This window comes from Melitaea cinxia, chromosome 13 (genome assembly GCF_905220565.1).
Source record: "Melitaea cinxia chromosome 13, ilMelCinx1.1, whole genome shotgun sequence".
NCBI lineage: Eukaryota > Metazoa > Arthropoda > Insecta > Lepidoptera > Nymphalidae > Melitaea > Melitaea cinxia.
The window spans coordinates 10,351,108-10,495,286 of NC_059406.1; the positions used below are offsets into that span (position 1 = coordinate 10,351,108).

The 144,179-nt window shown below is 33.8% G+C and overlaps 2 protein-coding genes and 2 long non-coding RNA genes across 4 annotated transcripts; 1 reads left to right on the forward strand and 3 right to left on the reverse strand.

Annotated features, from left to right (window-relative positions):
* Positions 1 to 4,716: 4,716 nt before the first annotated feature.
* On the reverse strand, positions 4,717 to 100,096 carry LOC123658896 (tyrosine-protein phosphatase non-receptor type 9). The gene is made up of 15 exons (XM_045594186.1): positions 100,055 to 100,096; positions 99,369 to 99,590; positions 98,936 to 99,025; positions 97,274 to 97,414; positions 33,037 to 33,245; positions 28,905 to 29,011; positions 22,916 to 23,036; positions 22,193 to 22,269; positions 15,426 to 15,612; positions 14,922 to 15,082; positions 9,680 to 9,909; positions 9,220 to 9,356; positions 8,836 to 8,912; positions 8,309 to 8,466; positions 4,717 to 7,097 (listed from the first exon to the last, which is right to left on the reverse strand). Exons 1-15 carry the CDS (start codon positions 100,094 to 100,096, stop codon positions 7,026 to 7,028), a joined length of 2,031 nt encoding a protein of 676 aa, XP_045450142.1. The 3' UTR covers positions 4,717 to 7,025.
* A 13,796-nt stretch (positions 100,097 to 113,892) lies between these two features.
* On the reverse strand, positions 113,893 to 114,554 carry LOC123658845. Its single transcript, XR_006743942.1, has 2 exons — positions 114,521 to 114,554; positions 113,893 to 113,995 (listed from the first exon to the last, which is right to left on the reverse strand). It is a non-coding gene; the product is annotated as an uncharacterized LOC123658845 (long non-coding RNA).
* Positions 114,555 to 118,317: 3,763 nt separating this feature from the next.
* On the reverse strand, positions 118,318 to 118,660 carry LOC123659066. Its single transcript, XR_006743971.1, has 2 exons — positions 118,625 to 118,660; positions 118,318 to 118,368 (listed from the first exon to the last, which is right to left on the reverse strand). It is a non-coding gene; the product is annotated as an uncharacterized LOC123659066 (long non-coding RNA).
* Positions 118,661 to 124,415: 5,755 nt separating this feature from the next.
* On the forward strand, positions 124,416 to 127,866 carry LOC123658794 (39S ribosomal protein L23, mitochondrial). The gene is made up of 3 exons (XM_045594099.1): positions 124,416 to 124,575; positions 124,658 to 124,937; positions 127,667 to 127,866. Exons 1-3 carry the CDS (start codon positions 124,562 to 124,564, stop codon positions 127,823 to 127,825), a joined length of 453 nt encoding a protein of 150 aa, XP_045450055.1. The 5' UTR covers positions 124,416 to 124,561; the 3' UTR covers positions 127,826 to 127,866.
* Positions 127,867 to 144,179: the final 16,313 nt, after the last annotated feature.

The following is a 144,179-nucleotide window of genomic DNA, read 5'->3' on the forward strand; positions in this document are numbered from 1 at the left end:
ATATCTTAAATATATCTTTAATATCGTACAAAAAGAAAGATAAATTGTCAGAAACTTGAATAAAAATCGATTTGGGAGTTCCAGCCACTGTAATATTTAGTCGAATCGCAACATAACATGACATAATATGTAACACAAATTATCTGCATTTACATTACAAAAACCTCATGAACCCAGCCTTGACATTATTACCTCCTCTTCCTCGATTCTGCCTCCAGTATATGTCAAAAGCTTCACCACAAATTTTACATTTAGTGTTTTTGTTTTAAAACGCGATTTAAATCTACTTATTCTTTGGTGATGTTCATCTTTTTCTCCATTTTATCTTTAGCTTCTTCTTTGGAACTATTGACCTCAAGTATAGGTTATTTTGATAAGGAGTTGATGTTAATGTGTGGTAATTTATGTTGTGCATATATCTTAGACATGGCCAAGGCTACCCATCGGCCGCGGCTACCCACGTTTCCTCTAGTAATAATTAATTTAATTTAATACATAGTTACAATAATTTAGCACAAAAACTATGACCCTTCGTGAACCAAAGCATAACTTAACATAATAAATTAGAACAAACAAATAAGTTTAGATCTTTACAATATTATTTAACTTTATATAGATAATAGATATAAATTGAAAATGGTATCAGTGTTTAGAATATAAAGTTACTTGAATGACATTAAGAACTATCGATAAATATAATTAAATATATTTTAAAGTTTCCAAAATTTGTATTTTTTAAATCGAGATCTTAGGAGTAGCAAATTTTTTTCTACGAGAGGTCAAAATTTTAAGCTCTACCACCAATTATAAAGTGCCGTTGTTCATAAATTATTTTCAGAGTAAAGGCATAGCTTTTCGAGAACTTATAGTAGATGCCACATTGTATATTCGGACAAAAAATTACAAGTTCAAAGAAAGGAACTTTGTTCCATTGAACAAAGCATTAATATATGTTATGTAAAAAAATATGATACTTTTTATGTTTATATTAGAGTGACTTGGCGCTTGCAATTGCGCCAAAATATCTGAGACACGATCTCTCGAAATCGAATGGTTTAACTAAGGAGGCTACCAGGTCCAATCTATATTAATACGTGAAGCAAAAACTATGTGCCCCTTTTTACTTTTTTATGAAATTTCGCACACTTATAGTTTATATAGAAGAGTGCAGAATGCTAATATTTTTTCAATTATTCATAAAAATATTTACATTAAATGAATAAAAAACATTACACACACTAGCATGTATTTGACACACACACGCATATATACACTCTTTTGTTCATTATTACAGAACTATAGTCTTTGACAATAGAACCTTAATAATGTTTAAACTTATAATTTAAATTAATTATGGTCGAATTTCGATCACTGGACGACCACTAGTATTTATAATTTATGCTTAACTAAAACCGCCTATCAATGTCCTATTTTTGTTCTTTTTTTTTCATTAATTATCAAGATCGGCCAGACGTGTTTCAAAAGAAATTACTCAACAAAAAAATTGTATTTTATCTTGTTATTTGTACCAGAACAAATATTCATACAGCTTGACCCAATTTCATGAAGCCGTACCCTATGCTACGCCCATGATCAAGATAATAATAGTTTTATTGATCTATTTTATTCTATTTTTACTGTGTCTACGTAACTTTTAGTGGAGTTTAATCTATAGTTTAATAAATTTACAAATATCTATACAGATATTTTAAAAACAATGAAATTTTCTTATAGTATACGTGCTTTCATAATTTGTCTAAAAATGTATCATGTTACATAAACTTAAGAGACGCTAAACTCTACTTTTTTCAATTAGAAATTATAACTACTTTTTCCTTTAACATACATAATTTAAATGTATATTCTATAATAATGATTAGGTACTATTATTTTACGGCCAGTTTCAATACTCTATCTTTAAAGTTGCTTAATAGAGAACTTTGACGTGAACCTAAGCCTCTGAAAAATTGTGTAAAAAATCTATCGCTAGTACGCAAAGCCAGAGGTTAATAAATAACCACAATGGACAAAATGTATGTAATTGTATTATCAAAAATATGCATAATATTTTACACATATAGCTATATGCTACTAATTGTAAGTATATAATAAAATAAGGTTTATTTATTATTATATTTCTCAACTTAATTTTCAATAAAAATTTCGTATCGTTTTGTAAAATATATTTCATTGTTTGATTTTAAATATATTGCATTGTTCGATTACTCGTGATAGGTATTATTAGTTATTACACTTTTGATGAAAGACAATACTTTACTTAAATATATTTTATGATAAAAGTTAATACTTTGTTTAATTTTATCAACGCCTGGGATAATTAATATTTGGTAAATCGGTTTTAACGAAAATATAGAACCGAAGAGAAGCATTATTGGAAACCTGAATTTGATATTACCTGTACTTATTTCTTGTTTCTTTTTTTATCAGATTTACAGCGAGCTATTTTAATATGGGAGAATATTATTTCCAACGAGTTATGTGTAATTCTTAAACATTTCCAAATATTAGCACAGGTCAACAAACTAGAATTTACTATTTTGATCTTGTTTGACGGCACTGTCTCACCAGTCGCCACTACTAATCTCAATGATGAAAGAAAGTCAGAAGATTGTCTTCTGTATGATAAAAATATTTGGAAAATAGTACCTATACTCAGTTTTCAATATATGTTTTATTTAGTTATTAAAAACTTTTTAAATTTTAAACGTAACGTAGCCTCTACATAATTGAGTTTGCTCGAAACGAAAAAAATACGACCTTATTATCCGATATTATTATTATCCGAAATTACAATGACCAATTCAACGTAGGTAGACGAAAATGACAAGCACCACCTTTTGAGTAAAAAAGAATCATCGAAATCGGTCCATGAAGTAAAAAGTTTTGAGGTCACATAAAAAATACAGTCGAATTGCAAATTTCCTCCTTTTTTGAAAATGCTACGCCATTAAAGAAGCAACGAGAATGAAATACCATCAATCAAGGGAACCTCTATTAGAGTATTAAGTCATTGCTCCATGAATCATTTTCAGGATCGTCAAGCTACCTTACTTAGTTGATTTGCTTATGAATTAAAGTTTAAATGAAATAAATTTCTTTAAAATAAAATGTACAATTTCACTACGTCTCTTCCTATCATCGACCTGTAATCATTGCCACGACACGTCATTAGTTTTATATTTATAATTACATTAGTTTTTAAAAGAGACCTGCTTCAAAATTATAGATTAAAAGAAAATGAGCATTAATATATAACATACTGGCTGTGCCCGCGGCTTCGCCCGCGTTGAAATCAGTGTGTCACAAAGTTTTCTCGGTAAACTTCCAGTGAAACTCTCATCAAAATCAGCTTAGCCGTTCCATAAACCTTCCTCTTGAAGCCCTCTCTCCATTGGTGAAACCGCATGAAAATCCGTTCAGTAGATTTTGAGGGAATCGATCACATACACTTTTGGGGAATTTGTTTTATAATACACTAACTGTTGCCCGCGACTACGTCCGCCTGGTTATGAAGATATGCATTACTATTTCGTCAGAATTGTGGTATGAAATAATGTAGTAATAATATAGTATTGTAGTGTAAATATGTTTAAAATATACTGCATGCAATTTAGTTTTTAACCGACTTCCAAAAAAGGAGGAGGTTCTCAATTCGACTGTATTTTTTTTTTATGTATACCGATGTATATGTAAAAAAATACAGTCGAATTGAGAACCTCTTTTTTTGGAAGTCGGTTAAAAATAGAGTATTTTTGATCTCTGGAGAGCGCCACATAGGATTTAAGGGTATGACTTTAACTGAGGTAGGGCACAGCAGGAATTTCTTGCTCAAAATATGGAGCAGCCCGACTGGGGAAGTACCGTGACCTTACAGAAGATCACAGCTAAATAATATTGCTTTCAAGTAGTATCGTGTTCCTGTTGATAAGGTGACCAGAGCTCCTGAAGGGGATTGGGGATTGAGTCGGCAACGCGCTTACGATGCTTCTGGTGTTGCAGGCGTCTATAAGCTACGGTAATCTCTTACCATCAGGTGAGCCGTACGCCGTTTGCCGAACTAGCCGATAAAAAAAAAAGTTATTTACTATTTTTTCGTCGATCTACGTTGTATTGCTCGTCGATGTAATTGAAGTCAGTTTTTTTTTTCATTTGCGAGCAAACACAATTATCTTCATTCTCATTCTATATTTTCTTGTCTTGCGCTGTCACTGTGTAATTTAAAGCCTTGCATAAATATCTCAGAAAATTATATCATAATAAAAGAATAAATATTAGCTATCTCGATTAGGATTCGAACTCGAGTCAAACGTAAACGTAACGTACTTAATGTGAGGGTGAAGAGATCCAACGTCTACGGAAACTTAATTCAGTAAGCATCTGAACTCTCCGCATTACTTTGCTTAGAAAAGAGACTTAGGTTCCGGAAAGGTGCTTATTTATTAATGTTAAACGAAAAAGTCTGTAATAAAAAAATAATTATTAAAGAAACTAAAAGCCTGACTGCGAAAAATAACCACTAAAAAGGGAAAACAAGCTTTACAATTTAGTGTGAAGTGTATTCAGTGCACCATGTATTTTATCCCATTCCCATCGTGTTTTTTTTTTTGTTTTTTGAATAATTCATTTTTATTTCACTTACGAATTCTTGGGTTCTGACGAATATGGTTAAGAGGTAAAAACAATTAACAATGCGTATTCAATATATTACAAGGATTTCTTTATTCCACACATATTTGACAATTTTTAATTTAAACTTTTAACATAAAGATGATAAAATTATTTACAAATAAGAAAACCAACAGACGTTCCAGATTAACAATTCATCAGACAATTGCGAAAAAGAACGGTGTTTCGACACTTGATCGTATGTAACAAAAGCGAGCGAAAATACAGACTTAATGTTACAATGAATCGTATATTTACAAGTATTTCTTAATCTGGCAAACAATTTGTACGCTAAGTGAAAAATATCATTACATTCTTCTATTTGTTATTAATCTATGTTTGAGAATATCTTAAAAATAAATAATATCCTGCAACTATTTAAATACTAAAGCTAACCGGGGCAGAGATTGAAAGTATTTTTAAGTTTACGTGTTGCCAGCGTGAAATCGGATTCAAAAACCTCGATTTATGTATATTTTTATGAGTGCAAACATTCAGAAAAAAAGACAGTGATTGTCATGCCAAGGCCGAGTGTTTATATTTCTTAAAAAAGTAAGATAAAAAAATTCTTAGTAGCGCAACATATTGTTATTTGTGCACAATAAAGCCATGTTTATAATTACTCATATTGTCATATTTAACTATATTATTATTAGCTTTTTATACATTGAAGACAGAAGTCCTTTAAATAACCAATCTTATAAGTCTTAGTATTTCCTATGATAGTGGGTATTTTAATGTTTCACAACAACAACACACTTAATTTATTATTGTAGATATAGCAATACGAAAAACCTAAAATAAATTTATGGTAGAAAAATATTGCAAATAAACTTTAAACTGGTATTGATGTGTAAACATAAACAGGATTTAAACGTGCACATATCATTTGGATAGCGAAAAGCTTACGTCAAGGTCCGGGTTACGTAGCAATAAAAATAAGTGGAGAAAAGTGGAGATTAGTTGCTATTTTTGTAGATTTATTAACGTACATTTTCTTTTTAAATATTCGATGACAAAATTATTATAATACTAAAAGGTTGTTTGAATTCAAAGTAAAATTAAAATGTATATCGTACGAGCATGCTAAATATTTTTGAAGGTGACACAAATGTAGCGTTTATTTAGTTTTCATTTATATAATTGAAGTTTCAGCGTATCTTACAAGCGTATTTCCAAGATTTGTGATTTAATGAGGCGTTACGCGATATGTCGATTGTATAGGACGGCGATTCAAAATATACAGTGATACGATATGTCGCTAATAGATACATTCTTTGAAAAATAAACTTTCATCTCAGCTTCAACTACATATGTCACGGATATATAACTAACATTTCACTAGCTTGTTTTATACATTTACATAATTTTCAACTATCATAGGGTTATCTATCCAGCCTATAATACATTTACAACTATTCGTGTTCCGTTTGTAACAGCAAGTAGTATTGTACCATTATCATTCCATACGAGTGACGTCGGAGCGTCGATAAAAATTTAGAGAAATTAACAGTATTCAGTCTATAACCATTTATTACTATGATATTTAATTATTAAGCTCGATTCTTGTTTGTTCTTCCATTTTCGTTGCTTGCGTTTTTATAATTTTTTCACAGTATTATAGATGACAAAAGTTAACGATTAAAAAGAACAAACGAGCATCAAGTTATCTCATTTAAGTGCGTATATATATAAGATAATTCGTTATAAAAATGTGAACAACATCGAGATGCTACGAGGAATGGAAGAATCGAACAGTCGAGACACAACAATTTTATCCTACCAGCACCTCACCATATTAAAGTATCAGACTCGCCCGAGTACAGAGTAACAAGTACGATTTCGCATTCCAAAAGAATTATAATATATCATATTAAAGTATAAAGACTACATAAATTAAAGACGAAAATTCTTCACACAGCCATACTTCTTATATATAAATAAATAACATAGAGAGTACACCTAAACGATTAAGGTTATACTTTTTGGTTACGGACATTTCGCATGTGATAAAAAAACAGTAGGTCGAGGTTTACTTCCGACGGCGATCCGATTAGTCCTTATGCTAAAGGAACGATTTAATTTACACATTTAAAGTAAACACTAGGAGGCTTAGCGCTAGGGGGTGGTTCGTGGACGAGTGGGGCAGTCTAGCGGCTACGTTCACGCACTGCTCACAAGTGCGCAAGTGTGCGTGCTCACGCAGTGGTCATACGGCACGTGTCCGGGGCGTGTGTCCGTGCTCAGGCGACACGAGTCCGTGCTCCGTCGACACGTGTGTATACTCAGGCGGCACGTGCTCGCGTTTACAGCACACTGCAGAGTGGACGCAGCAGTCTTCATTCTGATTCCTCTTCATTGTCATCGTCGAAACCGGACAGATCAGCAGACTCTAAATAGCCGTGCATAACCTGCAAATAATTAATAAAGAAAATATTATATTTATTTAGATTGTTACCTTATCTATAATTTCTATGTACCATACTACTATATATCTAAACGTTTTATTTAGAATCGATTAAATCGTTTTGAATATTCTAATAGTAGTTTATGCAACTATCATATAATGAAGGGTATTAAAACATAATAGTAACGAGTGTTTTAATACCCGTGTTATATGCAGTTGCATACACTACTTTATCTTCACTAATGCAATTAATCAAACAACAAGAGTAAAAGCTGACAATAGTTTATTTATAATAATTGTTCAAATTTTGGATGGTACAATTTTGAAAGTTAATATTAATTATTGATCCAGCAGCTGTAGCGGTCGCGGGGCAAGCAGTAGAGCTCGTAGACGGAGTCGGAATAAGTTATTATATTCTTTTTCATATAATTTTCTAGATTTTTCTGGCAAAAGATTGTAAGTTAATTTTGTTGCCAATTCTAGAATATCCGGAGGCGTACAAATATCATCGTCGCTATCCATTCTTAACTTTTAATTTATTAAATTAAATTCACGCGTACGTGTATTGTCACAGTGATTTTGCCGCCATTAAAATCTAACCAATGAGAGCGCAGCTGCGCGCATGCGCGCGATGTTATAATGAGATTTTACGATATCGATGTGGATATTATACCATCATGTGAAATTGCTTAAATTGAGTGTTTTGTTGTCTGCGCTATAACAGTAGTAATTATAAGTCAAGTATTGGAAACATAAGTAGAATGTTACAACATTAGTGTAGATAAAAAAATTAAAATGGTGATTTTAAGAAAAGTAATAGAAGTATAGCATATAGATTAATAAATCTTATAAAATTAAAATTCGATATAAATTTTAGATCATCAGAAAACAAGAGCGGGGCAGGGCTATGAACGCTTAACTGAAGTATCAGTTAGTCAGCTCTAGGGCACGGCAGGAAATACCTTGCTCAAAATCTCGAGCTACCCGACTAGGGAAGTACCTCGTTACTTACAGAAAATCACAGCTAAATAATTCCGCTCTCAAGTAGTGTTGTGTTCGTGTGGTGGGTGAGGTAACCAGAGCTCCTCCAGAGCAGAACGCACTTGCGGTTCTGGTGTCGCAGGTCCATAAGCTACGGTAACCTGTTACCGTCAGGTGAGCAGTGCGCTTGTTTGCCGCCCCAGTTGTGTAAAACAAAAGCCAAGTAGCACTCACCGCGTACTCGAGCAGCGCCAGGTGGCAGAACACGTACTGGTCGGGCATCTGTATGGAGTGCGCGCGCTGCTGGCGGATGCGCTCCACGGCGCCGCGCACGTCCGCCACGCCCTCCGCCGCCAGCCGCGACGTGCACGTGTCCAGCGTCAGGAACGTGCCTGCGACACAGCCGGTACCGCCGGTTAGGTACCGCTACTTGAGCACGGCTCTCGTGCGGGTCGGACACGGTGTCTACGTTGGTGAATCACATGCTTATCGTATTAGTGCAAATGTTTTCTGTATGTTATGTATCTGTCGAGTCCTTTTCATTTCTTTCGAATTCGTACACGCAAAATACGTTCGTCTTCGGGTGCACGCAATGAAATCGATAATATAATTTTATTAATATGAATTGATTACTAATTTTATTATTACAAATTTGTATAACAGCAATAAAATGCCACTAATTTTAATTCTGTTATAAAATTGATCAAATATGATACCACACTTTTAGAAACACAAGACAGCGTTGGCAATGATATACGTACCAGTGCGACCGATGCCAGCAGAACAATGTACGACTATCGGTGGACCCCTACTGTGACCCGCCCACGCATCTCCTAATCTGAAAATGAATTTGTCAAAATTGTAACAGAATATCATAAAAATGACAGCAGCGGTTGCATATAAAAATTTGCTGTAATAAGCTGCCGCAAATCAAGAACAAAAAAGTTGCTTACTTTTTCAAGCAACTTTAACAGTTATCTATACTAATATGATAAGGCTGAAAACGTTGTCTGTTTCAACGTCATAATTTTGCAATCGTCGTAATCTCAGCAAGTACTGGTTCGAATGAACTGAAAATTATTTTTGTGTTGGATAGCCTATAGAGTATTGAGCGGGCACGGCTGGCGAGTAGCCGCGGCACGTACTCGAGGCGCGCCCGCTGCTGCGCGCGCCGCACGAGCGCCAGGAAGCGCAGCACGGGCGCGGCGCGGCCGCCGCCCGGCACGCCGTAGTCCGGCCAGCGCGTGTACTGCCCGTGCCACACGCGCCGCCGCTGCTCCGTCTGCACACACGCACGCGTTCCTTTAATATTAATAACACACGGGCGCGGGCGTCTGCTCCTACGGTAAGCTACTTAATGCTCGTGAAGGTATCTATATATATATATATATATATATATATATATATATATATATATATCACTATTTTTCTTCGACAAATATTCATAGAAATAATACATACATAAATAAATATAAAAAGGAAATGAGTGGTGTTATTAAACCACGATGCAAGTGAAACTTTAAAGAATGAAAACATTTACATTAATACAACACAAAGCAATTTCAATAAATACGAAGATGTGACGTCACCGCAGACGTGACTCACCCGCAGGTCGGTGAGCAGCAGGTGCGACACGGTGTAGTCGTCGTCCACGTCGACGCTCTCGGTGTCGACGGCGAGCCCCGCGTGCACGGCGCGCGCCCCGGGCGCCGCGGGCCAGTACTGGCCGCACTTGACGCGGCCGCGCTCCACCGTGCGCGTCGTCATCACGATCACGAGGCTGCCCTGCTCCCACACCATGCGCCAGAAGTCGCCGAACGTCTTCGGTAGCGGACCTGAACGAGAAGCGATGACAAAATTCTAACTCTAAAGTTTCCGATTGCGCAAAGTAAACGTCTCCTTTTTTTGGGTTATTGTATTCGCATGTATAATAAAATCTCACAAACAATTTTGCTATTGCCTCAACATAAATTTAATATTTATTAAAAAGAAATTAATAAAGGGATAAAAATGTGTCGATTTAGTAACGCTGTATTTCATGCAAGATATTACTAATTTTGTACTGTATGGTACAGTCTATGGTTGAGTGAGAGATGACATGTGAGGAAAGGTCAAGAGGGAAACCAAACCAATGAAATTCGATCTAACACTAAGTTTATTAAGAATATTTTGAGTATAAATAGGCAGAAAGAAGTACAGGCGTCATCCGCATAAGACAAATAACAATTAAATAAGAAATATGCATCAGGCAAATAACAGTTTTGTAATAAATAAACTAAATTAAAGGAGGTTATTAGTTTGCAAGACAATCATGTTGCTCAATGTGCGGTAACCCTTACATCCCGCCGACTCAAAGAAGGAATTACCGGTATTAAAAATCACAGTTTATATTATTTTCACAAGAGTAACCGCGGAGTATCTTGCCAATTCTACTCTGCAGAATCGACATTCCGAACCGGTGGTAGCTTCACTTTTAAAAATAATATTCGTTTTAATTTGCGAAATGACGATTCGAAGGTGCTTTGAAACCTAATTGAATAAAGTTACTTCTGATTGATTTTTGATTTTGACTCAATACATATAATAAAGATGAAACGGATCGCTGTCTGTACATGGTAGATATATGAGAAAAAAAAATATCGTGACCTTTATTAACGCAGATAGCACCCAAAACAATAATTGTTAGAATTTTTGTCTGTTTGTCTGTGTGTTTGTGCACGCTAATCTCAGAAAAGGGTTATCCGATGTAGATGTGTTGATTGTGATGGTTTTCACTAAAATATTGTGGCAAGCTTAGCTTAACATTTAGTGTTTGTTTTATGTCAATCGGCTATTTATTGAAGGTATAAAAAAGTTATGCGCATTTAAAAAAATCACGTTGAACATACGTCACAACGAACAAAGTCACTACTCTAAGCTCTACTAAAGCTAGTAAGAAATAAACACGTTTATTTGGGTAGAACACACAAAGAAAGTAATAGAAGTATTTTAGGCACCAAATATGGACATAATCTTAAAAAAAATACTGACAATGTGAATGTTAGACCAACAGGACTTTGTTCAGTTATATGTAAAACGAGCAACGGGGTGAAATTTTCATGGTAATAATCTACATTTCACCAAATATGGAAACTGACAATGTAAAACATTTCATCCATCAAGCACCGAAAGAATATACTGAAGAGGTTTCTGAATACTTAGTGAAAATTTCCATGAGCTTTCGATAACTTGTCTGGTGATTTTAAACTCAATTTTGCAGATGAAAAATCAGAACCACTAAAAACCTTTTCTTTTAGAAAAATTTAACTTACGTATTAACAACAATCCAAAAGAATCGACAAGGAGATATGGTAATACTATTGATATTGTTTTTTCAAGATATTTGCACAAAATAGAATCGCAAGCATATATATATATATATATATATATATATATATATATATATATATATATATTACCACAACCTAATAATAATTTAAGTAATAGAATTTAATGATGAGAATTAATTAATAAAAATTACCTATGTTATAGTAAACTTTTTGAAATTATTTATGTAATTTTATACTGTCGACAAGAATAAATAAAGACACATGTTTTTCTATTTCACTTAATATTTTGAATTATTATAATTTTTTTTTTGTTTGATTTATTTTATTTTACGGTGTTTGTTATTTTCTAAAATACTAAATTTCCTAAATACTTTTATGTACTTAATTAAAAACAAACCAACAAAATTAAAAAAAAAAGTCAAGAACTAGAAAATATATATAAAATTAAACAATTTTTTTTTTTCAAATGTGTTGCTTCTATACAATCCGAAGGAACTTCGTTCTTACCTTGTGTCCCATGACACCACATAATTTTAGTAAATTTAATTCACTACTCGAGCAGTAGGATCACCCTTGCCAACTTCCTATATTATAATGACTATTGTAAAATTACTGCAAAACTGTATATTGAATATTTTTTTAAAAGAATACTTGGGGTGTGATCTACAATCGATACCGAAGCCAAAAATATGGTTTTTAGAATTTTTTTCTGTTTGTCTGTATGTATGTCCGGGATAAACTCAAAAAGTACTGCATGAATATTATTAAGAAGTCTGGTCAACATCATGGCTACATATTATCACGCTATCACCTACGGAGAACGAGCAGTGAATATTTATTTCTTCAACGCATCCTGTAACAACGTGTAATCTAACGACGCATATTTGAATGTTGTTGTTATTATGTTAATAACCATGTCATAAGCTAGCTTCACACTATAAATAAAGACATTCAGTAGTATATTTAGTATCAGCATTTCACCCGTGCGAAGCCGGGCGGGTCGCTATAAAGAATATAATTATGTTACAGGCTGATTTGAGATCGACTCATGAAGTCCATACGATGTGATATAAACGGATTTCTCCAGAGAACTAGGCAAAAAAATTTCAAAAATTTGTATGTTATTTTTATCTTGCATTAGCTTTATCAGCTTTAATATAATTATATGCTATTTTGATAATATACAGCAAAATAATATAATAATAAAAATTTAACGAGATTTATATAACTAAAAAATCATAAAGTACCCAAACTTCAAGTCTATTAAAAGAACTAGTACATTTAAGTTGAGCGTCCATTTTTAGTTTGTAAAAATGCCAAACTTTCTCCATAGTCGAGAGTACTAGGCATCAAGTCGTGGCTCCGCGCCAACTGCACTGAATGACAAACAACGTCAGAGCGGAAAATTCAACAGAAATCGTAAGTTAAATGTGGAACAATTCAATGCACTTTCAGCGCATACACTTTAATGGCAGAACCATATTTTAATATGGATCGATTATCGTTTTCGATTTGAAATTGTTGTGGTACGATCTTAAATTGTTGCATTATACGGCCAAACATATCGAGCTTTAGAATGAGAATCGTTGATGCTTATCATTTCGTAGAAGGTCAAGGCAGAATGTTTGTGAGGTGAAAATTTTAGAACAGAACAAAAACGAATATGTGTCGATATGTTATTGCGGACTGGATTCAACAAAGCATTTTATGCGAAATTCCGAAGTTTGAATTGACATACATTGACACACATATAGGTATCACATAAAAAATTAGGCTTCACTTAAGTTTTGTTTCTTTTCACGGCTGAACGGAGTCCATTCCCATTAACTCCGACTTTCCGAGGTGTATCTGTACCGATCACCGATAGTATTGATCTTCTAGGCATCCAATATCTCGTCTAATATGAACTTCGGACAATGCATAGAATCCAAGGCAAAAACTGCTGTTAAGAAACATGGTATCCTCAATAAAGTCAGGCAGTACATCACACCGGAACAGCTTCTCACTCTGTATCAAGCACAAGTTCGATCGTGTATGGAGTACTATAGCCACTTACGGGATGGCTCTGCCAAGTACCAGCTTGCTGCTTTGGATTCTGTAGATCGACGCGCCAGGAGACTCATCGGTGACGAACTGCTGGTTATCTCTAGACTACAAAGTCTAGAACATCCGCGCAAGGTTGCCTGTCTGTCTGTATTTTACAGAATATATTTCGGAGAGTGTGCTCAGGAACTATAACAATTTGGTTCCACCATCACCATTCTACCACCGAACCGCAAGGTATCCGCATGAGTCTGCACCGCTACGTGGTTGAAACCCCCCGATCTCGCACTAAGCGTTTTGCTACCTCTTTCTTAATACGCACCGCAAAAAATTTGGAATGCCCTTCTGGCTTTCGTTTTTCCAAATAATTATAATTTGGGTATCTTCAAATCAAAGTGAATAGGCATCTTCAAGGCAAGCGCGCACTATCTTAGGCTGTATCTTGACTTACCATCAGGTGAGATCGCAGTCAAGCGCTAGTCTATATATTAAAAAAGAATATTTACAAAATTACGTGACAAATTTAGACGATCCAAAAAATAGCAACAGCATACATAGTAACATTTACTTCATTTCTCGTAATAAAGGACTATTTTAGTTCACTCTCCGCCTACACGTTTCACCGTAACCTTCCGCGAAATTATTGTATGCGAAACATGAAACTTTCTTGGAAGTCTATAATATCGCAAGTAACGAATACCTACCCGCTGGCTGATTAATTAGTTCATGGAAATGTACTGCCTAAATCGTCCTTTACTAATACAAATGTATAAATACTACTTGCATGTTAAGTTAGTCTGTAATTTAAATTCAAATAGTCTATTATAGATATAAATAATGCCAAAACACGTTGTTTACTTAAAAACTATCCTAAAGTAAAATAATAATTATATTCTAAGGTAATTTCCATCTGAGGGTAGTTTGCGATTCATTATCACACAAGAAGGCGATGAGCACTCCGTAAATAGGAATATAATTGTGATATACTTTGTAACACTTTTATATTGACAATAATATTAAGTTAAGAAATGCATTTTTAGTGTATTACGTTGGCTTCCTAATAAATAAATAAATAAACAAAAGTTATTATTTTAACTAAAGCACAAGATTGTTAGTGTCCAGTTATAGGAACTATAATTACATACTGATGAAATGTTTACGATCTCATGAACTTATGAAGTACAAAATATACAGTATAGGAAATGAAGCGTCTTCGTTCCTCACTTATTTAAAATATTTTAAGTAACAATCATATTTAAACCGGTTAATAATTGTCCAAAACAGCTATTTTTGACTACTATGTTACGGTTTTTGCGATCCTTTTTTAACGTCATATCATTATATATCATAACTAATGTTAGATAGTTTCAAAATTATAGAGAAATATGGTTATTACGATGTAAATAATTAGCGATTTAATGCCGCCACGTTGCCGTGGTGACGAAACGTAACCGAGACCTTAGGCTAGTACCAACCTTGTGTGCAGATGAAAGCATTCTTTTGTTTGTATCCGTCTACGTAATTAGCATTAATGTAGTCGGAACTGGGGTCGTCATCCAGCTGCGACAATAACACGCGCGAGTGGTCGTAGCAGAGCACGTCCGTGTAACGGTTCTTCGCTAGGTTGCTGGGCAATCTGGTGGGGAAAAATGCGTTTAAATTATCAATAGATTTTTAAAAAATACTTAAGAGAACATTAAATCAATTAATGAACTGTCTATTACGGAATAGATAATATTCCACATTAAATTAATATTACATTCAGCACTTTACCCGTGTTATCTGTGTACTAGGCCAAGTAAAGCACATAGCTACGTAGTACAGTGATTCGCTTGGCATGGTATAAGAAGCCGGCAGAAGAGGAAAGTTGCCGCGGGTCGTGTACTCACTCGGTGCGGTGTAAGGCAGTAAGGTGCCGCGAGTCGTGTACTCACTCGGTGCGGCGTAAGGCAGTAAGGTGCCGCGGGTCGTGTACTCACTTGGCGTGGTGGAAGGTGCCGGCGGGCGGGCGCGCGCGGATGTCCTCGTACTCGGCGACGAGCCCGCGGCGGCCGAGCGCGCGCACGCGGGCGAGCAGCGCGGCCGGCGTCTCGCCCGCGCCGCCGCCGCCGCACTCCTCGTCCGACAGCCCCGGCGACGCCTCGCCCGACGACCACGTGCCGCGCGCTGTACACGCACGACACTCATATTACTTTATTTATTTCGCAATTTTATATACGTACATCATTACATCATTACCCCTCCCTCCACAAGTTTACGCCAAAAATAGCGTGAACTCGTGTGTTTTGCCCATAGTCACCACGCTGGGCAGGCGGGTTGGTGACCGCAGTACTGGCTTTGTCGCACCGAAGACGCTGCTGCCCGTCTTCGGCCTGTGTATTTCAAAGCCAGCAGTTGGATGGTTATTCCGCCATCGGTCGGCTTCTTAAGTTCCAAGGTGGTTGTGGAACCTTGTTATCCCTTAGTCGCCTCTTACGACACCCACGGGAAGAGAGGGGGTGGCTAAATTCTTTAGTGCCGTAGCCACACAGCACACACATATACGTACATAAATATACAATAATATTTGTCATTGAAACTCACGTGGAAAGGGTGAGCTTATCGCTATTAAGGAAAAGATTTCTTCCAGCACACCCAAAAATGTTACAGACAGAAGTTAGAGTAGGTAGACGTACAAAAAAAATTTTTTACGAATTATTTGACGAAGGAACAAGACTTAACAAAATACTAGCACATTACATTGACAGAATAAATAGTTTTTTTATGACTTTTTCGACAAACAAGCGTACGGTTCACCTGACGGTAATCGGTTACCGTAGCCTAGACGCTTGCAACACCAGAAACATCGCAAGCGATGCTGACCCTACCAGGAGATCTGGCCACCTTATTCACTACAGGAACGCAACACTACCTAAAAGCCGTCTTATTTAGCTGTGGTCATATGAAATACGAAACGAAAGAAGAATGCTATGTACATACCTAACGTTTGAACCGCAAAAATAAATGTGATAAAACAATACATTGTTTATTTAACAATTCGACTCCAAATGTTTTATAAAAAACTAGCTGACCCGGCGAACTTCGTATCGCCTAACACAAACTTTATCGTATGGTATTAAAGTTCAAATTGACTTTTAAGTATTATCACAAATCTTTTGTATGGGAGTATAGAAAAGTGTTGTTTTTAGACTTTTTCAGGAAATTTAAAAATTTTTTTTTAGAATTTTTCTCTCCGTAAGAACCATCCTCGTACTTCAAGGAATATTTTAAAAAAAGAATTAGCGAAATCGGTCCAACCGTTTTCGAGTTTTGCGCTTAGCAACACATTCAGCGACTCATTTTTATATTATAGATTATATCCAATCTCAATAATTTTAAAGTGAAAAAATATAGAACTATAAATTTCAAATTCAACACATAAAATGAATTGAGTACAGAACTACTTCAAGGTAAGATGGGAATACGATAAAATTGAAAAAAACAGTAAAATTACGAAATAGCTTACACTAAATATTTGGACTGAATATAATTTTTATATTAAAAATTACCAATAAAGACATTATATATTTATTTCTTTTAATGTTTTAATATAAATATGTCAAAGTGCAACATTACCACGAGTAAATATTTTTCTATTGAGATACTGTCCCATTCATATTTTATAGAAACCCTATATAATGACTATGATATTGACATACCCGTATTATTAGTTTCTAAATTCATTCAAAAATATAAAGAGGTAAAATATGTCACATTGTACTATTGTCTAAATGACATTCATTATAATTTTTAAACACATTTAAAGTAAAAAGAGGTTTTTATAATAACGAAACTTAGACAAACTACTCAAAAAAGCTTGTACATAAATATGATTACATAGTATAAAACAAACTCACTTACCGCTATCTGTATGCTTAGATCTTTAAAACTACGCAATGGATTGCGCTTTTCTTTAGTAAATAGAGTGATTCCAGAGGAATCTTTATCTGTATAATACAGTAGAGGCACACCGATAGTTTTTGAAACCGTGCAAAAACTAGGCAGGTTGCTAGTACCTACAAGATAAACTTTAAATAATTTCATTAATTAAATTCTTCTGTATAATAGCTTCCAATAGCGCCTAGATATGCCATATATGATTCCATCAATACCACGTATGTAGTTTTAGAAGAAATAACCGCAAACGTCAACCTACTTGACGTATGTATATTTATTAAAACCAATTATCAAGTTTTAACACGTGAGAAACCGCAAGAACTTCTAGTCTTACATAAATTTATACGTTTAATTAAGTAAAGTCGAGCCCGATTTAATAACGAAACTTTATACGTTATTATTTCAACACCGTCTGTAATATCACTAAGCTGTACATTTGAACACATTTTTGTACTCTGTCAACAAAACATCAACATTTAATGTAAAAGTAGAAATATATTATTATAATTTTTTATAAAGCATTTAAACTACTTCGGAAATTATATTTTATATTAGATCGGAGAACAAGTTTCTTCGCGTTTCTTCGTCGTTTATATAGAAACCCAAGTAAGATTTTACAAAGTATATTTACATTAACTATAATGTATATGTACCATTTTGTTCGTAGCTTGCCGTCATCCCGTAGGTAGTGTCAGGATTCCATTGCTATAAAAATTTTGGGACTTCTCATCAAAAACCCGCGAAAAGTACTTTGGATAGTCCTCTCTTGATGTTAACTTCACACTACCTAAAGATTTCTGATGAGACCGACACAACAGATGGAAATCTGAGCGTGGAAAATTAAGGAGCCATATGGTGGATGCATTAAGATTTCAAAGACAAACTCACTCAATTTTTGTTGAGTGGCTATAAACGTATGAGTTCGGGCGTTTTTGTGATGATGGTTTTGCCCGGCGGTAAAAGCTCGTAATGAATGAAGCCCTTCCAATCGCACCATACACTCAACATCACCTTATTATCGTGTCAACCCGAGTTTTGCGATATCTTTCGATTCTTATCGTAAATGATCCACTTTTCGTCAACAGTGACCAATCTTTTCAAAATGGTTTGATTCTTTACGTCTTAAGAGAGAATCGCAAATGAGTACACGGTTCATTAGATTGCTTTCAGTGAGCTCAAGTGGCACTCATTGAGCTTTTTCAAATGGATCAAAACTGTTTTATGATGAATTATCAGATCTTCAGCTATAACGTAACTTCTCAAATGTAGATCTAGTTCCTGTTTTTCAAAAATGTCGTCACGTTTATCCGAAACAGGGCGAGCAGAGTGAAATGCATCTTTGACATCAAAATTTCCTCTGTTACTGACATTGCATTAGGTCCATAAACGTCACAAACTTTTTTCCGCAGCTTGAGTCGCCTTTTTCTCTTTTTTAAAGTAAAAATTTAAAATGTGTCATTGGCAATTTTATTGGCGGAAAAAACTTAAGAAAAAGTGGCGGGAATCTGTTTTTTACTTTTTACTTACATTTTTAAAATGACTTCTCTTTATGGTACTAAACCAGCCGGTTACAAACGATAAAACCAGAAACATTTTTACTAGAAAATATAAAAATACTTTTTCCCTGACCTATTATTATTATAATCCTAATGAGGGACGAAAGTTAATATAAAACTTTATTTTTACATCCGCACTAACATTATAAATTTAAGTTTTTTTGTTACGCGTTCACGCGAAAACTACTAAACCAATTATCATGAAACTTTATACACATATTTTTGGATGTATTACAAGTTGCATAGAATACCGCGGGTAAAAGCTAATCTATATAAATAAAAATGAATGTTGCTAAGCGCATACATAATTTAAGAATGGCTCGACCAATTTGGCTAATTTGTTTTTTTTTGTATGTTCCTTAAGGTCCACGGAAGGTTAAAAAAAAAACGTTTAATTTTTACTATTAACGTTTGACAGAACGAAGTCTGTCCGGGAAGCTACTTTTAAATAAAAATGTATTAAAAAGGCGATTTTAGCGATAATTTTAAGGCCCGTTTCTCCAATTATTATCTGTATAATGCTGTCTTATATAAAACGGAACCTACTCAACAGAAAAAATCTCTAAAACATTTTTTTTTTGTTTTTTATCATCGACACTATCAGTCACATGTTTTATTTGCAACCAGTAAATCCAAAGTTGCAGTTTTATTAGTTGAGTAAAACAGACTCTAAAAAGTATTTTATATGCTTCCATTTAAACGCATCACAAAGTTATGTACGCAATAAACTTGTTTTGTATTAGACAGAACAATCTCATAAATTTTTCAAAAAGAAATATTTTCAATAGCATTATTTAACTGAACAGCAGAAAATTTCTCGCTCAAAATATGAAGCAGCCCGACTGGATTTGTACCTCGGCCTTACCGAAGATCACAGCTAAATAATACAGCTTTCAAACAGTGTTGTTTTCCTGTTGGTGGGTAAGGCGACCAGAGCTCGCGGGGGGAATTCTGATATAAAAAAAATAATTAATTATCCGATTAAATATTTTAAAGATTATTGATCGATGAAAAATCCACAACGGCACAAGACTGGCATTATTTATAATGAACGACTTTTGTATTTCACAATTTTATTATTATCATAATCATAAATAAATATTGAGAGACGATAATGAAACGTGTCTTACACGACGCCACAAGTCCTATCAAACGCGATTACGATCGATAATTGTTTTTTCAGAAAAATATACTTATGTTTTTCCTTTATCGCTGAAATTAGTTATCGTAACGTCGACATTGAAGTCGACGTTACGATAACTAAATAAAAAAAAAATTAAACGTCAGTCGTTTGTAAGTAGCTGGAAAACGGCTAAACCAATTTAACGTTTTTTTTTTTTCATGACAGTTCGAATAAAGTTTTAGTTACGTTAATTGAAAAGGTGTTTCTAAAATTGGAAAATTTATGCACTTAAAAAGCTTCGTCTATGAAATTCGGACGGAGCAGCGTCTGGCTTATTAAATAAGATTGATCGACATCGTCGTGGCATTTATAGCTTTTTTTTTCTTTTTAGTTCGTGAACTTTATTTTAGTACATCTAGAATAGAAATAGTTATTAAATTATAATAAGCGGCAATATTTATAGACAAATAAATAAAATTGGAGTGTCTGTTTGTAATATTAACCCTCCGTTGGTCGTGTGGGGTCTTTGAAAGCCCAGGTGTTACAGAAATGTAAAATGTTAACATTTAAAACCATCTCAGCGATTCAATATTTTGGGTACCCTCCTAATTTGGATTATACTTGCTGCGTATACCCATTAAGTTCAGTTCGTGCGTAAGTGGCGTAAAATACAAACGTGTTTTGTGCGTACGGGCTTTGAAAGACCCCACGCGAGTAACCGCGTAAGTAAAATTTAATTGATTATTTTAGTTTAGATTTCATTTGTAACATATTTTTATGATTTTTTTTTTGTTACTTTAAATTTAATTAACTGGTAAAATGGACGAAGAACAACAACGTCATATATCAAGCTGGTTAGATGATGAAAATAACGATGTTTACGGTGGTAGTAATGATGAAGATGGTGAAGGCGGTATATATCCAGATAAAAGGAGTAAGCATAACACTGATTCTGAGCAGAAATGTGAAGATGGATCTACAGAATAATATGAGGTATCTCGGGACGAACTGCTTGAGAATTGGGAATCTTTGCGTGAGCATCGTCAGGTTCTGGAATCGTTGGACGAACAGCATGTGTTTTTGGAATCGAATAAACAACACATAGATTTGAAAAGTTCGTATAGAGATGATGATGAAGAGCCATTGATAAATATATCAAGTTCGTATAGAGATGATGATGAAGAGCCATTGATAAATATATCGTCACAAAAGTTTTTCATCGTCAAAAAGAGGGAGAGAAATGGGACCTACAAAATAAGTTGCAACTTGATTGATAAATTGCAAAGTGACATAAAAAAAAAGAAAAAAAATGAGGAAGACACCTTTGCATTCATTGTCCAAGATCATCAGATCGAAAATTCAAATCTGTTTGCCATTATTGTAAGGGTAACATATGCCTAACACGTATTAAAACGGTATACACCGACTGTGTCCAAAAAGATAATCGGTAAAAAAATGACTGACTTCAATTGGTAAAAGTTTATGTTTTTTTTTGTTGGTGTTTTCCAAATTTCACGTAACTGTCTTTGTTATTTTAGTGTTATTGCATGTAGATTTATTAAAAGGACAAGTTCCTGCATTTAGTTACATTAAAACATTTTTTTTGTGATTGTGGTCTCAAGGAGAGAAATTTAGGTTCCTACTTTTAGATTGTAAGTTGAAGGCAGAAATAAAAGAATATTTTTACGTAACTCGTTGTAGTTATATTGTAATTAGGTTAATTACCAATAATTCGCTAAGATAGTTAAGAAAATTTAATTAGATAGTTGTTTTTAGGCTGTTTATTTTTGGGGTCTTGAGAGACCCCACGCGACCAACCACGTGAACAAAAAATGCGCGACTGACCGAGGGTTAAAATAATTGCTTTTTACTATATATACGGTACATATACCAAAATAACATTTTTTTACAATTTTTGTCTGACTGTCTGTCTGTTTGTTCCGGCTAATCTCTAAAATGGCTAGACCGATTTTGACGGGACTTTCACTGGCAGATATAGGTGATGTAATAAGGAGTAACTTAAGCTACTTTTATTTTAGGTTTTCTTTTATAACTTCGAACTGAAATTTTTTTTATTTCACGCGGATTTTTTTTATTTTTCGCGGGCATAGCTAGTATATATTAAACTTACTTATTAAATCTATATCGTCCTCGTCGCCAGAGTTTATGTTGCCAGATTTTATATCGCCATTGTAACCGTGTGCGTGTCTGAAATTAAAAGAAAAGCATTAAGAACTTTTGTTACTTATCTGATCGACTATACACTGAAATGAACCAAAATAGATTGTAAAGAGCGACCCACTAGACAATCAACAATGGCATTTATAGGCGAAGGGTTGGAGCTTAATCGTCTACACCGTTCAATTGCAAATCGATTGATAATTTCAATACAAGAGCGACCGTTAGCGTTTACAAAACTGACGCATGACTACAAGAGGACGCTTGTTCATTTTATCACTTACACAATTATTAGAAACATAAAACGATTAGTGGTAGATTCAGAATTTTATTAGTGACGTTCTGGTTTAACTAAAATCGAACATTACTTGAAACGTATTTAGTATAAAGTATTGTCTAGGCGATATACTATATTCCGTAAAGGTTGTGGCAATTTAGAATGGTCTTTAAAGGTGAAAAAACCGTTTCATAGAATAAAAGTGCATAATAAAAATTACAGCCATGTATGTAGTAGATGAATAGAACTAACCAACTCAATGGTAAATTAAGTTAGTGGTTAACGACTGTATATGTTTATTTAATAAAGGAAAATATTTTAAAGTCACACTCATATAAATACAGGTTTACGCTTATATTTACTCATAAATCGATATCAATGTTATGGTTCAATGAATACCTGAGCGGACTCGGATCGCAAGTGTAGGGGGGTTCACTGATGTGCATGATGTCGGAGCCGTTGTCGAGGCGCGCCACGCGATCACTGGTCATGTCACACGCCACCTCCGCATCTATTAGACCTGTGGGATTGACATTATTATTATTATACATTAACGTGATATTTTGAATTGTCGACAAAAACATTTTAACCTTATATTACCGAGTCTAAGCTTGTAGTAATGAACAAATGAAACGAGATGGGTACGTAATATTAGTACTGAAAAGTATCCTAGCGTGATATTACTTCTCAACTAAATAATCGAAGATTTGTACTCATGAAAACTGGTAATCCTCGAGAAAACCCACGCGTCTGGAATTTTCCCCACTTAAAAGCTACTTCTTCTGGTTAGAATATTATTATTAGAAATAAACATAATTGAATTGGCTAGAAAACGAAAAAAAAAAAAAACGATTTCAATTACATTGACACAAGTAATACAACGTAGCTAGACGAAAAAATAGTCAAGTCAATACGCGTTATCAAACATAACACAAAAAGTCGTTATCAGATATGATCAAATTTAAATGGGACTAGAATACAAACACCAGCTTTCGATTAAAAAAAGGAATCACCAAAATCGGTTCACCAAGCGAAAAGTTATACGGTATAACACAGTAATAATAATAGGTCAACGAAAAAATAGTCAAGTAAATACGCATTATTAAATATAACTTGAAAAGTACTTGTCAGATCACAATTAATTTAACCCGGCGTCAATGACGCTGGGTCATTTTGATCCGAGACAATTTTAAACTGATATATTTTATTTTGGCTTTGGTTGTGTGGATCGAAGGTTTGTGTAGCTGGAGATATGGCCCCCTTCTACCCGCTCCATTGGTCTGTATTGTATCTCTGTGCAACGCCACGTGCGCTGGGAGATACAAGTGCGTCAAGTGAAAACGGGTCATTATGACCCAGCGTCATCGTTGGCGTAGTCATTTCGTGACTCATGTTTATACGCTTATTTAGTGTTTAATGTTAATTAACTTTGTTTTTAAACATTTTTAGTGAAAATTACATTGCAAAATGACTTAGCTGGAATTGTGGTGTTGTTAGAAAAGTCTGATAACAACAATGAAGACTTCCAAGGTGCTTCAGACGTGGATATTAAAAACCATTTATTTAAGGCAGTAATGAGAGTGTAAGTGAACAAGAAGCTATAGTGATAAGGGGTCAGATTCAGATAATATCGATCTTGCGTACAAAGTCGATCTTGATGACCAGGGAAAGAATGGAATAATGTGGCAAAAAAGCATCAGCAAGATCGAATGTACTTTCCAGCTAACGAACTTAGTGGTATATACAACGTGAGCGAAAATTCAAAATGATAGCCACTGACGATTTTCTAGACAATGCTAAATATATCTGGCATAAAGCGAATACATTGGGCCAAAAGGAATGATACACGCAGTAAAAGACATTTTTTTCTAAATAAGCTGGGCCTTGCTCTAATTCACGAGCATTTACAAACTCAATAGGATTTCACTTGGTGACCCTACTGAAGAGCGTCCCCAAAAAGTTACAGGAACTCGCAATAGATATCAAGTACGTTTTTCTTAAAGGATAACAAAGCGCCTCACAATTGTCATGCGTGACACATTTACATTTGCCCAGGTGGTTTGAATCTATACTGCAATGATGCAGCAGTTTCGTGGACTTGATTGATGACGTAGAAGGCTGATTTGTTTTAATTTTTATATTATAAAGCTTATGTGATCTCTCTATTAGTACATAAAACTATTAAATCCTATTGTTGCTACGAATACTTCACCAAAAAATCAAATTATAAACATGTTATATTTTCAAAGTTAATTTTGCATGTGTTAATAAAAAGTGAATAACATTTTAATTTCTAGAACTTTTGTTATTATTTTTATTTTACTCTGTGATTACAAAGAACACTTTTTAATAAACAGTCATTAAAATTAAGCTGACTTACTAAATTTCTTGAAAAATTATTGATAAAATTTGGGTCAATATGACCTGGCGTCATCGTCCTCGTAATTATTTTCACGTCATTTGCGCCGGGTTAAATAGGACCGTGCGTGATATGACACAAAAAAAATATCGAAATCGGTTCACCCAGTTATAGATAAGTTCTGAGGTAACATACATTTAAAAAAAAAAAACAATCGAATTGAGAACCTCCTCCTTTTTCGGAAGTCGCAATATCAAATCACTCTCAAAATCTATTTTGGTAACTATAATTTAGAGACAGTAGTGGGACTCTTAATAGTTTATTCCCGTTGCTTTCAGTAACCTTTTTTAAATCTATTAAACAAAAAAAAGTTGATGTAGTAGACCTTGACTCTTCGAAAATAGACAGGAAATTGAAAAAAAAAAAAGTTGTTTTGACTGACGCTAAGAGTTGTATTATTTGGTTTAAGAAGTTTTTTCTTAGATCTAATAGAAAAAAAAATTGTAACACTGCTTATAAAGCAACACTTTTTTATTATTTAAATTTAATGTTATTACGGTGTTGTTATAGATTTTATCACACGTGTAAAGGTCAAAACGTAATGTCAACCTACGCATTGCTATTAGCGTCAAACAATAATTAATATTTCATACGTAAATGTCATTAATTTTAAAATAATGTTGATTCAGAAACACCCTGGAAATTGACGTAAAATTTAATTTATTTTGAAATATTTCTTGAGTTTGTTCGAACTGTACCAATGTTTTATATTACATGTTTTTATATTTTACCAATGTTTTTATATTCGCCCACACACACGAACAAAAACAGGAACACGCATACGCCCACGAACCTCACGCACACAAGCACCCACATTTTTGTCTAGTTGACCTTCGCCTGATTTTTAAACAATTTTAAATAATCGATTAAACAATTTTGCGTGACTATCCTATTAATAGACTAAAGTCCAAATCATGTAATCGAGTTTCAGAAGATAACAAGGACACGTTCATTACTTTTTCATTTCTAATTATTATAGGAAGATAGACACAAGCAAAACCTATTTAATTGTCCCATTTCTATAAGTTATGTGTTAAAAAGCATTAGTTTTTATAAGAAATATGGTAAAAACAATTTGAGTATCAGCAGAGTTGTTGTCATGGAGTTAATGTTGAACTAACTAAATAGATGAATTGACTAAAAAAACATTTGTGTTCAATATTTTGGGAAGTAGACAAAACATTGTTTATGTATCATTGCTTTAAAAAAAACTAACATTTTGGAACGCAATATAAAATACGAATGTTGTAAAAACCTATTGATAAGTAATACAAACAAGGTAATTTGTCAAAAGCAGATAATAAGCGTTTGATTGTTACTGAAGATACACGTGTTTTTTGAAGATAAAAATAAAAAATAGATATACTTTTGTTGTGTTGTTGTCTATATCTTCCTATAGTTTATATTGTTTTCTAATGTTTACACGAATTTCACTCATTTTAATTAATCACCCAAAAAAGGCGCACCAAGACGTCGAGTTGCGGAAAAAATTACGTGCAAAACAACAACAACACTCATTTTAATGAAACGTCTTTTTCGGATTTTAACGCGGTTTATTATAAAGAAACACATAAAGAAATTGCCCCGACAATATAAAGTTCAATAGAAATTCATATCTCTACGGTGTTCAAGGTAATTTTTTTTACTTAATTGACAATCATCACTTCAGCCTATTGTAGTCCACTGCTGGACTTAGGCCTCCACAAGTTATTATTTAACTATTTGACTTATACACGCATATATACTCTTTTGTTTATTGTTAAATTCTGCAGTCAAATTGTTTTTTTATTAAAAAGGTTCTTTATTTTCATTAATTTTTGTTTTTTTTTAATTATGGTGGAATTTCGACCACTGGTCGACCATTAGTTTATTATAAGGGAGTAGGGTCAACAACGCGCTTACGATGCTTCTGCTGTCGCAGGCGTCTATAAGCTACAGTAATCGCTTACCATTAGGTGAGCCGTATACGCCTACGCATGTAATCAGATCTCGATGAAATTTAAATGTGATCACATAATAAACATCGGCTTTCGATTAAATTAAAAATCATCAAAATCGATACACCCAGTAAAAAGTTATGCGGATTTTCGAGAGTTTCCCTCCATTTCTCTGGGATCCCATCATCAGATCCTGGTTTCCTTATCATGGTACCAAACTAGGGATATCTCCTTTCCCACAAAAAAATAATTATCAAAATGGGTCATAAACGACTGAGTTATCCCCGATCATACATACATATACATATATATATATATATATATATATATATATATATATATATATATATATATAGTCGAATTGAGTAACCTCCTCTTTTTTTGAAGTCGGTTAAAAAATGTAGAAAATATGTTAGAGCAATTTATTATTCACGTGTCTGGTGAAGTTGATCAGAAGGAAGAGATGACTATAGTTATTAAGGTAACAAGAAATATATAATTTAAATTATTTTTGTGGTTACGGCACTGAACAATATAGCCACCCTCTCTCTTCCCGTGGGTGTTATAAGAGGCGACTAAGAGATAAAACAGTTCCACTTCCACCTTGGAACTTAAAAAACCCGACCGATGGCGGGATAGCCATCCAATTGCTGGCTTTGAAAAACACAGGTTGAAGACGGGCAACAGCGTCTTCGGTGCGACAAAACCAGCCCTGCCACTTTGGTGACCACCAACCCGCCTGCCCAGCGTGGTGGCTGTGGGCGGAACACATGAGTTCGCGCCATTTTTACCTCGAACTTGTGAAGTCCAACAGTAGACTGCGATAGGCTGAAGTGATGATGATAATGATATTAAGTTCTTGTACATAATATATTAGTAGAAAGGAGGTCACACTGGTTAATTACAATGTAAGGTAACACAAGATAGTTATTGGTTAACAACTATAGATCGTAATATAATATGCGACAGTTAATTCGTTTGCACAAATTGATTATCCAAATTGTCTAGGTAAAGCTACTAGCAGGATATAACAAGTGCACCGTGCCACGCCAAAGCCAAGACTGCCTTAGCCACGTTTTTTTTTTTTTCGAAATGACTGTTGCTGTTGGCCCTAGTGGCTTTTACAGCGTCACCGGTGAGAGGGGCCAGGTACTATAGACACCAGCCGCGAAGGAAGATGTGGGCCCTTGGAGGGCACGGAGATGACGTTCGTCCTAAGGTCTCCTAGCGAGATCGCACCTCGGCTTAGAGCGTCGTCGGAGTGGCCGCCTTAGCCACGGTTGCACCGGTCGTTTTGTGAGGGTAGGTGAGTATCAAACGATGTGCTAGGTGGCGTGATCGGTGCATCTGTTGTTTATAAATTCCATGCCAATTGCGTACGACAGCTCCAGTGCCGACATAATGTTTATATTATATTCAATATTGGTTTTTGAAATTATTTATATGTATAAAAAATATCTCTACAGTAAATTTCAGTAGTATTCAATATGAAACGGACCTTAACAATTTTTCAAAACTAGAACAAAGGCGTTGGACCTCACCCCTAACAATGACCCCTCTCACATAGTCAATATTGGAAATGTGCAAGAGACATACTCAGTACTCCTTTGTTAAAAAAATAGACTAGTAATTTAATTGAAAAAATTGATTAAAATGTTTTACCTTGCCAAAAATCTCTGTGTCGGTAGTTTACATTAATCGTAAAAAAAGTTTATTGTTATAAAGAATACTTCATTACGATTGCGCTAAAATGAGTGATGCAATAAAACTGAACAAATCAAAGATGGATTGTGGATATAGAATAAATTCCTATTTCCCTTGATCACGCCATAAGTTGAGACTGAGTTTATAGATTTCGTTCGTCTTTTTTTTTTTCAGTTTTCGATATTTCTTAAAGAATGAAAGAAAATTTAGCAGAAATTCGGAAAGTTTCAAAATACTGAACGACTATTTAACTTCACGCGTTTTACGGTTCGCCAAACAGAAAGAACATTGTCTCAATAGAGTCAGCTAATTTTACTCAAAAACTTACCATTTTGTGGTTTGACGGGCGGTATGTGATTGCTTATTACATAGTCATCTATCACATCCAACTTCGAGTTCAGGTTGTTCGTATAGCAGTTTCGGCAGTGCTCTAGCCTGAAAGAAAAGTCTTAAGATGAAATAGTGTTCGTCATCAGTGCTTAAGTCTACCATTTTATGTGAAATATTTCGACACAACCCTATTCAATCTTCATTATTTTGTCAAATTATTGCACCAAAAGTTTAGAGCGTTTGCAATTGATTATAAGACAATAAAAACGATCCTTGATATATTAATTATAATATTATTTTTAATTATCAACAACACAGAGTCAATGATTTATCGTCGGAAAACTACATAGACGTCATGATGGCAATAGTAAATTAATTCTCCAAACCTGTCAAACTAACAACTTGCAAAAACAAATTTATCAGTGATTATCTTCTCGACAATCTGGGGCGGAAACATTGTTTATAAGTTGAAAATTAATACTTTAAATTAATTGGCCTAGTTGTAAGTGTACGTAATATCTCCAATTAAAGTTCTACATAGAATTTTAATTTAAACATGTTGTAGGTATCTAATATAAAAAAAATAACTTAACCTTCTTTCAATACATAATAATTATATACATATAAATTTAAAATATCAAATATTAACTGCTAACTTACGTGTGTATACTATAACCAATAATAATATGAACTCCAATGTATGCATCTCATAGCCAATCCACCCTAATCATAGCAAGACTATTCTACAGCTTTCTCAACCTGTTAGTAATAACAACAAGTAAACTAAGACCCCTCAGTTCAGAAATAGACTAAATAAAATTATTACGAAACGTAACACTACTTAGTCATATATTATTATTTCAGAATTCTATTTAAACTAATACGTAATATCTTTAGATTAACTTGTTCATTATAAATAGTCTTAGTTATATAACGAGGTGAAATTTAAATTCTAGTCTTAAATGTTCAACCAATTCAAGACTTTTTAGTCTTGGTTTTAGAAGCTGTGGAATTAAATAGAAATTTTTAAATAATAAAGATAAAAGGTTGATCCCTGCTATATGTGAATTCATATACTTGTATGTATCCTTACACTTTTTTTGATATTATATAAATAAGCATATCAGATATTACGTAAGAAAGAACTCATTGGTGTGTTCTTTTATGAAACACGAGATATAAAAATAAATAGAACAATCAGGACAGTTAACCTCCGATAAAGATATAACAATACACCGCTACTAACAACACAAAGACTCACAAAAAGACAAGGGCATATTGTTCGTCGAGATTCGAACAATTCTGTTCTAATTGACATAACAGATGACATTTAGGTAGTCGTCTTTTATATAGAACGCTACCTGATTACTATGACAGACGGAATAACTGCGAATAGGTCAATGAGATTAAAATGCCATCACATCAGTATTGTATGGTATGGCCGACTTTTTTTAATACAGTACACAATACGTTAGTAAAATACACATTAAAAATAAATTGTTAGACACGATTTAAAACTTTAACTATCGTCAATAATTTTAAAATGCTTGAACATAAAAACGACCTGCATGATTTCGTAATCGCATTGAGTTTTGCTACTTGTCAAATTAGTTGACAGTTATTATTAGTGTACTGTTAGTAATTGTCGTCATGTAATGTCTTAATAACAGAAAATGTCCTTATTAAACGATCTTTTGTTTAGTACAAAACTAACTTAAATAAAACAGCAAACTTCTCAGCTTTTCTAAGGATACTGTACCTACTCCAAGGGTGCACATTAAATACTGTTAATAAGACCCGAGAAGAAAAATATAGAGATTTCGTCTATGTCACTTAGAATGAACCTTCATAATTAGGTATGTTGTTTTATTTTGATTAAGAACTGTATTGTGATTCTTGTGTTGCGAATGATTGTTGAACGACATATTCCTATGTAAACCTAATTGTTTTTTTGTGTACGTGTAATTTGTACTTTTGTTACATGTTTGTATGGTAATAATAAATTTAAAAAATAAATAAATGAAAAAACACGAAAATTATTGGATCGAATAAGTAAGTGGAATTTTTAAAGTTGTTTTTAACGTCGATTTTAAAAATAACATCGTGCTAATAATGTTTTATTGCTACATAGTGATAATTGTTTCATTATTATGGATTATTTCGACGACATTGTTTAATTACGTTAATAGTCCAGCCGTAGCGTTTTTCTGTAAATGATTTTATTATAGTTATTATTCTGCTTTTGACGTAACTTTAATGTAGTTCCAAAGGAGCTATCGATGCAAGTTTAAAAAGCATTGTCACATAAATGAATAAAATTTGAGAGAATACACAATAGGTACTAAGAATCTATTAGTTATTTAGTGTGTGATGATTTATAGATGTGATATGTGGCAGAAATGTGATATGTGGCAGATGACATTCCTCTTAAATTGATATTTAAAAAATGTTTATTTTAAGGATGATACGATTCCGAATTTAAGTAATATTTTTTCTGTATCAAATATAATGACAAATTATATTATAAATTATATATACTATACTACGTTGTAATTACATAACTTTGTCATACTAAAGTTAAAAAATGATTTATTAGGAATTGTCTCTTTGCAAGTTCATTATATAACAAAATAATAAAAAAATAATATTGAAAAAATTTAATATAGATCATGTGTAAAGACGATTTCGCTTAATTCAGGATATTAGACCAAATGCGAAGGAAAAAAATCTAGTTAACGTAAAATTCGACAAGTAAATTTAGCTGTAATAATATCGGGTCGTTATGAAAAAAAATACGAGGGTTTCTTGGATAAGGGTGTTTCCTAATTATGACAATTTTGGAATAAATTGGTAATGGTCACTATACTTTTAAAATATTATTCCTTTGAATGTGTCGTTTATATTTATTTCATACTAGAATAAATAGAATATTAGGACAAAAAGAAATATATATTTATAATACCAACATTTATTAAGAAACTAGAATACTTATAACTCACTAGCGACCAGACCCAGCTTCGCACGGGTGCACTACTGATACTAAATATACTACAGAATGTCTTTATTTATAGTATGAAGCTAGCTTATAGAATGGTTATTAACACAATAACAACATTCAAAAATGCGTCATTAGATTACACGTTGTTACAGAATACGTTGAAGAAATAAAGGTTCACTACTAGTTCCCCGTAGGTGATAGCGTGATAATCTGTAGCCTATATGTTGACCCGACTTCTTAATAATATTCGTGCCAAATTTGAATTAAATCCATGCAGTACTTTTTGAGTTTATCCCGGACATACATACAGACAAAAATTCTAAAAACTATATTTTTGGCTTCGGTATCAATTGTAGATCACACCCCAAGTATTCTTTTAAAAAAATTTCAATGTACAGTTTTGACTTTCCTACCATTTTATTATATGTATAGATTAGCGAGATGTGTACTCGTAAAAGAATCCCAAGTATGAAATACTCCTTCAATATTTTATTTATTAAAGATATAAACACTGTACTAATAACTTAATAATACTGACAATACTAATTTTTAGTCTTTTGACAATACTAATGTTTAGTCTTTAGAATAGAATAGAATAGTAATAATACTTTATTGCACACCACTAAGAAGGAATTTACATTCATTAAGCAGTCATTTAAACATAGGTATAGGTTGTAATGTACACAGCCGATCTTATCGATAAATAGCGATTTCTTCCAGACAACCTTTAGATAGAGGAAAATACGCATTGAAAAGGTAGGTGCAACGTAAACATCAACATTATTTATGAATAAAATATAATAGTTTTTCATCATTATTTACCATGATATTCATCCAGTGTAGTTAGTTTACGTGTATTAAAAAAATGGAACAAATTTTTTGAATATCATATCAAAAATTGACCGCTCGCCAGCGGGGATCGAACCCGCGTCTCCGACTGACCGTGTCGGCGCTCCAGCCAATTAAGCTATGGAATGGATTGATATGATATTCAAAAATGTTTAGAATTCCTAATGTGTGGGTAACACAAAAATAAAATCGTACATATTAAAGTGGAACAACCTAACTGTCAAGTTTAAGTAAAAGCGGGTATTTAATAAGTCTTAATAACAGAATCTCTATTATTATTTACCAGGCAGCGTGATCTGGCTCTAGCTGTCCGCCGAGCTGTCGCGGCAGGCTCGCGCGCGGCACGTGCACGCCCAGCTGCGGCGCGCTCACCGTGTGCACTCGCTCGCGCAACTTCTCACGCACGAACAATCGGAGGATTCGGAACGGCGCCTTGAACCACAGCGGCGCCGTCACTATCAGGACCTTCTTTAATTTAGCCGGATAACCACCCTACGACAACAGAAACGATACATACATAAATAGTGGAACAATTACGAATTTAATGACTAGTTCAACACGTCTATGTGTGATTAAACTTCATACTAAAATTACTAGATGTAAATGATTGATACCATAACCAGACCACATTAAAATACCGTACATCAATTCAAAGCCAAATACTAAAATATACACTCATTAGACCTTAATAATAAAGTAGTACTTGATATAAAATACTTATAGAATTGTCTATTTCTTAATTTATTAGGTATCGAGTCATATATAATCTAAAAATAAATCAACTGAAGCTATAGACCCTTACGTCCACTCTGTATTTCAAATACGCACCGGCGCGTTCTTGTCTGATTACGCCACCTGAAAACTGCCTCTGCACATCGAATAAATTTCCATATTGGAATCACTTACGTATTTCGTTTTACAGTGAGGTTAGTCATTGTGCGTTTTATTAATTAGTGTGTAATTATAACGAATAAGTCGAGTAAAAATTGGTGATGCAACATAAAACGAGCACAGTATTATGACGAGGAATTACTCTGTAATTATGCTTTATTATTCGATTCCTTACATAAGACGATTTTAAAGTATTTACATAGATGGAAAATTATAATAATTTTATCATTATTTTGTATCTCTTACTTTTTTATTGGTTATTTTTTATGTATACATTGTTTAATTGAGATTTTTAAAGAAATATATTTCATAATTTTTTTAACCGACTTCCAAAAAAGGAGGAGGTTCTCAATTCGACTGTATTTTTTTTTTTTTATGTATGTTACATCAGAACTTTTGACCAGGTAGACCGATTTCGACAAATTTTGTTTTAATCGAAAGGTGGTGTGTGCCGATTGGTCCCATTTAAATTTATTTGAGATCTAACAACTACTATTCGAATTGTGTCTAATAATGCGTTTTTACTTGACGCTTTTTTCGTCGACCTACGTTGTATTATACCACATAACTTTCTACTGGGTGTACCGATTTTGATAATTCTTTTTTTGTTGTAAAGGGGATATCCCTAGTTTGGTACCATGATAAGGAAACCAGGATCTGATGATGGGATCCTAGAGAAATCGAGGTTACTGGGTGTATCGATTTTGATAATTTTTACTTTAATCGAAAGCTGATGTTTATCATGGTGGTCACATATAAATTTTATCGAGATCTGATAACTACTTTTTGATTAATCTTTGATAACGCGTATTTACTTGACATTATTTTCGTCACCTTACGTTGTATTATACCTCATAACTTTTTACTGGGTGCACCGATTTTGACGTTTCTTATATAAATTAAAAGCTACTATTCGTCACGTGGTCCCATTCAAATTTAATTGAGATTTGATTAGTAATTTGTGAGTTATATCTAATATTGCGTATTTACTTGACGGTTTTTTCGTCACCCTACGTTGTATTATACGTTATATCTTTTTACTGGGTGCACTGATTTTGATCTTTTTTGTATAAATCAAAAGCTAATACTTGTCATGTCGTCCGTTTTAAATATGATTGAGATATAATGAGCAATTTTTGAGTAATCTTTGATGACACGTATTTACATGACGATGTTAAGACGACTGTGGTCATGTTCAATACTTTGCCACAACGCCATCTATCAAAATTTAATGAAATTACTTCGTTCACTATCGATCAAATTACAATATTCCACTAGAGTAGAGAGTAGCAGTTTATTCGTTATAAATATATTTGAGCTTTTAATTTTTGAGTTATCGCTAATACTGTGTATTTACTTGGCTATTTTACGTCGACCAACGTTATATTAACCTCATTACTATTTTACTGGGTGGACCGATTCTTTTTTTAATCGATAGGTGGTGCTTGTCATGTGGTCCCATTTAAATAAAATTGAGATTTGACTCGAACTTTTTGAGCTATATCTGATATGGCGTATTTACTTGACTGTTTTTGGAGTTTTCTCCTTAAGAATCGATTTTCATTTAAGGCCCCGGAATGAAAAAATTGAACAGTAAAATCTACTGAACGAATGACCTTGTTAGAGATGGCGTTCAGACGTTTTCTAATAACGCAATTAGGTTCCGATAGATGGCGTTATTGGATTCATTTATTTACAATTTGATATAGTAATAATATATTTCTTAGACTAGTAAGCCTTTTTGTGCCTATTTAGACAGTTGATCTGAAGGGGTAAACTCCAGTCGTGCATCGGAGCTGTGTGAAAACATGAACATTACATATTTTTAATAAAAAAGACAAACCGTAATTCAATATAAATCCGCTTCAACTAAAAAACCCGCCGTAATAAGCGATGTCAGCGCTTCGCGCGAATCGACGACGGGCCTTTTATGAAATTTCTGCCTACAATCGCTAACAAAATGTTAGAAATAACAGTAGAACATTATATAATTCTACAATTTTATAATGTCGCGTTATATGGAATACGAACAAAGTATTACTATTTTTTCGTCGATCTACGTTGTATTACTCTTCGATGTAATTGAAGTCGGTTTTTTTTTTTCGTTTGCGAGCAAACACAATTATTTATTATACGACTAGGTCGGCAAACAAGCGTACGGCTCACCTGATGGTACGCTGTGTCCATAGTTTATAGACGCCTACATACCAGACGAGCCCAACACCAGAAGCATCGTAAGCTCCCCAAGAGCTCTGGCTACCTTACTCACCACAGGAACACTACGCTACTTAAGATCAGTTTTATTTCGCTGTGAACTTCTGTAAGTTTGAGATACTTTCCCAGGCGGGCTGGACCAGATGTTATGATAGGATATATAAGTACATATTTGTATTTGCTTCTGAAAATATTTTGATTTTACATACGTTTTAAGCATATGGCTATTTTTATGTATATAATTATAATTATGACAGTAACGATGTGCCACCTTTAAATGTTTGTACGGAGAGTATGGAACGAAACCTGAATTGAGTACGTATCTAAAAGGTAGCCTGAAACCGATCGCTACTTACTATTAGAATGGTCTTTGTACGTTATTATTTGAGGAGTATAATAAGTAATATTCTATATATTATAGCAATCTAAAACCTTTGTCTATAATAGTAAAAGTAAACCAATCGAGAACATACAAACACGAACGTAATAAGGCGCTGATTTGAAACGTTATTGAGGTACTTTAGAATCTAGAATTTAAAAAGGAAACGTTACATCGCACCAAATAAGTCAGTCAAGGAACATCTTCGTGTTCGACGCTGATATATTTCTTCGAAACGCACTTACCAATACATGAAGCAAAGTAGTTTCTTATTAGGTTAAAGTACACAAATTTGTGAATTGACTAGAACTTATACATACGAGTACTTATGCAAAAAACTTTAAAAGTTTATCAGAAAAATTCACTCGAATTAAAAAGATAATATACGAGATATTTGAAAAAAATATCATAACAGTCTTTATGATAGCAAAAGAAGCTAGAATTTTTTTTTAGCCACTTTCGTCTGTTGTTAGCGTGCTACGATAACACACAAATATAACTAGTCTGGCCATAAATACTGTTACATAAAAACTTCTTTGTTTCAACTTTTTCATTATTATGAAATTGGAACACGTATATTATTTTAAAAACTTATTTCGATTTCGCGCCATTTCACATATTTTACATGTGAAATAGCGCGTTAAAGAATGTGTGAATGGGGTGTTAAAGAAAATAGGATTGCAGTGATCGCCTTGCACAAAGTGGGTATGGAGCTGTCGATCATATTCCAGACACTTTAAAAGCTTGGTATCAGTCGTATGTTCGTATATCCTACTATCAACAGATACAGCAACACTTCGTCTGTCGCAGACCAGATAAGATCGGGGCGGCCGCGTGTTGTTAGAACTACAAAGGCTGTTAATGCTGTTAAAAGCCAGAATTCGTCGAAACCCCATTAGGAAGGAAAAAATCTTATCGCGTGAAATGAAGATTCCCCCGCTAGGACTCTGTCGCGTATTATAAAACAAGACCTGAAGCTCGGTGCTTATCGCTGATATACAGGACATGCCCTGGCTAAGATTTAGAATAGGTAAAATCGAATTTCGGGACCGTGGGGGGATGGGGGGTGGGTGGGTGGGGAACACTACCCCTGGTACCACTATCACACCTCGGAACCCCATGGTTATGGAGATATCGATGGTTAAAGTTTTGAGGTTAGAAGAAGAATTTAAAGCTATTATTATACCTTTGAGCTCCGCGTCTGACTTCACCTTAGCTCCAACGCTGCGGGCAGTGCAATTCATGCGCCGTTTTGCAACTTTATAAGTTATTTTCGAACAGAAGTACGTAAAAATAATCTCGATTTCAAGATCAACAAACGATACAACTTGCGGTAACTATGCTTCGATCCGTAGCTTTAAGATGTTATATTCACATTTCGCACTTGATATTAGCATTTTAAACGTTAAGTTATTGTTTTTACACGATTTTTTTTAACAACTGAGAAATAGATGTTTTAATAAAAAATGACAGGCCACTTATCGTTTCGTTCTAAAACAATATACATTGTTTTTGTTTAAATAACTGTAAAGGCAAAAGTCTTACACCATACAGCCTTGTTTCATATTATATTTTTTAATTAAATATATTTTATTTTTGATTATTTACTGTTATAAACGAAAAATACTCAATATTTTAGTTCATTTTATATAACAATAAATAAATATAAAAATATGTTGAATATAGGTGAAACAAAAATACCTATGTAGTTAATTTTCAAAATTTATGGTCTATAATTTTAAATTATAGTATCAAAATTAATTTATATTTAGTAACATTGCGTGCTAGAATATAGGTTTAGAAATTCGAAAAATACCCAAAACCGAATCGGAGCATCCCACTGTCCACGTGGTCTTGGTCTGTCCTACCCCTAGAGTGTTTTCTTTGTGTCGCGGAGGCGTGGAGGGAGGGCAGCCCTCGCCCGCCGTGCGAAAGCGCGCGAACGAATGCGTAGAGGAGCGGCTGAGGCTGGTCGCCGAAGGCGACCAGCCTCCGCTGCGGAACGGAGCATGAGTGAGCGTGCTTTCGCACGCAAGGGCGGAAGGGCTGCACTTCCCGCAGCGCCGGAGCCAAGCGTTCCTCTAACTTTAAAGGTGGTAGATTATTTTTTTTTGTAACAAAACTGTCTATAAACGATATAATTTTTAAATTAGATAGGTTAGGGTTTTTTTTTTTTTTTTAGTAACAAAATTGTCGATAAACGGTGTAACTTTTAAATTAGATAGGTTAGGGTTATTTTTTTTTTTTTTTGTAACAAAACTATGTTTATAAACGATATAATTTTTAAATTAGATAGGTTAGGGTTTTTTTTTGTAACAAAACTATGTCTACAAACGGTGTAATTTTTAAATTAGATAGGTATGGGTTTCTTTCGGTCTTTTTCTGAAGTCAGATTATTGTAAAAAAAAAATTATTCATGTCATGTTTTTTACTTCATTATATTTTATTTATTTAATTAAAAAATATTATATGAAACAAGGCTGTATGGTGTAAGACTTTTGCCTTTACAGTTATTTAAACAAAAACAATGTATATTGTTTTAGAACGAAACGATAAGTGGCCTGTCATTTTTTATTAAAACATCTATTTCTCAGTTGTTAAAAAAAATCGTGTAAAAACAATAACTTAACGTTTAAAATGCTAATATCAAGTGCGAAATGTGAATATAACATCTTAAAGCTACGGATCGAAGCATAGTTACCGCAAGTTGTATCGTTTGTTGATCAATCAACCTCAAAACTTTAACCATGGATATCTCTATAACTATGGGGTTTTGAAGTGTGAAAACCGTGTGAAACCGTGTGAAAACGTTAAATTAACGTGTGGAATGTTATAATTAAGTGCGAAATGTGAAAATAAGATGTGAAAACTATAGAATGGAGCATGAGTATCGAAGTTGTATTGTTTGTTGATTTTGGAGTCGAAATCGTTTTTATTTTTAAAATAGCTTATAAAATGTGAAAATAATGTGTGAAATGTGAAAATAATGTGTGAAATGTGAAAAAACGCGTGTGAAATGTGAAAATAACGTGTGAAAGGTACGAAATTCTTCTTCTAACCTCAAAACTTTAACCATCGATATCTCCATAACTATGGGGTTCCGAGGTGTGATAGTGGTACCAGGGGTAGTGTTCCCCACCCTCCCCCCCCCCTTCCCCCCACGGTCCCGAAATTCGATTTTACCTAATCTAAAGCTTTACCCATGCCCTAAATCAATCTTTACAATTAAAGAGAGTGGATCGATCAAAACTCCTGTCGCGATACGCAGGTGAAAGGCGCAGAAAAATCCTCTTTACCGATGTAAAAATTTTCACGATTGAAGAACACTACAATAAGCAAAACGATAAAGTGTACGCTCACAGTTCTAAAGAAGCTGCTCAAGTTGTCGGAAAGGTACAACGTGGTCATCATTCTGCGTCAGCGATGGTTTGGTGGGGCGTGTCTTATCAAGGAGTCACAAAACTACATTTTTGTGAAAAAGATGTGAATACTTCAGCCAAATTGTATCAAGATACAGTCTTGGATCATGTTGTGAAACATCTCAACAATACACTTTTTAAAATATACCGTGGACTTTACAGCAAGACTCTGCACCTGGTCACAAGGCACGAACTACCCAAGCCTGGCTTGAAACCAACGTTCCGAACTTTATAAGAGTTGAAGACTGGCGCTCATCTAGCCCAGACCTCAACCCTTTAGACATCAAATTATCAGTTTCAGGTCAGTTATAGAGGACATGGCCTGCTCTAAACGACACGGCAACATTGAGTCTCTTAAAAAATATTTGGAGCAAGTAGTGGCTAAATTTCCCTTGGAAACAGTGCGTAAATCCATAGATTCGTGGCCAAACAGATTAAAGGCCTGTATAAAAGCTAAAGGTAGCCGTGGTGGTTTCGAATACAATATATTTTTATGTTTTGCTGAGACGTCAATAAATATGTAGGTATACATTTTAATAATATTACATTACTTCATTTAAAAAAAATGCATTTTCATTTGTAACAGAACTTATGGCTGGACAACGTATATGTGATGCATGATTAAAATCGGATCATTTATTTTATTAAATATATCTATATGTACATATATTAATTGACAAACAAAAGGCAACGAGGCAAATAGCTGACCTACTGTTGCTGATCTAGTATATGTAGGTGACCAGGAAATACGATACATTCCTTGCAGAGTTAAACTAAAGCACGCAACTAATTTAATAATGTTACATCATGTTTGAAACTCGGTTATCTTCAAAACTTTGGGTTTCCCTTTCGTTATTTTTAGATGATTTATACTATTAAGCAAAACACATACATTTCTTCTCATCTAAATTTTAATCCGTGGTAAAGGATGCTGGTGTTGCCTTAAGTGTTTTAACCAACTTCCAAAAAAGGAGTCGTTTCTCAATTCGATGTATTTTTACCCGACTGCCAAGGAAGGGTTATGTTTTTCGCGCGTATCTTGTATGTATGTATATTTGTATGTAATATTCTTTACTACCTCATATTTCCAGAACCACTGAACGGATTTACATAATTGAGGTATCGTTAGGTTCGTCTTAGCTGCCCAAGTGTTCTTAGATAGGTGACATTAACAAAAAATCAAACATGGCGGCTGCGCGAAGCCATTGTAGTTAATGAAAAAAAATTTTTTTTCTCGAATACTACATATACTACATATACTACTACATATGGGTATCAAATTGAAGGGCACAATACAAGGATTTTAAAAAGGTATATCATGATTATTATTTATGTATGTTACAGAACTTTAGACTGGGTTGACCAATTTTGATATTTTTTTCTTGAATTTAAAGGTAGTGCGCGTCATGTGGACCCATGTAAATTTAATTAAGATCTGACAAGTGCTTTTCGAGTTATATCTAACTAGCTGGTACTCGCGACTTCGTCTACGCAGTATTAGTAAGTACTTCGAGTAGCTTATTATCTTCTCAATATCTATCTTTATATCAAAATACATCAAAATTGGTTCTGCGAAATAAAAATCAATTTGTTACTACTGAATGTGCGTTAGAAATATATTATCAATTTGAAAAAAAAATGTAGGTCACGTGTCAGAATAGCTCGCAATTGGCAGATTTTTTCCGACTTTCTTGACAATTATCGTTATTTTGAACAATTCACACACTATCTTTAAAAATTATAGCGTATGTGTTATTCTAATGTATAAGCTATATTATTGTAAACTTTCATTAAAATCCATTCGGTTATTTTTGCGTGAAAGAGGAACAAACATCCATACATCCATACATACAAACTTTCGCGTTTATAATATTAGTAGGATAATGCGTATTTACTTAACTATTTTTTTGCCGACCGACTTTGTATTATATCCCATCTTTTCACTGGTGTACCAATTTTGACGATTCCTTTTTAATCGACTACAAAAAAGGAGGAGGTTACTCAATTCGACCGTATATATATATCTTTTTTTCTATGTATGTTCGGTGATAGCTTCGTCGTTTATGAACCGATTTTGATAATTCTTTTTTGTTGGAAAGGAGATATCCCTAGTTTGGTACCATGATAAGGAAACCAGGATCTGATGATGGGATCCCAGAGAAATCGAGGGAAACTCTCGAAAATCCGCATAACTTTTTACTGGGTGTAACGATTTTGATGATTTTTAATTTAATCGAAAGCCGATGTTTATATATTTTAGATTTAGTATCAAATGAATTTTTGACTAATTTTGTATTACTTGCCGGTCAAATTTAACTTAGTTTATTTTTCGTTTGCGAGCAAACACAATTATTGTTTACATACTGTATTTATGTTATACCCATTGTAATATTGTTAGTTTACCCGAATAAATAGAAAACCTTTGGCCTAGTTATATTTGATTTATTAATTTATTTAATACGACTCTTCCCATGAGAAACAATTGGTAAAAAAAGGTTTATATAATCACTTTAAAATTTGTATTAGAACAAAGGTTGTATTTAAAATTTATAAATCTTAAGTAAATAAAAAATAAGTAGTTTCAGACAAGATATCATATGATTAAATTTATAACAATAATACTCTAAATTAAATCCCTTGCAATAAAAAAAATTATATACAAATAAAATATTTATACTTACAAGAAGAAAAATAAATATTACGCCAAGGAGTATTAATTACATGTATCTCGAAAACATAGTGCTCTATCCCATAGGTCGTAAGAAAATTTCAGGAAAGAGAGCTATGTCGACACTTTCTAACAAATATTAGGATCGCGTTAATAAACATTACCATTTTAATATATATAAATTACGCGTCACGTTGTTTGTCCGCGATGGACTACTAAACTACTTAACCGATTTTAATCAAATTCGCACACCGTGTGCCAACTTGAAAGATAGCCTATATTTTAATTCGATATATATAATTATTATATCCAAGAAAAAAATAAGGCGGTACGAAGTTCACCAGGTCGGCTTGTATAATGTAAAACTGACACGATTGTGTCGTCATAAAATTTTAATCACATAAAGAAAGGATTGCCGTAGCTTTTAGATTAAACAGAATTAACGCAATAATAGAAGATCATTGTAAAGAAAGAAAAAACTGAATTATAAATATGTTCATAAAAATTTCATAATTAGAAAATTTTCAATTGTTGAATTTAAGCAGATAATTTCTGCGAGATCTAAATTAGAAAACCGCGTTCTTTAAGTCAAGTCAGTCAAGAATTTTCATTGATAATTTTTGAGGGTTCGTAATGAATTTCGTATAAAAGCGGACCGAGGCTGTTCTTATAAATATTCACGCTCGACGCCGTCGATCGGTCGAGGGTAAAACGGTCTTTTTTGGAATACGAATTTACTCTCACGAGGGCTGTTTTGTGTCATCGTCGTGTCGCGCGCTCGTTATTCTGAGTTAGAAGCACGTAATCAAATTAATTACAAATTAATTTTTCGAGAGCCGGCTCTAACATGTCCACGCATATATTAAATAAGCGCCATTACGTTTTTACAATAATTTGACGTAAGCAAAAAAAAACCATCATCAAACCAATGAATAATAAGCTCATGTCACTGTTTTATTAACTTTTATTTTAGTTTACGCAAATGCTTTTCATTATTAGTAACCCCAATTTAATAAAATTTTCACTTTAAATTTACACGTTACGCGTGAAGCGTGTTAAGTATTTGAATTAGTTTACACGGATCGATAACCATGCAAATGATAACGTCGCAATATACATCCGATGCCAGAAAGTTGTGTATTTATTTTACTAATATTATTTACAAATAAAAGTTTTTAAAGTTTCTGTGCGTTCAATGTTGACTTATAAATAAAATGTAACAAAAACACTCTAAAAAAATGAGAATTTGATTGTAATAACTAAATAATTCATTGAGCATACCTAAACAATTTTTTTCCATTAATTTGTAACTTTCTTGTTGCATAAAACTTTAAATACGTTTAAAAACAAATTATGTTCAGCGTTTAACTATACAGTAAATAAAAATTAATCACCACAGTTATCTACTTTAGTTTCAAAAAAATCGTCGTCTACTAATCTGCTAAGATGCAGACGGAGCGGGGTTGAATAGCTATTTAAGGTCAATAAAACAGAATATATCCAAGGAACTTTAGGGTGAAGTCAGACAGGCTCGGGATGTTAAGAAAGGTAGGGGTGCCGGGTCACTGACCTCTGTTTTAAGCTTCGCTTGCCGTACGAACTCCTTATGCTTACTACACTTAGAAAATATAATGTTAGAGTGTAAAAATATGAATGCAGAAAAAAGATTATTGCTTTAAGTACTTTAAACACTGATAATATAAGAAAAATCTATGTAACTATTTTAATTATAATGTATGATAAATATATGTAGAAATAAAACGGAGTAATTGAATTAAACTACGTTACTTGGAATTAAGCTACGTCAAAAGAAAAAAAAAAGACTCAAAAACCAAAATGGATATTAAGAAAGTATTGTTTAAATACAACATAACTACTTTTTCTTACAACTTCATAATTTTCTATTATTGTTGAAATAGTAACGAGGTGATGTCTACGAGTTATCTCAATATAAAACTACGTGCACTTTACCTATTCGTTAGGAGCGATGGCCTGAGTCTTCCGTGTCGGGTAGACTGCAGTCTAGACATCCCCCAATGACGCCAAAGCCAACGATAGCATTATTTTCATTAAAAACACATAGACGTATAATCGAACTATATCTTAGATCTTTGTTTTGGCGAATGTAAGTGTAATTCTCTACGACGAATTTCGAAGTAAAATTCTACCTAATTTATCATTATATTTAGGAGTTACAAATGGAAATGCGAATATTTTGTTCTATTCGTCTAAATTTTGGGTAAAGAGTGTCACTCTACATCAAATTTAGGGCCTGTTTCACAATGTACAAGTAAAGTATCCTATAGCTATTTAACAAATTAATAACATGAGGCATAAAACTTCTAGTTAGTCCTGATTGCGTTTCACCATCATCTTACCAATAAATTTATTTGGCATAATATAGCTGTTTGCCACTTACTGGTTAGTAGGTTTGGCAACCTCGCATTTCATAGTTCCGTTTTACGAAATACATATTTTAGGAAAACATTTTGTGTTGTAATTACACATGTATACATTACATATGTTTTAATCGTTTCAATGTATGGTTTATACTATTTTTTATACATTTTATATACAAACAGCTTAAAATATGTTATCCCTTAATTTTATATTGACCAAACCGAATTATACATTATTTTTTGTATTACTGTGATCGGAACGTCAAACTATCAAATAAACGTGAAAGTTGAAAAGTTAGTAATATCGTACCGTCATACCGTGTTATTATGGAAGAAATTTGGTTAAATATACGTAATTTACAGCATGTTTAGTAAGTCGAAATCGTATCCTAAAGTCCGTAGCATCCAAGGCTTGCATATAATTAATGCGCTGTAGAAATACAGGATTTCTTCTCGGTCTATTTAAATGATACATAAAATCATCTAATTCGTCTTCAATTATATCGAATAGTTCCATTTTTCAAATTTTCTTACAGAACTAAACAAACCTTACAACAAGAATTATTTGAATCACAGCAACTACGTACTATGGCTGTCAACTAATTTATATCGCAGATAAATTTGCTATTGGTCAGTTGACATGTGACATATAGTTACTTTATTTGCCAGCTACTGCTATTTGTCAATTGTGAAACGCAAAAGTTATCTATATTTGATAAATCAGTTGCAAGTAGCTTATTGGGAACTTCATTTGGACATTGTGAAACAGACCCTTAGTTTTACTAAATTGCTTAGTTATATTTAGAATGAAGACAGGAAAAGTTTGGCTAGTTAGTGTATGATGAACAAATCCCATTAAAATTGGCCCCGCGCCTTCTCCTTGACTCAACGTCTTCCTAACACTTAACTTTATCGTTTCAATGATACTACTGTTTGTCTGCATCACAATGCAGACTACGAAACATATATTCGTCAGCGTTCATATTTCACCAAAACTATTACACTGTATTTTTCGCATATAAACGAAAACTAAAAAGGTGAAATACAATAATAGCAGACACGTTTAGGTAAATTGTCGTGAACCTGGGGAAATTGAATTGGATAAAAGTAAAATGCGTTACCACTTTAAGAAACCTCATGATATTCCTATTCGGGAATCTTGATAAAAATACACTATGTAGTCATCTATTCCAGTAAAGTTATTTGCAATATTAAGAGCAGGGTTCTTTAAAGATACCTTTTAGAAATGTTTTGACAACCGCGTTTACTTCTTTTTAAGATAAAATGTTAAGTATTAATCTGAGCGTTGAGAGATGATAAATAAGAAAAATCGGTAGCGAGGAGCGATCGCTATTTCAAAAAGGGTGTGCACTTTAAATGCCCACATTCATTCAATCCGTGGCAGCTGCACTTCTATACAAATGATGCTCTTCCGCCAACATTTATGCCACACAATGGTTCTAGCCATTTGTACCCTTAATCTATAGTAGGTTCTTATATAAGTAAATCTGTATCTTTTAAAGATTTGAGATTATGCTTACTTTGAAAGTATTTTAGAGATGTTACAAAACCAAACAATTTTTCCATTTAAAATTGTATTTATCGCCTGAAGATCGAACCAGCTCGTAATAAATATTTGTCGTCAATTCAAGGAATTTATAGTACACTCCGCTTTTTTACTGAGATGTTTTGGCCTATTTTCAAGACGTGATACAGTTCTTTAAAAGCATCCACTCACGAGCGTCAAAGGGTAAAAGGAGTTCGTCAGATCCCATTTCAGCGACAAAAATGAAGGTATTCACTTTTTAAATGAGATCCTTGTCCGTGTGTACCTTGTGTACACAGCAACTAGTCGCACAAAAAATTTGACACTCCTTTAAGGAAAAGACATTTGCTATGTAGAGATGCGACATGAACAAACACTGGTCAAGAAGATTTATTTAAATAGTTACCAATACTAATATTGTGCTTATTAATTTAAAGAAGAAGAAGAATTTAATTTTGATTGATAAACTTAAAAGATAACTTCAGAGAATAAACAAACTTACAGTCTTAAAATTAATTACCCTTGTTCTGTCACCGGCGACAGAAACAACTAAAACACTGTTAATTACGACGTCGAAATTGATTTGTCGATGTTGATGAACTTATTATGCCAATAGAAAAGACGTTAAGACAAAGTTGGCTGTGTTCCAGCTACCTAAATAAGGTTATTTCATACGTACGCAAAAATACTTTGTTCTAGAAAATTGACATATCGCTGCATTAAATATTTATAGTAACGTTTCCAAATTGTTCCAAAACATTTCCCCTCTATTTATATTTACTTACGTCTTCTAATACTTTCCTTATCCTTTGGTAACTCAAAAATTTTAAACTTTCATACATTTCACATACCTTATTAACGACGGCGACATATCGATTTATGAGTTACATCATATATTTATACTAAGCTTTCTATTTATTCTTAGGGCGGGAACGGTGCTAGGGATGATCGGTGACATTTTAAACTTACCTTTATTGTGAGTTATAAAAGTCATCCTGTCGGTCGTCTGTGGACCGAACATCACTCGATTTCCAATTACAAGTCGACCTTTAAGTCAAATGTCAGGGAGTTCGGTTTTATTAGAGCAGCGCTGACAAGTAATTGTAAACACGAAAGAGTTAGTTCGATTTATCGATTCCGAGATGTTCATGTTATCAAATTGATACTCGATAAAATATAACACATTATAATATTTTATCATAAATGTAAACATTATCGTTTATGTGTACAATAAAAGCAGTAGGTTAGATTAACAAAAAAATAAGAAATGCTGAAAACAGAGAACGCCCACATATTAATATTAATGATACCAAAGGATCTGAAATAGGTTAACTTAATATACAAAATAGTAAATGTTAAGGAACAAACGCACATTATTAATGTTACGAAGAACTAAATAAGTAAATTATGATAATAATAGAAATTAATAAATATATGTACGACAAGAATCATGAAGAGGTCTGAAAATAACGGTACATTTACTGACACTAGTAAAATTAAAACGATCAGCTTAAAACATTAAATTGAAGTGGAAAGTTCAACGAAAGCGATATTTTTTTTTATCTCTAGATATACCTACTTGGCCTAATTGCAAAATTATTTTTGATTTGATCGATAGCCGTTCCATTAAGGGAAAAGTTAAGATACAAAACATTGAAAAACAACTTATTTAAGCGGAGAACCTACTATACTCATATAATAAATTTTATATAACTCGTTTTTCAAGAAATTGAATAAAAATAATTTTACATAATAATTGTAAGTGTCCTTTTTCGTATAGTTTTTAGCTATTGCTAATAATCGAGAAACGTTATAAAGAAAATGATTGTCCAGTAGACTACAATTGACCCGTGCCCCTGCTCGTCGAGCGCCGCCCGCCCGCAAACTGCTAAATGTATAAATAAAAAGCTTGTCACGTCGTCTCGGAGTACCGGGGTGCATGTAAACGCGTGCTCTAGTTATCGTCTCTATTGTTTATATAGCAAACATTGGTTTTGAGTAAATAAGTAAATATACTCAGCTAAGTAAAAGATGACTGCGGGTTTAGTTAGAAAAATAATTTTTGGATTTACTTCCTTTACAAAATGTGGTGTACATAGTCATTAGGAACCACAAATTTATTTACGTGTTCTAAATGTTTAAGTTGTACGACTCGTCGACATCGTCTTACAACTTTGAAAATTAACATTAGCCTTCATGTTTCGCTCGATCAAATCTATTTTAAACAAGCAACAATGTTATATGATCTAAAATATAATATTTAGTCACAAAATGTTGAAAACTAGACAAATATATATATTTTAGAACTCGTAAACCGAATGTAGGGATACCTATCAAATACATATATAATTCATACATAAATAAATCACTACATAGTATAAAACAAAGTCGCTTCCCGCTGTCTGTATGCTTAGATCTTTGAAACTACGCAACAGATTTTGATGCAGTTTTCTTTAGTAAATAGAGTGATTCCAGAGAAAAGTTTATGTGTATAAAGTATTCATAATATAGTAGAGGAACACTGATAGTTTTTGCAACCGTGCGAAGCCGGGGTGGGTCGCTAGTATCAGTATATTACTTTAACCAATTACCGGTAGATCTTTGAGCCTACTCGATAACTCTTATGGCAAATAATTCGCGGATCTCGCAGACATCATTGAAACGTGATAAATGTTCACTAAGATGATTATTGTTAGATATCACCCTCACCGTATCTCAAGAGACGCACAAAGAGAAAACGTGAGGGAAAGCTTTCATGTCCCTTTGATTTTTTTTATACCTAATGCACCTTTTCCGTTAAATCATTTTACCACTGTTGCTATAAAATAAAATAAATTATGATCGTCATAAAAGAAACTGTTATTTAAAGTTGAGACTTTAGAAGAGATATATTAGAAGAGATTTAAATTACATTACTGAAAAAAGGAGAAAGATTAAAATACTACGTATTACAGATTCACCTCCATTTGTAGATGTTTTTACCACGTCTCCCAAAATTTGTAGCGACAAGGAACTATCGTGCCGAACTACATGTAAAGTCAGTTTTGTGGTAAACCGTATAATACATGCAGATACGTTGACATTGCTGAGCATTCAACGAGATCTTGTTTCAAGATCTGTTTAGCATATTTGCCTTTACCTACATAAAACGATTTTATTATCATTTAAGTTATTTTTACTTATAATATAAAATTAAATATAATATAAAATAAATTTAAATTGAGTTTTAACGTCACCAGTATGCCTACGGTCACCAACCCGCCTGCCCAGCGTGGTGACTATGGGAAAAACACATGAGTTCACGCCGTTTTTGGCATGAACTTGTGAGTTCTACAGTAAAATAATTGTGTTTGACTTCAATTACGTCGACCAATTATACAATGTATGTAGACACAAAAATAATCAAGTCAATGCGCGTTATCAAAGATTACTCAAAAAGTAGTCATCTGATCTCGATCAAATTTTAATAGGACAACATGACACCGCTTCATCTTTCGATTTAAAAATCATCAAAATCGGCCCACCCAGTTAAGTTCTGGGATAACATACCTCTACATTTAAAAAAGAAGAAAAAAAAAACAGTCGAATTGAGAACCTCCTCCTCTTTCCTCATCCCTAAGAAGCAATAAAATAAAAATATTTTATATCATAGGTTAGTATAGATGCATAAATGATACATAGGAGCAACGAAAACTGCTGCAAACGGCGTAAAAATAAAATTTAACTTTTTTTGCGAAAATTAATTTTTAATGTTATGGTAAGTATATTTTTGTATTATACAATTAATCTAAAAAATACAATTAATGATAAGACAAGAAATATAATAAAAAATTAAAAAAAGTACCTACTTCACTTAACTTATCAAACGTAATTAATGACTTTCGGGGAAACATTGAACACGTTTTAATTATAGGGGAATATCATAGTAAATTATAGCAATTCAAGGTTAAAGTAATGTTATAGAAACATAAATTACATACGAAACCGGTTTAACCATAAAACAATAAAATTAACTATTTTAACAGAAATAATAGTCAAATCGTTAAAAGCAATATTAAAATTTGAAATTAACGCAATATGATAAAGACGATTATTATCAATTACTATAGGACAACTAATTTGTAAAATTAATTTACTCTGTATCAAGGTGATACACGTAACTGTCGATTACGTCATGTATGTTAATATCTAACAAGGGCGAGGTCACTAAATGTAAGCGGAGATAATAGAAATGAGAGAATTATGTCAGAGATATGCACCATACTGATAAATGAAAATATATTGGTCTCCGTCGTAACAAACAAAATAACTATACTATTATTGGTGACTACAGTTTGTAAGAAACCCGAGCGTGTGTTATTTTCCGAAGTATATGGCGAACGCGAGCCTAATGACAATGCTTTATTGACACGTGGACATTAGAAGCATTCGTGTATGTACACATTAAATGGATATTAGCATTGTCAATTCAAGTGTCGCTTGTTTCGAAACCAACTATACGAAACATACTACTGCAAAACTACGACCACCACTTGGATTTGATTCTATAATATAAATAAATACAATAGACGGATAAAGCAAACGCACTAGAATCTATATAAAGACTAATAGTTCACTAACAAATGACTAACCTAAATAGCTTGAGGACGTCTCGGCAATACAATAATGGTTAGCGATAATTTACTTTAAACGAGAATGAAACGTTAATTTTCAGGGAAGACGATAAATGTGTCTCATATTTTCTATTGAATTTAACTTAACTCGCGGTCTAATACGCGAGGCCGCTACATTTTTGACATTCTATGAATACGTAGACCATAAAATAAAAAGTAAAATAATGAATTTCATGAGACATCAGTCATTGAGTGATCAAATTCATCGCTCATAAAATTTACGGAGTCTTTCAGATCACGAAACATTTCTTTAATCTCCCGTAGCTCCTCGTTCATGGATGTCTTGATATTTGCTGAGATCTCTGATATTATAACTGACCGTATTATATCAAGCGACCTGGCGAATTATATCAAGATGTTCCTTCGAAATAGAGTGACGAATAACTGTGTCCGGAGAGCAGTCCGTGCGAGGACGTTTTGATCTTACGTTTACGTTGTGTTTGCTCGATGTACCAACCAAAGCCACGGGAATATTGGGTTCCGATTGTACACTTGACAGCATACTCGACTCGCCGTCTTTTGGAGGAGTACGAAGCATGTTCGATACGATTATCCAACAATCCCACAATCACTCTATAGTAAATACGTGCGAGCAGCTATGAATAAAATTGACGATCGCAACAGATAACTATTATATATGTTATATGTTCTATTATAATATAGGAAATTGCGTTTTGCTTTTGAAAAATAAGTCCCACAAAACTCAAGGATGATTTAATATTATTATATGATTCCGTAGCTGTAATTTACCACTAAATGGTCGTATTTTTTTAAACTGGCAACACTAACAGCGCCATCTGGTGGAAAGTAGCGTTATTCTTATTTCACCTATTCGTCACTCGTATGGTGAAGTTGGCGCTAGTTGTTACATAGCGTTGCCAGTCCGAAGTTCAACCATTTGAATTTTTTCGCAACGGTCATGCAAGGTTTGACTTTTTAAAACAGCAATGAAAATGGTGTGATAAAATTTTGAAAAATAGCATGCTGTTGAATATTTAGGAACTTCACATTCAACAGATAGTTTTTATTCACTTATATATATACTGGTAGGTTTTCTCAGAGTTAATAAAATTGTCACAAATACATAACAACACTTGTATATATATATATAATCAGTTTTACACTCGATTGCACTGTTTCCTCTACTACTTAGACGATTATAAAATTAAATACGGATTTTTAAATGTAGACACGAAGTAGACAAAGCCAGTGTTGCCACTACTAATACAAATAATGAAAGTTGATGCCAAATTAATATAATATTATAAAAGAATTGTTACTGTAAACTTGTAAAGTATTTTTAAAGTTAATATACATAGAACGTGGCCTCAGAGCGTGATTTATAAATTATTATACCTTTATCGACGATCGGCGATATCAAATTTGAAATTCAAATTTGAGTTGTGAACAACATACGAGACCTAAAATAAAACCAAGCTTTCTAGCGCAAAAAATAAAAGCAACATTAAGGTTTATATTACTAGATGAGATAGATATATTACTATACTAGATGACCGGTGAACTTCGTATCACTTACAGATATTTGTGAAAAATATGGACAAAACATTTTCTGAACGCACCTATAAATATTTGAAAACCAAGTGACAATTTTTTTGACAAAAGACACCAGATGTGTCACAGCTAGGAACATTTTGTATTAGAAAATAAAATTGTCGTTTTTAGTATTATCCTTACCTTTTATTGTTTCTCACCGTTTAAACCTTCCCTGAACTTCCACAAATATTTCAAGATTAAAAAATAAGCCAAATCGACCTAGCCATTATCGAGTTTTACCGAGACAAACGAACAGCAATTGATTTTTATATATTACTATATTTACTATCCAACTTAACAATATTATATTTATCTATATATTAATAAGCGAAGCAAAAACTTTGTACCTCTTTTTACGAAAATTACACGAACAGAGGACTATTAAATTTTGCACACTTATAGTTTACATAGAGAAGAAGTGCAGAATACTAATATTGCTTTAAAATTATGCATAAAAAATACTTTAAATCAGAAAAAATAAAAAACATTACACACACTACCATGTATTTGACATATACGCATACCTATATACTATTTTGTTTAATGTTCAAACTTATAATTTATATTAATTGTGGTCGAATCGCGACCACTGGATGACCACTAGTTATTTATAAAAACTTCGTATTTTTAATTTTAAAATTTAAATATGATAAATACGAATTACGATTCTAATGCGCTGGTTTTTATTCCTTACTGATTGATATACCTATTACACATTTATTAAATAGTCTACATTAGAAATATTTTACATTGACCAGTAAACTTCGTGTCATAAGCAAATAGTATAGTTAGTATACACGAAATTGAACGTTAATGTAAATCAAACATGCTGATTCTCATTTTATACGTTTGGTATATCTCTGTACAAGACTAAGACTTTACAAAAAAAAAGTAGGTTCGTACTTATTTACTAAAGAGAGAACAATTTCAAGCTTCTAAATAATAACAATGAACATAGAGTATTTTTAAATATCTAAAGGATAAACAATGTAACAATAAAGACAAGTTTAATGAACTCAAAACGTAATAACTACGGCGTGTTTCTTAACACCTTATTTCATTACTGTTATCAGTATTATCGAGACAGGAGCCGGTACATTCTAACTTTAATTAATTTATTGATCAAAATAAATTTAATTTTCAACAAAGCTGATAACAAAGCTTTATTTAATTAATAGAATAAATAACACTGCACAACAAAATCGGATTTTTTTTGTTGCATGAGATTTTTTTACCAATTTAGGCTCGCTTGTTTTAAATTTACCCTCAGATTTTTTCTAGCTGCTCTCGTTTAGGAGATGCAGATACCTTAAAATGTACATTTTACTGTTGATATCGCTATCGTCAACGTGTTACTAGTTTCTGTTTCTTTTTTGCAATGGCTTCGTCTAGAAGGACCTATGTAAACAATCCAAATAGATTTTGTCACATTTGTGGCAAACATATGTACATTCAAAAAATTCTGTTTAAATGTGTCAGACTTCTTAAAGAATGCCTACATGGAGTACTATCAACGGCCATTAGGAACAAACAACAAGCCCTGGATACCGAATAAAGTGTGTAAAACGTGTATGGAGTCTTTGCGTTTATGGAAAAATGTCCTATGATTTGGCGTGAGCCGTCGAACCACCACGACAGCAGCAGGCTTAGCCAAGTTGACAATCTACAATCGATAATGCTATTAGAAAACTAACCAAATGTATAGGAATGACATCATCTCAACGTTAAGTCACGTGATCACAACAACCGAATAGAAAATTCGTAGACAAGTTTACTCGTTCGCAATGCTTTAACGAAATGTAATCGTTTCTACAAAGACGATCACTACATCCCATACAAATGGTAGCCATGTTACAGTTTTGACAAGCGCTAGCGAAACGATGTCGAACTTTTTGGACGATAGCTAAAAGATTGCCGAGACCCAGTAGTAAACGTTAAAAAATGACGTCTATTATGATAATTTGAAAGATAGTTGATAGTTGTGTTTGAACTGAAATTGTTTATTTAAGATAATTTTAAACTATATTTAGCATTTAGCATTTAAAATGCATACTTTAAATATGTTGTGGTGCGCTCATAATGAAGAAGTGTGGCTTAGGCGCCAAAAAAGAGTCTTAAATCGTCAGTGCATGGAGACAATACGCGAAATGCCAGAAACGTTATTTGTGCAGCAATTTCGGCTAGACAAAACGACTTTTCAAGCCCTTTGTCAAGAACTCCAACAAAACACTTCTTTAAAAGGAACCAAGGAGATTCCCCTAGAAGTTAAGGTTAGTGCTTTTTATGCTGACTGTCAAAAAGTATTAACAATTTTTTTTATTACATATCCATCATTTCATGTCCTAAATATTTGTGATTTTGTAGGTGTTATGCGCTCTTAGTTTCCTAGCCACAGGATCCTACCAGCGAATTGTTGGCGTCACTCACCATCTTGCCCAACGCACAGCTAGTCGGTGCATCAGACAAGTTGTTGATGCTTTGAACCACCCAGCTGTCATGGCAAAATGGATTGTGTTTCCGAAAACACGACAAGATAGAGCGTTAATAAAACAAGAGTGAGTACTTAACAAACGATTTAACAAAATTTTAAGTGCATGTAATGTAATTTAAATTAACGATTAATGTTTCAGGTTCCAAAGAAGATTTGGCCTGCCTGGTGTAATTGGGTGCATTGATTGTACCCACGTAGCTTTAGTAAAGCCCAATGATGAAGAGCATCTTTTTTATAATAGAAAAGGGTATCATTCATTAAACGTTCAAATGGTAGATATTATATTTATATATTCTGGTTGGTATGTCATAGCTAGATAAAACATTTCTTAATAAAAGTTTTATTTTTCAGATTTGTGACAGTAACCTTTTGATTTTAAATGTGAATGCAAAGTTTGGTGGAGCTACACACGATTCACATATATGGTCTTCCAGTATAGTTGAATCATATATGCGTGAACTTCATCAAAATAATGAACAAGTATGGCTATTAGGTAGGTATCTAAAATAGTAAAAACATCCAATAGTAGTTAGTTTTCCTCTGTTTTGTGCTACAGAAACTATTTTTTTAGGTGACTCTGGATATCCACAACGCCCTTGGCTTATGACGCCTATCCCCAATGCAGTTCAAGGTTCTGTTGAAGAACGATACACGCAGAAGCATGTGCAAGCCCGTAACTGCATTGAGCGCTGTTTTGGATTACTCAAAGCACGGTGGAGATGTTTGCTTAGAGATAGGGTTCTTCACTATCATCCTCATGTAGCTAGCAACATTACAATGGCATGTTGTGTGTTACACAACATAGCTTTGAAGGCTGGCTTACCTCCATTACAACCAATCTCTGTTGCACATGACGATGGGGATGATATAACCATGCAAGATCCCACACCCACTGCGACTTTGGGTAGCCAGAGTGAATTAATCCAAGGAAGAGCCATGCTGAGATGTTTATTAAATAGATTATAATAAGATTATTTTAAGTTAATAAGATTTTATTTAGAGGTACATATTTAATTTATCTTTTACCTACTATATGATTAATAAGTTATTGATAGTATTTTGTAAATTTCCAGTTAATTTTATGTTCAATGTAATGTACCTACTTAAATATAAAATAATTAATAAAATATCATTATTATTACAAATAAGTTTATTATTATTTTTATTAAAACATATACACATTAAACGAATATCAATTCGTGGCATGCACAGTTGAACATAATTGTGTTTGCAGGCAAACGAAGAAAAACCGACTTCAATTATATCGACAAGTAATACAACGTAGGTAGACGAAAAAATAGTCAAGTAGTGTGACCACATGATAAACATCGGCTTTCGATTAAATTAACAATCATCAAAATCGGTATACCCAGTAAAAAGTTATGCAGATTTTTGAGAGTTTCCCCCGATTTCTCTGGTATCCCATCATCAGTAGGCCTAGCCAAGTTACAAACGTTTCGTATCGAACGTCTTTCTACAGTCGTTAACGTCTCGGCGTAAGTGATTTTAAGATCCTGGTTTCTTTATCATGGTACCAAAGTACGAATATCTCCTTTCCAACAAAAAAAGAATTATCAAAATTGGTTCATAAACAACGGAGTTATCTCTGAACATACATATATATATATACGGTCGAATTGAGTAACCTCCTCCTTTTTTTGAAGTCGGTTAAAAAAGGTTTTTTCAATTATTATTACTTTTTATTTACAATTCCCTTAATACCTACATTTTAGGTATTATTTGTTACTTTACATAAAAATCAATTAGCTACAGTTATTGTACATAAATATTAGTTTCATTATTACATTTCAAGTATAAATTAAAATCGGTTTTGTTATAATATTACAAAAAAGATCAATTATTTTACTATTAAGGTATATTAAATAAAATTTCATAGGGCCAGGTAACCCGAAAAATGTATATTTCATGAAATCTTGACATTTAAGGATTATACTGAGTTGGAGTTATTTTGATGCTTTTAATAATTATAATTCTGAAAATACATACATCTTACAACCGCCAATCATACTTTAATTAACATAAAACCTAATACTGACTTGCAAATTGCAAAAATCGTAAGAAAATTTGAATTTCGCGGGCTACCGTGGAGGTTCCATCTTAACTTAGACGAATTAAAAAAAATTGGGAAAAGGTTTTAAAATTTAGAGTTGGTTGATTGGATTTAAAATTTAGAGATGGTTGATTGGAATTTAGGGGTGGATTAACTGAGGTAGAGCACAGTAGGAAATTTCCTGCACAAAATGTGGAGCAGCCCGACTAGGGTAATACCTCGACCTTACAGACGATCACAGCTAAATAACACTATTTTCAAGCAGTGTTGTGCTCCTATTGGTGAGTATGGTGACCAGAGCTCCTGGGAGAACTGGGGATGGGGTCGGCAATGCGTTTGCGATGCTATTGGTGTTGCATATAAGCTACGGTAATCGGTTACCATTAGGTGAGCCGTATGCTTGTTTGCCAAAAAAGATGAGAAAAATAAACAATTGGAATAGCAAATATAGAAACAAAAATTAATTTTTCCTCTGATAATGCAGGCAATTTGAAACTGTTCATAGCCCTCAGCTGAGACCACTATCACTACATTAGACATTTTAAGGAATAATGTCTGTCGAAGGTAGTGATGATGGTCTCAACTGTGGTAAAATTTGTATCAAATTGTCTAGAGTATCAGCTAAACGACTTAAAATGACATTTCGGCTTTCTTCGACTGCTATCCTTCGCGATTCTAGTCCCAACCTTTCTGTTTCTCTTTCATGGAATTTTTTTTCCCGGTCTGCCTCCAATTGTAGCCGGCGATGCTCAACTGCCACGAACTCGCTTGTGGCTCGTTCAAATGGCGTTTGTGTTCGCCGTGTGCGCGCTCGAAACTGCCTGCGGCGCTGCGGCGTGGATGTGGTGGGCGACGCCGTGGGCGACGGGCTAGCCTGATACCGCTGCCGCTTCAGAGGCCCCCGCGATGTGGACGCGGTAGGCGACGTCGCTGACGGCATCGGCACGGATGCAGTATCGGGCGGACTCGTAGGCACAGGTGGTGGAGGATGGCGTGGAAGTTCTCCAGAGGGAGTAGGTGGCAGTGAAGCACGGGTGGTAGATGCTGGTGTTGCCGAGAATAAATAATTACCGTCATATATTAAAATGTGATCAAGTGAATTACTTAGCCAAAACATTGTTTCTTCAAAAAATAAAAGGTACCTTGTGGAAAATTAGAAGGAATAAAATCCAACACAATTCCACCTGTGGCAGAAATTTGGGACGGACAGACAGTAGGCGCAGAATCTCTTGAGTATCTCTCAGATGGTGGAGCCTTAAAAATATGAAGAACTTAAATTAAAATAAATTAAAGTTTAAAAAAACTAAAAAAACCACGCTTTTCTAGCTAATCGAACTAAAAAGTAGAAAATACGCTTTTTACTCTGAATTGAATTATTCTCTTAACAACTTAAATTTTATTATAATTGTATTTCGAAGTAATTAGGTAATTATGATTGATTGTTCGATTTTCTACTACTGTAATATAAACTCTTTGTAATTAAAAATTATTTTATACTTTTTGTTGGATTAGCTCTAAAAGCGTGGTTTTCTAGTTTTTTTTAAACTATAATTTATTTTTTATTTTTAGTTCGATTTTTCAATTAATTATTTGCGGACATGTGATAGTATTGAAATGCCTTACGAACTATTTCGTAATCTAGTCATTTCGTCTAAAGCTTCACTGTTGTATGGGGTTTTTCCTGTCAACTAAGAGCAATCAAGTTCTTCAAACTGAATACCGTCTAAATTTGTAAGGATATTGGGAAACTGTTATTGAATTATTGCATTGTCATCGGTCCTCGATACGTGTGCAAAGTTTGAAATTAATCAAACTTCTGGAAATTGGTGAAAATTATGCTCAAAGATTCCATTACATATATACATACAACCCAAGTTAATAAAAGCGTGGTAAAAATGAGCTTGTTTATAAAAGAAAAAATATAGTAATAAGCAAAGACCACAAGCAAAGGAAAAAACTAACATCAAAGCCTCTCTCCTCAATTTCAGCTTGACCAACAACAGCAGTCAAACCCATTATGCCCAACACTCTCTCTTCTGCAGCAGTGAGGGTTTGTCTGCTGCTTGGACCACCACCAGTACCAGAAGCTGCATAATGTAATCCCAAGGCCTTTTTTTTTGTTTTAGTTTTCCAATCTGCCCACACCTGAACATATTTAGTCTGTTAATTTTTGTAATGGATGTTTTCATCTATAATTGTCTAGTTTATGAAGTAAGATGACTGTTGTATGTACTCCATCTTGTAGAATACTAAATGTTGATAATAGGAAACCAAATAATATTTTACAAAAGTTTGTGTCACAATCTAACTTTTTTCCATTTGTCCACTGGCTTTGTTACTCCTCCACCAAGCGAGTTAAGCAGCTCTCCTAGTTCCTGCCACAGTCGGTCAGCTTTTATTCGACCTTGAGGACCTTGCTGCGGCCTTGTTAAATCGCCATGGCTAAAACATAAGTTAAAACTATTTCAGAGAAACAAAGGGTCTTTAAGTAAAAAGCAAAACACAATTTTTTTGTTTGTTTTTTACGTATTCGTGTCGCGTATCACGTCATTGTTTATGTTTCAAACTTTCAAGTGCTAGAGTATGATAAATTTTCAAAAACCAAAGGAAGATATTTACGAAACAACTAATAATTTACGTACCTTTCCATGAATTCCAGTAAAGCTGCGAACTGCTCTGGGCTTGCTCGTGATCTATATTCCATCCTATAAAGTACTTCATTTTTAAGATTTTATTTTATCTAGGACAGCAAGCAATTGCATAATAAAAGTTTACCAGCGCCTTTATCTACATAAATATTAAGCGGGTGGAGTGACATCCAGTAACATAATAATAATAAACCAATTAATATAGGAAGAACTTTACCTTAATTCGGTTACGCATAAAACACTTAATAAGTGAATAACAATTTCTTCTTCTTCAATTCAAAATCAATAACGACGCTGCGACTTTGACGTTAGTTTGATGTTTGTAAAAACGCTCATCATAGACTAAAGTATCAGTTTTTTCTAAAGAGGTTGTAGAATGAACGTTTTACTCAGTCGTGTCAACTTGGCTACCAATTTAAAATGACTTACGCCGATCCGTTAACGATTGTAGAAAGACGTTCGATACGAAACGTTTGTAACTTGGCTAGGCCTTCAGTTATTTCTGCGTTGTAAACATAACAGGAATTAACTGCCAAAATCATTCCAACTAGGTTTATCCTACTGTGCCGTCAGTTAATAGACCTGTCCTGCGTTCGACTGATACATTAGATACCAAGAAAAGTAATTAGCACCCAAACAAATATAAATTAAAATATGATACATTAGAACCCCAACCAAGTACATCTCAGTACATTTCAGTATATATCCAGATCATTTCCAAAATTGAGTGCTGAGAAGTTAAAAGCTGGAATTTTTGAAGAACGACAAATTAGAAATTTAATAAACTATGTCAATTTTACTAAAAGTATGATAACCGCTGAAAAAAATGTCTGGAATGAGTTTGTTTGACTCGTGAAGGACATTTTGAGAAATAAGAAGTCCATCGACTCGAGATCGCATTTCCTGAAAATCTCGGAGATTTAAGCGAGGAGCAGAGAGAGCGCTTCCATTAGGATATTCGCTTCATGGAGGAGCGCTACCAGGGCTATTGGAGTGAAAATATGATGGCTGACTACTGTTGGATTATCCAGAATAATAGTAAAACTTTTTTCAAGAAAGTCACATAAAAGTTTTGTTCTAATTAGATAGTTAAATAAATTGTTATATGACGGGATAACGTGTTTTTTGTTAAAAATAGCTACCCTTCATATCTCAAAAAGTAGAGCTGCTAGCAAAAATATGAGTACATATTTAGATTCAGGGTAGAAAGTGCAGCTAGATCCATAAAAAAAACATTCCATGAAACAAAAATGCTGTTGTGCAGTGTAATTGTATTTGCTCGCAAACGAAAAAAAACCGACTTCAATTACATCGACAAGCAATACAATGTAGGTAGACGAAAATATAATCAAGTAAATACGCGTTAACAAAGATTACTCAATAAGTTATTGTCAGATCTCGATGAAATTTATATGTGACCACATGGTAAGCATCAGCTTTCGATTAAATTAAAATCATCAAAATCGGTACACCCAGTAAAAAGTTATGCGGTATAATACAACGTAGGTCGACGAAAAAATAGTGAAGTAAAAACGCATTATTAGATATGACGCGAAAAGTACTAGTTAGATCTCAAATAAATTTAAATGGGACCAAATGACCTACACCACCTTTCGATTAAAAACATTTTTGTCGATATTGATCCACCCAGACAAAAGTTCTGAAGTAACATACATTAAAAAAAATACAGTCGAATTGACAACCTCCTCCTTTTTTGGAAGTCGGTTAACTAGAATAAAGTCAAATAATCCAACAAATTGAACAGATGTGGCACAAAATCTATAAACAGAATTAGAGATTAATATTTTACGTTTATCTGCTCATAGATAGCAAAACTAACATATGAGCCAAATTATGTAATATGAAGAGCCAGAAAACACTATTTAAATTAAAAAGCAAATACACTCTCTCACGAAAAAACTGATATAAGCCATAGTGACACTAGTTTTATGCAAGAGTAATTAATGCTCCTACCGGGAACGAAGAAAATTGCCTGTAATCACGAAAATATTTTTGTTACTTCGAATTTTAAAAAGAGTCCATTTTCTATTTATTAGAGTAAAAAACTCCTTATGGCGAGATCTGGCTGTGTCCCAGGCTTCCTTTGAAATATGATATAGGTCAGACGTGCTATCCCCATTTTGTGAAACGACGTTATTCTGCGGAGAGTGAATGCGGCGATCTGCCTCGACGTACATAATTTTTATAAAATATGTAAAAACCTATAAATATATATATCGGCTTTGTAGTAAACATAGACATGGAAACAATAAGTCTACTTATTAATTACATTAAAGAATAAATGTAGCGTATTTTCGTTTCGTAAAACGATTTGACTGCGATGGCCCATTCTTATTTAGTTATGGAAAGAAGCCAAACTGTACAATATATAACGACTTCCGTGCAACGAAAACAGTCTTAACGGTTTGGTACTAAAATGGAGTCAGAAGATCATTGCATTTATGCAAAATGAGACTGATCGGGAAATAAAATACATTTTAAAGAATAATTGTGTTTGCAGGCAAATGAAGAAAACCGACTTCAATTATTATATCGACAAGTAATACAACGTAGGTAGACGAAAAAATTGTCAAGTCATCATCATCATCATCATTACAGCCTATACAGTCCACTGCTGGACATAGGCCTCCACAAGTTTACGCCAAAAATAACGTGAACTCATGTGTTTTGCCCATAGTCGCCACGCTGGGCAGGCGGGTTGGTGACCGCAGGGCTGGCTTTGTCGCACCGAAGACGCTGCTGCCCGTCTTCCGCCTGTGTATTTCAAAGCCAACAGTTGGATGGTTATCCCGCCACCGGTCGGCTTTTTAAGTTCCAAGGTGGTAGCGGAACTGTGCTATCCCTTAGTCGCCTCTTACGACACCCACGGGAAGAGAGGGGGTGGCTATATTCTTTAGTACCGTAGCCACACAGTACAATAGTCAAGTAAATACGCATTATTAAAGATTACTCCAAAAGTTGTAATCAGATCTCGATGAAATTTAAATGTGACCACATGATAAGCATCGGCTTTCGATTAAATTAAAAATCATTAAAATCGGTACGCCCAGTAAAAAGCTATGCGGATTTTCGAGTTTCCCTCGATTTCTCTGGGATCCTATCATCAGATCCTGGTTTCCTTATCATGGTACCAAACTAGGGATATCTCCTTTCCAACAGAAAAAGATTTATCAAAATCGGTACATAAACAAAGGAGTTATCCCCGAACATACATAAAAAAAATAAAAAAATATATATATATACGGTCGAATTGAGTAACCTCCTCCTTTTTTGAAGTCGGTTCAATATGCAATAATAAGACATCTGCCGCTTCGCTGCGCCAGGTGCTATATCTACGTTACTCGATGTGATCACTTTCCCTCCTAACTGTTATAATAAATACGTTTGATTCGTGTTTCAATTTTATTATTGGCATCTGTAAAAACTTATCATATTTTTATATACAGCTTGGTCTAATAACATTGTAAAGCAAAAGTATTGTGTAAAAGCAGTAAGCGGTTAAGGCTACGTTTAATGCTCTCTTACCTGTGATTCATATTGTTGTTGTAATTGTACATTTCAAAGAATAAAAATATAATAAATTCCATATTAATAGGAATATGTGAACCAGTATGTGATAAAAATGTAGGTCAATAGAACGCTAGTACTTTTTCATGAAAGTAGATTTTTTTTTCACCTCTAATTAAATCGAAAAAAAAAACTACTCGTTTAAATAACATATCTAGTTTGCTAAGAATTCGCGATATGTTTTTTACATAATTCATGAAATATAAAAATATCCACACATTTACTAATATGTACACACTCGTACTTATGATATTTTAACATACACAAATAAACAAAATTATATTGAAGTCGTCATTGATTATTCCGAACTATTTCAGAACTATTAACAGATATTGTCAACCTAAATAGTTTCGAGACAAACACAATCTATAACGTATAAAATACTATGTATTAATAGCGATACTCATGAAACTAAGGCGGGTAACAGGTTTTATTATAAAGCTTTTGATGAAATGAGCAAGCACTAGCGAAGGATCGCTCGATGTGCTCGTTAGTCATCTGATACAATGAGTGCTCACGCATCAGCATCAACCATGAATGCACTGATCTCATTACGCCGGCTGAGTGATGAAAAGCGAACGTCAGCTAACAAAATACGGCACATAAATGGGGCGCGAGGCGACCCTATTGTTTCCCTTTTTTATGCATACCTATGGTAATCGTATCGTAAGCACAAGGTCGAACGAAACAAATAAATCTAAAAAAAGAGACCTAGTTGTGTCTCCGCAATATGGCACGATAACACCGCAATTATTATTTTGCGTTTATATTACAGATGATTTTAAAAGAAGAGTGAAAGCTCCGGTTTAAAAGTAAAATTATTCATATATATTTCATATTATTGGACTCCAGCAATTGCTGTCCAATTGTGTCCAAATGAGTTAAAAGAAGTGAACTTAAATAATGTTTAATTGCGTTGAATAATTTTACTTAAGTAAACAAAACCGAACCGTCAAACAAACGCTAACAATTTAATCTAAAATGAAGTAGGTATAGGAATAATAATTGAACGATATAATTTACGGCGAGACCGCGGGCAATAAAGCAAATGACAAAGTAAAAGTATGACAAAATTGAATTTAATCCATAACCGTTCTATGGCAGTCGGCAGTCCGTCCACGTCCGACACGAGCGGAAGTAAAGCGATTGCGGAGGTGACGTCACGGCACCGCCCGCGACCTTCTACCTAGCGGATATTAATCATCCAGTGTCGATAGTGCAGGCGGTTGCCCCAACGGCGAGGGTATTTAAAATGTCGTATATGGCCAATGAGTTTAAGGATCTGCTTTCGATTACAAGTACTCCGTAGTTGTCTTCAATTTTAAAAAACTTATTTTCATCAACTATAAAAATATTTTATATTACGGGATATTACTATAAAATAAATGAATTCGTAAAGACATTTTGTTGCTTTGACTGTGAATCTTTTTCATTTTATGTTAGGACTTCTTCGTCAAAAAGCTGTTTGTTATGTACACAAATATATTTATTTAATTTTTGTACAAAAAAGTTCTATTTACTCTACTTTTAAGTTTTTAGTTGTGAAATCGTGATATTCTTCGACTTTTTTATTAGTAAGTACATATTTTAACACATGCTAAGTTTCGTAAATTCATTTAACATTTTGAATAAACAAACATTATTTATAGTACATTTAAACGTCAGTAGTAGTAGACGCAATGAAGCGTCAACCGTGAAGGGCCTCTTCCGAACTTTCAGTCTAGTTAAAGCTCGCCAGGCGTGTTCGTAACAGACTAATAGCTTTTAACTAGACAGGATATTATAGTCGTCTGTACTAAATATTTTTTTTTAACATAATCAGTGATCACTCATCGAAATAGAATTGTCAGCATCCTTGTATATTCCGAAGTACAACGTACGATTTGCCAGGAATTCATAATTAACGTCGCGTAAACAAATGATTATTCATTTCGCGTGCCAAGCGCGTACTAGAAAAATATTTTATCGTTCCTATCTTACGTTTTAATTTATTAGAAAACTTATTTAATCTCCAATATTTGTTTGAAAATCTTACAAATATGTGTACATATTTAAATATTTATTACATATCGAACTGCAAAGGATCTCTATGAATAGTCATACGGTACATTTGCATTTTGTCGATACTCGGATGAAGTTAAAAGCAAACACAGAATGTGGTAGCTGAGTGCACGAAGCGTGTCCTGCACTTAACGCCGAACAAACTAATCCAGATTGCGGTCTACGACCTACGAGAAGTGTACAATGTGTAGTGATGAATGAGCGATTAATCAATTAACATAATATTACACGTTCTATCATACAAGGCAAAAATACTTTTTCACGTCTTTAAATTTTAATGCTGCAATTGTAACCAATAATAATAATGAACTGAACCGATTTTAATTCTGTTTTTATGATAAGTAAGGTTTTGGCGGAATGAAAGCGTTTTCTAGAAAATAATAAAACTTCGAAATTATCTCTGATGCTTTTCGGTAAAACTCTGAAGATCATTTTCATTCTTTTGTCAAGTGGAATAATATCTTCCAATCATTCCAAAACAGCATGGATGATAATGTTAGTGTAACGTAGGATGGAGCTAAAGTAATGATCAGTTTTAATAACTAGGGTTAATAATGTAATCATTTGTTTGTTCATTTTAGGAGAAATTCCAAAGTTGTTTACATAATGCTCATGACAAAGAGTTTAAATATATGTTTTCATGGCCGACATACGAATTGCCTTAAAAAGAGTTGTACAAACTACAACGCAATTCTTGAGGATAGACCTCGCTGCGCAACGATGAGTCACGACATTCCACGTGACTGACTGCAAGGTGAAGCCTTAGCCGACACACGTAGAGATGAAAACAAGATCGCAGCAGTAGCGCCGATACGTTTGTACATTACATTTATATCATTATTTGAATTCGTTTCTTCGGGATTTACACCATGTACCTTTTTATATTTGAGGCTCCGATATTTCGGCGCAGTTGCATGCGCCATGGTCACGGAAGAACTTCCGAAAAAGGTACATGGTGTAAATCCCGAAGAAACGAATTCAAATAATGTTAACAACCATGTAAATTTAAAACAATATATTTATATCATTATTCCTTACATTTTAGTAATAACTAATACGTAATATTAAAGTATATTTAAAAGTAGGTACGTAATATACGACGACGGGTATTGATCACAACTACTGATGGCTGTTATACTCCTGATCGCGACTTCAATCTCTAATTTACGACTTTAATATTAAATTGTGACATAATTATGAATGTAATTTTATTTTGTTTCATATTAGCTGCTTACTGGGAGTCGTTAGTGTGTGGCGTAATATTTCTAATTTTCATTATATTAATATATCAATATTATATCGCACCCCTAGATGAAAACGTCACTAACTCAAAAAATACTAATATTGAGTTAGTGGCGTTTTCGGAATCCCAGCATGAATACCTACGTGGAGTTAAAACTCCCGTAACGATAGCTTCGACCGTTGTCGAAAGATGGCGCGAAACATTGCTTTATCTGAATGACCTTACCCTGGATGGCGCGAATGATACTCCACCATTTTTAGTTGTCTCCTCTCTATCTTGAGAGAAAAACATTTGTATAGTGGCATATTTTAAGTTGCTGGAGTTTATGTGAAGTTAATAAGGTAAGTTTCATATTTTATTACGAGTTGATTGAGTTTTGCTGAAATTTGATTGATAAACATAACTGTATATTTTGATTTGCGGGGGTTTTGTTGATATTGTGTCACGATTTGTTTAAATATATTTCGAGTTAATCTAGTTTACGTGACAGAAAATATAAATTCCGACTTACAATAGTTTACTTGAATGAATCTTTAAATTTGTTTTTTTCGCCCACTTAATTAAATAATAACTTGTTCATGAAATAGTATTTTATAATCTCAAATGTAAAGTAGATTTTTTATACGCTTTTAATTTTCGTAACTCATTGAGGATTGATAATTAGGATTTTTGACTTGCTTGAGTTTACTTGATTTTTTAAATGATAAGATCATTATTTACTATAGGAAAATGAAAATCCGGGAAAAACAAGTTATATTGGATCTCGTCAATGCAGAAAAATAGATTTCTGATCAGCCAGCAACTCAATCCTCTGGTATGGAGATGGTTGGAAGTGTAGGGAAGTCTGAAATACCTGCTGAGGAGTTAAAGTCAGTTTCATCGCCGCAGTTTCTCGATGAGCAGTCAACTAATAGTGATGAACGACGACGAGTTCCCAAACGAAAATATACTACAGTATCACCCGTCCACAGCGGCGAAGGAAGCGATTTTGACGCTTGGACGCAGATCCAAACTACAAAAATCCTTTTTACCAAAACGAAAAATAATTTCCTCCCCGTTGCGTAAGTCTCCTACTATTCTCCCATTACTTCGACCTCGCTGTCTGTCATCGTGGTCTACCAGTTCGAGGTCATCAAGCAGCTCAAACAGCAGCTCCAGCAGCAGTTCAATCATCAGCTCAAGCAGCAATTATAATACTGTTAATAATAATACCGAAAAACATTTAGCACGAGAAATAGAAAAGGGTAAGAAAAAACTGCGGAAACCAGAAACATGGAAAGCTAACGTAGTCAAAGCTCTTAAAAATTCTGGTAAGGCATATAAGTCTCGGGGTAAGCTAAATAAAGACATCACCAGACACAGACAGGCTCGCAAAATGTGGGCACCTTACAGAGAAAAATGCAGTTTTAACTGCAGTACAAAACTCAACACAATTATTCGTCAAAAGCTTATTGATACATTTTGGGGATTTGGTGACTTTAAACGTTTTGACTTGGGAGATCAAGCAATTAAACTATTATTAATTAAGCGGAAACTGGTTTCGTACAGGGAGAAAAAGGAGGGAAACATAAAAACCATCGTACGCCCGTATCGTAACCCTGCAGTTAAAGAGCTCAATTCATCAATTCTATTCCTCGTATTTAATCGCACTATCCTTATAAGATTCCAAATTTTTTATAAAAAATGTTTTGTGTTTTTTTTGTATATTTTGCACTTAGCTAAAGTAGTATTTTTAAATGATCGTCTAGTTTCTAGTCAGAACTAATTGTAAGTGCCATTAACAAACGTATTTCTATTAGTAGTAAGAAAGTACTTATTATTGACAAATGATTTGAACTGTGAATTGAAACTATGGGTATTATTGTTAATTCTTTAAGCGATAGCTTAAAAAAAGGGACTAGCTTAAAATTATGTAGAGTAAAAGGCAAAGACTCAATTATATAAATTAAAGATAAAGGTTGAGTTTTAAAGCTATTGTACTGAATACTAATTTAATATGGTTATGGTTATAGTTATATTAATACTAAGGAGTATATCGTTTTTCATTAAATAACAAAAATTATATTCTTCATTATGTTCATCATCATCACAGCCTATACAGTCCACTGCTGGACTTAGGCCTCCACAAGTTTACGCCAAAAATAACGTGAACTCATGTGTTTTGCCCATAGTCGCCACGCTGGGCAGGCGGCTTGGTGACCGCAGTACTGGCTTTGTCGCACCGAAGACGCTGCTGCCCGTCTTCGGCCTGTGTATTTCAAAGCCAGTAGTTGGATGGTTATCCCGCCACCGGTCGGCTTTTTAAGTTCCAAGGTGGTAGCGGAACGGCGGTGTTATCCCTTAGTCGCCTCTTACGACGCCCACGGGAAGAGAGGGGGTGGCAATATTCTTCAGTACCGTAGCCATACAGTGCTGTGATTATAAAAGTAATAAAAATATAATAATTATCTAGCAATTCTAGCAATCTAGTTGGATATAAGTCACTAAAATAGTGTTTTTTTTTTCTTTTTTTCTTGTTGTTAAGTACAACATACAACATACCACTACCTACAACCATTTTAAATTGATTACAAAATAGTTTTATTTCAATTCTTAATCATCTTTTACCTATGTTATAAAGCCAGTTTTCAACTTAGTGGAGTTTTAACACTACCAGTAGGTCGTATATTTTTAAGACGCAAAGTAATGTAACGCATTTCTATTTCAGAATAAGTAAGGTAATTCTAAATATGACACAACAAAGTTTCTTTTTACCTAAAGAAGACTCAAATAACTTAAAAAAATGCCTTTTTTAAATTTTTGTGGGTATAGCATTAAAAATACGTCATTAAACAGGCTTTAGAACATATTACTATTATTTATGTATTACTATTTTCTCGATATCTCAAGTAAATATTCCGAAATCAGTTTTTAGTCATTTCTGAAAAAATAGGTTTTTTGAGTTCCTGGAGTTTTCATCTAGTGGTGCGATATCAACACTTATCACATTAGGACTTCAATTTTAAATATCTACAAACTATTTTATTTATACAAAAATATATGAAAAATACAACAATTTCATCAACAAAAACATCAAAAAGTATAAAAATAGAAATAAATTACTGAGCGAATGTTCTACATTCAATCATCAAGCATATTTACAATTCTGTCATTTATGAAAGCATAAACACTCCAATCGAATGTCTTGAATTACGGCGAGGGCTCGATAAATGGCGGGCATCTGGCAACCTTAGATAAGCGAAGACGCCAATATTTACTCTAAATCGATACTGACTAACCAAATGTCACTGCATCGTGTCCTACACGGTATACGCATTAAGTTTATTACCATTCAAAGTTGAAAGATAATTTTACATATGTCCAATGGTTATCGTACCCGAACGCCGATATCAATACAAGTATATTCAACAGTATTAAGGCTTATATCTTATATTTATCTATATATACAAAAATGAATGTTTGTCTATATGTCCTTTATAAAATCGTAAACTATGCGTTTGATCATGCCATGATCTTCAGCACAGGTTGTGTATAAGTCCACAAAGGTTTCCGAGTTGGTACGACCAAAAAAAAAGCGTAGAAACGCTCGCAGGGTACAGCTAGTTAATAATAAATCAAGATTTATAGAACACACATCATTTCGCATTGAGAGAACACATTATTGTGTAAAATGCGCAGTGATCACTACACAAAACATTTGAAAATAACTGTTTAATTTTTGTTTAAACAAATAATATTTGCTTTATTATGTATTCTTAATGAAATAAGCATACAAGTTTATACAGTACATAGTTATATTATTACAAACATTATATATTGGAAGCTTTACGAATTACGAATTTACGAAGAGTATGTAAGCGAGATTACCCTACGAGAATAACAAAATATCGTCACAATAATTAAAACACAGTATTATAATCAAGTTCTCGTTAACCGTGCCTTACATTCTAAGTAACAGAGCGTAAATTTGGTGTACCAAGAATCTGTTTAGTGTGTAACTTTCATCGTTTATTCAACCTCAACAAGTGATGCACACGACCACCCATGACATGAATGTAATATTACTAAAAATTAAGTATTTATTAAGTCGTATGAAGTAAAGGTGAATATTAAATAAATTTTAATATTTAACACCTGCTCGTCGGATTCACATACAGAGGGAGGATAGTGTATTACCGTATAAAATTTCACTAGATATATTTTTAAATTCGAACTAAAAACTGTCTTTACGAGGTACTTAAGATTGAACTTCCAAACATGGTTCTTGTCTGTATGCCAATTTAATTTTAACTTAATTTCATCCTAGAAGTTCAGTACCTGAATGATGCTAACGTAATACTGTAACTAAGGTTTTGCTGTCCAACCCTTTTTTCCTCATAGAATTGGTCAAATATCAGGTATTTTTCTGGATCCTCCTATCATTTTAAAATATGACTTTACGACAAATAAAAAATTTCCCATTAATATCTTATCTTAAGAGACAGGAGCTCTGTACACTATGTAGTAAATTTAATGAACGACTTCTAACCCACGTATACCATATTCAACAAACATTAAATATACAGAGACAATTTCTTCGGTATTTAATTATTAAAGGGCTAGAACTACCTACACGAAGTTATTCTGAAAATCCACTACCTTTAGAGATCCCGCAGTAAAACTCGGGACCCTTCTAATTGGATCGTTGAATTTGTATGAAATTGTACTTGTTAGCGTCCGGTTTAGATACTAAATAGCATCATATATTATACATTCATATAGTATTCATACCTGTAGAACTAAAATTTCATTTCGCATAAATTTATTTCCCTATTAGTTTACTTCAGTTATCAAGACCTGAAAATATGAAAAAAGCTTTTTACACGATCTAGCTTTTTTAAAGAAAGCCAAAAACTAAACCAGAAATTATAATGAAACAAATTAGAGAAATATGGTGCAGTGCTTAAATAATATAGAGCCATACAAATAGAGCACAGCCTCTCTGCATTTCATTCGTAATATATAAGCAGAATATATATATAACTATGAATATCCATACATTATAAATACTATTACGTGAATGACGATGGACCTTTTTCTATTTGTGTTTCTCATTAGTATGCATTTTATACTTCAAACAGTCTGGAGGCTTTTTGAAATTACGAATATAAATAAGAATATACTTTTTAACATACACACACGGCCGTCTGTTTCTTGTTAACGTGGGTTAAATTGCGTAGCACAATAACCGCCTGATATAGGCTACATTGGTTATTGCACTTATTACAAATTTTCACGAAACTTTGTAAATACAGTTATATTTGAATCAAGTATGTCAGAACTTGTTCATATCGCCACGGAAACGGCGTCTTCACGGCAGGTCTTCAATGCACGACATCAAAGCAGATTCGGTGGCTGGATGTGTATCAATAAAATGAGATAAATTATGCAAACGTTACTCACTATGTTGCATTTCGTGTGGTTCATGTTTATTACAGGATGATATGATTACTTGACATGCTCAATTTTACATAGCACGATGTATAAAATTATATAATATAAATATAAAACGCAATAGCTCTTATCTTTAGTAAATAATAAACAAAGGTAAAATACAGAGGTAAAGAATGCATATCCACTCAAATACAAATTTAGTATATTTTAGATTTTGTAACATACAATTTTTAATTAATAAGGCACCTACACAGAATCGATGTCCTATATAGAATCGAGTATTATAGAAATCGATTGACTTATATAGAATCGTTCAAGAAATAGTGTTAAGAGGGCGATAGAGCCGGCTCCGTCATCTAGAGCTCTAGAGACCTGACCTTGCTCTTGAGGACTGGTTTCCGCGCCCACACCGGCCTCGTCTCGATATCTAATACGTTTCGATATTAAATCGCATATTTATATTGCCAACACTCAACATAAGATACACGTGAGTCATTCACTAATATTTTATATGGATAAAAACAAGTTTAAATGAATTTGAAATGTAAACTTTTTAGATAACTCGAAAATTTTGCTACTATCAAGGTATGTAAAAACATAATACATCCTTTGATATGTCTAATTTTGGATACACATATCATTTTTGTTGTTTTTACATTGCATCTTCATCATAATTACTAATAATTCCGGTATGTCTTATTTCGATCGATTTCTGGGTAACATGATAGTATCAATGTTTCCCTGTCTTTTTTGTGATCTACCATTTTTAGTGTGGGTAACTTTGACATATAACTGTAATATATAAAAAATATATTTAGGCGTACATATGTACTCTTATCCACTTGACAAAGTAAATATATTTGAAGCATACATTATATTTGAATGACGTACTCATCATTTTTCAGCTCATTTAGACAACGAACACTATGCCTAGGAAAAATAAAGTGCCAATGCCTGGTACCCGTAGATATGGAACAATCCAATTACACCCTAGCGATTTTAGAAAAATGCTTGGAAAAGGTTAGATGTGGTACACTTAGTGTGTGTGCTGCTGCCAAAGAATATTAAATACCTATTAATACAATAAAAAATAAAATAAAAAATAGGCACATAAAGAAAGTAGGGAGACCCACAGCTTTATCTGAAGAGGAGGAAAAATTATAAAAGATCACATTATGACGTTGGCAGATTCAGGAATAGCAATAGGCATTGACGATGTTACCCTTATTATACAAAAAATACCTGACTTCAGCAAAACAGAAAAGTTAAGGTTTTTAAAAATAGCCGTCCAGGCTGGGAATGGGGTAAGCTCTTTCTAGAAAGAAATCAAGATTTGAAGGCAACGTTCGAACACAATGTTAGTCGAAACCGGGCTCAGGTTAATGAAGACAAAATCAATAAGTTCTTCGATAACCTTGAGTCGGAAATTCAGGATGTTCCACCCGAAAACATCTTTAATTTTGACGAAACAGGGTTTCATGACGACCCTCAAAATAAAAAGCTACTTTTGAGACGAAAATGTCGAAACCTAGGAGTAATTCGTAACTCAACGAAGTCCTGCTCCCCTTACTTTATTTTTAAAGCCAGAAACGTTTGGTCAGACTGGCTTGTTGGAGCCCCACCTGGCTTCACGCATGACTGTGACTAAAAGTGGCTGGATCGATCTTGACAGTTTTGACGACTGGTTTAAGTATCATTTTCTTCCATTCGCTATAAAAAAGGAAGGCAAGAAAATACTGATATGCGATAATCTGAGCTCCCACATCTCGGTGAACACATTAAGAATCTGCCACGAGAATAATATAAAGTTTGTGTGCCTAGTACCAAACTCGACCCACGTTCTTCAACCCCTCGATGTGGGCTATTTTAGCTCTCTTAAATTGGAAAAGCGTCCTTCTTAATTGGAGAGAAACTACAAGAGGTAAGAAAAACTGTTGCTCTACCCAAGAACTGCTTTACGGCACTCGTAAGAAAAATTCTCAATTTGGGAGCTTCACAGTGTATAACTAACGTTGAAGCTGGTTTTAGAGTAACTGGGATATACCTTTTTAACCGTCAAGAGGCGTTGCAGCGTCCGCCAGAATATGCTAAAACAAAAGTCGATGTACAAACTGCCAAGGAATCTTTAGGTGAAAGTTTCAAGTGCTATCTAGCGGAATTACGTGAAAATGATTTAGGAATCAAAAACCTAAGAAAATTCCAAATGCCAATTATTGCTGGTAAGAGTGTGTCGGTAGAGGAAGTTGAGCAATTCTACAAGAATAAAGTTGAAGCCGATAATAAGAATCCGAAGCGACCTACCAATTCAAAGAGTTCAGTTGATCCCAAGAAACCTGTAAAAAGGGGGTCGTTCTCAAGGCTCGAAAAATAGGAAGAAGATCAAAAGTCAAGAAAAAGAAAACGAGATTGATGGAGAAGAACACGCGATCCAAAGAACACCAAATGAGATAAAAACGAATGATACAGAATTAAAATCTAGCAAGAACCCAGATAAAGGAAAAGAGCGTGATGAAATAGAAAATATAATCAACCAACCATCAACCTCAAAACCAACAAGTCCCGCTTCCAAAGTTATATTCCAAAAATGATATAATGTTGATTTTAATTGTGGTTACCAAAGAGTTTAAATAAAGATAGAACTACAACTTTATGGTTTTATTGACTTGTCTATGACTGCACTGCATCTAACATTTATTAAAAACATAAACTAATGTTACCATAAAGCTATAAAATGTATAAAAGTTATGATTCCTGCAACAAATCTCATATGTGTCAAAGTTACCCATTAAGGGGTTGTAACTTTGACACACAACAAAATTGCAAGTTTTTGATACAAATTATGATTTTTATAGACGTTAAATAACTTGAGATTATAAAAACCAACATGAGAGTACATATTAAATTAACTCTTGTGTCACATATTTCACATTGTCAAAGTTATCTAAAAAATATAGTAATGATCTGTCAAAGTTACCCTGATTGACTGTATTTCGAAAGTTTGTTTGAAAGAGAAGGAAATGCAGGTACAACGTACGGCACCTTCCATGGAAGCGAATATAAATGTTGATGAAAGTGAGATAAGCATGGATGAACCAGTGAAAGCGTTGGAAAGTATGAGATTAGGTAAGGCCGCAGGGTATGACAGGATTACCGTCAAAATGCTGAAGGCTGGACAGGGCCACTATGGCTAAACAGCTGTACCGCCTTTTCAATTTGTGCTGGCGGAATGGGCAAGTACCTGGAGACTAGTGCAAAGCCGTAATCGTCCCATTGTATAAAGGGAAAAGGGTCAGGGCAGGACTGCATAAATTACCGCAGTATAAGTCTTCTCAGCGTCATCGGTAAATTGTAATTGGGTAATTGTATGCGTCATCGGTAATTGTGTTGATTGAAAGGGTTGTGAATGAAACAGACGAAAAAGTATGGGATGCACAAGCGGGATTTAGAAATGGAATTTGGGTCTTTTCTTTACGGTGCATAGTCGAAAAGTGTTTGGCAAAAAACAAGAAAGTCTATTGTGCATTGGTGGATCTAGAAAAGGCCTATGACAGAGTCGTGAGAAATGAATTGTGGTCGGCATTGTCGGTGAATGGTGTGAGCAGTATTCTCATACGAGCATTGCAATCTCTCTATAGGGATTCTAGTGCTTGTGTGAGGATAAACGGGGCATACACTGAATGGTTTAATATCGAAAAAAGTGTTAGACAGGGATGTGTAGTGTCACCCTGGCTGTTTCTAGACAATCGTTTGACAGATTTAAAAGAGATTGAAAGTGGGTTGAGAATGAATGAGATACTCTTCAAATGTCTTCTCTATGCTGATGACCAAGTACTACTTGCGTCTTCAGCCGAGGGAATGAAGATGAACGTAAAGAAGACGAACGTAATGGTGTTTGAAAGAGATTAGGCAGTAACACACTGCATTATTGTGATTGGAGATGAACAAATTGAACAGGTGAATGTGTTTGTGTATCTGGGTTCAAAGTTTACAAGAGATGGAAAGTGTGAGAGTGAATGGAGGAAATAGGGTGAATGGAGCTTTGCACTTCTTTATGAGCAGTCGGAAGGTGTCTAACAAGGCTGTTTGACTGTGCATGAGGGGGTGTTGATTCCGACATTCATGTTCGGAAGTGAAAGTTGGATATGGCAGATGAAACATGAAAGCAGAATAAATTCAGTTGAGATGAGAGCATTAAGAAGTATGATAGGAGTTAAACTGAGTGACAATATGAGAAATAGTGAGATAAGGAAACGTTGTGGTCTGAAAGAAGATGTGGTGACAAAAATTGAGAAAGGTATGCTCCGATGGTTCGGCCATGTCGAGAGAATGAGTGAAGAACGATTGACGAAAAAAGTGTATAAGGCTAGTGTGAATGGAAGGGTTGGAAGGGAGGAAGACCTAGGCGGACGTTTCGAGACCAAATAAGGGACGTCTTGAAAAAAGGCCATGTCAAGAGTACCCTAAACCGAAGAGCATGTATGAAGGGAATAATGAAAGTGGACAAAGCGAAAGAAGTATGTAAGGATCGTAGGAAGAGGAAAGAAGTGGTCTCTGCCCACCCCTACGGGAAAGAGGCGTGATTATATGTATGTATGAAATAAATTTTTATACTTTATTTTTACATTTAATGAACACATGGTAAGTTTTATGTTTATAATATATATATCGCTTCATTTCGCTTCAGCCTTTTATATCCCACTGCAGGGGATATACTTCTTTCCCCATGTACGAGAAGGATCAGAGTTTGATCCGCCACGTTGCTCCAATGCGGGATGCTACCAGGTGTAAACGATAACAACCGGGATCGACGGCTTAACGTGCTTTCTGGGGCACCCAAATAACGGCAAACATCGTATGACCAATACATGTTTGTCACGTTCGGGGATCGAACCCGCAACCACAACCACAAACCAGTGTTGTGACCGTGGCGCCAATGGTATATTAATGGTACTTTATATATATATAATTAAATAAATATTTATTTTTTAATATATATATATTTATTTATTTATTTATTTATATATATATATAATTTATAGAATTGTATTAACATATTGACTGGTAGGTACTTAGTGCAGTTGGCATTGAACCTGTCAATTCGATTCCATTGTCAAACAAATTTATTGCAATACGATAATACAATAATAGAGTATAGGTATATCCTGCCAATATTGTATTATATATATATAATACAAATAACCGACACATTTAAAATTACAATTTGTGATTGTGACAACATTGCAAAGCGACGTTGACTAAAAATCAACAGTTTTGTCGGCACATAAATACCAATGAATGATGCGGCTCTTGTTCTAATATTAAAGTTGGCAACAATTTTCTTTGGTTATTGAGAAACAAAGAACTATATTTAAACACCGTCAAAGCATCCAGATCTTCAGATGGTATTTATAAATCTCCTACAAAGTGAATTAGGGTGAAGTTTACAGTGTTTGTACTGAATGACTTGAAATTGTGAATAGGACGATTGCTTGCAAACGAAAAAAAAAACAGACTTCAATTACATCGACAAGTAAACGTGCAACGACGGTACACGAAACAATAGTCAACTAATACACGTTATCATAAATTACTCAAAAAGTAGTCATCAGATTTCGATATAATTTAAATAGTTGTCCTATTTAAATGACATGACAAGCATTAGCTTTCGATTAAAATAAGAATCATCAAAATCAGTACACCCAGTGAAAAGTTATGCAGTATAAATCGAACATAGAAAAAAAAATACAATCGAATTGAGACCTCCTTTTTTAAAAGTCAGTTCAAATGGAAACGCAATTTAAAGATAACGTCTTATTACGTTGTTAACAAAACGAAACAATGTTAATACTTTATAGTAACGAGTCACCCTCGCACACTTACAAACACACAAATACATCGATCAAAACAAAATAGATAATAGGTGAAAAATATCACTTGAGAACTAATAATACAATTGTTTGCAATAGTAATAGTACTCGATGTTGCAAAAGCGATAGATTTAAATGTTGATCAATAGCTAATTTTTGCTATCCATGCAACCAAAGCGTTATGAAATTCTAGTGCAAATGAATTGTATGTGCAATGGGGTCGCAATTTAGTAGCATGTGTATGTACTCCGTACGTCGCGAAATTGATTGTATACGCAACACTTCCTGTTTTCCTCGGACTACGTTTACGAGTTACGTCTAATTTTAAATACCGAGGCCACTCGGTTCGTGTTTATTATTATGTAAAAAGAATTTATTGTTTCTTGTCTCAAGTAGACGATTTCGCGTCTGAACTGTCTATTATTATCGCCCATTTAATACCCAAACAAGACTTAAATGACTAATCATAAAAAAAAGATCATTGAAAGATAAGTAGCGTTTAGAGTTTAGTGCAGAAAAGGTGTTTACTGGAGATTATCAGTTTACGTAAGTAGAAAATAATTAATTTTACACGATTCGTGTTAATGAAACTTTACAGCACGGAAACCTCATCTAACGAAGTAATTATAGTGTGGCTAAGTTTGTAAATATAGTCTCAAGCTTGTTTCGTCTGAATAATAATTAATTGTGTTCGAAAGCAAATTTCGGGGCCTTTAAGATTATTTAAGTACTTTTTACAGACTATTATTTTAAAGTATCTAATACCTGTAATAAATAATATAGAATTAAATACATTTGATTGTTTAACTCGCCTTAACCTAAAATTTCCTCACTTTCGAAAGTTTTCCTCATTTTATTAAGTAGAGTATCAAAATATGCGTCGCTAATTAATTAAACGTTTTATTTATTTACAAGACGACTTCCAAGCTCGACGAATGTAAACAACTCCAGTTATCTTATATTATCCATTGTACTTATTTTCTTAAACTTAAGCCTCTGTAATAATGAGAGCGTAACAAACTTGTGTTGTCCTTAGAACAATCGCTTCAACTTGATTATATATACCGTACAAGTATATATGTACAAAGTATTGTACATAATATATAGTTTCAAATCAGTCGCGGACCAAAACTTATACCAACAATGTTTGTAATTTAATATCAACACCTAACTTGCACACTATCCGCTATTTTCGTTATCCGACACCGAAAAAGAACCGAAATATCCTGACTGGAATTTAATAACGCGGATACGGAAATCGTATCTTTCGTTGACGATGAGTTCCAAAAAAGTTACATTACACTCGTTCAATTCCTGCGTAACCGTGACTAGAAGGTCTAAACTCGAAAAAACCTCCCCCTAATCATTCCCGAAGTACTTCTCGTCTTGCGACTGTGACTCGTTTGACTAAATAATCGAAAACGGGAAATTTATAAGTTTAAATATGTTAATTGTGGGTAAGTAAACAAACAGACGTCGCTCTTCTTCACGGTAAAATGTTTAGACTGAAAATAAACCTTATAATTTTGGTAAAAACAGTCACGAAAATAGTTTTAGCAGTCTTGTTTAGGTTATAACTACTACACAAATGTATATTTCTTTTTATTTAGTTTATCAACAATTCACACACAGGAACGAGTTCTTAGCCCGTAACCCTCTTAGCCGATGATAAGCAACTTTTGATTATTGATGATAATCAATATTGTTTAATAAAACTTTGATGATGATCAATCTCAGAGACAATAGCTAAAAAAATATTTTAACTACAGTCAAAGTTAAGAAGTCAAACGAATAATAATACTAGCTTTATATTCAGACCATAGTCCTGTCCTGTGCACGTGTAATTTCAGTACTATTAATAATAATAAATTCAATAACCGCCTTCAAATAGCATTCAATGGCCTGCTTTATATTGGAATCCGGACCTTAGAAAAAATTTCTTTCAATTAATTAGGTTTTTTATTTTCGTTTCAAAACATAGAAACAAGGAAATACATTTCAAATTAATTATCGTTCGTTTTTCTTACACTTGTAAAAATATGATGCTTTTTCTTATATTTCACCTTAAATCGACCTACTTATTTGTCGTTCCTGATTATGCTGCTGCCGTGCCGTGACAAGCATCATGCAGCAATTTGCATATTATGTAAATTGGAAACCTCTTCATTATTAATCGGTTAAGGACAGAAGGAATGTAAGTAAAGTTGAGGATGCGACAAGTTGTAGGTAAAATGATGTCGTACTCCGGATTCGACACGTGACACGCCATAGTATCTGACGAAACGATAAATTCGTCTCATTTATTATCTATTATTGGTAAAAACAAGTTTTTTTATATTCTTTCGTTATTAATTGATGTAATAATTAAATTTTAATAACGAGGCTTAAATAATAAAATAACTGTTAGAATATATTTAGAGAAATAAATACACATGTTGTTTTACGTTGCTCTTAATTTTCTTATAAGTATGTTCATTGTATAAATTGGTTATAAAATGAGCGGATGTTTCCAAATTTTAGCGGTCGAAAGGACACTGACATGGATCATTTTAGAAGGGAACTCTACCTACTTTATTTAGCTCCCCTCGCATATATCGCAATATTTGTAAAGTACCCTTAAGTGTCTCACATTATTCATAAATACTCAATGAATATAAATGCTTTAGCTTTATGGTAATGTATAAGAAGAACATTTTTGTCTTCTTATTATTTTTGGCAACAACGATGAACAAACTATTCAAGAATATATAGATTTAATAATTCGATATATCTAGCAACTCTGTTAATTCACATTCCACCGCACATTTCCGTGATTTTTTTTTTTAAATTTAATAGTAATTTTAAGAAAATATAAACAAAAACAATAGTCATAGCAAGTAATATTCTTAGAGGGTAAGACAATATAACAAGTTTTACTCACTCGAAACGACGGAAAAATGTCGAGACTGAGATAGCCCATAATTTTAAAGTTATTAAGTTTACAACCGGTTAACCTACACAATTGTTATTTTATGGTTTCATCAACCTTTTTTTTCGGTAAACATGATATAAGAAAATACATCAAAATTAAAATGAAATTCTAAAATTATAAACGAATTATTTTTCAAATAAACTTTAAATTCGATTTCTTGAACCGATTCTTTAGCTAGATAAACAATTGTACATTCAAACAAGAGTTTACCTCAGAATCAGTGTTGACTGTGCAATCGGCTCAGCTGTTGGTCCTATCGATCCGATGTCAGTAACGCGTAAAGTGCGTTATAATTGGGCGATAGGCATCAACAATAAAGACTAGCAGAGTTCTGGGACTTCGATATTAGACACTGGCACAACACTCGTTTAAAACCAAAAATAACACTATTGCAATAGCCACCTGTTAGTTCGTCCGAGGAATACGCGAGAAACACCCTATGTCACTATCAGTTTACGTTTCCGTGATAAGATACGCCAGTATCGTATTAACTCGTAATCCGTACGGGATGTAAATCGGCATACATGGAGTGAGCTGTTTTATTTTTGTCTTAGACACATGCGTTCTGTCCGCGGGCACGAGCTCGACTGACGTAGGCAGGAGGCGATACCGCGACGCGGACGCCCGCCTCGGCTACGGAATACATACAGGCCTGAAACCGCCCACTGCGCTACGGAAAATGGAAACTACGACTTTTTAACTTTAAAACAAGTGTGACACACACACACACACACAGTGTGACACACACACACACACACACAGTGTGACACACACACACACACAGTGTGACACACACACACACACACAGTGTGACACACACAGGATGTGACGCACAAAGGATTAATTGAGTAAAACTTAATATTATTAAAATAGAGAATCAAAACATAATACAATAATAATTGTGTTTGCAGGCAAACGAAGAAAAACCGACTTCAATTATATCGACAAGTAATACAACGTAGGTAGACGAAAAAATAGTCAAGTAAATACGCATTATCAAAGTAATTACTTGATTGTGACAGATTCAAAAAGTGCGTTACAGCATCTTTTAAAATGTACAATAGCTGTTAGGGGAGCACCTGTTGCGTATGATATATTAAAAGCAAATATTATTTCTAGTAAAAATAAAAAATTAAAGCTACAGTGGGTTCCATCTCATATAGGGTTAGTTGGAAATGAAGATGCGGACCTGCTTGCAAAAGAGGCTTGTGTAGATGGTTATACCTTTTGATGGACTTCCATATTTCAGTGAGCTTACAAGATTAGTTAAAATAAAATGTAATGACATTTGGAACGAACATTTTGATGCCCGATCGTTCACTAAAGGTATTTGGTATAAAACAGTGTAACCATCACTTCCGCTTACGCCATGGTTTTCTGGCGTAAAACTAAAAAGAAAAGATTTAGTCCCAGCTCTTCGACTTCGATCCGACCACATTCCCTTGAATAGCTTTGCAAACCTTGTAGGGAAAGCACAGTCTGCAAAATGTGCCGTGTGCGACCAAATTGAACATGTTTATCACATACTCATGGAATGTGTGGGGGTCGAACCGGAAAGGCAGACCTTTATTACTGTTAACGATATTAATCTACTTGATATAGGTATGGTTAATGTAATATTAAGTCATCCACTATCGTCAGAAGCAAAAATTCTATATTATATTTATAACTTAGCGTGTAAGCGGAGGTAGTGTTAAGATGGTTCTATGAGGGTTTCATCTTCAACACTTGAACATACCCTCTTAAATATTAAAGAAAAGAAAAAAAGATTACTCCAAAGTTGTAATCAGATCTCGATGAAATTTAAATGTGACGACATGATAAACATCGGCTTTCGATTAATATAAAAATCATTAAAATGAGTACACCCAGTAAAAAGTTATGCGGAATTTCGAGAGTTTCCCTCGATTTCTCTAGGATCCCATCATCAGATCCTGGTTTCCTTATCATGGTACCAAAGTAGGGATATCTCCTTTCCAACAAAAAAATAATTATCAAAATCGGTTCATAAACGACGGAGTTATCCCCGAACATACATTAAAAAAAAATATAATTATATACGGTCGAATTGAATAACCTCCTCCTTTTTTGAATTCGTTAAAAAAAGCAGTAAAATATTAACAAGTCGCTTTTAAATATTAACGTTTTTATGTGGAACAATAAAAACTAGGCGATTACTGAATTAAATACAGTATCAATGTATCATCACAAATCTATACAAATATATAAAATTGTAGTGTCTGCTCGTTAAATTAAAGTAACTGCTTTTTAATAAATGCATATGGATGAATACATAATTGATATACCATTTTTAAAATAACATTTTTTACAACTTTGCCTATCTGTCAGTCTGTTTGTTCCGACTAATCTCTGAAACGGCTGGAGCGATTGTCACAGCACTTTCGCTGGCAGATAGCTGATGAAGTAAGGAGTAACTTAGGCTACTTTTATTTTTGAAATTTATTTATTTTATAACTGCGAACTGAATAATAACTTTTTTGTTAAATTCCACGCGGGCGACGTCGCGGGCACAGCTAGTTCATAATATTTTTTTTATTTAACTAACAAACTTAAATATCATAAGGAATCTATAAATATAAAAACTTTTAATAAAGAAAGTTATTGATTAATTAAAGATAAAGCGAAATCTATAATAAGTGTCTAAATACATATTATTTAGATTTTAGAACAAACAAAGTCGTTACCTCGTTGCAACAAAACCATCGTTATTACAAATGGGTCAGTGGTTACAGAAAATTCGAGCAGTTACATAGAAATTCCCAATCACCGAAAAGAATATTTTGTTAAAAATGACACGTATTTTAATAATTCAAATAACTAAAATTATTTTGTACTATGATATCAAAATTATGAAAGACGGTGAATTAAATTAGTATTTATTCATCTTATAGTTATGATTTTAACTAAATTGACAATAAGTTATAATTAATATATACTGTTAATGCATACTCGTACCTACTTATGGTCTAAGATCCGAATTACGTCGATCTTCACCGAGCTGATAATATTAATTATTATAATTTTATTATAATAAAACATTCTTTATAATAAATTTAGTATCATATCATCTATATAATAATAAGTGAAGCAAAAACTTTGTACCCATTTTTACGAAAATTGCGCGGACAGATGAATGTGAAATTTTGTACACTTGTAGTTTATATAGAGAAGGAGTGCAGAATGCCAATATTTTTTTTTAAATAAGGCATACAAATATATTAAATCAATAAAAAAAAACACTACACACTACCATGTATTTGACATAACACGCATATCGTTCTTTGGTTGATTGTCAAAATTACAGTTTTTCAAATTAAAAATTGAAAAAAACGTTTTTTATTTTCATTGTTTTTTGGTTTTCTTTAATTTTAATTATTAATTTTGGTCAAATTTCGACCTCTGGGCGAACACTAGTAAATATTAACTAGCTTCTGCGCGCGACTTCGTCCGCGTGGAACAGAAGTGCGCGCAATACTTGATCATTATTTTGCTGCGATGTTATTTCAAAACTGCGATATCTCCTGAGATACTCATTGCAATCGAATTATGTAAAAGGCTATTTTGTTTTAAATTAAATACTTGTAATGAATAATGTATTTATTTAGATAAGGATTAATATAATGTTTATAAAAACATCTTCGCAAATAATGTATTATTTTAGAACGAGCTTGGTTAACATAAAAAAGATTATAGTGAGCCAACCTTAAAAGATAGATATAGATGCTGTCGCGGACTTTTTTTAGAACTTTTAAAGAGGATCAATTCTGTCATACATGATTTTTGCGAAAGTTTAACTGTTTTCACAGCGCACGCAGCGGAAGCTCTCAAAAGGAAAAAAACCGCCGATTTTGAAACATTCTTCATTGGTGCTCCGCTCTTTTGGTCTTAGCGTGATGATATATAGCCTATAACCTTCCTCGATAAATGGGCTATCTAACACTAAAAGAAATTTTCAAATCGGACCAGTAGTTTCTGAGATTAGCGCGTTCAAACAAACAAACAAACAATCAAACAAACAAACAAACAAATTCTTCAGCTTTATAATATTAGTATAGATACGCTAAGATTAAGATGTTTGCCTACCTTTTTAGAAAAAACCTCACCAATTGCTCCACATAAATTATATATCATTTTATAGATAATTGCTTGATTTACCGGCATCAACAACTAAAAAATTTTATATTGCTTTTGTTTTTGTAAAAATAATTAATTATTAAAATTATATATATGACGGCTTTAATTTTGAAACAACGTCAACATGATTGACGGTCGGTAAATTTAAGGTAAGAAAACAACCTCGAATGAAAAAGCAATAAGTAGTGACAGCAAAAACACCTTTATATATTAATACATAGATGCGTTTGTAGGACACGTGTCATTTTTTATTATATCTACTCTATTTCTTCTATTTTTATGACCGAAAGACAGAAATTTTCAAAGTGTGCAACCAGACACCCTGGTGCGCCATAGGCAGTGAAGGGAAGCCGTTAGAGCCGTGAGGGACTTTAAGAATTTAAGGTTACAAAATAATAAGTAAAAATCGCGGATACTGATAGATATAAGTAGAAAAAATATTTTAGTTTATGTTCTGATGGTGCTTACATAGTAGTTATAGTAATTGAGAAAACAAATAAAATACTAGACAGCGAAAATACTGCCTAAAGTTTTATATAAGCTTATGGGGAGTAAGGCTATCTATCACATTGTGGCAGAACAGCTTTTGTATAGAAATTAATAAATTTCGACATTTGAATTAGGTATGTATAAAAAAATCCACAAGAGAGGTTCTTCTTTCCAGAATAATAAAACAAAGTCATAAGAATAAGATTTTTTGCAGAAACTAGTAATTTTCAAAACAATACCATACTACCATTCGCACATGCGCATACATACCAAAATACCATTCGCGGCTCCTTAAATTCACAGGAAAAAGAAAAAAACGAAAATGACAACTAAGTTTATTTCAAAATTCATAAATATGTGGCCGAAATACAATTCAATGTACGAAAACTCACAAAACTTTCTGAGGACAACGGCATAAAAAGAAGTTTCATGTGTTTCGAGTTTTTGAGGTCGGTGTCGCAAGCGAAAATTCTACTTTGATTTAAAACGTTGCAAAAATCACCATTTGTCACCAATACTTTATTATCGTGTTCGTATAACATGAAGATGAATTTTTAGTTAGGTACGGATATAACTAGGAGCATATACCGTCACAAGGTCAATAAAGTAAAAAATAAATAATAGTGTCAAACTTTATATTATCATATCTTAAAATATGAATAGTTTTATTTCGTATTTTTAAATGGGTCCACGTGATTTAATATATAAAAAAAACTTCTGTATTAAAAACCTATGTATATTTTCGTAATGACTTATTACGGTTACGGTAATTACTAGGTGCCCAAAAGATCCACAAGTGAGCTCAACACTTTGGAAACCTCTGACATACTACAGAATGAATAATGTACGAAGGTGACATGGATTGACCGACAAGACAAGGCAGCAACTGTATTAGTTCTTTTTAAACACTTGTATATAGTGTTGCCCAAATTCAGTCTTGGTCTTGCAGTCTTGGTCTTGTTCTTGCGTTTTTGCAAGACCAAGACCAAGAACAAGACCGCGTATTTTTAGCAAGACCAAGACCAAGACTGACCGTGCAAGACTTGAGCAAGAACAAGACATAGCCTGCAAGACTCTTGCGTCTTGCAGCTAGGACTTAGCGCTATTTCACTGAGTAGTTAGGTGTAACAGTTCGGTGTATAGGTAGGTACGCTTAGGAATTCTATGAGACGCAAAAAACTGTATCAAAGAATATGAAAAACTGGACCTATGCACATTACGACTAATACCATAAACATAGCGAATAAAAAAATATCTATTAAAATCAAACTGAGTGCATGCATAGTTATGTTTTAACCATCGGCACTTTGATAATGCGGCATCAAAGGTTTTGTACTTACTTCTCAAAGAAATTTGCCGCTTTTCGGAAGTACATGGTTATGATACACGCGCCGGCGGCTTCTTTTGAAATCTATAACAATCGTTGCCGCCACGCCGAAATCATAACATTTGACACTATTTGATTGCCGCCATAGGGCGTAGGTATACTCATGCAAAATAATTTCGAATTTTAAGAGTACCTACAGGTGTTCCAAAGAATAAATAAGTTTCAGAGTGCTTAGAATGAAAATGAATACATTATACTGATCACGCAAGTAGTATTATGATTAGGATAAAATGGTAAGGATAGGTAGTAGATGTCATATTAATTCATTCTAGTAAGTATATATTATAATGTTGATTACTTATATGGTTTTAAACTAATTACTTAGGTACTATTATTGTACATTTAGTCATTATATTTCTTAAGTTTTTACAAGAAAAAATAGCAAAAAGTGTTCAAATATCACCCGTTTAATAAATATTGTAGCCACTTTTAAATATACTTGAAACGTGTAAAAAAATTCTACAAAACTAATAAAATAATATAAAAAGCGTAGGTACTTACCTACTAATAAAATAAAAAGCCTGCGATAAGAGTTTTGTATTACTTACCAGCCCGAATATCTCTGAGAGAGATGATGAGAGTATTTACTAGCTGTGCCCGCAACTTCGTCCACGAGGAATAGTAACTTTGGAGGTATAGTGACGTTCAGGACTTATTTATTTATTTTAAAACTTCTGTCATCAAACATACAAACGAACTCTTCAGCTTTATAATATTAGTATAGATGTACGCCAAAACATTCACTTATATGTAAAGAATAGTGATTGGCACTAATTCTTTACATATATTTTATTCACGCGTCGCGTCTGCACAAGTAGGTAATATTTAGTGTGTGTTTGTACGCCGCACGCGGCATTGTTTGGATTGCGGCGGCATCCTTTTCATAGAGCCGGCACGTGGCGAGGCGGCGCGGTAGAAAGCAAGGAAACGTACTATAAATAAAGGAATTATTTTAATTCCAGTCATTTCCAATTGAGCTGTGCTTCGAGTCTAACTTAGTAATTGTTTTTACTAATTCTCGTTGTTTTCTAAAAACGTATCACGTGTACAATTTAATATGAGTGACGAAGATTCAAATTATTCTAGTCCGAGTAACGAGAGTTTGAGTCACAGATCTAAAAGACCCAAAAGCAAATTTGAGGAGTTTTTCGAAATAATTCATGCATCCCAAACTGCCTTCTGTAAATTGTGCCAACATAAAAAGATTGAAATAAAAATGAAAAACAGAAACACTTCAGGCTTAAGGAAACATCTAATATCTTTCCACAAAAAGGAATCAGAAATATTTCTTCCTGTTAAACCAAAATTAAGTGGAGATATCACAAGCTTTTTAGTAACCGCTGGAAGAAGTGGACAGGTAAGAATATTTTTTTAACAGTTAAAAGAATTTTAACTCTGCGTAGCTATTCATGCGATACTTTCAAAAACGCCATTAACTTACGTAAGTATTTTTGAGTTAGTGGTGTTTTCATCTAGGGGTGCGACATATTAAGTATGTAATTATCGTCTTAAATATTTTTTATAAACACCCATATTTTCATTTAATCGGCCAGTAACAACTAAGTACTTTATTTTGGTAAATTACAGTACAGTGCAACCTTAATATAACAAATATCAATTTAACGATTTTCTCGATTTAACAACAACAAACCTCCTCCTCTTATACGCTCAAACCTAGTATGTTTTAAATAATAACACAAGATTTATTGTTTTGTTTCAGTCGGAAAACAGCAGTGACAACATCACGACAGCTACAGTTGATTGGGTGGTGAAAAAATATCTTTCCTTCTCATTTTTCGATGACGAAGCTACACAAGTATATTTTCGATGTATTTGCCCTAATATGGTGTTTCCTAAAAGGTCTACACTTAGAAGGAAAGTCAAAGAGCGATTTGAAGAGCTCCAATTGAATCTCAAGGAACGACTTCAACAATTATCATCTAAAATGTCTTTTACCATTGATGGGTGGACGTCAATTGCTGGTAGGAGTTACTACGGGGTTACTATTCATTATATAGACAACAAATGGAAGTATCAATCTGTAGTTCTTGATTTTATACCATCACGCGGTCGACATACTGGGGAAGATATTGCAACGATTTTCCATGAATGTTTATTGGAATATGGCATAATTGATAAAATACAAGGTATCACGGTCGACAACGCAACTGCAAATACCAAATTTATGTATGAACTGGGCAAACAGCTGCCGCCACACTTTGATTCAGACACTCAACATTTCCGGTGCTTTGCTCACATTTTAAACCTTGGTGTACAAGATTTATTAAAGACCTTAGCATTACACTGTGAGTCTGACACTAACGCGCAAGATCAGCAGTACGAAGACTATGTAGACGAAACTGAGGATGAGGAAGATGAAGAATCTGCACCAAATATTGCTGACTCGCGTACATCTGTAACAAAGTTACGCAGTATTTCCAGTAAAATAAAAAGAAGTGAGATAGTGAAGAAGAAGTTTCAGTCTGCTTGTGAAGCAGCTGGCGTGCCATCAAATCTAAATGCCATTCTTGACTGTCCAACGAGATGGAATTCCACACATGATATGATTGGATTTGGTTTAAAAGTGAGAGCGGGCATTGACATATTGTGCAGTTCTGTCACCGAATTAAATGATTTTCAAATCATAGCTAATGAATGGCAGGTACTCGAAAAATTACATAAATTTCTAATAAACTTTAAACTTTTAAGTACAAAACTTGGTGGAGACAAATATGTTACATTACCGCTAGTCATTGTATCATTCAATCTCTTGCTAGATAAAATTGAATCCATGGTAAAACAGTTAGATGAGAAACCTAATCGATCTGAAGTAGATGAAAGGCTCATTCTAGCTTTCCAAGCAGCTCGAGACAAAATGCTTAAACATTACAAGAAGAGCAACTGGATTTATTGTACTTCTTTAATTTTAGACCCAAGGCATAAGGCTCAGACTTTTGACCTGACAATGTGGGGGAAGCAACTTAAAACAGAAAGTCTGCGCAAGTTCAATGAACTTTATGAAGAATATAAAAGTCTACACTCACTGAACAAATCTCTGGAATTACCAGAAAAAGAAAATAAAGTATGTGATGAAGATGAAGACGTAATAGACTTTGATAAACTCTATGAATGTCCCTCGACGTCATCTGGATCTTGTCTTCAAGGCTTAGTGATAGACGAGTTGGAGGAGTACCTGAGAAAACCAAGAACTGCTAGCTCGGAAGACATTTTAGATTGGTGGAGGACGCATGAGACAGAGTATCCGATTTTATCGAAAATGGCCCGTGATTTTCTCTCAATACCTGCAACTTCAGTACCTGCTGAGAGGTTATTTTCTAAAGCATCATTAGTAATTAGAAAACATAGAAATAGGTTAAGTGATGAGTCAGCCAGATGGTTACTTTGTATTAATTCTTGGTCAAAAAAATTGATATAAAGTATCATAACCTAATGATAAAGCTGTTGATTTGTGTTGTATTTTATTTTTTATTCAAATAAATGATAAATCGTAAAACTCTTTTATTAAATTTCTTATAAGTTGAGGGTTCAATCTCTTTCTAGACAGATAAGTATTGTTCTTTAAAATACAGTCAAGTTATTGTAATTAATTTGTTTTTTTACATGTTTTAGCAAATGTAAGCTTATAAATCATAAATGTTTATTAAGAAACAGTTACTTCCATGGAAAACGACATATAGGTCAGTTGATTTTTCGAATTTCTTATCAAATCTTCAGTTATTTATTAATCTGCTTGATCTTTACTATGGCTATGTTAATTCAAGCTCACAATGTTCCAATTCTAATACGTTTTTCTAAGATTTAAAGTAAACTTTAATAAATAGTAATAGACTAATAGGTAATTGCAAGACTTGCAAGACTCTTGCTGCAAGACCAAGACCAAGACCAAGACTGGGAGCGCAAGACCAAGACCAAGACCAAGACCAGGTGAATTGGCGCAAGACCAAGACCAAGACTGGCTAAGTCTCGTCTTGTTCTTGCATTTGGGCAACACTACTTGTATATACAAAAATTTGTAACGTTGTGGAAGAAGTATCGTTGACTAATAAAAACATAATATAAAATGTGCTGTAGAGCCTAACTTCTTCACGTTGGCATATCTGGGAAAAGTATTTTAGTATAATAATTATGTTAATTCGAATAATAGCAAACAGAACTGAAGGTTCTATATAAATTAGTCTTGAAACTGTTGTTTCGCCTGTTAACCAGAAGTTTATTACGTCTAATCTATTAACCGAGTTTTGGCAAATAACTAATTTAAAGAGTTTCACTTGAATTAATAAAGGATTTCTCAATATTTTTGACCAATTATACCGAGAAATTTATACAAATACGATAAGAATTCGTTTTTAGATCGAAGTCATGGATTCATACAAAAAGTAAAATGTATGTAATGTCTACATGCTTTTTAATCAAGTTATCGCACCGAGCAATTTAATTAGTAAACTAATACGGCTGTTTGCACGACACGCAGAAAATAGTAAAAGTAATGAATTCTATATCCTAGAATCAAATAATGTAACACAAATTTCATGTGTGTGAGTTTAAAACTTAGTGGTAGTTAAATAGGTAGTTACAATTTATACTAATAAGGAACTTTGCAAAACTTTGTACCCCTTTTTACGTAAATTGCGTGGACGGAGAAGTATGAAATATCGCACGCTTATAGTTTACTAGCGACCCGCCCTGGCTTCGCATGGATGCAAGCTGACACTAAATATAAAATATAAAATAAATATATGCAATGTAAGCGCAAAAAAATGTGTTTATTTACGATATCACATTAGAAACCTCTAAAGCTATTCTTGTTCCTCTACTATATTATGCAGGTATATATAAACCTTTCTCTGGAATCACTCTATTTACTAAAGATAACCGCATCAAAACACGTTGCCTAGTTTTAAAGATCTGATCATACAGACAGCAGGAAGCGATTTTGTTTTATACTATATAATGATATAGAGAAGGAGTGCAGAATGCTAATATATATTTTTTTAATGATACATTTAAATACATTAAACCAATAAAAAACATTACACACACTAACATGTATTTGTGTGTTTATGTATTTATTTAGGTACGAGTAAATATAACTTAAACTTAAATATAACACACACACGCATATATACTCGTTTATTTATTATTATCGAAGTATATATAGTCTTTGACAACCGAACCTCAATCATGTTCAAACATATAATTTAAATTAATTATGATCGAATATCGATCACTGGACGACTACTAGTGTTTTTAATTTTAACGGTTGGATTTTTTATTAGCATTTTTTGACGATTTTTTTAAATTTCACACTATCATGTCATTTTTAATACGAAAATCGTATTGACAGCCTCAATAGCTTTTTGAAAATGTGTGTCTTTTGAAAGTCGATCGCTGTGTTCAGCAATTTTAGGGATTTCTGTTAGAACCATATCGAAAGAAAATGTAAATGTCCCACTTCAATCTTTTCCCACATCGTATAAACCCCCTTTATCCCTAAAAGATAAAATTTAGAGCTCAGTCCGCCACGCTGTTCAATTGCGAGATGGTCAATATTTTTCTGGCAAGATTAACGATTCCTATCAGGTTTTCATGGTAACAACCCGAGCAGATAGCTTTTAAGGTCGAGGTCGCCGTAATACAGTGGAAAGAATTATAAGGATAAGGACGTATAACTAACACTTTTTTGTTCTAGGTAGGACAAATAACCTACCTAGAACAAAAACAAATAATTGTGGAAATACAATCTGTTTCTTATGCGGTCAGCATACTTCCTTTTAATATTGTATAACTTACAACTTCAAAAAAACATTCAGTTATTAGCATTTTTAAACACCTTAGCAAAAAAGTCTACAAAGTAATAGTATATAAAATATATGCCGACACTTGCGCTGTCGTAAGCAATTAGCAAGGAATTTATAAACAACAGTTGCACCGATCACGCCACCTAGCACATCGTTCGATACTCATCTACCCTCACTCATTCTATTACTCGAGTTATTCTGACGTGTATAAAACAATCGGTGCAACCGCGGCTCAGTGTTGCCAGATGGGGCGATTTGTCGCGAATTGGGCGATTTTTTTCATAGATACGCTCCTTTTTTTAAGTTTGGGCGACAAGTCGCAAATTAGGCTCTTTTTAATCCTCAGCGTTGGCAACAAGTTAAAAGTACAAAAACCGTTACAAAAAAAAATTTTTTTTTTAATGTCCCAATAAGCTTCCTTTAATTTCGAAATTGAGTCAATATATTTTATCTGTATCTTTTATTTTATCTTTTGTATCTTGGGACATCATGTAAGTTAATAATATTTTAAATAAATAATTTTTAATTTCTAGTCTGTAATGATAGACTGTCATAAAAAAACTGACAGACAGATCCTAGTGTATTTTCAAACTTTCATTGGGCGATTGCTAAGAATATTTTGCGACTTTCGATCATAGATGGGGTGACTTGAATCAAAACTTTCTGGCAAGCCTGCCGCGGCTAAGGCAGTCTTGGCTCTGGCTTGGCACGATACACTTGTTGTATCCTGCTAGTAGCTTAACCTAGACTCTTTCAATAATTAATTTGTGCAAACGAATTAATTGTTACATAACGATCTATAATTTGGCTAGACAGGGCGGACAACTCAAGCAGTGAAGGTGAGCGTTGATGTGAATCTCAAAGGGGATCTCCTTAAAACTACTCCTAGGTTGCAACTATTAGGAACTGCTCTGAGTTTTTCCCTGTGCCATACGATGGACCCGGCACCCACACGGTGTATCCATCGAATGCTAAGAAGGTACCTACTTTCCTTGCCCCGTAAACTAATGACTATCCCGCGTTCCGTGCCGCATACCTTTCTGCTAAGTGATTCCTATGTTATAAGAAATTGATGATATCATAAATTGTGTTCACTTGTGCCAACATTGACCACTGAAGCCCACAGTAGACCGAGTACTCAGAGACGATGAGCGAGAGAGATCTACCTCACTCCGACATATCTATCTAATAAAATGTTAAACGTTTGAAAAACAAAAAGTTTAATTTACGTTACTCCGGTCATTATTTTAAGTGACTTTATTTTCTGTTGGCGCATTGTCATCACTTTTTTTATTTAAATACTTGTCCGTATTTATTATTACGTTTTAATTATTTTCGTTCGGTTGACGCGTTGGCGCAACGGTCATAGCACTGGTTTGTAGCTGTAGCGCTGGCAGTTGCGGGTTCGATCTCCCAACATGACAAACATTCGTATTAGCCATACAGGTGTTTGCCGTGGTCTGGGTGTTTGTGCAGTCCTTGTGGGTCTCTCCACCGTGTCTCGAAGAGCACGCTAAGCCGTCGGTCCCGGTTGTTATCATGTACTCCTGATAGCGATCGTTACTCCTAGAAGAGAATATATCCGCCAACCCGCATTGGAGCAGCGTAGTGGAATAAGCTATGATCCTTCTCCAACATGGGGAAAGAAGCCTGTGTCCCGCAGTGAGATATCCCGACCCAAAACTTAAAGAATATTTTGAGCCTAACCAGCCTTATTTCCTTCATAATGTACTTGCCGCTAAATTTAAAGCATTATTTTGGCCCTTAAAGTCCTAAAAATAGGACATGGAGGTCAAAACTATGATTTTAGGATTTTACTTTCAGCCTACAGAACCTACCATCGCTTTCGTCAATGAGGTTTATTTTCACGATAGAAATGTAGGCTCTGGAGACTAAATAATGGTTTTAAAACAATAAATTCAGTCTCCAGACCTATCTAACACCAGCCTACCTTGATTCCACTCGCTCTGTTGAAAGTATATTCAATTATTATTAGTTCATACAACGAAACACAGCTGTCGTTGTTTTTGATAGAGCGCGCTATGTCGATTTCCTTAAGTCGAATATTGTATTCGGTGGTTCGATACAAATACGTAGGTAGAGGAAACTTACAGACAGTACAAAGACGTCCTATGCACGTCTTAACCGACCCAGACGATAGGATCACTGCGCTTAACGCCATATACACCACCACACACACGACACACACACACCGCCCCCGCCGGCGAGGGCGAGGCCCCCGCGTTCCGACGGCTCGCACGCACCTAGGCGCGTAGCGGACCGTCCGTAAACCGTCTCAGCGCAGCACCTCCTCCACTTCGACGACGTTCTAAGCCGAGGTGCGATCTCGCTAGGAGCCACCCTTAGGACGGGCGTTTTAACCGAGCCCCCAGAGGGTTCCCCTTCTCCCTTGTGGCCGGTGTCTCTAGTAACCGGGCCCTGTCACTGTGAGGCTGTAAAGGCCGATAGGGCAACAGCACTCAACAATTCGAAAAAAAGGGTAGTTCGGTACTCGGTAACTTGTTTATCAGTCATTAAAAACTATTTCCTCACATGAAATAAAATAAAAAATAAATATTGGTTGTTTTATTAGATGCCAGGGAGCTGAACATTCCCAGGATGAACTAGCGTTGTTGTTATATGTACTACAGTATTGTACACGCTCCCTTAGCCAGTTCACCTATTTCACAACAACCAAGAGGATTCATTTTCACGTTAGAAATGTAGACTCTGGAAGCTGAATTTATTATTTTGAAAAAAAAAAAGATATTTCAGCTACCTTGCCGTAATATAGGTTATTGAGGCGCAAAATATCCTTTTAATTTTGTCTCGGGATTACAGGATAAGCGAGCGAGCGAAAGAGTCATAAGTAGTCGTACGTTTAGTACTGTATTATTCATTACTTTGGCTACAATAAAACGTAGACCAAAATATATTTTCAATTCGCATAATAAAATCAAATCATGAGATGGTAAATCAATCATTGAAGATTTGTAGTTCAATTTTTGTCAAAACATGGGTGAATCTATACATATAATAAAATGGTAGGAAAGTCAAAACTGTAAATTGAATATTTTTTAAAAGAATACTTGGGGTGTGATCTACAATCGATACCGAAGCCAAAAATATGGTTTTTAGAATTTTTGTCTGTTTGTCTGTATGTATGTACGGGATAAACTCAAAAAGTACTGCATGGATTTACTTTAAATTTAGCACGAATATTATTAAGAAGTCGGGTCAACATATAGGCTACATATTATCACGCTTTCACCTACGAGGAACGAGCAGTGAACCTTTATTTCTTCAACGCATTCTGTAACAACGCGTAATCTAACGACGCATATTTGAATGTTGTTGTTATTATGTTAATTACCATGCTATATAAGCTAGCTTCACACTATAAAAATCACGCGATATAAGTAACTAAGCCGATAAACATAATGAAATGAATAATATAATATAAGCTAGCTTCACACTATAAATAAAGACATTCTGTAGTATATTTAGTATCAGCATTGCACCCGTGCGAAGCCAGGGCGGGTCGCTAGTATTATAATAATATAATTAATTACACATTTTGAGGGTAAAAAATACCTAGAATTGTAAACATACAGTTTAAAAGAACGAAAACCTTAAAATATCTACTACAATATATTATTTAAACTTCAAAGAAAAGTGTACCAGTACCTACTAATTACCGACAATCTTAAAATGTTTGTATTTTTAATAAATTAATTAAATTTCGTTAACGCTTCAGCCTGTAACATCCCACTGCTTAGCATAGGCCTCTTTTAATGTAACAATCGCTATCAGGTATTTATGATAACAACCGGGACCGGGGAGACCCACAAGGACAGACATGGATGTCAACCGGAAAGAAATATTTATAAATACAAAAACCCGTCCCGAGTGGGGATCGGACCCGCAAACCGCCGATGTGTAATTGGCGCTACACCAGAGCTGTTGTTTTTTCACTCTGAATTAATTAAATCAAATTAAACAAAGATAACTACCGTCAAAGTGCTTAACAAACAATACACAGTTTTCTTAAATATTAATAATATTGGCTTCCTTTTTACAGTACTTTTATCCGAACAGTGAAACACAAGATAATTGTAAATTATTATAAGCTACATAAAGAAAACTATCCTGATATGTAAACAAAACCACAATTCAATATTATTTAAAAAATCCTGAATCCTCTATAATTAGTATAAAGTCATCTTTTCCTCAAGTTAACATGATATGTTAAAACTTAATGCTTGTGTTATAGGTAACAGCCGACTGGTATAGCTCCATCTTTTTTTCCGATAAACATACATATAAATAATACACACACACACATATATATATAAATATATATATATATATATATATATATATATATATATATATATATATATATATTTATTTATTTATTTATTTATTTATTTATTTATTTATTTATATAGCACCCAGGCTCGGGGTGGGAATCAACCCACAACCTTCGGAGCAGAAAGCAGGGTCACTACAAACTGCGCAATATAGCTATTTAATAGTTTAAATAAAACTCACCTTGAGCATAGTAAGTATCTTCTGCGAGAGCTCGTAGTCAAAATTGGTGTACTTGGAGTCCGTCATATCGTAAATAAAGACGAGCCCCGCTCGTTGCGTCTCTACCGACTGCAGAGCTACGTCTAACTGGTACACCACGCCCTAGACACGGATTTAGACATTAGTTAGAGACTAAAGATCAAAATTAACAGTATTAAAATATACAGTTTTGCGTTTGGGAACGCGTGAGGAACATGGTGTTGAGTTCCTCGTCCTCCATTGAAGAGGGAGAATCCTCCGACCAGACGGGAGTTGTGTCTGGCGGGTACGGGTCTGGGTTGTACTGCCCCAACCGTTGTAGTCGGGTTCTTGTATATATAGTCAATCACTTTGATAACTTTGATAGCGCGATGTAGGATACGTCAGTTTTTCTCTAGTTTTATATGTCGCGAGATAGATGTCGCTACATCAGTATTTAACTAAGGTAGGGCACAGCAGAAAATATCCTACCCAAAATCAGGAGCAGTCCGACTGGGGAAGTACCTCGACCTTACAGAAGATCACAGCTAAATAATACTGTCCTCAAGCAGTATTGTGTTCCTGTGGTGAGTAAGGTGACAAGAGCTCCTGGGGGAAGGATTGAGGGCACAGCAGGAAGTTACCTCGACCTTACAGAAAATCCCAGCTAAATAATGTTTTCAAGCAGTGTTATGTTCCTGTTGGTGAGTAAGGTGACCAGAGCTCTGGGGGGAGAATAGGGTCGACAACGCGCTTGCGATATTTCTGGTGTTGCAGGCGTCTATAAGCTAGGGTTATCGCATACCCTCAGGTGAGCCGTACGATTGTTTGCCGACCTAGTTATATAAAAAAAATATATTTAGGACTGCATATGGGTGAGGAAGATAAGCTGCAAGACATTGATTATGGACCTGAAACTACACACGAAATATTTTTACTACGTGGAATCTTTTTCTGTTACAAACAAAGGAGGTTTATTTTCGCCCGGTACACAAACATTTGACTAATGCCTAGAGTATGGAGAGTTTTAAAAATTGTATTTGGCTCCATACCTACTTTGTGTAATGCAATCACAGCGATTCGGGTTCTCTCCCCACTCCCTTTTATATTTTGCAATGTATTAGCGCGAAAATGGGAAAACAATGAACAATCATATAAAAATGACATTCCAAATTCAATTGTAATATATTGTTCATTTTTAATTGTAACAGTATTTATGGTCATGAATCGATTAATTATTATTACTAACTTATAGGTAATCGAATATTTTAATTAGAAACTATTTTATGCACTAAGGTAAAGTATTAAAATTAGTTGTAAATTTCAATTATATATAAAGTATTAATTGATTGATTAATTGGTTTGATGGCTTTCAGTAGTGTTAAAATCTTAATCTAACTTTAAAGTTATGATTTTGACATTTAGTTGATCCATCAACATCTACATGAGTACCTAAGACGGCAAAATTAAACAGGTTTGATATTTTAACGTGTTAAATAGGTGTTACATACATGTTTAATTTCATACATTAAAAACTGCACCAAGCTCTTATAGATTATCGCTTGAACGATCGAGCTTTTAGTGACAAGCTAGCGTTTTTAACAATTTGATTTCATATTATTTTTTTTTAACTTTCAAAGAATAACACGGCAACATTACACACACCTGTAGAGTGGTTTGATGTGTTGTCTGTGCCGGAAAATGCTTATTCGCTGTGAAAACAGCAATCGCTGCTCCCGTTGCATCACGAGTAGACTGAAAACAAAACAAACAAGTTACAGAAAATCACTCAAATGTATTCTATCTAATTATAATGAAAATGTACCTAAAAGAATAAATAACATTGTAAATATTCTAATTTCTTTGGTATTACTTCTGATAGAAACTACGATCCTTCCAAAATGGTTTTAAAATATCATAAGCCGAGCCCGTACGCAGCGTTAATAACAATAAGAAGTTTTAGGATTTAATGGTAAGTCCCCGTATTGTTAAGGATATAGTGGTCATAAACTATATCCTTCAAATCCTTATAGTTTTTATTCCTACTTCTGCTACACACTACATTATAAAACAAATATGAATGGAAAGAATAACGTACCAATATCGTAAACTTCCCAGTCTCCAGTTCGCTCTTGAGCGGATCCTCAAAGGGCTCAAACTTGATGAGGCCTTCCCGTCTGCGCGTGGCCTCGTGTTGCCTCCACAACGTATGCGCACGCGCTACATCAAACTTACGCGCGAGCAAAAACTTAATCGCAGTCGACCGCGATACGCAAGCCACGCCAGTTTCACTTAGTGCGTCCAGAAAGGCCTTCGTTGCCTGGAAAGTAAATCAATACATTATTATAAATATATTAAGAAATAGTGCTCTTTTGCACTCCAACTCTACTGTAAAATATTAACATATATTTTTTATAGATTTTTGCGCAAAATTTGTTTTTATTTTCTTTTATACATTATGAATACTAGGGACAGCAACTATAAAAAGAGAGACCGATTAGACACCGGTGTAATGCCTGTTTTGATATAACGTTTAATAGTCGGATAGTTAAGCTTTCATAGTAAATCACCTTTTTGCGGTATCGTTTACTGTAAATACTGCGTCGGATCTAACAAGTCACTGTCGCCAATAAATTCTCAATACATTCGCCAATATAAGAAAATAAAATTAAAGATTTTTAAGTACAAAGAAATTCAGTTCTGTGAGTTATAAGAGCAAAAAGTACTTGCAAATAATTGTATAAAAAAATATTACAAAAAAAAATCAAAACATATGCAAATTACCCTTAAAAAGACGAGTAACTTCCGCAGACAAATTTCCTTCATGTTAAAAATAGTATTTTGGTCCATTTATATTAATTTAATAAATGAACAGTTATGGATGACTATATTATTGAATAGAAGTTTATTTTATTGATTGAGTCTTTCACCGTTTAGACACACTTTCACATTTGCAATCAGAACATCGTCGAGGTAAAGAATTAAAAGAATATGCATCTTTTCAACGACAAATGGAAAATTTTATAAGCTACTTTAAACAGACAATAAAGAAAATTAACATTAGTACTCTTATTCGGGAGCTTATAACTCAAAAATCTAATCAAATTTAAAACGATGAAAGGCTAAAAGAAGTGATACTGTTTAGAAGAAAATTATTTGTGTAAATACGCTTGAGAATAAAATTAGTTCGAATATGTTTTATATATTAATTTGCGTTTTAACTAAACTCACACATACTCAATTTTTCACATTATTCTCAATTTAATCACGGCCATAAAAAATATATCGCTAGCCAGTTTCAATATCCATAATTAATATTAGTCAAATCATAACATAAAATCGTTAGAATTGTATTTGCTCGCAAACGAAAAAAAAACCGACTTCAATTACATCGACAAGTAATACAACGTAGATCTACGAAAAAATAGTCAAGTAACTACGCGTTATCAAAGATTACACAAAAAGTAGTTATCAGATCTCGATAAAATTTAAATGTGACCACATGATAAACATCAGCTCTCGATTAAATTAAAATACATATATAAATAAATATATATTACACCCAGACTCGAGATTCGAACCAACCCCCGGAGCAGAAAGCAGGGTCACTACAAACTGCGCCAACGGTCTATTCGAACGAGCAAACACAACATCTTGAACATTGAACTTAGCACCGTAACAATGGTACATGTCACTGTATAAAGTAAAATTTCTAAACTCCTTTTTTTTGAATATCATATCAAAAATTGACCGCTCCAGCGGGATTCGAACCCGCGTCTTCGACATACCGTGTCGACGCTCTAGCCAATTAAGCTATGGAACGATATACCACTAGAGCGAAACTTTTGATATGATGATTTTTACTTTCGGTTTAAGCGAACCGTGGCGCCGTCTATAGTGAGTTCTTTACAGAGACTCGTAACTATTCAAAGTTTCATATTACAATGAAAATCTTTGACAGGAGACGACACCATGCTATTTTTAATATGTACGATTTTTATTTTTGTGTTACCCACAATTAGGAATTCTAAACATTTTTTGAATATCATATCAAAAATTGACCGCTCCAGCGGGATTCGAACCCGCGTCTTCGACATACCGTGTCGACGCTCTAGCCAATTAAGCTATGGAACGATATACCACTAGAGCGAAACTTTTGATATGATGATTTTTACTTTCGGTTTAAGCGAAGCTGGAGCGGTCAATTTTTGATATGATATTCAAAAAATGTTTAGAATTCCTAATTGTGGGTAACACAAAAATAAAAATCGTACATATTCTAAACTCCTTGACAATCAACAAAATAGTATATAATATGCGTGTGTGTCAAATACATTGTAGTGTGCGTAATTTTTTTTATTGATTTAATATATTTTTATGCATAATTTTAAAAAATTATCTGGTGTCATGGGACACCAGGTAGGAACGAAGTTCCTTCGGACAGTACAGAGGCACCACAATTCGAAAAAAAAAGTTGAATTTTAAATATATTTTCTAGTTTTTGATTTTTTTTTAATTTTGTTGATTGGTTTTTAATTAAGTACATAAAAGTATTTAGGAAATTTAGTATTTTAGAAAATAACAAATACCGTAAAATGAAATAAATCAAAGAAAATAATAATAATAATTCAAACTATTAAGTGATATAAAAAACATGTCTTTATTTATTTCGACAGTATAAAAGTACATAATTTAAAAAAGTTTACTAGTAATATTTTAGTTTTACAAACGTCATATTATACAGTCGTGTGACTGATATTACGTCACTTCCGTTATATATTTTTCTTCCGGTTTTATTATCACATTTTTTTCAGTTCGGTCGCCCAGCCATATGACAAGCCTGCCGTAAGGAACTTCGTTCCAAAAATTATCAAAATCGGTACACCCAGTAAAAGTTATTCGGATTTCCGAGAGTTTCCCTCGATTTCTCTGGGATCCCATCATCAGATCCTGGTTTCCTTATCATGGTACTAAACTAGGAATATCTCCTTTCCATCAAAAAGAGAATTATCAAAATCGGTACATCCAGTATAAAGTTATGTGGTATAATATAACGTAGGTCGACGAAAAAAGCGTCAAGTAAAAACGTATTCTTAGATAGGTATAACTCGAAAAGTTGTTGTTAGATCTCAAATAAATTTAAATGGGACCACCACATTTCGATTAAAAATTTTTTTGTCGAAATCGGTCCACCCAGTTCACCAGGTCCAGGTCCAAAAGTTCTGAAGACAGATAAAAAAAAAATACAGTCGAATTGAGAACCTCCTCCATTTTTGGAAGTCGGTTATAAAGTAAATTAAATTTAGATTTATGATATTCCGGAACATCAAGTGTCAAACAATAGTCAGCTTACTAAATGTTTTTAGTTAATCAATCAATCAATGTTTTAAAAAAAAACTGAGAAAGCTTAATCACGGATTTAACTATTACTTGGGATTTGATAGTATATAGCACTACGTTACAACACAATTTTATTCGCTTTAAAATGTAACAAATAATTTAAATTCTTAATTTAAAAATCTATCTATAATAGTAAAATATACATTTGATTTACATAGGTATTTAATTTTTACAATGCTGATAAGTATATCTTTTTAACATTCAATCTCGTTTTATAGGAATTAAATGAAGATTACTAAAAATATAAACTAATATGTTTACGCTCAGAGTTACGGTTAAACGTTTTTACATTCCTTGATACTGTATCGGTAATACTTTCCATTAGAGAATAACAAGCAACGATAGTCCAGTTTTACAATCGAAACCATTTTAAACTAACTGTATGACAAAAAAAAACGTTGAACCCGAGTCATTTTATATACCTTTTTATACATTCACATATAACATCTGATCAATATCTCAGATATTATTCTCATTCCAGTATGCTTCCTACTTTACGTACGGTTATTTTATCTACTTACAAACCGCAAAGATCTCTCTCCAATTGGAACGATTTTGCAAACACTTACCGCATATTGATTAATTTTAAAATTTGGTGGACGGGTATAATATTTTCTAAACCAATTTAAAATAACTTCTGTATTCACTACGATGAACTTAGAACGATTACAAGTGTACTCATTTACACATACAAAAATCTACAAGGTTGTATTTGTTTCCTTAAGAAAATTGGAACGTTTTTATCGCAATATTGTTAAATATTATTAAACTATGCTAATATTTACGTGCACGCTTATAGGGAGGAGCTAATTCTTCCGGGATGTGTATCCTGTGCGGTGACCGTATTAGTATGAGCGGTCGCACACCGCTTAGTTTCATTCGTGTGTACACAAACATTTACGTGTGAGCGTGTCTGGCGAATGTCTAGATATTAAAACGATATCATTTTTTCTAAGATATTTTATATATAATATATTTATAAGTTTTACTTATGAAAAACTTATTATTAATTAATAAACATTCTTTGTGACACTACTATCTTATATTGTATTATAACTTTGTTTATTCTAACGTTACTGTTACTCACTAAACCACTGAAAAACCTATTTCAAATTACATTGTCACACACATGATGACATGGTAAAATATGAGCAATTAAAACAAATACATGACTAACACCATTGTTTCACTATATATAATCTTCATTTTCGATTATATTATGGGTTGTCTGGAAGAAATGGCTAATTAGCCATAAGTTCGCCCATTGTACTTCACTGTCTGTAACTATCATTATGCTTTGTTTGTAATATATTTGTGGTGTACAATAAAGTATAAAATAAAATAAAATAAATATATTTATACAACCATAAAAGAATAATAAAAATATGTACGTAATTAATTTGCACTGGTACCGTAGACTAATAAATGAAAACTGTACGCTTTGAATCTATAAGTAAAAACTGAAAAATCACACTACTATTTACACATAATTATTATGATAATGCGTTTTTCATAAAATCATACACGTAAAAAAAAAGAAACGTGGGCAGACGATCGCGCGCACTTGCCCACAATGTACTACTGTGTACCTAGCTAGTTTAAGTGTATTATCTATGTGTGCACCTACTACTGTCAGGGCGTAAACAAAAACCAACTAGTGAAAGAGAACGGTGACATAAACACAATGTAACTACAGTAACAGTTTTCCCTAACAATGAACTAATATTTATAAATAATACATTATATACTTTATCGAAGTAAAACTTCTTTACGCACGCTTGACTTGGGGCGTAAGCTGGTGAATGCGTGACGGGAGCGTTACGAAAAGTGTGATCGGGTAAGGCGAACGGAGCGAGAGAGGTGCGTGCACATATTTTCTTTCCCCTCTTTCTCTCATAATCAGTTACGTTTCGTATATCTAAGACACAGTGCAAGCCTATTGCTAAAGAAGTTTTACTTCAGTCGTGTGGTTTAAAGCACACTCGTCTTTTTATTGTAATTTGTATGGCCATAATAAGCCATATGATTTTTGTACAAGCTTGATTAGTCAGAACAGGAAGACGAAATAATTTATCATTATTGATTTATGAGATTTGATATTGCGAGTAAGTGCAAATTTCCAAAGCTGTTAATCGTCTATTTTTAACCGAATTCCGAAAACGGAGGAGGTTCTCAATTCGCCAGTTTTTTTTTTTTCTTTAATATAGGTTTATATCTCAGAATTTTTGACTGGGTTTGACCGATTTTAATAAATAATAATTGTGTTTGCTCGCAAACGAAAAAAAACCGACTTCAAAAACATCGACGAGTAATACAACGTAGATCGACGAAAAAATAGTCAAGTGACTACGCGTTATCAAAGATTACTCAAAAAGTAGTTATCAGATCTCGATAAAATTTATATATATACTAGCTGACCTGGCGAACTTCGTATCACCTTATTTTTTCTGAAATATAATAATAACATAATATATCAAAATAAAATATAGCCTATCTTTTAAGTTGGATCAAACTGCACACGGTGTGCAAATTTGACTAAAATTGGTTAAGTAGTTTAGGAGTCCGTTGAGGACAAACATTGTGACACGAGATTTATATATATTAAGATTATATATGTGACCATATGATAAACATCAGCTTTCGTTTAAATTAAAAATTATCAAAATCGGTACACCCGGTAAAAAGTTATCGCGGATTTTCGAGAGTTTCCCTCGATTTCTCTGGGATCCCATCATCAGATCCTGGTTTCCTTATCATGGTACCAAACCATCCAGTTGAAAGTTATGCTGTATAATACAACGTAGGTCGACGAAAAAAGCGTCAAGTAAAACGCATTATTAGATATAACTCGAAAAGTAGTTGTTAGATCTCAAATAAATGTAAATGGGACCAAATGACACACACCACCTTTCGATTAAAAGAAAATTTGTCGAAATCACTCCACCCAGTCAAAACTTCTAAAGTAACATACATAAAAAAATAAAAAATAAAATACAGTCGAATTGAGAACCTCCTCCTTTTTTGGAAGTCGGTTAAAAAATAAATCAAAAGATGGTGCGTGTCATGTAGTCCCATTTAAATTTAATTGAGATCTAACAAGTACTTTTTTAGTTATATCTAATAATGCATATTTACTTGACTATTTTTTCGTCGACCTACGTTGTATTATAACGCGTAACTTTTCACTGGCTGTACCAATTTTGATGAGTCTTGTTTTAATCAAAAGCTCGTTGCTTGTCATGTAGTCTTGTTTAAATTTTATCCCCATCAGATGACTATATGGCGGGATATGGCGGACTTTTAAATATGACGGATTAGTAATTTTTAATATACTCCTATAATATGGGTACCAAATGAAAGGGCTTACTGGGAGTAACACGAAAAATGAAGGGACTTTACTCTAAATCCAATATAGCGGACTTCGAAAAATAGCGGACTAAGCTTTTTATGCTTTCCTACAATATGGGTATAAAAAAAGGACTTGCTGAAAGTAACTCGAAAAATAATGTGACGTTACTCCAAATCTATTTTTTTTAACATACACACACGGTCGTCTGTTCCTATGGTAATCAACTTAATGCTTGTGTTACAGGTAATAGCCGACTGTTATAACTATAAATATATATATATTTTTTTTAATAAATGTACATAGAAATAATACATATACAAATATTACACTCAGACTAAGGCGGGAATCGAACCCGCAACCCGCGGCACAGAAAGCAGGGCCACTACAAACTGCGCCAACGGGCTAGTCGAAATATTGCGGACTTGTAAAGATGGCGGACTCAGTTTATCATTTGCTACATTATGGGTATCAAATGAAACGATTTGCTGAGAATAACAGACTGAAAGAACTTGTCTAGCGATACCTAAAAAAAGTTAAAAATAAAAACAAGCTTTATTTTAAATGTGCTAAAAACAATGAAATGAACTTAACCCATAAAACTTTTACGATCAACATATAACGTCATTACACAATTTATATGATATAAATAAAAGCTTATCGCGGGATTGACCTGAGTAGAAAAAAAAAATTAAATTTTTATAATTTTCAAAACTTAGTAAATACGAATACCTAAAAATTATTTATATTTAAACTAATATAACAGATATGAGGAATTTTAGAAATAGGTGCTATCGTAAGTAAAACTTGAACGTTAACAATAGTACAAATCTAGACTTATGTGGATCACATTTTTATTTTCGGTCGGTCGTACGGATGTATCGGATGTTGACTAGAGGCTGGGTGGCCTTCGATACAGAAACTTATCCTACGAAGGGAAATTGAATGAAATGCTTTTAACGTAAGAGTAAGCTTTTTCTCTTCTCCCTCTGCGCTTATATTGATCATTTGGGTCACTAGACTAAAACCGCCTGTAATGTTCCACTGTTATTCAACACCCTATTCTTCAATTTGGTGGAAAGATTAAAATTTCATTTAGAGAATTTAAACAAGCTTATCGACTTGTAATCGTGTTGTAAAAGAATCCCAATATAATTTTAATATCGGGCATCTTCGTCACGGGCACAGATGGCAATTAAAGATAGTCTAAAAATATTTTATAACGATGACTGGTTTCTAGTAATTTAATCATAAACCCGATAAAACTAGTTTCACCATTACGTCAAATCAAACAAGCATCAATCTATGAAAAGGGAAAGTAATGAGTAGGAGTTAGAGTCCGTGTAGCAGAAAGAGAAATTATAAAACGCAAGATATATGTAATTTTTTTTTTTTTCAAAAATACATTTCTATATCAAAAGTATCTTTTGAACTTCTAATGGGTAGCCAAAAAATGTATTTTATGTGTTAAAAATATTGAAAAATCGCAAAAAATAATTCGCACACAAAATTTCTATGTAAACAAATATAAGATTATTTTTTTTTGTCAATTTTCATGTATCATAAACACATGTTTAAAGGATTTAGTTAGGGCTCATAAGAGCACCCACGCGTTATTGAAACACTGTCGTTCTCCTACGCAACGGGGAGGAGCGGGACTGTGGTGTGTCTGTTGACTCATAATATATGTGTTCGTGTTTTATGTGATTCGCCGAAGCATATCCACTTAACCAGATATAAGGTATGACTGGTATATAGCTACATTTTTTTTTCGATAAACATACTTATAAATAGTACATATATAAATAAATATTTATATTACACCCAGACTTTGGGTGGGAATCGAACCCACAACCCTCGGAGCATAAAGCAGGGTCACTACAAACTGCGTCAACGGGCTAGTCAAATACCTTAACGTTTTAGGTACATTGTGTTTGTGTTAAAGTGTTCCTCACAGCGATATTTTATTACGGATAAGGAAAAGATAATGTTTTATAATATAGATGAGCTGAGTCACTGACATGAAATGAGAGGTACAGAAGGGCAAGTTAAGCACGTACAGATATAAAGAGCCGGAGACTGGTTTGTTGCCGCAAACATGATTCCATTATCACATTGTACCTACATCAACAAGCGTGACAGAACGGTAAAAATTTTATAACAATAGAAACGTGTAAATTGCCAAATATACAGAAACAACTGAAAACAATAAACTTACATTTGACCCAAGCGTTTAAAATTGAATGTTGTCATTAAACTGCTTACGAGTACAGCTACATACTCGTACTTCTGTAACATCAAAAGCTTGATCCACTTAGATAAATCGCCAATTATGCAAAAAAAAAGGCAAAGGGAAGAAACTACTGAAAGAAAAGAGCCAGGCAATTCTATAATACTCAACAAGGAGACGAATTTCCTACGATTTACTTGTTGTAATAGAATGAAAATTAATTTATGCGTTATGAGACGATATAAATATGTTGCTAAGAAAATATATGAAATGACATCAAAAAGATTTAAGTCGATGGACGTAATAGATGTTGTGAGGAGAGAACTCAATAAACCAACTCGATTGAATGACGTCCTTTTATCGTCGGTCACACTTAAATCGACCGATTTATTGCGAGTAGTTTCCGTTCCCACGTAATAACACATTTCGACTTATTTCTGCAATTTATTATTAAATTTGATTCATAAATAGAATTAAACGAAGTTTCTAAAACAACAAATCTACAAACGTGTACCAAACATGTCGGTGTACCCACGCGCGGCTAAATATAAGCCACAGGTAAACAAAGCTACATCGCATTCACCGTAGTCGAATCGACGTAGACATTTCAACCCTCAAATCATTATTATTTTGCAATAAGTTATCACTAAGACAATCAATTTTTGATAGTTACAAATCGGAAGGAAGTTGGAAATAGAAAAATTTCATGATATCGCTTTTTCCTACAAACTTCTTTATGGCAACTTCCTTCTTTAATAACTTCCATATACCGTTCAACAGTTATTAAGCCTATATCAGATATAAAGCGAGACGGATGTCGCGACCGGTCGTCGACCGTTCAATCGATTGCCCATTCTATTTCCGAAATGATTATTAAATTTGACGGAAACTAATTTGAACACTAGCTGACCTGCAGATGTTGTCATATCTTCAGAACCGTCAAACGCGTGAAGTTTAAATATCTGATATTTTCTAAAATTCTCCAGTTTTCTTAAATGTTTATGTTTTATGAACTTTTTACAATGTAACTAACTAGTTTAGTTTAGTATTTAGTTAACCTTTTATGAGAAAACTTTTAAAATATTGACTAGAATTGGTCCAGCCATTCTCAAGTTTAGCGCTAAGCAACACATGTAATTCATATTTATTTACATAGATTGACTATATAAATTGACTTTTATTAATATATATATAAAAATGAATATAGAATAGGTAGCAGTTTGCTATACAACAAAATTTCATCGGAATAAAATATCATGTATAAGACCTAGCCGAACCTGACATTCGTACAAAAACAAAAGAAATAAGAAAAGAAATTAGTAAACTTTACACTTTCACAATTAAACACAGCACATCTGCATATACTCGTAATTAGAGTTTAAGACTTCGGCTGGTCTCGATTTCGACTTTTTAGCTCGATACATTCGAGGCATGGAGACATGAACATGAATTCCAAAATTCAAACGATAGACGATGTATATTTGAGACTAAAAAATTTATTTTTAGCAAATAGAAGGTACGTTAGGCCCAACCCTCCGCTGGGCATTCAATAATAGAAGCGATCAGGGCTGTTTTGCAAGAGTGGGTTGAATGTCAAAGGTTACCCTTCCGGCTGGTACAGGTGCTTTGGGAGGTACCTCTGGAAAATCGTTAGGTGGGAGACGACACCACAATGTTATCAGAATGGTGCTCTTGAAGATACCTCTCAGTGGTTTCTTTAGGAATGTCGAGCATGTGAAAATCCACGGCAATGATTGCTGTTGTCGGTTCCGATTTCTCGCTGGCGCTTTTAGCTAAATCTATGGTCGAAAGCGAGAAATCGTAGCAAAAATGCTCGCCTATACTATTATGCGACAGAAATAGGAGGCAGAAAGACTGAGAGTTTCCGATGTGTCTGGGGCGCCAATTCGCCGCAAGAGAGTAGGGCCCAGATGGCGTGATAACGCCAATTTCTTGCCTCCATAATGAGGACCAATAAGCCCACTTCAAAAGAGACCATAAGGATAATTTTAATTGGAACGTCCATCTATATGGAAAGAGAAGACATGTTGAAATTTTCAATCTCGAGCTGTCGTCGACTGTGGTAGAATGCGAAGGCGTACCCATATTCCCACTAGTTGCGCTGTGACAGTACACCTAGGGGTTTAGTCGACAAGAGTCTGACATAACTCTCTCTCTTCCCCAGTCGGAGATTATCCATGAGCATTTCCACACACATTTTCTTTTAATTGACAAGAAGAATATTTTACACTAACACATTACAACTTAGAAGATGCTTATGTTTGAAATTTGTATGTTATAGGTATTTGTACTGGAATGTACTGAAAGACCTGGGAAATGTTGCTCGAGACATTTCGAGTTTCTAGACTTTTAAAGCCTTGAGACTTGTCAAACCCAACATGCAATACATTTATGCAAATCTATTTTTATAACCTAAAAATGTGATTTCTTAATGTTGTATTTCTTTAACTAATACCCCGTTCCCAATCTATAACTTTATATGAAAGTTTTGGTTTATAACTTATACACTATTACTAAAAACATATTTTTTTTTGGTTTCTATAATTTGTAATGGAATGCCTATATATAAATTGTAGAAACCAGCAAATATTACAGAGATAATTTTACTAGGGCCCAATCTAGGGAATATTAATAATTTATGATAAGAAGTTTTATAAATTTCAAATGACTAAAGGTATAAATATAAATAAATTAACAAAAAATATTTAATAAATATAATAATAACATTTGGTTTTATCATTCTTTAGCACCACACAAGCATTGTACTTCTAAGTAACTATCACAGAGTTGCACGAAACAAAATTAAAATTTAAGTAGAGATTGTATGAAATTCTTGTCATTAAATTAGTTTAATCACTACTTAAATTTTAATTTCTTTTCATTCAACTCAGCGTATATCTATTAAACATAATAATAAATTTAAATAAATGTTAAAATGATATGTAGTTATAGGAAATATGGGCCAAAAAACAATAATCTGAGGAATGGACAAATCCATATTGGAATTCATGGAAAATCAATTCATTCATTCAGAAATTCATGGACAATTTTATTCAAAATTATGATAATAATTTTAAATAAATTGTAGGAGAAATGTTGATATTTATAATGTAAAATCATATTGTAGTTATTAAACCAATCTTAAAAGTGTAAAGAAATTATAAACAAGCCTCACAAACACATCTCACTAAAATTGAATATTAATCAAAAAACATTTATATTGTATCAGGTCAAAGAGATAAATAGTTTAACAAATAAGTATTAGAAATAAGTTGCTCAAACAACAATTTTAAATTTCTATGCATAAGAAAATCTTGATTCCAAGTGCCACATTTACTTTATACATAGATTAACAATTTTTATGTGATATAAAAAATTTATAACATTGAAAAGCGTACATAGCGGCAGTTACTATTTATCACCAACGGTAGTATGTAATAAATATAGAATTAAAGAAAAAAGTTGTTATACAGCTACGTCCTACAATTAAATTACATCAAATCGACTTTTCAGGCTAAATTTTAATATTATTCATATTGTTTTACAAATTTCAGAACTATAAACGAAATCAAAACAAACACTGATGACATGGTAAACGAGAAAACTTTGTAAAATTTATTTTATACATACTTTTCTTTCACTATTTTTAAGTAATAACTAGAATATTATTAGCTAAACGATCATCCACATATTACTAAAACAAAAGTTTGTTTAAAAAATGTATTAATTTCTTACTCACCAATTCTTGGTCGGGTGACAAGGCCACCGCCATCTTTATGACTGACTTGTCTTTTTTTTATTTATTTATTCAGAGCTGGATTCGAGTTTTTCGCTCTAAGCATGCTCTAAACTGTGTAAACTGATTTGTCTGTTTACACAGTTTAGAGCAGTAAGAAGCAGAGAGTAGCCATGCATAGGCGTTCCTCTCTGTCAAGGTATAAGTCCGAGTGGTCCTACGCATACAATAAAACTAGTTACAGCCGCACTAATCACGACTAAATCTAGTTCTGCGATTGAATCAACGTCCTTATTATTCGCGATAGTATTGTTACCGGTTCGTTTGTAGATAGTTATCCTTAAAAACGGCAAAAGCAAAGGAGGAGACAGACATATTTGAGATTCTGATTTATTTATAATATAATATTGCGAGCTTGATTTTAATATACATAGTTTTATAATAAAATTGCATTAAATTAAATATAATATAATACTTACGAGTATTAACAAATTTTACTAGAATTACTTAGTGTGAACTTCGACCATAATGTTTTATATTACTTTTTACAGGTTTCCTAAAGATCCAAATTTAAGGCATACTTTGATTTTTTTTTATAATAACAGACTGACCTGGACGCCTACAAGAAATAGTGTCGTTTGCTCAAATAATTTCAATACCTTTGACTTTCAAGTGTGGAACTGGCAAGATTAATAATGAGTAATATACCGGCATATACATTTCTTTCTTAAGAGCCATTTCAGAAAAATCGGTAACAATCCGCGAAATTGTAATATTTTGACGTCATTAATCTCAGTGTTGGATGCAATAATGTAATTTATATTCTTGAAATATAATAGAGCAACCTTTGTTATAATCCATAGTCAGATCAGAATTTTGATTTATATTATGTGTATAAAATTATTAACCTTTTCATCAGCCTCCTCCCTGGGTAAACGGTCGCAATGTATACTTTGAAGTCCTACTTTTCAATAACCTCTACGTTGAAACCATTTTAAAAAAATATCATAATATGTGGAATATAATTTTGTTATCCACTATCATAGATTTTTATTCCATTTGTATCTCTATTAAACGATAAAAAAAATTTAAAGTTACGAATATTTTCCAAATAAGTACAATTTTAAAAGCGATATTTCTCTTAGAAAACTAAGAAATTTTAACGAACTATCTTCATCAAAGTAAACTTACATCATTAAGGAATACAAAAAAAATAATTAAAAGATGTAATTATTTTTAATACATTTTATATTAAATAATAAAAAGATAGTATATATTGCCACGCATCAAGCCCGGTAAATCAGTCGAGCGCTAGCGCTCTTAGAGGTAAGGTCCACGCCAAATTCTGCGCAGCCGTCTCTTTCGCTCACACGCGCAAGCGCCTGTTGTTATAGCGGATAAAACGCATTTGATACTTTCATAATAAAATATAAATAAAATAAACATATTACGAAAATGACTGTAAAATAATATAATGATAATTTCTGTAAACAAATGTATAATCATAGATAAAGTAAAAAATATAGATAACGCACCTAGAACAGAAAAGTGAAGCCACTTTTTTAAAGATGTGTGAGTGAGTGAAGTGTTGATACTTTTTAAAAAAAGTCCCTAAAAATTTTATTAAACAATTAATTTAATATAGGTAAAATGGGTATGTGGAAATAAAAACCTGTTTATAGTTTTAAATATATTTACTCCTTTTTTCGATTCAAATTGTTACATAAATCTATTGTAGCCGTGTTTTGATTTATTTAATTATATAAATCTGTGTCAATGAAAACTTGCGTTTTTAAGTAATTGATTATTCCTCTGAGGGGCAAGTTCCTGCTTTAAAGACGTCTAACTCTTTGCTGTAATAAATTGATTTTATTTTAACATTTTTTTTAAATTAAGTTCCCGTTTTTTTAACTTTTCTCTTAGTTTATATTTTCTAGGTGTATCAAAGATTGTATCTTGGTTAAGGACTGATTTAGACTCATCCGGTAGGCCCTAGAACAAAAAATATAACATTAAAATACATAGTAGTAAGTAGCAGTATGTACTTGATGGTACTCTGCGAAGTCCACGTTTTGTGCTGTACATGTCAGCTTTATCAAAATGGTTTGAACAAACCAACTAGATGAGGATGGCTATCGTTGTAGTTCATTTCGGCTCAGTCGTAAAACAGCTACCCATTCATCTCCTATTAAAATATTCGTTGGAAACTAAAACCATGATATTTAGTAGTAAAATATGAGTAATTAATTCACAAATTTAAACAGAAACAAACGAGTCAAAATTTAGGAAAAACGTAAAAATCACACAATAAAAAAAAAAACAATAATGTCGTCCACTTTCTACTTATTTTTCTATGATTGCCTACAATTTACTTACCCGCATTTTGGGCTAATGGAAATAAAAATTACTGGTAACACTCCCTCGGTACGTCATTTCGGGACATCGAAATTATAAGTTCCGAATAACCTCAATATTATTTTGGAATAACAAGAAATATAAAGTTTTGTATGTACTTACGTGTGAAACGATATTTCTTCAGACTTTTTATTCACTTTGGTATTGTTTTTGCATCATTTAATTACATAAGAACGGCATTTTGAAGGCAAAGTTACTGTACGAGGCCCTGTGAGATACTGACGAAAATGAGCGTAGTTTGATGCATATGTGTGCGTGAGCGCGTGTGTTTACTTGAAGGAGCCGAGTTTTGTGGCTTCAGTAACAACAAAGGCCGCGCATTATCTACTTTTTTTACTTGATCTATGTGTATAATTTAATTTTCTTTTCTCACAATATCAATACAAATAGGCATTTCAATCTGTTTGTCTTGTTATTTGTTAATTAATATGTTTGTCTGTGTCGATGTCATTAAATGCTTTTTTATTCATATCGTAAATATTAGATTCATTCGTAAACTGAAAAAACTAAATCAATTTAAAAAAATTGTTTCATAAAATTGATTTTTTTTATTTTATTTTAAATTTATTGACTGTTGTTGTATAACATACTTGAAATTTTTAACAAATTAATTATGTAAAAAACATTTTATACCATAGTTATAATTTTTATTATACATCAGAAAATGATCACGATGGTCGTTTGGTTGCCACACTATACGTACTAGCACAAAGATCGCGCGGCTCGTACGACTCGCGCGATGCGACCAAATTTACCTAAACTTGCAGAGCGTAAAATTGTGAAATGGCTCTTAATGAAAAAAGAAAACCCACAAAAATGTATTCGTTATATTTATAGAAAACTAATCCATTTTAAAAACCAGTAATACAATACAAATATCACTGGTTTTTAAAATGATATAAACATTTAGTTTATTTTTGACTTGATAATTATTGTAGTACATAATAAATAAAGTCCATCTTTATAATAACACCTTACCTTTGTATCACTTTAAAAACCTAAGTTCCCTAACTGAGTACTTGAATTTATCGATAATGCGTATCGACAGTTGTTACAACCACGACTGTAAGCAACTTGTCAGTGTAGTTGCGGCATGTCATTATACTGTAATGACACAGAACGTATCTATGTGTGTGTGAAAAAATGTAAGTGTGTTTTTAATTTAGTATGTGTGAGTTTCGTAGTGACAGACGATTATTTTTGTGTAGGAATTAGATAAAGTCTGCGTGTTGAGGATTTCCCCCCGCAAAAAAAAACAGACAGTTTTGTATCGGTAAAAAATGCTATGACTACTCCCCTCCGTGTTGCTCTTTGTAAAAATTACCGTCTCTAAAACGCAGATCGCCATTTCAAGAATTTTGAAAGGATTCCTAATATTCTCAGCACTATTGTAATTGTAAAACAAATTGCGTATCTAAAATATACAAATTAACAAAATGTTTCAATTCTTCATTTTTTGTTAGGCATTACGCTAAATGTTAGGTATTAACAGTATCATTAAATACACTTATGAACAGTATATTGTGAAATACCAACATTATCCGCTTTTAAAAGCTGTTTGAGTTGATTCAAGAAAGTAAAATATAAAAAGGGGCTGAAAATACCTAAAAAATTCCTACAATGCCCTTTTTGCCTACTGCCAATATTACTGCCAATTAGTATACTGACAATAGACACATAAACATAAGATCTAAAAAGCTAAGTGCTATCTTAATTATAGGCTTTATACGTTAGTGGAAAGGCAATTTTTAGGGGTCGTGATCGAAGGCGTTGTTGGCTTTAGGTCGAACGCACCCATTGTTATTTCACCAAATGACGTCACGCGCTCTCAGATGACATAACGTGGCGTTTTTGCGGGATTTTTAAACAAACAATCTCACAAACAATATGAGAATATCTCACAAACAATACCTGATTTTGAGTACCTAAAAGACTATAAAAAAATAAAATTTTATTTTTATGGAAATTAGTATCCATAAAGATTAATTTAAAACGCTTTCTGAAAATTTGACCGATCCCCTATACATCATCATCATCATCATCAGCTCAGCCTATTGTAGTGGACTGCTGGACATAGGCGCTAGGCCTCCCCAAGTTCACGCCAGACATCACGGTTTTCCGCAATATCCTCTATACAAGTTAAGCCTACTATTATTATTATTATTCTTGAAATGGCTCCCTTACGGATTTGCCAGTATCAGAGTATTTAAACTTTGCTTTATTTAGAGTTATAGTAGGGCAACAAGTTCGGTTCCTATTCCCGCACACAAGTTTGCCTGAAAGAAAAGTTAACTTGCCTAAGACAAAAACACACAAAGATCTATAAATATATAATCGTAAACTACTAGTAACTACGTAAGTAATACTTGGAATAGTTAACTTTTGTTAGATATCTCCATCCCGTTATAATTTTATATTATTTTCAATGAAAGTGCATAAAGAAGTAATAAACGGGGAGAAAACACACATTAATAAGGGTTTTAGGTCAGTAGGACGAGGAATCTCAGGAGGAAGAACATCATACAAAGAGAATCGTAATTTAGGACAAGAAAAAAATATATGTTCTGGAGTGCCTTCGTCTAAACCACATTCACAAATAGAGTAGTCTTTAATTCGTATTTTAGCCAGGAATACAGGTGTACACGAGTGGCCCAACCTTAAACGACATATAGTTGAGGTAACGGCTTTGCTTGCATCGCGATATTTAAAAAACCACGGCTTGACTAATACTGATTCTTGGATGTTAGCACAGTACTTCCCCTTAATGAGGCTACAACGGGACCATTGTTCACCCCAGTCTGAGAGCATGCGGGTTTTGGAAAGGGTAATGAGATCATAGCAGTAAACCCTATATTGACACAATATTCCATATGTAGTTGCTTCCTTCGCATAGTAATCAGCATCTTCGTTGCCTTTGATACCTAAGTGACGAGGAATCCATACCAGTTTGACATGGATCCCCTTTAAGTGACACTTAAAAAGCAAATGCTTTATCTTTAGGACTAGATAGAATTTAACTTTCGATTTAAATTGATTAGAAAGGATGGCTTGAAGTGAGCATTGGGAATCCGAGAGTATAACAAAGAATGATGGGCACTTTTGTATGGACCCTGGTCGGGGCATAGCCAATAAAGGTCTAATGTCTGTTAGCCTATTGCTTATAACCTAAAGTTACTGAAATGAAACAGTTTATGTTATGAATGGACCGGAAATGTACAGTCTGGAACTTTGAAAGTTATATTTTTGGCTCCTACTTTTTCTTGTTAAAATCAATTCTACAATGGAAAAAAAATCATTCTATGCTGTATTTTAGTCAGCTTATCACTTGGGTAATTTACCTTATACTACCAAAATAAACACTTTTATTTTTTTATAATCATTTATTACAGTTACAACTTCCATGGTCTATACAAACTCATCGTCAAAAATGATGTCTTCTAATGATGATAATATAGAGCCGGGGGAATAAATACATCGTGGCGACCAATGCCTAAATACCATATTATTGAAATAATATGGGCACACGCACCGATTGTAATAGCTAACCGGTAATAGCATTTTTTTAAAATATTGCATACATCTGTAAACTGCTCAGCGTTCAATTGTTGAACCATGTTACAGTGATTAATCAAGCCACTCCAATTATTGTTTTATAAATGTTCTATACATACTTTGGCATTACTTGGAACATACAAATTAAACTCACATAGCATATGTACTTTGACACTATGTGATATACGGTAACGTGGATTATTACAATAATTAAAAATACAATGATCACCCCTGTTAGGAGCTCTTCTATATTCTGGAACGTTAATACTTTCTTGTACGGGTTGTTCATCTAGTTCCGGGTCAGGTACAGGAACAAGTGCTTTTTGTTGAATTCTAATATGATTGACTGATCTTTGCCAACAGCGTTGACAAATAGCCCGCTCGTTATTGAATTCGATCTGAAAATGTACGAATTAAACATTAAGGTAAGACAAAATATCAAATAAGGCGTAAGAGAAAGTGTGTGCTATGCGTTGAAACGGCCCCTAAAATACATACATAAATGCATCACTATCACGCTCATAATCCCAAAAGGATTCAGCAAAGCCTTAGGTAACATTTGGTTACACATGTCGCGTACATAAAAGGGGCATCAGACTCAAAAAGTTAAAACTATAATCTATATATATATCTGTATATTGTGTTTGTACTTACTTGGTCCATAGCTTGTTATTGAATATACTCTGCCAACTCTGGTTGTTTGGAGAATGTTTTCTCCTAAAACATGTCGCTGTACAGCTCGATATATAGATCGACGACATAAAACACATTTAAGTCCATAGGCAGTCCTATGATGTCAGGTGTGATATCTTTTTTCTCCGGTAGTTTACCGTGCTCTGTCCATAATAAAAATTGAAGCTTATGATATAAGGTTTCATTTCGTAGGCAAGTGGTTTTTATTGGATATACCGGCCAACTTGACGCATCATTGTTTATCTAAATGGTGCGACTCTATGTAGGATACTGCTTCAAAAATAGCCAAAATCCACCAGTAAAAACAGAAGAATGTGGAGTCAATTTAAAATTTAGTACCACATTAAATCTCGGAATCCACACTGCTGATTCTATACATCCCTCCTGTGTTAATTTTGAGGCATCTGTAAATACATGTATCCAGTCCTTACAAATTTCATTAATTTTATAATTAAACTGGAAGTTAGCGAGGGTGGAACCTTTTTCTATACCAAGATTTAATACAACTTCGGGGACACTAGTGATGGCTTCATATGGAATCTTGTATAAGGGATTCAGCCTACACTGATAAATTGGACAGAGAAGACTGGTCAATTTAAGGAAAGATTTCAATTAACATGGCAGCTCCTTGTGTCTTCAGTAATTAGAAGAAGAAGTAAGTTCAGATAGGAAAAATAATTTCGGAATAAGAGGATGAGAAGAATACTGATATGCTTTGAAAAGAAAACGGTCAGAAAGGTATTGTCTCCGAAACTGAAAAGGAGGCTCCCTACATTCAGTTTGAAGAGCGTTGATTGGAGAAGATCTCATGGCACCAATAATTATTCGTAGCGACTTTGACTGAATCCTATCAGTAATTTTAAACTAGTTTTATTACTGTTTTGAAGTAAAAACGATCTAAGTCCAAGTGGCTGCGAACTAGGGCGTTGTACACCAGTTTTTGGGTGTATGGATGTGAGCCCCATCACACACCAGAGAGCGAACGCATAATATTAATGTTTTTTTGTTATGTTTGTTTTTTCACATTTTTTAACCTTCGTATTAATGTGAGTTGATCCTGACATTTTCGAATCTAGTACAACTCCCAAAATTTTTCACAATCCTTAACCGGGAAAACTTGTCCGTTAAAAGTGACACTTATATTTGGAGTAGTTCTACAACGAGAAAACACCACAACACTACTTTTCTCAATAGAAATTGACATGCCGTGGTTATCAAGCCAATCTGTTTAGTAAAATACAGCTCTGTTTATTCGTTCAACAGAGTCCGAGAGACTCTCAGAGGAAATATATAAAGCCAGATCATCCGCGTACTGAAGAATATTACAGAAACTAAGAACAGAGAGATCTAAGTCGTGTGTGTATATACTATACAGAAGAGGACTGAGAACGGAGCCTTGAGGGAGTCCTCTCCATATCAATCTAGGAGATAGATCCAGATTACGCAAAGAAATAAGGAGGGAGCGACAAGAAAGATAATTGAAAATGTAATTTACTATCGTCACTGGAATACTCAGATTGAGCAATTTTTGCCTGAGTATCGGAAGTAGTACATTATCGTACGCGGAAGAAATGTCCAAGAATAATCCTATGAGGGTCTCACGTCTGGAGAAGGCAATCTGGATATCAGTAACTAAGGTCGTGAGACGATCCATTGTTCCCAGGCCTTTGCGAAATCCAAACAGACTTTTTGAAGGAATGCCTCTGCTTTCCATTAGCCATTCTAGTCTATTTTAATAAGATGTTCTACTATCTTAGCAAGCGTACATGAAAGAGCGATAGGGCAGTATCAACAGGGATCGGTAGAGAGCTTTCCCGGTTTAAGAATTGGCAAAATTACTTGAGTTTTCTATTCCTCAGGAGGAATTCCAGTCAAATAAATAGCATTAATAACATCCAAGACAATTTTTTTGGACCACTTTTAACAAAAAAGGAATATGGTATGCCATCAACACCAGGCGAGGAGTCTTCAAGGGACCAACTGGACCAACTGAAATTCCTCCCAGGAAAATGGGGACTCAAAATTTTCTGAAGTAGAGAGCGGGATAGAGGAAAAAGATTCAGATTCTTCTAAGGAAGGAACATAAGGAGGAGTCAGTCTTTGTGCAAAGGAGTTTAGCCACCGCGATGGATCATTCGATATAGGGACATTGGATGAGAATGATCCACAGAATTTTTTTATATTTCTCCATACTAAAGAGGGAGAGGAGGATGGAGATAGAATTTCACAAAAATGTCTCAAGTTTTTTCTTTTGTAAAAATAATCTAGTTGTTGCGGCAGCTACATTTTTATATTTCAGAAAATTTTCAAGAGTCATAGAAGCTGAATATATCCGTTCTGCCTCTTTTCCACTCTTGAATGCATTTGAACACTCATTATCCCACCAGGCCGGGGAAGAAATCCTTGTACTCCCTATATTTTGAGGAATACACAAGTTGGCACTCCTGAGCAGGCAATTTTTAAAATTATTATAAAGAGAGTGAACATTTTAAATATTTATGGGGGAAAATTTTGGGTTTTAGTATCAGCAGCTGAATAAAAATGTGACCAATCTGCCTTAGATAATTTGTATTTCAATCTGGGAGAGTTGGGTAAATAAAACAAGTAATGATGACAATGAAATGGAAATAAAATTCGGGAAGTGATCATTTCCAAATGTATTTTGGAGGGTGTTCCAAGTAAAATGAGAAGACAAGGATGGAGTGCATATAGAAATCTACTGCACTCTTTGGATTTTGAGCGTGGGAAACTCAACGAATAGGAGACCCATCATTAAGAATCACCAAATTTAAATTATCTATAAAATCAAGAAAGGAGGAAGAAAGTTGGTCACAGTAATAGGAACCCCAGCTAGTATGGCGAAGATTAAAATCACCTAAAATAAAAATGGGAGGAGGAACAGAGGAAATAATAGTTTCAAGCTCAAACAGAACAGTCACATTTGGATCAGAAATGTACACAGAAAGAAAAGATATGTTCATAGCATGGACAGCAACTATGTTTAGTCCTACACTATGGGAAGGAAGAGAGATATAAGAATAAGTGGTATTACCGGACACCAAAATGGCAACACCACCTTTACCATCATCTCTATCGTCTCTGAAACATAAGTATCCCTGCAGGCCTAGCATGCGCGCCACGACAAAATTTTGTCTACCCCTTTTCTCGTATTATCTCTCTATGTCTACAGTAGCTAACATGCGTGCACGCGATACTCTTCTCGTTACGTCAATAGAAGAGATAATCATTAAATTTTAGTGATCTATGATATTTATCTCTACGGGAGCTAACATGACATCGTAATTTTGTCGAATTTTGTCGTTTTAGGAAGAGAAACTTCTCGTTTTCAATATTATCGACGAGAAAGACGATAAATAAAAAATAAATAAAACCGGGTGCCTATTTTTTGTATACCATGGCGTTTCCCTATTATAATTATATAATTTCGGTATACGAAGAGCGAGAAATGCGAAAAGTCGAGTGAAGTGTGCCATATAATGACACAAAAAACGTATTTTCGCCCTGTTGCTTCTTATTCTAAATAATAATAATACTTTATTTCAGACCAAAGTATAAGTCCATATTGGGTTAGTACAACAAGACAAGACAACATTCAGAATAAAAAACAAAACAAAATTATATTAAAAAAATCAATAAGTAAAAATAAAATTAAATAGAATAAAAGTAAAATCAATAATCAAAAAAAAAAATATTCAAAAATTCAAAAATTTTTAAAAATTAAAAAAAAAAACAAAACAATGCGTGATAGAATTACAATTATCTAATGTGCGACAAGATATAAAGCACAACACGAGCATATTGTTTTACATATATAATTAAATCCATTTACTTACGCCGTTTTATTTTCCATATTAGATTTTTTAAATTTGATATACACTTTTTATCTTAGCCAAAAGGCCGAGAACATTGTTAAATAAAACATGTGTCACTCGTTTGAAATTATACAAACGTTGGCTCATCCCGGTTTGGCACGATTGGTCAATAACCTTGTAAATTCAACTTTACGACATAAGAAATAAGAATGATATTCAGTTGTGATTATGGTTGATAATGTTTCTCTACTCGACAAGGCGAAGTCTTCGGAAGAGAATTTTGTCTCTCGTAGTGCGCATGTTAGGGTAATCGAGAAAATACTCGATGTAGACATTATCTCTCTCTCTCGTCAAGAGATATCTCGTTGTATGCATGCTAGGCCGGCAGGACCCCAAAATGAGACCCAGGTCTTAACCATGTCTCCTGAACGGCAAAAACAAGTGGTTTATAATAACTAGCAAAATAAATGAGATCTTGTTTTTTATTTCTAACGCTACGACTGTTCCACTGAATCACGTTGTGCGCAATTGCTTTGTGACAAGGAAATTAAGTTGGATAATGTGGTCATGAGGTTGTTCGGTAGACCGGTGTCACTAAACCGGGATACTAAGTTAATGACTATAGATAGTAATTGTTCAATGAGATTATCATTTGGTGAAATATTGTTGGGATTTGATGTATTACTGTCAGGGTATGCAAAACCGTTTTGGGTATTAGTTTGAGGAGTTTGAATTATATCATAGTGTGCATGTTTGTCATAACCTGGGAGTGGGGGAGAAATTGAGCGACGAGAAGAAAATGTAGTTTTGCGATAAGAAATAGTAGTGGGAGTGGGTCTGACTTGTCTGTTAGGAGTTGAGGGTGGAGATGAAATAGACGAGAGTCTAGTTACATCAGCAAATGATTTTTTAATTTGGGGAAATCTGGCAGATGCCTTCAAATAGGAAACGGGTTCTTGGGACATCACTAGTTTAGTTGATTTCTGCCTTAAGTGTTCTGGGCATAAAGGGTCATTTGCTGGATGATTTCCTGAGCAGAATAAACATGTTGGGGTTTGAGTGCAACTTTCTCCATCATGCATTTGACCGCATTTAAAACGTCTAGGTTTGGATCTACACTGGGATTTGATATGACCAAACCGGCAACAATAATTGCACTGTATAGTGGGAAGTCCATAGGTTTCCACAGGAAGGGAGTTAAAAAAAAAGATAAACATGTTTAGAAAGCCATTGTCCAGAGAATGTTATGACAACAGATTGGGTAGGTATCCCAACTGGTGTGTTATCATTAAATGTTTTTCTACTTAGTCTCCGGGCTCTAACAACCTTACTATATCCATCAGGGACAACTTAATGTGAGACAACATCTTCCATTGACCACTCAGTAGGAATGGAGCGGACTACTCCCATGCGTGAGACACTATACATGGGGATAGAAGTTACATATCCACCTGATGATAATACTGACAGTTCATGGAAAGAGTTTGCATCTGAAGCAGTTTTAAATTAAACTGATAATCTGTTCCTTCCTACACGCTTAATACCATCCAGCATAATGTTGTGAATGTTATTTTTAAATAAAAAATGTCCAAATTGTATTGGTCTTAGTATTGTACCAGAATTGGGTTCTTGCTCTATTTTGGAAATATGTACTACAAAGGGTCCAACATCCTCTGTAGAATATTTATTTTTCTCCTTGTCAAATTCAGGATTTGTGAAACTAAGTTGGACGGAAGGTTTGACATTATGTGAGTTAATTGCAGAATACTTACGTTAAAACAATACACACAAAACTCTCACCAGGACAAAAAAACAAATAGGCAAGTTAACCGATAACAAGAGAGATAATGAGTTAGAGCACTTGTATACGCAACTCAACCCAAGCAAAGTCCAAGCAAGCCTATTAAAATAATTTCTTGTCAGTTTTCTTCAACGTCAAATTCAAATGACTGATTTGACACTATTTTATTTTCAATTGCATCGTTTTTATATAGGTTATTAAAATCATAAAATACAAAGTTAAACAATATATACTGTATTAAAAATCTCATATTACTTAATAGAAATGTCAACACGATGGTAAGGCTTAACTTCTCACACTTTTATAATATTTTCATATAAATACTTGGTATGTAATGTTAGTTTTTTTGTCTTATTATAGGTACCCTATTTATCAAAGGGGAAATCCTCAGTTAAGAGTATTTCTTCCTAATTTTTGGATGAAACTAGTACGTCCCGAAGGTAATCAACAACATAACAAAGTTACGTTTCACTGTTCAATGGAAATGACAAAACATGATGTGAAAAACTATTTAGAGAAGATATATAATGTTCCTGTGGCTGACGTGAAAACTAAAATTGCTATGGGGAGATTTCGAAAAGATATTGGCCAGGGTTATGTTATAAAAGATGATGACGTCAAGTTTGCTTATGTTACATTGGTAAGTACTTAAAAAAACTTAGTTTGAAGTTTTGATGATTCGAACATAATATACAGATATTTTTATATCTCTCCATTACCAAAAAAAATATAAAAGATTTAAAAATACTAAAGGTAACTAAGGTACTAAACATTAAAAGTAATAATTTCATTAAATATTCACATCAAAATAATAATTTAACCCAGCATCAGTACGGTAGAAAGCTACAGCACTAACATTTGGGTTGGATCTCGATTGGCTTCAGCCTGTAATATCCCATTGCAGGGATAGGCCTCTTTTCCCAATTAGGAGAAAGATCGCTATCAGGTGTACATAATAACAACCGGGATCGACAGCTTAACGACGCTTAAGCTCCGAGGGACGGTGGAGAGACCCACAAAGACTAACAACACGACTGGAATTAAATATTTGTACAAACACAATTATTCACTCCAAGCAGGAATCGAACCCTCGACCAGCCGTGTTTAGGTGCTGCCGACACGGCGCATGCACCATTACACCATGCGGTCATCATCTGATCTACCTGACCTTAATAACTGATTAAATAACTACAATTTATCTATACAAATAAATAAAATTGAGAGTGTCTGTTTGTATTATTAAAATAACCGTTTTCTACTAAATTCATAATGATGTATACACAGTACGTACATACACCAAAATATCATTTTTTATAAATCTGTCTGTCTGTCTGCCTGTCTGTCTTGTCTGTTCGGGCTAATCTCTGACCGATTTTGACAGGACTTTCACTGGCAGATAGCTGATGTAATAAGCTGAGTAACTTAGTTTACTTCTATTTTAGATTTTTATTTTATAATTCTGCGAACTGAACAATAACTATTTTGTTAAATTTCGCGCGGACGAAGTCGCGGGCGCAACTAGTATTTAATAACGTTTACAAAGAAAAGTTTAATATTTGATGATAAAAATTTATTAAATTGAGTTAACCGTAAGTCATCAGATATGTTTCACCACCACTAATACTATGTGGATTAGCCACATATTTATTTATTTATTTACACTTTTTTGCACACCAACACAAAAAGTAACAAAAATTTAAGTAAAAAAAAAGTTGCATTAGTTGCAACAGGCGGCCTTAATGCTAAAGCAACAATTTAGCGCACAGTATTATTGGTTCCTACCTTGAGGTTAAACTGAATATATGACAAGTATATAATTACATTTTTGGAACCCTAAGTAAGTTTGTTATCCTAGTAAGGATCCCTAATTTCTTTGAAAATATAATATAGCCTTTGTCACCAGCAGATAGTGTAACTTCCCAACAGTGAAAGAATTTTGCAAATCAGTTCAGTAGTTTCAAAGCCTAGTCAAAGCAAACAAACAAACAAACAATTAAATCTTTCCTCTTTATAATATTAGTATAGATTTACTATTATGCAGTCTTGTAAACCAAGTTTGGTGCATATAAAATAATTAATCTATCACAACTGGCCTGAATATTTTCTAGCAACAAGATCCCAACATTCAATATTTAGTAGATATGAACATGTACCACTTATACTATGCAAAATGCGTAGCTCAGCTTCCCTTACTATATTTTGTCTTACTTTTTTGATAATAATTATGTTATTTACGTACAGACTCTGCAGCTTCATCTTATTTGCATTCATTTTAACATACTTCATAAAAAAGGAAGGAGGTTTTCAATTCAACTGTTTAAATTTTTGTTCCTCATTTGTATAATTTGTTATACACGTGGGTAATCATATTATCTTGACAGTTCTTGTTCTTCATTCTACTTCACCATTCAACTGAATAAAAAATATACTTGCAAGTAAACATTAGACCGCCTTTTGTACTTTTTAACTGACTTCAAAAAAAGAGAATGTTTTCAGTTTGACTTTTTTTTGAGTGCCTTATCACCTTTTAATGATTGTACTAATTTTGATGATTTTTTTCTGTAATCAAAAGCTGGTGCTTGCCATGTAGTCTCATTTAAATTTGATTGAGACCTGACCTGTATTTATTGAGTCATCCCTAATTATGCATATATGTCTACTGCCATTTATTACAATACCTAGTAAAACAAGAAGTAGATACTAATGATGAATAGATATTAAAGTGTTTCTTAATACTTTTACAGTTTGTAAATTAATCATTATTTGTATTATTGCAATTGCCTAGATGTCTGAATGAATATTCAATTCAAGTTTATATTTTTTCATGTTTATATTATCCATTACCAACAAATAGATCAGCTAGCTCTATATAACATATATGTTGAATCATGTTATCATTATATAAGTTTTTTAAAAATTTTACATTTACCTACAAGTTATAAGGTAAATTATTGTTTCTAACTAAGCTAAATATTTAAATTCCAAAGTATTTCATTTATGCTTCAGACTGTAATATCTGACTGCTGGGGATAAGCCTCTTTCCCCATACAGAAGGATCAGAGCTTAATCCACCATGCTGCTACAATGCAGGTTGGTAGATATATTCCCTTCTATGAGTAACAATTGCTATCAGGTGTACATGATAACAACCGGGACCGACGGCTTAACATGCAAAGTGGGGAGACCCACAAGGACTGCATAAACACCCAGACCACAGCAAACTTCCATATGGCCAATACAAATTATTGCCATGTGCGGGGATCGAACCCGCAACAGCCAGTGCAAGTTACAAACCAGTGCTGTGGCCGTTGCCCAACATGTCGTCGTCGTATTGCATTTATAATTATCGATTTATTTCTTTGTTTGCAGCCAAAAGATATGAAATTTAAATTTCCTAATATATTTGAGAAGAAAAAAGGCGATGGTGATGATGATATGAAATCTTTAGATGAAGCTAAAAAGTCATTTAAGAACTATATAGAAAGAAACAAAGATAGATCAGACGTTCCAAGCTGGTTTTCTATTTAATTTATTGAAAATTTAGTTTTAATTAGATTTAGCATCATGTATAATAATAAAACAAAATTATGAGAAAACTTTTAGTTTTTTATTCGGTTAAGTAAACAAAAACAATATTATCAGTCACCTGTTGCATTTATTTACTATCAGTTTACAATTTTAATATTTCTGAACTACAAATTATGAAAGCACTTGTTAAAAATAAACAAAAATCATGAGTGATTTATCCATGGTATTATGATTTGTGTTATATCGAAATCTATTTTAAGTAGACTTCAACAAAAAAATTATAATGGGAATCAAAACCATTAAGATGTTATTTAAATCAACGTCTTAAGCATATTAAGATCAACAACATTATAACAAGTAGTTAATTTACAAGTTTCCATGGTATTCATCTAGAAAAGATGGTGAATGACACTTAGGGCATTCTGATATGTCTAAAAGGAAGGTAACCTGTAAGTAATGAAATTAAAAATTATTTGAGGCGTGATAGCATGACACCACACAAAAAAGAAAGTTACAAAGGCCTTACTCGAGGATGCTTATCACATTTCAAGCGAATGCGTCCATTACAGTAGTAACCACATGCTCTACAAAAAACTATTTTTTTCTCTCTTCGACAGGAACATTGTTTTATGTATGCCTTATTTATTTCTGGTATACCTCGTCCTACTCGTTTTTTTACTTTGTAATTTTTGCTAGCATTGGCTGCTATTGCTGAAGTAATTGTAGATTCCATTTTCTACTTCAATTTAACTGAAAAATACTGAATATTCCTAAGCAATTTTACACGCTGAGAAACGTGGACCGTTTTTTTCTTCTCACGTTTTAATAATGCCGCCTCCGAGGGTATTATCAAGAAACTGACAATGTTTGAGTTGCAAGTTTAAAAAATTAATCGAAGTAATAAATAAGAATATTCTACTCGTAGAAAAAAGACTTAATTGTTTTATTAAAAATCCCCCGTCCCGAGTATAAAGTAGGCATATTTATCATCAGTGGTATAAATAAAGAAATACTCACCTACCCCACCCAAGCCTGCAAAAAAATGATATTTATAAAACAAATATTCATTTTCAATAGCTAAATTCAACTACGTAGTCCTTTAAAATTACTCACCTTAAATTATTTAATTAAAAATCAACGAAGTCGTTGAAAAAAATCATTTATCAATACTTTTAAATTCCTATATCTTTGGATGTATACAATATTTGAAATTGCTCAAATAGTTATAAAACTGCTCAAGTTGTATTTATAATTGCTTTGGTCTTGAACCGGGGTCTTCTGGTTTCGGGACTGCCCAATTTCCCACCTGAGCTATTATAACCTTGAAGATGGTGGCGAAATTTACTTTCATAATCTAATAATATTGTAGAAGCTTTTCATTGACTATATAAAATTACATTTTCTAAAAATGAAACCCTCTGCATATTCAATTTTATAAAAATTGTTGGAACCGTTTCCGAGATTCAGATTATATATGCCTAGTACTAGCTACTATGTACTAGTACTAGCTGTGCCCGCACCTTCCACCACCACCACCATTACAGCCTATACAGTCCACTGCTGGACATAGGCCTCCACAAGTTCACGCCAAAAACAACGCGAACTCATGTGTTTTGCCCATAGTCACCACGCTGGGCAGGCGGGTTGGTGACCGCAGTACTGGCTTTGTCGCACCGAAGACGCTGCTGCCCGTCTTTGGCCTGTGTATTTCAAAGCCAGCAGTTGGATGGTTATCCCGCCATCGGTCGGCTTCTTAGGTTCCAAGGTGGTTGTGGAACCTTGTTATCCCTTAGTCGCCTCTTACGACACCCACGGGAAGAGAGGGGGTGGCTAAATTCTTTAGTGCCGTAGCCACACAGCACTTCCGCCCGCACCTTCGTCTGCGTGGAATTTAACAAAAGTTATTGTTGAGCTTACAGAGTTATAAAATAAATAAATAGGCTAAAAGTAGCTTAAATAGAGTGATTCCAGAGGAATGTTTATAATACATGCATAATATAGTAGAGAAACACTGATAGTTTTTACAACCGTGCGAAGCTGGGGCTGGGGTGGTCTAAAGGTATTAGACCTAGACATTATAATAAAATTTTATAAAAGTACGATGTGTTGACGTGATGTGCCTATATGTAATATATAAAAATATCCACTTCCACAACTTTAGCCTAATACAGTTGTTTAGAACGTTTACCAATATTGTGTATTCATAGGAGCATAGTGTAGTCATAGGAGCGCTTTTCAAAAAAGATGTACATTGCAAATTTGGGGTGTCCCCTGATTTAGCTATTTTTAATATTTTTTTTGTGCACCGTACTTAAATAAACTGCATATTTATTCAATAATTACATGCTTAAATTATAAAATTAACTAAAACATGTAACCCAATTATCACTGTTATTAAAATATCATAAAATAAATATTAAAAACAGTGTCAAATATTCATGTCCCACATGCATGTTTGGAACTTTCAAGACCCAGGTAAGATTAGATAAATTAAGTGGAGTCACTGTTTTAGGTTTATTAGACGTATATTGATATTAACTCATTGATATTAACTCATAAATACAATTTCGAGCTTTTTATTTCGAATTTGGGCTTTAATGGCTCAAAAATACTTTATTTATTGCTGTCCCAGGAATACGACAAAATTCCGGCATAAGTCACGATAATTTTTTCAATAGTTCAACGCAATATTACCAAAAAATATTGTTGTTTTTCATTTATAGCAACATTTATCTTATCTGTGGTGTAACCGCCACTTTGAGTTTGAAACAAACCTCACTGAGCCTCAGTGTTAACTGGTGTTAACAAAATCTGTGACTAAAGTGAGCGTGCTACGAAGGGGTCGAACTGAACCGAAGTTCCATATAGTACAGTATTTTATGAGGTATGTAGCAATTTTTTGTGTTATTTGCCGTAACACAATCACATCTTTGTTTATAACTATTTTAAAAGATGTCGGTATGACTTATAAATGGATGTAACAACAGTTTGAACTATTGTTAGAAGTTTTGTGGTACGAATTCGTCACATCAGGATCGTCACGTATTGTATAGCCGGAATAATTTTGTGACGCACCGGAACTATTAGGATGGGGTTACATTTAATATGGGAATAAAATAAATAATCCTAACATAAAAAATGTTAGGTGGGATATTTGGATGTTTACATTACCACTAATCTTTAAAACGGTTTAGCCAATTGGAACCGATTTCTATGAAATTCGGAACAGAGTCTGGAACCTGAGAAGGACAAAGGCTACTGTTTTTCAAATGTAATTGCTGCCAAAATTCACTTATCCGCACAATTTGCTCCCCTACACTCCCTAAGGAACCTACATGCCAAATTTGAGCTTACGACCTGTAGTTTTGGCTGTGCGTTGTTTGTCAGTTTACTCCGTCACTCAATAACGCAAGAGTTGTATATATATATTTATATATTAATTAAGAATGTAATGTGATATAATGTGTGTGTAAAGTATGTATGCTATATTTCAGTAAACATGACCCTCACGGCAGCAGAAAGAGCTAAACGCTACCGGGAGAAACTAAAACAAAATCCCGAAAAATTTGAACAGCAACGGAAGAAGCAATTAGAACGTCTTAAGAAGAGTCGAAAACCTATTAATGAGTTGACAGAAGAAGAAAAAAAAGGAAAAAGAAAACAATGGAGGGAAGAAAAGATAAAACAGAAAGAAAAAAAAAGAATAAAGAAAATGAAGTTCAAAAAGTTACCCCAATTTCTTCGAAGACCCAAAATAGCGCAGATCCTGCCTTGAAAATTTGCTACAAAAAACTATATAACAGTTATCGAGGAGCTTTAGATATTATTCGTAAATTAAAATTAAAAAATGAAATAATTCGGAAAAAGCTTTACCGTGGAAAGTTATCTCATGAGGCAAAACTTGGTGCACTCAAAAAAATAAGAGACAAAATTACTGCGCGGCAAGAAATTTTAGAAATAGCACTACGCGGAACCTACGGCACTATTAAAACTTTACCTGAAAAAAGGGTGCTAAAATCTGTCGCGGTAAACCAAGTAGTGAAAACAAGTAGATCAGTCTCGACGATTGCTTCGTGCTTGGGGCTAAAAGGCCGCATAAGACAGAAGAAGAAGAATATTGTGATAAACAAGAAGATTCAAGAAGAAATAAAGCAATTTTATTTAAGAGATGACATAAGCCGAAACACAGCAGGAAAACGAGAAACAAAAACTAGAGAAAAGAAGAAGATGCAGATCAGATATTTAACTGACACATTACAGAATATATACGAAATTTATAAAAAAGAAGGGAGAACGCACAGCTTTACGACTTTTTTTCGCTATAAACCGTATTACGTTTTGTCACCTACGGCCAAAAATAGAGATACTTGTATGTGCCTTAAGCATAGCAACATGGAGTATCTTTTCATTGCTCTGAAAAACAAAAATGTTAAAGACTATAAAAACCTCGAAGATACTATTAATAAGTCTGTTTATAACAAAAACTTGTATGCTTGCATGTACGAACAATGTGTAAATTGTAACAAACGAAACCTACTATACAAAGAGGAAAAAAATGAAGACAAAATTACATGGTTTAGATGGAATAGAGTTAATCATACATACCAAAAATCGGAAAAAAGTATTACTACTAAGAAAATGATAAAACAGGTGCAGAGAGGAAAGTTTCGAGATCTAGTGACAGAATTTAAAGCTGAGTTTTCAAAATTTAAGAGACATTACTACAACTGGAAAGAGCAGCAGCGACAATATCAAATTTGCATTAAAAATCTGGCCATTAAAGAAGAGAATTACGACTGTAAACTGGGGGCCGAGATTCAATCGATGCATTTTGGAGCATCTAAAAATAGTGTAACACTTCATTAACATGGTATGATTTGTTGGATCGGTAAGTCACAATCGTTTGTAACGATACCTGATAATACATGTCACGAACACAAGGCCATCTGGGCACATCTCTTGCCCATATTACAGTTTGTAAAGCAATCAGACCCAACAATTGAAATTATCCATTTTTTTTCTGACGGCCCTACATCCCAATATAGGCAGAAAAAGAACTTTTTCCTGATTAACTTATTTACAACAAAATTGAAATTGAAATATATTACCTGGTCATTTTCGGAAAGAGGACACGGTAAGGGAGTCGCAGATGGCATTGGAGGTGCAGTTAAAAGTCAGTTAGATAGACGTGTGTCTTATGGGCATGATGTAACAAATGCCGATGATGCGTATCAACATTTATCAACCAGCATGAAATCTGTTAAATGTTTCAAAGTCTCTGATAATTATATCGAGAATATGAACAAAATAATTCCAAAAGATCTTAAAGCTGTCCCGCAGACCATGAAACTACCAGATTATATCTGTCGATGCCGGTCAAATTATACATCGGCAATTAAGAGCTATTTCACAAAAATTGGTAACAATCCGCGAAATTGTAATATTTTGACGTCGTTAATCTCAGTGTTGGATGCAATAATGTAATTTATATTCTTGAAATATAATAGAGCAACCTTTGTTGTAGTCGATAGTCAGATCAGAATTTTGATTTATATTATGTGTATAAAATTATTAACCTTTTCCTCAACCTCCTCCCTGGGTAAACGGTCGCAATGTATACTTTGAAGTCCTACTTTTCAATAACCTCTACATTGAAACCATTAAAAAAAATACGTAATATGTGGAATATAATTTTGTTGAATAATAGAACAGAGTTTTATTCCATTTGTATTTCTATTAATCGATAAAAAAAAAATTAAAGTTACGAATATTTTCCAAATAAGTACAATTTTAAAAGCGATATTTTTTTTAGAAAACTAAGAAATTTTAACGAACTATCTTCATCAAAGTAAACTTACATCATTAAGGAATACAAAAAAAATAACTAAAAGATGTAATCGTTTTTAATACATTTTATGTTAAATAATAAAAAGATAGTATATATTACCACGCATCAAGCCCAGTAAATCAGTCGAGCGCTAGCGCTCTTAGAGGTAAGGTCCACGCCAAATTCTGCGCAGCCGTCTCTTTCGCTCACACGCGCCAAGCGCCTGTTGTTATAGCGGATAAACCGCATTTGATACTTTCATAATAAAATATAAATATAATAAACATATTACGAAAATGACTGTAAAATAATATAATGATAATTTCTGTAAACAAATGTATAATTTAATTTTCTTTTCTCACATTATCAATACAAATAGGCATTTCAATCTGTTTGTCTTGTTATTTGTTAATTAATATGTTTGTCGGTGTCGATGTCATAAAATGCTATTTTATTCATATCGTAAATATTAGATTCATTCGTAAACTGAAAAAACTAAATCAATTTAAAAAATATTGTTTCATAAAATTGATTTTTTATTTTTATTTTAAATTTATTGACTGTTGTTATATAACATACTTGAAATTTTTAACAAATTAATTATTTAAAAAACATTTTATACCATAGTTATTAATTTTTATTATACATTAGAAAATGATCAAGATGGTCTTTTCGTTGTCACACTATACTTAATAGCACAAAGATCGCGCGGCTCGTACGACTCGCGCGATGCGACCAAATTTACCTAAACTTGCAGAGCGTAAAATTGTGAAATGGCTCTTAAGCTGCTTCTGTGGCGATAAACGCGGGCTTTGCACTTGTTTGAATCGCGAAACCCATTCATTTAATACTGACCAGAGTCAACGTGGCAGTCAAACTGTCTCTGTTGTTGGACTCGATATTGCACTTAGTAATAAAAACCATGGTGCTACAACCAATTTTGGAGATAAAATGGACCAGGATGTTCATGATGCTCCAATGTTTTCAGACATCAATCAAAACGCTTCTTTTATTGCTTCAGCCATCAGAACAACCCCGACGTTCAAACAGTCCCGATAATTGATTTCGAAACTGTGCCTCGAGATGAAACTGGTGGAGGAATTACCACCGTTACTGATATTGCACCCTGCAGTAAAACTGACCAGAGTGACCTTAATATAGTTGACCTCACTAAACAGTGCCAAAGCCAAAATGCTAATCAGTCTGATTCCATTATGGAATTTAACTTTAAGGTAGATGATGTTATGAATTTAGACGTTTTTGACAATGTAATAGAATATCCTCAACCAGGGTTTGATTTAGTTTTAGATACGGTAGATTGCATGAAAAAGAGAATGAAAATAGGATTAAAGGAAAGTATAAGACATTGGGTCAGATAAGGGTCCGTCAAAGAAAAAGTTAAAAGTAATTTTACCAATAAAAGAAGAAAAATACAGGGAAAGGTCACTAAAAACTATAATTAATAGAAACTTTACATGCCATATGCATGACAAAGTGCATTGCTTGTAAAAACTGGGTATGCAGATCATGCTGCAACCAACCAGATATTGACTATATTTGCGACAGATGTTTCGAGGACTCATTAGAACCTTAAGCTATACGTAACTTACTACATTGCAAATAGCAATGAACACAACCTAATTTCAATAATGAATAACGTTCCTTTATTTTTATTTTATTTTTTTACAATTAATACTTAGTGAAGTAAAAATTAGAATAACAACTGAATAATTTTATTTTTATTTAAATTTAATTTTGATTGATTGGTGGCTTGGGGGAAATTACTATTTGGAATGGAAATAAGTACTTACCTTTTTTAAAAAATAAGTAAAAGTAATATAATTTAAAAAAATTGTTGAAAATAATGTTCAAAATATATTATGTAAACTGTGTACCTTAAGGTTTGAGTGATAAAGTCTTTTTATTGCTTTAGATTTTTAGACTTATAATAAAATGTTCGACCAAACATTTACTACATGTAAACTTCGCTTAATTTTTTCCATCTAGTCACATAGAATTCCAAATAGTAACTGTCCCATATTTTATCGAGACAATAAACTTATCCTATTTAACAAATATTTAGTTATCAAATAATATTTATATAGTTGGTGTTGACCTTGAATTTGTTGTTTATATTATTTGTAATCTCATTCAATTTCATTTTAAGTAGTAGGTAGAAATGTAATGTTTTAGTGGTCAAAAGTTCCTCTGTGACGATCTCGAAATTAAAATGATTGCTAAGCGATTATTATAGTGATTTATCTATGTTTAAATATTTTTGTTCAAAGGGTTTGAAGGTTTATTAAATAAATAATAAAATAATTTATCATTAGAACTCATATTTTGCATTTTATTTACATTTTTCCTTTGTGACGAACCGGAACAAGTTCCTGTGAACCCTTGCATAAAAACAAATATTGCTACGTTGTTTTGCAAAATTCCCAAGGGTTTTTTTTTTATTTTTACTTTTGAAGAGGTTATTTTATCAAATGAGAAAACAATTTAGCGTAAAATTTATATAACACAAAAATCTGTTCCGGTTCGTCACGTGTACATCTTTTTTGAAAAACGCATGGGTATAGTATGTAAGATTAGTAATTTAAATAAACGAGCGATCGAGCTATCGGACGTTGGTGTTGGTGGTCGATACGTAGATCAGAATACTGTCGGGGTTTTAATTATTCAACCCTTCAAGTAGTTCACAACTAGTTCAAAAGTCGACCCCCAGCCGCCGTAGCACGCCAAGTGCTATTCAACAGTCCACTGTTGGACATAGACCTCCACAAGTTCGCGCCAAAATGGCGTGAACTCATGTGTTTTGCCCATAGTCACCACACTGGGCAGGCGTGTTGGTGACCGCAGGGCTGGCTTTGTCGCACCAAAGACGCTGCTGCCCGTCTTCGGCCTGTTTATTTCAAAGCCAGAAGTTGGATGGTTATCCTGCCATCGGTCGGCTTTTTAAGTTTCAAGGTAGTAGTAGAACTGTATTATCCCTTAGTCGCCTCTTACGACACCCACGGGAAGAGAGGAGGTAAAAAATATAATAGACATAAATAATGAACGCTTGGTAGTCTACAAGTCCAACAACAATAGCTGACCATTATTGTATACATCCATAGGCGTATGTACTTTTTTTTACCTGGGGAAAAAGAATCCTTGGGGAAAATCCCCGTGCCAGAGGGTTATGTCAGACTCCTACTGACTAAAAAACCACCGCGTGTGAGTAGTCGTCCGCCTGGATGAAGCAAGATGGGGTCGCGCTAGCATTCGCCACCTCGCCCCGACAGTGGGCCCGGTCGAAACCTCCGGGCCCCGGCGGGCGTATTTACCCTACTTTAGGGCCTAAAAGTCCGGGGCAGTAGTACGTAGAACATTTGTACGTAAAAAAAAACCAAATGAGTTATAGGTGACCTAAAAAAAAGTTCTGCCAAAATAAAATTAGTATTGTTGTTAGTTTCAACAAGTATTTAATGAAAATGAAAATTAGGCGGTCTAAAAAGCTGAAAATAATCGATTATTATTTTTTTCCGAAAACTCACGTCACCCTTAATACTTATGTTACTTTTTCGTAACTATGGGGGGTCAAACTTTTTTGCCGGTATGGTATATGGATCCAGATAGCCCAGATTAAAACAAATTAAAATTGTATGAGTTTTGGAATCCCTGTTTAAACCCAATAGTTTACAATAACTTCCCATACGAATCATCGTTTCTTATTTGGAATTTTATGCAAGGATAAGACCAAGATTATTTCTTCGTGAATTAATAAAATAAGCAGCAAAAAAACTGCTCAGGTTTTTCAAATAGAAAAAGAAGCACTGAGCATATACCGAAACAAAGCAGTCTCTATCTTCTGATTATTCACTTTCACTCAGTTCAGCCTATGGCAGTCCACTGCTGGACATAGGCCTCCCCAGCGCCAGTCATCCCGGTTTTCCGCAATCCTCATCCAGCCTACACCAGCAATCTTACGTAGATCCTCAGTCCACCGGGCCGGAGAACATCCCACACTGCCTTTGCCGAGACGCGGTCTTCACTCCAGGACCCGTCTACTCCAACGGCAATCGGTCCTGCGACACAGATGACCAGCCCATTGCCACTTCAACTTGCTAATTCTATGGGCTATGTCGGTTACTTTCATTCTCTCGCGGATAGTCTCATTTCCAATCCTATCTTTGTGAGAAACCCTAAGCATAGCCCGTTCCATTGCACGTTGAGCGAATTTAAATTGTGGACCAGTCCCTTCGTCAGTGTCCACGTCTCGGCTCCGTATGTTAACACAGCCAGGACGTATTGCTCGAAGACTTTTGTCTTCAAGCATTGCGGAATCTTCGAAGTGAAGACTCAACGAAGCCTGCCAAACGCCGCCCAGCCCAACCGAATCCTCCTGTCGGCTTTCTCGATGGCCTAGGTAAATATAATCCTGAACAACTTCGTAGTCCACAAATGCCATACACAGCGGTGGATTATATTCTTCTGTCTTTTGAATAATCTGCCGAACAGTATGGATGTGGTCCACGGTGCTGTAGCCATTTCGAAACTCAGCCTGCTCTGGTGGTTGGAATCCGTCGAGACTTCTGGCGAGACGATTCGTAACAACCCTCGAAAACAGCTTATAGACGTGGCTCAGAAGTGAGATCGCTCTGTAATTCTTCAACAGAAACTTATCGCCTCTCTTAAAGAACAGCACTACCACACTCCTGGACCACGCCTCCGGCGTCGTACCTCGGTGGATGATGGCGTTAAAGAGTCTTGCCAAGGCTTTTAGGACAGGTCGCCCTGCGGCTTTAAGGAGCTCAGTAGTAACTCCGTCATCCCCCGGGGCCCTCCCGTTTTTAAGCTGCCCGAGCGTCGCACTAATCTCATATTTTTCGATGTCCGGGATACATACGGTGGAAATAATGACGCAACAATGGTGCCCCTGGATCTTCGGTGTCTCAAATCGCAGGCTTACGTGCGCTTGACGAGTACAGCTGCCCATAAAAATTCTCAGCCTCTTCTCGGATCTGAGGGCGAGAGCAGACGGTTCTGCCATCCGCTGTTTTGGGCTTCGCAAGAAGGCTTCTCCCCAGTCTTTGGAAAACTTTGGACCCCCTCTTCTGCTCAATCAGAGTAGAAATCTCTCTTGTATTTGAGCAGCGGAGGTCTCGGCGTACAAGTTTCCGTATCTCGTCCAAATACGAGGTTTTAACCTGTTAACCACTGAGACATCTCTGAATACATGCCTTTTATCCGCTATGATGAAATCTATCAAAATCAAAATCAAAAATAGCTTTATTCAAATAGACTCCAAGAGCACTTTCTAATCGTCATTTTACAAATTAAAACTTTAAAAATCAATTATTATATTTGTAGGAGTAAAGCTACCACCGATTCGGAATGTAGATTCTGCAGAGAAGAATCGGTAAGAAACTCCGCAGTTACTCTTTTGAAAAATAATATATAAACTGTGTTTTAGTACAAAATTAGTAACATGTTGCACAAAATACAGCGCCACTAAGATCACACATCTTTATCAACTATCTAATCCTGCACCGAGTAAGCTTTATCTATTATTTATTTTTTTATAAAAACTTTAAATTTATGTTGAGACAATTCCAAAATCGTTTGTGGGATTTTATTATACATGCGAATACCATGACCCAGAAAGGAAACGTTTACTTTGCACACTCGGAAACTTGGAGTTACAATTTTTAACCGACTTCCAAAAAAGGAGGAGGTTCTCAATTCGACTGCTTTTTTTTTTTTTTTTTTGTTACATCAGAACTTTTGACTGGGTGGAGCGATTTCGACAAATTTTCTTTTAATCGAAAGGTGGTGTGTGCCAATTGGTCCCATTTAAATTTATTTGAGATTTAACAACTACTTTTCGAGCTATATCTAATAATGCGTTTTTACTTGACGCTTTTTTCGTCGACCTACGTTGTATTATACCGCATAACTTTCTACTGGATGTACCGATTTTGATAATTCTTTTTTTGTTGGAAAGGAGATATCCCAAGTTTAGTACCATGATAAGGAAACCAGGATCTGATGATGGGATCCTAGAGAAATCGAGGGAAACTCTTGAAAATCCGCAATAACTTTTTACTAGGTGTACCGATTTTGATAATTTTTTTTTTGTTAGAAAGAAGATATCCCTAGTTTAGTACCATGATAAGGAAACCAGGATCTGATGATGGGATCCCAGAGAAATCGAGGGAACTTCTTGAAAATCCGCAATAACTTTTTATTAGGTGTACCGATTTTAATGATTTTTAATTTAATCGAAAGCCGATGTTTATCATGTGGTCACATTTAAATTTCATCGAGATCTGATAACTACTTTTTGAGTAATCTTTGATAATGCGTTGTTACTTGAGTATTTTTTCGTCGATCTACGTTGTATTACTCGTCGATGTAATTGAAGTCGGTTTTTGTTATTCCTTCTCGTGTTTACAATGCGATTATTACTATTTATTTCAAAACAATGAATAATTTGGTGAATATATATAATATTGTTATAAATATACTGCGACGCAATTGCTAATATGTCTACCTTTTGGAAAACATCCCGTAGGGAGACTCGAGCTCCAAGATCGTAAATGCCGCGAAGCTTTTTTGCAAGATAAATATAGTCTCAATATCTGCAGCATTACCCCACAGTATCAGGCCATAAGACATAACACTATGGAAATAGCTAAAATATATTAAGCGTGCAGTTGCAACGTCGGTCAGTTATCGTACTTTTTTCTAACTGCGAATGCTGCAGAGCCGAGTCTACCATTCAACGATGTTTATTATAAAATTATAATTTGGATGCTTAACATTAGGTAACGAAAACACAACGCAATTGGTTTTTTTGGCGTTCAAAACCAAGTTGTTTATCTTAAACCAATCTTGAATTCGCGACAAAGAAGTGTTCACGTCATCATAATTTACTTTTTTCCTATCAACTTTAAATATTAGAGAAGTGTCATCTGCAAACAGCACTATATCACAAATATATTTAACATAAAATGGCAGATCATTAATATATGTATCTTAAAAAAAGAAATGGACCCAGAATCGACCCCTGTGGAATGCCCATTTTTAGCACAGATCCAGAAGACTTCGTTACGTTTATTGATACGTGTTGAACTCTATTAGATAAATATGAAGCAATTACATTAAGAGCTTTACCATTAACGCCGTAATACTCAAGTTTACTTAATAAGATTCCGTGGTCCACGCAATCGAATGCCTTTGATAGGTCACAAAATATACCAGTAGCATTTTATGATTTCGCCCAAGCGTCATATATATGTTTGAGAAGTGCCACACCAGCATCTGTCGTAGAACGACCCCTAGTGAAACCATAATGTTCATTGTGAAAAATTCCATTAACTTTAAAATGGAAAAGAAGTTGATTTAGTATATTTTTTTCCAAATGTTTTACTTAAGGACGGTAGGATTGAAATGGGTCTATAATTACTGGGATCACTTCAACTTTCCTTTTTAAAAAGTGGTAAAACTTTATTATATTTTAGGAAATCTGGAAAAAACCCCACTTTAATAGCATTGTTAAAAGTTAAAGCTAAGTACGGAGCGAGGTCATCAATGATAGTACTAATTAATTTAACTGAAATGCCCCACAGATCATTTGTTTTTTAATATTAAGACTCTTAAATACTTTTAGAATATCTAAAGAATCAACTTGCGAGAGTGAAAAATCAACATTACATTTGCTTACGTTATTTTTAACCGACTTCCAAAAAAGGAGGAGGTTCTCAATTCGACTGTATTTTTTTTTTTTTTTTTTTTTTTTTTTTTTTTTTTTTTTTTTTTTTTTTATGTATGTTACATCAGAACTTTTGACCAGGTAGACCGATTTCGACAAATTTTGTTTTAATCGAAAGGTGGTGTGTGCCGATTGGTCCCATTTAAATTTATTTGAGATCTAACAACTACTTTTCGAATTATATCTAATAATGCGTTTTTACTTGACGCTTTTTTCGTCGACCTACGTTGTATTATACCACATAACTTTCTACTGGGTGTACCGATTTTGATAATTCTTTTTTTGTTGGAAAGGGGATATCCCTAGCTTGGTACCATGATAAGGAAACCAGGATCTGATGATGGGATCCCAGAGAAATCGAGAGAAACTCTTGAAAATCCGCAATAACTTTTTACTGGGTGTATCGATTTTGATAATTTTTACTTTAATCGAAAGCTGATGTTTATCATGTGGTCACATATAAATTTTATCGAGATCTGATAACTACTTTTTGATTAATCTTTGATAACGCGTATTTACTTGACATTATTTTCGTCACCTTACGTTGTATTATACCTCATAACTTTTTACTGGGTGCACCGATTTTGACGTTTCTTATATAAATTAAAAGCTACTATTCGTCACGTGGTCCCATTCAAATTTAATTGAGATTTGATTCGTAATTTGTGAGTTATATCTAATATTGCGTATTTACTTGACGGTTTTTTCGTCACCCTACGTTGTATTATACGTTATATCTTTTTACTGGGTACACTGATTTTGATCTTTTTTGTATAAATCAAAAGCTAATACTTGTCATGTCGTCCGTTTTAAATATGATTGAGATATAATGAGCAATTTTTGAGTAATCTTTGATGACACGTATTTACATGACGATGTTAAGACGACTGTGGTCATGTTCAATACTTTGCCACAACGCCATCTATCAAAATGTCATGAAATTACTTCGTTCACTATCGATCAAATTACAATATTCCACTAGAGTAGAGAGTAGCAGTTTATTCGTTATAAATATATTTGAGCTTTTAATTTTTGAGTTATCGCTAATACTGGGTATTTACTTGGCTATTTTACGTCGACCAACGTTATATTAACCTCATTACTATTTTACTGGGTGGACCGATATCGATGATTCTTTTTTTAATCGATAGGTGGTGCTTGTCATGTGGTCCCATTTAAATATAATTGAGATTTGACTCGAACTTTTTGAGCTATATCTGATATGGCGTATTTACTTGACTGTTTTTGGAGTTTTCTCCTTAAGAATCGATTTTCATTTAAGGCCCCGGAATGAAAAAATTGAACAGTAAAATCTACTGAACGAATGACCTTGTTAGAGATGGCGTTCAGACGTTTTCTAATAACGCAATTAGGTTCCGATAGATGGCGTTATTGATTCATTTATTTACAATTTGATATAGTAATAATATATTTCTTAGACTAGTAAGCCTTTTTGTGCCTATTTAGACAGTTGATCTGAAGGGGTAAACTCCAGTCGTGCATCGGAGCTGTGTGAAAACATGAACATTACATATTTTTAATAAAAAAAAGACATAAACCGTAATTCAATATAAATCCGCTTCAACTAAAAAACCCGCCGTAATAAGCGATGTCAGCGCTTCGCGCGAATCGACGACGGGCCTTTTATGAAATTTCTGCCTACAATCGCTAACAAAATGTTAGAAATAACAGTAGAACATTATATAATTCTACAATTTTATAATGTCGCGTTATATGGAATACGAACAAAGTATTACTATTTTTTCGTCGATCTACGTTGTATTACTCTTCGATGTAATTGAAGTCGGTTTTTTTTTCGTTTGCGAGCAAACACAATTATTAAGAAGTTGGGTAGAATTAGTTGAAGATGAATTCAGTCGAGAAGTTAAGTCAGTGGGTATTTTATCGAAAAAGGCTTCAAAGACGTTTGCCAACTTGTCATCCGAGCTTACAACAGCACCATTTATATTTAATTCAATTGGTATAGTTTGCTTATTAGTTTTCCCACAGATACTATTAATTATATTCCACGTGCATTTAATTTTATCATCAGAATTAATAATTTTATCTTTGATATATTTTGATTTAGCAGCCATACAAACATTCTTACCATACCATACAATCAAACAGTGTGAGTTTACGATGCCAACGAGTCAGGTTATACAAATATAAATTTAATGTGTTTATGTCATTATTCTGTTCATCTGTCAATGCATATGAATAAGGTAAAGTACTTAATATGAATTTACATTTTTTTTTTGTTTTGTATCTGTATTAAATTTTCCATATCTTTTATTAAATCAGATTAATTTATTGCCAAACTGTCACCGTGCAGTAAAATAACGACAGAATTTGCTTATCTCGTTCCTCGTCACAGTATCGGGGCTTTGCCATGTCCACCTCCTTGCGCACAGCATGGTTTCCGGCGTGGTCGTAGCACGGAGACGGTGTTAGCCCGCTTCACAGATGAAATAAATGAAGCACTAGATCAAAGAAAGCAGGTGGGGGTGGTCTATATCGATTTCAAAAAAGCCTTCGATACCCTGGAACACCACCAGCTGTTGCAAGCTATGCGGGAGTGTGGTGTTGCAGGACCCTTAAATAATTGGCTCCAAGCGTATCTGAGCGAGAGAACATTGATAACGGCAGTGAGCGGGGCTACCGGCGACCCGGCGCAAATCAGCTGTGGCGTACCAACCGGTTCCGTGTTCGGCCCCGTTGGCTACATTATGCATGTGAACAATATGTGCAATGTTGTCAGCAACTGT

What these genes read in the sequence shown, in the direction of transcription:
- LOC123658896 (XM_045594186.1), bottom strand. Translation starts at nt 100,096, where the DNA reads ATGAAGGAAATTTGTCTGCGGAAGTTACTCGTCTTTTTAAGG. An exon ending in TGCTGCTCACCGACCTGCGG is followed by an intron (nt 9,357 to 9,679) that starts GTGAGTCACGTC and finishes GCGTGTGTGCAG; the next exon opens with ACGGAGCAGCGGCGGCGCGT. An exon ending in TGCTGGCATCGGTCGCACTG is followed by an intron (nt 8,467 to 8,835) that starts GTACGTATATCA and finishes GCTGTGTCGCAG; the next exon opens with GCACGTTCCTGACGCTGGAC.
- LOC123658794 (XM_045594099.1), top strand. An exon ending in AGTTTGCTTATGTTACATTG is followed by an intron (nt 124,938 to 127,666) that starts GTAAGTACTTAA and finishes CTTTGTTTGCAG; the next exon opens with CCAAAAGATATGAAATTTAA.